This window comes from Pempheris klunzingeri, chromosome 21, assembly GCF_042242105.1.
Source record: "Pempheris klunzingeri isolate RE-2024b chromosome 21, fPemKlu1.hap1, whole genome shotgun sequence".
NCBI classification, from domain to species: Eukaryota; Metazoa; Chordata; class Actinopteri; order Acropomatiformes; family Pempheridae; genus Pempheris; species Pempheris klunzingeri.
Window position 1 is genome coordinate 6,952,961 of NC_092032.1, and position 105,422 is coordinate 7,058,382.

At 42.3% G+C, this 105,422-nt stretch overlaps 1 protein-coding gene across 1 annotated transcript; it reads right to left on the minus strand.

Annotated features, from left to right (window-relative positions):
* Window positions 1-19,380: 19,380 nt before the first annotated feature.
* On the minus strand, window positions 19,381-101,218 carry LOC139221098 (guanine nucleotide exchange factor VAV3). Its single transcript, XM_070853011.1, has 27 exons — window positions 100,984-101,218; window positions 88,157-88,273; window positions 66,189-66,247; window positions 65,970-66,035; window positions 62,010-62,118; window positions 61,018-61,119; window positions 58,286-58,354; window positions 57,810-57,913; window positions 57,441-57,540; window positions 56,995-57,090; window positions 53,470-53,538; window positions 51,631-51,717; window positions 51,427-51,512; window positions 50,906-51,038; window positions 47,175-47,284; window positions 43,119-43,220; window positions 41,717-41,808; window positions 39,750-39,772; window positions 38,387-38,405; window positions 36,124-36,254; window positions 33,449-33,514; window positions 32,716-32,750; window positions 32,285-32,401; window positions 30,037-30,124; window positions 28,994-29,123; window positions 21,570-21,721; window positions 19,381-20,036 (listed from the first exon to the last, which is right to left on the minus strand). Exons 1-27 carry the CDS (start codon window positions 101,188-101,190, stop codon window positions 19,992-19,994), a joined length of 2,514 nt encoding a protein of 837 aa, XP_070709112.1. The 5' UTR covers window positions 101,191-101,218; the 3' UTR covers window positions 19,381-19,991.
* Window positions 101,219-105,422: the final 4,204 nt, after the last annotated feature.

A 105,422-nucleotide genomic window follows, 5' to 3' on the forward strand; every position in this document is an offset into this window, starting at 1 on the left:
TTGTGTTTAAGCTAGGACCCTTCAAGCAAATTAAAGTCAAAACTTCATGTTTTGAAAAATCTTCACCTTCTTTATTTTACCGGCTTTAGATTTTTCCTTCTTTTTTTCATATCTAATTCAGCTTAATTTGATATCTTTTATAATGCTTAAGAGTAATCTGAATAATTACATTTATATTAACAACATATAGATAGTAATGTTATGATTACAAAGATGACAGTGTTAGCAAGTCATTCCACAGCAGTAAAGCACAATGATTGCAGCCAGTCACCGTTTACAATCTGAAACTGGAAATGACAACTTATGAGCAACAGAGACTAAAACAAAGCTCTATATCCTCGAGCACTGTTGTGTGTGTGAGAAACGTCAGACTCCAGGGATGCCCTGATAAATTCAGTCAAAGTCACTTGTTTGTCAAGGTCCCCTACAGTGGCCCTAATTTTAACCATGTGTTCAGCCCAGGTGTCAATGCACCATGCTGTGTGGAGAATTAAAATAGAGTTGACGCCGTTTGGGGAGAGGACTTCATCCTAGATATCTCACCTCCAGCAGCTGTTGGCTGACCCAACCATGAAGCATCACCGAAATACCTCGGAGCAAACCATCCGCTGCCACTGGATTATCTCCTCCCTGTAATGTGCTTTGTGAAAAGTGTTTAAAGAGGCAATGAGTGTGTTATTTTTTATTTCTGCCCTGTAGCAAAAACAGTGGAATTTATCTGTGGGGAATCAAAGACTCAACAAAGGCATTCGAATGTTTCTTTGGATGTCTGCTGTAATTAGCTAGAATTGTAAGTGTTTATGTCACTCACAGGCCACCGTAGCTTAAGGGGACAAGTGTCTTTGACAGATTTGTGCAAACAAAAGGTCAGAGTCAAACACAGGAACACAACTCAAAACTTGTGGAGGATTTCTCTTGGCTGGAATAAAAACCTGGATATATTTAGCTAACTTTGCACAGTGTGTTTGCACTTTGGTGCTGAGCAGGGGATGCATAGTTATTCTGTAGAACTTCCACATTGAAATCAGCTGCCAAAAATGTAAAGCCGTAGACTGGAAAGTTGCTATAAAACTCTGTCGAGCAGATGAGACCTGTGTATTGTGCATATAAAGAGTAATGTGCTCTGCAGTAAAAATCATTCTTATCCTCATCTATCTAGATTGTGTCACAGACACCAATTCATGCCGCTATTGACTTTCATGTGAAGAGTACACGTCAAAGGATAGACCTTGATTAAATGATGCTGCTATTCCACTTCTCTCGAAATGGATTGTCTGCCGTAATCATAGAATATTATCATTATTTTTCAAGAGGAGCAGACGTCTCACGCTGATCATTACATTTAAGTGTATATTCAGTTTCTGTGCTGCAGATGTTCTGGGACTGATCCTATCTGAGAGGGAAAACAAGCCCGAGCAGACGAACATCAGGTCAGGTGGAGAGATATTGACCTTGTCCCAGCACTCTTATTCCCGCTATGGTCGTGATGTGTTTGTTTGTGTGATGATCAATGCACTTATTGAACCGCACACAGCACTTATTGATCAGTGTTTCTTTTTCCTACAGTGGGCGCTGAGTGCTTTCTCCACACTGAAGCTACACATACAGTACGGCCATTAATGGATACTAAAGCTGCTACTCAGCTTAAACCATGCATGGAGGGTGACTGCAATTGTGTTTCACACTCTTTTTTTTTTTTCCTTTAGAAATGATTCTTTTGAGGAGGTAAAAAGTTCTGTATTTTCCTCCTCTGGCACACATCTTTTCTTTTGAATCACACTAGCATTAGCAGGCTAATCTCAATGCTCGGCTAACTAATGAACACTTTCAATGCTCCATTTTTCAACGGTACAGATTCCTTTGGAGACCAGGACACCTGAGAGTTTCCACAGCGATGTAACCAGGGTAATATGTTTCCCTGCTGGTGATTAAGTGTTAGGCGTCTGGGATTCTTACCTGTCTGGAGCATCCTGGTGCTGTATCCTTTTTTTCTCTGGAAAAATATCAAACAGTTGCTGCACAGGTTATTTTACAGTTAGACAGTGTTTTACTGGCATGATTACACAGAAATAGTGCTATATTGATGTTTTCAGTAAGTTTGATATGTATTCAAAGGGCATGCTGACGAACACTTTACAATGTAAAACAATCCAATTCAACGCCGCCACAAAACGAAGGTCTCAGAAAAGGGTTTCAACAAATATTGCACACTTTTTGCTTCCCAAAGGCATTATTTGTTGCAGCGCTATTGCATTTTGGTACATTGCGCAGGTGGTTTTGTGTCCCTTAACAGAAAAAGAAATGGAAGACAAGTGATTCTTTCCCTCCCTTTCTTCCTGCAAAGACTTGAAAAAAGTGAAAAACTTCTTCATTATCTTGTGATTCACGTGATATCAGCACAGTCTGTTTACTCAGCGCTGGGCCCCGGCATATCAGCAGAGTGAGACAACACATGGGAGACGAAGTGATTGAGAAGTGAGACTGAGGGATGACATCTTGTTGAGTGAAAATATTGTGCAGCGTTACAGACTTAAGCCGCAGGGATTGGACTGTATTGTACGTTTTTTTCCCAGCACTTTAAAATCTTCGACACTCATGATGATTTTCCAGCTGTGAGAAAGGAATGTTTGAAACGTTAAAGAGTGAAATTCCGCTGTGGCTCAACATGGTTGATGGATGTCAAATGCTGCTCCGATGCCAGGGAGAGTCAGCAGTGAAGGGGAACCGACACCAGCCACCATCACATGGGGAGAGAAGTTTTGATGTGACAGTCTGGCGACGACAAGCTTTTCCCCGCGCCTGTAACTGGAACCATAGCCACACGTAACTGGTAATTCTGTGAATGGAATTACAATAGGATTAGCATTTGATATCATGATAAATACAAGTAAAAATGTCTGGAGATATAAGACGTTCTAGATAAGTATTGGATGTTTTTCAGAAGTGATGGATCAACCAAGTCCTCTCTGTAGTCGTTGCTAAGATACCACTACCTGTGTGATCATACAGCGAGATCGGATCTGCTGATATTCTAGGATTTTTAAGACTCTAATTATTTTGTCTGTACATTGAAGTGTCCCTGCAATCGTTTCTAGATGGGCAGAGCCATAAAAAGAATCAGGGACGGGGACAAGGTTGTCTTTGATTTATCTACAACCCACATATTCAGCCACTTAAAATCTATTTAGTGGCCTTAGATTTGAATTAAGACGTGACTTTTCTGGGCTTAGAGGTAGTCAGTATACACAGTGGCAGCAGGAGAGTTAACATTACTCCCTAAATGCTCTCAAAACAGAATTTGAAAAGGGGAAGTTTGATTGACACGGCTTACCTTTTTTAATTAAAGTTGTATGTTGATGCAAATCGTAATATACTTTTTTACAGCAGACATTAGGAGACATTAGACTCATTAGAGATGAACTGTGCCTCCCTTGGACTAGACTACATTTGCTGGACCTGGACCCTAAATATGAATCACATCCCACTCGGAGCCTCCATCGACTTGTCATAGACTATGAAAGTGAAGCAGCTAAATGGAATTCAGCCATTGGAGAATGATCAAAAATGAGTTTTAAGTTCAGTGTGCCTTTAAAGACTTAAAACAGGGAGGAGTGATTCATTCATGTTAGTCTATGAGGCTGATTCTATATAGATTTAAGGTAGATCAAAGCCTTTTACATCGCCACAGGAGTTTTGACTTATTCCGCCTTGCCCGGTCGTCCGCTTACTGCTGGAACAAGGGATGGGATGTTAAAAAAGAAAAAGAAAAAAGACAATCCAAGGCTCTTGATACTTATACATTTTAAAGTCATCAGAATGTGCATATTTAGATTCCACTGTGAGGCTTTGTGTGAATCCAGCGTCACTGTTAATTCTCATGTCGAAGTCCAAAATAAAAGACATGAGTGAATATAGAGGCGCTGAGATTGGACGTACCACACCGGGTTTGTTTTCTGTGTCATGCTCTTCCCTGCAGTGTGTATAGTATCAACCTGAGTACACACTGGCCGTTTTCCACAGATGTAGTGTGTGCTGTGGACAAACAGCGTGTGTGACCACAGCGTCGACACTCTGATGTAGTGATAGACTGAACAAACGCAGGGTCAAATAAAAAAAGTCACAAACCACACATGCCAAACAAAAATCCCGTGAAACTTGATTGTTGTGTTTTCTATCTTCGACTGCACATTAATCACGCTTAAAGTAGGCATCAAGCACAGTAACCGGCTAATTAAAAGAATCAAAGATGTCGCGAAAGTCATGTCTGAAGTCATTCCTGTCATCTCGCCGTCGCTGAGGATGGACTTATTATGACAGTAGTTGTTGGAGTCATTCATAAAGTTCCTCTTATAGGCAGTTAATCAGTGTTCACCGTCACAGTGTTGCACTAATAAGACCAGAGACAACACATGATGTGCAAAAACAGGCATGTGAAACTTTGGTAAACCACACTGGACTGGTTGTTCGACTCATTCCTTTATTTGTGTGATTCAGTCGGTCGGTGATGGAGAACTTGCCAGCCACAGTTTGATGTTTCTCCAGTTGTTTCTGAGAAGAATGAGACGGTGACATGTTCATTTGAAGTTTCTTTCACTTTAAAGAGAGGGAGACTCAGGTTAGACAATTAGCATCGCTGTAGCATTGTTCACCTTCAAAGAGGCTGGCTAATTCCTGCTATCTTTGATGTTTCTGCAGGTAGACCATGTAGTGGGAGGGTGGGGGTCGGGGGGTGGGGGTGTTGGGGGGGTGGATGGTCTGAGGGAGAGAGTGGTGCCTTGTGCTGCCTGCTAACTACAAATGAGGGACAAGATGGTCATCTGTGCCATCATTAGCCAGCATTCCTGTATCCTCCCTTTTATTGGGAGAACAAAAGAGCATCTCTGGTGCCATAAATACAGTTTGCTGCACTGCTGGCATCCCTGAAGCTTTAATAAGGATGGGATAATCAGCCGTATTGGGGTTCAGCCTTACTAATATGAATACCTCAGCAAAAGTTCTGGCAGAATATCAACTCTAAGGCCTTTTATTGTATAGTAAAGAGACAAATATGACTAAAAGTCCTTCAGCCTGCCAATTGGACCACTGGGCAACCTCCAGGGTCTGGATAGCAGTGTTTGGTTGGCGGCTCAGCAGTTACAACCAGGGGAAGTAAATAAGAGCCTTCCTCTGTGCTTCTCATCTACTGGAAGTGCCCTTGAGCTAGTCAGGTCAGTGTTAGCATGACTATTGAAGCAAATGTAGGACAATACTGTAAAAGATGGATGTTAAAAATAAATGAAGATTGTCTTAGAGACCCAGTGTGGGGTGTATTGACACCGGAGTGTGGTTTTTTTTTTTGTCTTTGAAGCCTATAGTTAATAAAAGGGGTAATGAGTGAATACATAAGGCATTTTGGTTTCCTGAAACTCGCGTCCAACCAGCTGAGAATCTGGTTTGCGCTGATGAGCAAATGCAGTCTGTAACCTAGATTGTTGCCTAGGAAGACCTTCATTAAGGAGCCGTCTCTGAGCGGGAGAAAATACCTTTTTCTGCTTTCGCTCATCCCCAAGGACACAAACAGGTGTGTGGGTGAAATAATTATGCATGGCATGTTTGCTCTAAAGCCTCCTGCACAGCTTTGGTTTGCTTCGACTTCAGTGATGAAGATATAAATATATCTGAACTCACCATAATGTCAGTTATCGCCTCCCGTTCCTGTGGCGAGGAAAGAGAAAATGGACCAAACGGCACTGAATAAATGAGAACAATGACAAAGATGACGTACCAGGAACAAGTTAGACCTCACAAAGAACACCTACATAAACTGCAGCTCACCCACTCTCACGCATACACAAAACATAACTGTGCCGACAGTTTGCCAGTTTGCATTCTCATCCTGATGAAGAAGAAAAAGTGCATAAAACATAAAACTGTCCCACTTTTTAAACCACTATCTTCTGTATAAAATAGCCCCATTTACTCTCAGTAACTATGAACACGTGTCCCTTAGCTGATGTCTGGGAACTGCAGAGGAAATACAGGGAAGCAATGACCACATATACAGATGACTCACATTAGCACTTAAATGAATTAAGAATGCAATAAAATAGTAGAAACATTTGAATATGACCTTGGAGTGTTTTGGTATGACACAGAGAGGTGCTTCAGCGTGCACACGTCTAATCAGACAGTTTGATTAAAGCCGTGCACGAGCGCTTTGCAGCTCATGTGTGTGACCGCACGCTCATTTAAGAATCACTTATCACGGTGAATGAGTGTCAGTCAAGGTCTGAGATGCTCTGGATAGGTATCCGTCACACGCTTTCTCATCAATCTTCCTCCTTCATTTTCTCTTGTTGGACATTTGGTAAAGCAGGTTTTGTTTTTTAATCTGAAAAGATACAACTTGTCAAACGTCTGGGCCTCATGCTCGAATCGGTCTTTGCGACAATGTGAAGAATTATCTCACGTGTCTTTTTCCATCTCACTGTGTCACTAATGCTTTGGATCGGCCCACAGTGTATACAATATCAGCTAATTAGCTTCCCTTCCTGGCCTCTCTCTTTCTCTTTCTCTTTCTTTTTTCCACTGCAGCTCCACCTCCACCAATCCTCCCCACATCCACCTCTACCTCTGCTCTCTCTCTCTCTCTCTCTCTCTCTCTGTCTTCTTTTTTCGCTCACGTTTTCCATCTTTGGTAATTTGGCCCAAGTTCATCTCGTCACCTAACAGATTCCTCAGCAAAGTGAAAAATGACATTTTGGGTCGGGGACTTCAAGGATGGTCAAGTTAATGAATGGCCACCAGATGGCCCTTATTAGGCTAATGTGTTCCCCCTCTCTGCAGCTCCAGCTCTCGCCTGGGGACTTAACTCGCTGGCAGCCAGTGTGTATGTGTATGTGTGTGTGTGTGTGTGTGTGTGTGTGTGTGTGTGTGTGTGTGTATCTCTGTGTCTGTGTTTGTGTGTGTCTGTGCCCATGCCCGTGTAGAAAGGATGGGTTTAACATCCTCAGTGTGTGTGTATGTGTGTATGTGTGTGAGTTGTTGAGTTAAATCAGGTTAACTTGAGAGGCTGGAAGGACGCAGCATCTCCACTTTAATTCAGCCGCTCTGTGTTTTGATGGGGTCAACTGTCCAAAGCTGTCCCGGTCACTCCAGCACCCATCTGACCCCCAGCCCTCCCCATCTGACAGCCTGACACCAGCCGCCGCCACAGCACTGTCTGAAGTTTACATGCAAAAAATGGGATACAGAAAATGAGCAGCGAGGCTCTTTCCCCTCCAATCTGACAGCGTGTTAATTGCCTCATTTATAATCCCTGCTCATCAAAATGAATAATTGTTGTAATGCATACATCTACCACACAAAGGCCTTTGTTAAACTCCAGAATTATGCTAAACATGGTAATTAATTGAATTTAATTTATTAGATTGTCATCAGTGTATGCTGCTGCTGGGCCTCTGTGTTTCCGTAGGTGAACGTTGTGGCTGAGGGGGGAGAGAGCAGAGCTGTCACAGCTGTTTCAAATGAGGGCCGCTGTTAGTCGCTCAACAAGTTACCGCAGGCCTCAGCATCTTCTCTCAGCAGCTGATGGCAGTCCTTGTTATGTAAAATATCCTTCTGTACAAATCGCATCCCTTGTTTTGTCGACTGAATTTAATCAATTGAAGAAAATAATGAGGACATTTAAAATAACATGTAGAATGTTTTCTTCCCCATCTGTTTTTGGGGGAGTGTGTGTGTGTGTGTGTGTGTGTGTGTGTGTGTTTAACTTTTTTATTTCATTCACTGATTTGTTATTAGGGAGTTGGGTTTAGAATTGTAACTTCTTTTTGGGTAAAAGAGTTGTCATTTACCAAACCATGGTGCTAATTTATTAGTCACATTCCTATTGTCAGTGTTATTGCTGTTGGTTGCTGTTTGTTTTCTCTCTCTCTCTCTCTCTCTCTCTCTCTCTCTCTCTGTCCAACCATGACAGAAAGCTGCCCACCTCTGAGCCTGGTTCTGTTCCAGGTTTCTTCCCGTTAAAGGGGAGTTTTTCCTGCCACTGTTGCCTAATATAATATCTGATGCTGCTCATGTGGGGATTCTTGAATCCTTAATTTTGAATTCCTGAATCGTTGGGACTCTCTCTTATTAAAGAATTTGGTCTAGACCTGCTTTTTATGTAAAGCATCTTGAGATAACACTGTTATGAATTGGCGCTCTATAAATAAAGATTGATTGATTGATTTAGTATTTTAATGTTAGTTTTAGCTAGGCATTTTCAGCGTGGAGTTGTAACTGTGCTCAACAACAGGTCTATTTTTCCTCTGTCCAGTGAGGGTGAATAAAACTTATCACCAGCCACACTAACATTAGCTTCAAACATGTGCAAAAGATGTGCTGTGGGAGCTTATGGAAGAGTCTTACACGGGGCTCAGCTCAGGACCTACCATCCTGGGACAGGCACCTATTGGCACCTCCTTTTGTTACTTTAAAAATCGGTAGATACATTTGTGTTATTATCTAATGTTCTGTATTTTGTTTATATTTTATTTCCTAATGAAGTTATTCATAAATCACTTGTTTGATGATTTCGGAAGTTTCGATTCAAAGTTTATTTTTTTAAAAACATGTAACACTGCCAAAAAGTGACAAAGTATTGGTTCTACTAAGTTAATAATAACTTGTTGGTTATGGTTCAATTTTCCCCCAATAGAAGCAATGAAGGAGAGAGGGAGAGAGATGCAAACATAAACAGCTGTTTCTATGCTCACCTCCATCTGTGGATTTTGAGTGATTATTGTGAATGCTTTTAATCATTTATCATTAGTAAATGATCAATCATTTAATTAGTACATCTAAATGAACAGTGTTCTATTTGCGATGACAGTTTTGTTTCTGCTTGCTATATTTGCTTTAAAAAAATGTACAGTCGTAAATACTGTACTTAGAAGTAAGACATCAGATACTAGAAATGATCACTTCTGCTCAACCATATGGTAGAGCACATTTTGACTCACTATATCTTATTGAAAACATGTTTTACTTACGACATCTCAACCGTTTGCCAGAGGCCAATATTTCAAAAAATGTGGGGTCTGTTCATAAAAAAACATTGATTTTTGTAATTAGTGCCCCAAAGAAATAAAATATATAAAGAATAAATGTTTTCATTGCTTTTTTCTTGGTGAGGACGTTAAAGGGTTAAGAAATTATTATTATTATTTTTTGATAGATAAAACACATCGCTCAAATGGCATGAGACTGGGATATGGTTGCACAATACATGAATTACACAATATATATATAAAGATATAGAATATCTTTATTATATAGGTATAATAAAGGTATAATACTAACAGACAGTACATGAATATACAAAAGATCTTTTTAAGTGGACATGAAAAAGCCATGCTAGTGTTTTCGGTGTATATGTAAATATATTCATGTCGATCCAACAGCACTGTCAGGACTTGTGGGGAGCAGATCAGAGCCATCATTAGGGTTAGTAAGTTGCCCTTACTGTACCCATCTCTTCCAGTCAAAGAGGTTATTAGTTTAAAAGAGAATTCTGTTCAGGGACTCCAGCTCTGGCACTGAATGCACCAGCGTAGATAACAGATCTATGAGAAGCAAACCAGCGCATAAATGAAATACAACTGAAGGAGCAACTGATGTGTGAGCATGGTTGCCACAGCACACTAAATAGGGCAACAACATCATTATCCATCACACTGAAGGTATAAAACTGTAATAAGGGAGTCGGGTGACCTCAGGCGGGGCTGAAACTCCACGTAGCGGTGGTGTGGTGCCGTCAGTGGAGGTTGGGACATAACTGCTGACGCCACCACATTCCCAGGAATGACAAATGGGAGCCGAATACATCTGGAGGTGCTTCGGGGGACACTGGGGAATGGGCACATTGCGAATGGCACAATTGCCAGTTGAGGTGAGGAGGGAAAGAGAGAGGTAAAGACTGAAAGACCCTATAGACACTCTACCCCCCACATCTCCATCATCCCTCTGCCACACAGGAGGAAATATGGATCTGCATACATACAGAGAAGAGTATGCGCGTATGCTATCAACTAAACTACCTCTAGCCACAGTTTTGCTTTGAGCTACAGTATGGGAGTAAAGTAGAAATAAATATGGCGGCAGCTGTGTTTCAAGGAAGACCCATCAAAACATTTATTATACAGCTCATAGTGGATTTGAGCTTGGTAGACTTGTTATTTATTGTTACGTTATCGCTTTCATGTTGAAATACTGTAAATAAGTGTTTTTTTATACCATCTAAACTGTCGTGTTACACCACATGAAGAAAGCAGATAAATACAATTATAATGGCAAAGGGAAAACTCCAGATGATATAGTAACGAAGTAACGAACCAGTCGGATAGCAGTAACTGCAGCGTCTGACTCGAGTTGAATTCATGGGGTTTTGCTGTGATATCTTGTAGATTTAGTTGCATCCTTCACATTGGCCCATCATAGTGATGCTATTTTAGGTTTTGTGTAAGGTCTGTGACAGTATTTCATAATCGGCCTAAAAGGGAGGTGGGCAATTTTTTACAACTACACCTGTTACACATTTTCACGAAGAGCCTTAATCATTTTTTTTTTCAACTCTCTGCCTTTGCAGAGAGGCAGTAGAGCGCTCTGGTTTCTAAGAGACATGCACACAAACATACTGTAAACTGGCGTTTCTATGTATCACACAAACAGCCCAGATAAATAATGGATGTGAAGCTTCCCAACAGCACCTAAGATAAACTTATTTAGCATTTAAACCAGATGCAGAGGGGAATGTGGGGAGCTCACACATAACTTTAGCCTACATTTCCACATCAAAACGCTTCACATGCACAGGAACAAACCAAATATTACAGAAAGCCAAATACAAGAGCACACGTTCAGGCAGTTAACACGCCAAATAAGAATTCTGATAGTTATGTAGAGTTATATGGATTATGTGTCGGGCAAAGGGCATGTCATATGGTCTGTCTGTAGAAGTCGTCCCAGCAGTGGAGATCCTGCAGCACAGTGTTTATGGTTCCAGTGCCACGCTAATGCAGCTGGAACAGGGGAGCAAATGAAATGTAACCGAGACAGTAGCCCGCCACACAGAGTGATGGCTTCTCTCATCTCCCCTGCTGAATATCAGTGGATCGGTGTGAGTTCCAGCTTCCCACACAAAGCCCAGGGGAGAGAACAATTCCAGGATCTCCTGGACATATGGAAGTTCTTCAGCTGTGTTGACATTTCACTTGACCACGGGGTCAAAATACTAGCTTAAAAATCTACTGAGTAAAAATTAAAGCACAGTAGAAGTTCATTTACCCAGTTTAAACTTAAGGTTCCCAGTATGTCTCTTTAAATTTCCCCTGAGGTTGCTTCAGAGTTACATAACTCATTTCCACATTGTTAACTAACTTCCCATATTGATGGTATATATCTCCCAGCGGTGCCTTGCAGCAATATCACATTTATATTGAGGAAAGTATTGAAATCTAGCATGTCATGTTTATAAGGCTGCACCATTACAAGAAATGGAAAACTATAGCTGCCTTTATGTGCCTTTTTTTTTTTCCCGATAATTCAGCATAACAAGTTAGGTACCTCTGGAAACTTTGGGATAGTGGCTACAATTTCAAATAAACATCTCCAGGTTTGAAGTCAGTACAACATAAGGACGTTTAACTGAAATTAGAAAACTTCAAAGACATATGCGCATATGCACAAATTATACAGTCTATGAATGCTCTTGTCTTCCAAATTTGCGCTCACTGTTCAGAATCCAGCATGGGAATGTCGGACTCCGCCACAGACTGAGTGTAAAGTCCCACTGTATATAGAGAGGGAACCTAATTAATGTGAGGACTACAACAGATTACTGCCAGCCATGAATGCATCATTATGCACGAGCATCTACTAATGATATACATACATTATTTATTTCTCATTCATATAACGTAAGAAATATTGTACAGTTTTGTGATAATTCATTGCGATGTAACCGTGGTTACTGATGTGTTAACCCACGGGAATGATTTAGCTGGTCTGTGTAATAGCAATGAACATAATATTTCAGGTTGAAGTATTATTACCTTACATTATGTGTTACTGCAACTTCCACACCAATTTTCATCCAGCTACAGTATGACTAGGTCACAGGTGTTATACACACACCTACACTCTCCCTGTTTTCCTCCACCGCTGTACTTTTCTCTACTTTTATCTCAATTCATGCACAGGGAAAAAAAAAAAAAAAACTGAGAGTGGGACACGCGGGGTGTCATCTCACCCAAGTATTTATTTACAGCACAGACTGAAATATAACTGTTGCAAGTATTAACTATACATGTGACTCTTTTTAAGGTGCTTTTGTCAAGCCTGTTGTGTGTTTCAGTGCAATGTAGACTGACATTTCTTTCAGCTTTCAAAGCTGACTCAGCTTCAGCTGGTTTGCTGCTGGTGGTAGTTGACCTTGAAGGAAGGGCAACATCTTAAAACGTTGAACCTTTACTGTTTCTAGACGATAGGAGCAGGATGCGTTAAATATTGCAAGAATAATGGAGCTAGATATAGTTTGGAGGAAGCCTCTCAGCAAATTAAAGGATACATTTTTAGCTGTTTCGTAATGTTGATTTTTATTGAAGGCAATATTTGTGTCACCATCTGGTGCGGGTGTGTGTGTGTGTGTGTGTGTGTGTTGGGCACACATTCTGCACACCTCGCGTGCCTTTTTGTATGTGAGAATCTAAAAGAAAAGGATACAACAGAGAACTGCAGCGATGAAAAGTGCACTAGAGTATGCATGAGTGTGTGCCTTCATTTCATGCCGGTGCCAGCTGGAATAAATGCAATCAGCCTACACACACTTCGCTTCTGTGAAATGCCAAGCCATGTCAACATGCACACACAGGGCCACAGAGGACATAAGTTACCTTGAATCAATGCTGCATACGTAGCTTTGTATGGGAATAAAGGCTAGAATAATGGAGCTGCAAACTGTAAAGAAAGATGCCCGTAACAACCCATACAGGAGTGTTTGTGTGCATGCGTGTGTGTGTGTGTGTGTGTTTTATGGTGATGAGCTGTCTGAGTCTGAGTGTGTTCCGTAGACAGCACCTCAGTGTTTATGCAGTGCTGATAGTCTCCAGGAAAACAGGGGGGAAAAGAGGTGCTGCTTGATATTTACACACAGCAGCCATACCGTCTGGCAATGATGATGGCTCCCTCGTGGCCCCAAAAGACAGCAATAAACCCAGAGAAAGCACGAGCGAGGCAGAGTGAGAAATAGACTGGGATATATGGAGTGCAGTCGAAAAAGTCAAACATGGCAGGTTATATGAGACACCGAGATCCGGAGAGAGAGAGATGGAAGGAAAAGCAGACAAGTGACTGCAGTGCTAACCTGAAACAAGAGAGAAGTTCAGTGAGCTGAGCGGGTCATTTAGTTTCAGTGGTCCTCCCTGTTTTACATAGTTAACAGTATAAAAGATATATTTATACAGCAGGACTGACCGTTTTCAATAGAGCACCTATAGGGTGAGTGTTGGATTGATTATCTCCCTGCCAGGCATCCTTTGGCCACTGGGAGATGGCGCCATGATTGCACAGACACAGTTAAAGTACGCACTCTGAGGCCACACTGAAGACGATGCCCAGGACTCTCTGGTTTGGGAATAGCCTCACGATAACCATCAGCCACCCCTGCTCTTATTATCAGTGACGAGAGCTCCTCATTCCATCACTCTCAACAATACAGAACTCGGGGAAAATCTTTGCTCATCTTCAAAATCCATTTCATACCAGAGAGGACTGCAGTAATCCAGAAAGTTGAGCCTGACAGTCTCTCAGTGCTGTGAAGAACGCTGATGTCACCCTCTCATCGGCCATCTGTCACACTGGTGGTCCGGCCTCAGCTGGAAGCGGACCGGTGGTGGATCCAGACTGGCCCGGCCAAGGCGAAGCCCGCCTGGTGGGTATTTAGTACAGCGTCTCTCTCTATCTCTGCAGTGCCAGCAGCACTGGCTGCTACAGCCCAGCGCCACTCATCCTTTTGGTGTCTGAGCCTCGGTCTAGCTTCGGCAACGGCAGGTAACCGGGCACCAGATGGCCGAGGAGACCACCACCCACACATCAGTGCGCTCACACACAAGGCCTGCACATGCATGCACAACCGTTTTCACAAAGAAGCTACAGTAAGCATCAACATATGGTCGGCGTCCTGCACACACTTCTACAACTGTTGACTGCATGCTTTCACACACCCACGGTACTGTTAGCACTCACCTTTTTTGCCTTCTTTTTAACTCGTTATATTTAGAAGTTTGGTTAACTTGGTTCATTATCAGCGTGATAACAGCAACAAGACCCACCGTTTATCCCCACATTCATTCACACCTATTAGCCAATGAGCTAGTGAGAAACAGCACCCCACTGGCTGCAGGTTATTTAAGTCCTGTGGAGGGAACAGTAACAAAACATGGCACTAACGCCATGGCAGCCATTTAATGAGCACTACTATACTTTACGGACCAAGTCCTAATTTTAGCCAGGAAGTCACTTCTGGGCAAGCTAACAGAAATGAGCCTGACCACTATAAAAGCTAAATTACACTCTTCTCTTTGATGCACTGCACACAGCTACTTAGCTCTCCACACAATGATGAGACTATTGCATCACAAAGGAGCTGTTTAGAGGTTGCTTTCAAGCCTGAAAGGGTCTGTTAAGTAGCATTAAAGTTAAAACTCAGACAGAGAGTTTAATCATCTGAATGTCATTTAAACTTTAAAATACTCAATAAGGCAACTCCTCACTCTTTAATGTGACTCATTATTAAATGTGACAACCAGCTGCTTAAAGTATGTATCCACTGATTGAACTCCATGTTCAAAATCTGTATGAAAATATGTATGAAAAATATCAAATCATGTAGGTAAACCTTACTAATTGAATAAATACATTGATTCCTTTAAGTTGTGGAAACTAGCGATATCACCCAATAAATATGCTACTGTGCAAGTGAAGATTATATTCAAAAGAATGTGAATATTGTCAGCAAAAAGTCCTAATAAAATAATTAAAATAAAACTAGAAAAGAAAAGTAAAAAAGCTAGTTTACTTACAATCGGGCAGTTTAATCTATAACACTGTTTGATTTGACATCTTTCCTCCATAATACTTTAGACTTTAGTCCACCTCATCTCAAAAAAAGGGTTTTGCCTGATGTTACCTGACTTGGATGAGCGTCACTGTGCAGAATGATGTATACGTGTGTTGATGAGTTTGTTTTCAGTCAGCAGCTGAACAAGAAACGAAGAAGGAGCAAATGTACTAAGTTACATCTCCCCACTAACAGTTTGATGTCTGATTTGAATCTCACTTACTCTAATCCTCATATTCCCACAGGGGCACCACAATGACATATCTTTGTTTTCTCTTTCTGCTTTTAATGAGTGCTTTGTAAAAAAAAAACACCAGTGTGTTGGGTTCAGTTCTGCCTATTCAGTTTTAATCGATAGAACTATTCAGTGAGTTCATGTTTGCCGAGTATCACTCACTAATCACAGACACAGATTTTCCATCCTGATGTATGTTTTCGCCAGTAATAGTAGTCTTTTTTTTTTTCATATTTTGAGAAGAAATAAGTTAAAATTTTGCCATGATGGTTGTTTCCTACTGTAATTTATTTCTGGGGTCCATGTCCTATGTTAAATATGTTGGTCAGGTTAAAATAAAGGTTAATATCAGTATGTTTTTAAACCTTTTTGTGGTGAATTTTCACAGAAAGTGAAGTTTTCATGCGTGATGAAATTACAACACATTACAAGAAGCAATGTATATCTTTATTATGTGCTATTTACATATCTTACAGTATGGTACAGCAACAATACACGGTAATGCTACACAGTCGAGATTGCACAGTTATAGAGTTAGGCCACAGCGGTCGGGTACCGTGGGTGTGAGACATAACATTGAGTGTACAGTAAGTACAGCATACATCTTTGGCTTCTTAGGGATGACAAGACATGGACACGGCGAAACTTCAGTCAGCGAGCACGAAATAACACAGAGGGAAGATGGTTTGTCACTGATTTAGATCAAGAAAGGATTTTCAACCCAGAAAGTATCATAATGACATTTTCTTCATGTATGGCAGACTATCAGGCTTCTGCTCAGGTCACTACAGAACTGTCCTCACGTGTTGGTTGAGGAGATTGCATTCTCAAACTCCTGCTGGGCTAAGACTTGCTCAGCCCTGAATCCTGTCAAAATGTATTTTCACACGTACGTGGTGTGTGCCGACGCACAGGCACGTAATCTGTGCACACACTGTATACGAGGAGAAAGAGGAGAGCGGATTCTAATTCATTCTCTGATTGGCGTCATTTCTCTCAGTCTATTACTTGGTGGTAAAATTAAACTAGTCCTCATTTTGCTGGGGTTGTTTATAGAGAATCAGACCGCCTCTCTCCCTCCCTCCCCTCCTGATGATACGGAATCTTCAATTCTCCTCCCGCCAACATACTGCCGCGGCAGTTACAGCCTTACAGAGCATCAGGGTGAGGGACAGAATACAGAGAGAAACTGAGAGGACAGGGATTGGATGAAAGATAGATGGGGAAAGACAGGAGAACAGAGAGAGAGAGAGGGAGAGGAAGGGGGGGGTGCAAGGTGAGATAGAGCGAGAGAGAGGGGGAGCCGACAGAGAGATGGATGCAGCGGGGTCGCTGAGGTGAGGAGATGGTGTAATGATTAGATCACAGATACCCTTGAGCCTTCCTCCCGTCCCTCCCGCGCGCAAAAAAAAACCTGGGAGCGTTCTCGGAGGGGAGGAAGGCCTACAGTTGTAAATGGCCCAGCTGTCAGAGTTCACCAGGGCAGAGGAGGAGCGCGGGAGTGGATTACAGGAATCTGCGATTAGAGGAGCCTACTCTACTGTCTCTCCACTCCGAGGCGAGAGGGGAAGAATTTTCCTAAAGATGGTATGAATTTAATGTTAGGCTGCTGAGAGACTGCGGACAGTTTGGGGAGCAGGAGGAGAGCACAGATATCCTCCTCAGGGTTCATACCGGGCGTGAAGTTCAGAAGTCTGCCGAGAAACTTTACAGCGCAGCTTCATATCAAATGCACTGCATGTTTTGTGGTCTACCTGCAGTATTAATGATGGCTGTTCACTGCTTTGGAAAAACCTCAACCGAGTGTGTTTTTTATCATCGTTCGCTTTTGTCGTCTCTCTCACTCGCAGCAACGAGTCTGACGCTGATGCTAAATGCCTCCTTAAATGTCGCTCACCTCCTAATCAGATGATGTCATCTCCAAACTTTAGAAAGTTGAAGGTGAGTGCTTGGTGAGGAGGGGATGTGTTTGGGATGCTTCCATCTAGTGGACAGTTAATGACACTGTTGATGATACAAAATTAGAAGAAAAGTAAGATGCCATGCAGAAATACATTAATGTGACGCATTTTCACACATTTCTTCAGTCCAGCAGTTGAACAATATGACTGAGAACAAAACGCCTTTTGTCATTCATATCATAATGGTGTGGAGAGGCAGGGCTGGCAGGGGGTTATTAGTGATTCTCAAACATAATGGCTCCATTAAGCGCATACAAAAGCATATCTTTACAATAAATTCTTACTTAGATCCACAAAATATATTTCTGACACAATAATCCTATGGCATCGACACAATGGAGACATGACAGGGGAGGATGAATGCTTTGAATGGAAGAAATGCCCTGGGGGCTGCTACCAGAGGCAGGATCCACTCGTTAGACGCATGATCGCTTTCCGGAGCTCATGCTTCCACATTAGCTCTGAAAGTTCGGACTTTATTCTACGAAGTTTCGTATAAATTGTTAACTAGAAAACACTGCCTCTGAGGAAACCATCCCAGTGTGTGTTTCAGTGACAGGTAGCATATCTTATATACATCGCATGTTACATAAATAGTTCCTCTTACCATAACATGTCATGCGTAGGTGTGTGTGAAAGTCTGCATTTGAGGAGTGAGGAGAAATATAAGGAATGTGGCCAAAGACCAACTTCAAACTGAGTAAAATTCAAGGACTAGTTCAGAGACTTTGCCTGCCTGAAATCAACCATGACTTGGATAAAAATATCTATATGTACACATTTTAAACAAAGACGCCTGGTTTGTAGTTTGTTTTACAGCAAAGACACTCTCGGTGTATGCAAAAGAGGATCATCCTGGCGGAGAATAAAGCCAACTGCTGGGGAGTTTCTGGTCTCAGCTCCAGGAGTTGATCGCTATTTTGGATCTGTGCACGCTGCCTTCTTTCTGCGACTAGACATCGGCGCGTGTGTGTTAACACTACCAGCATGTTTTGCTGCAAAGGTATTTATTCCCTCAAATGTGGGTAAATCCTCTTTCACTCTGGATTAATGAGACAGTGTGCATAATGTATACAGGGGGTGAACGTGGAACACAGAGGGGTGACTGGCACGACAGTTAGCAGGAGTATATAAGCGGAGGAAAACAGCTTCTGACAGCTCATATCAGCTCTGTTGAATAGTAGAGTTAATGTATAAACATCTTTTTTTTTTCTTATTTTTCTTGTTCTTGCCAAAATAAATCCCCTAAATTGCAGGTGTTCTGCACAAGTTGTTTCCTTGAGTGGGGGAACCTCTAAAATAGCAGCAAGTCTCCACTAATACGTAGGAAGAAGATGATGATGCATAATCTGGTGGAAATGTTGCACAAAAGCAAAATCAGCGTAGATATCAATCAACCTGCATCAGATCTGTGACGATGAAACTGACAAAAAAAAAACCCCAAGAAAACAATTCAAGACATGCTGGAAAAAAAAGTAGAGAAAGTTAGATGGAAATTATGGGCGGTTGGGCCATATTTGTGTTCCATCTGCTTTTCCTTCTCTTCTTTTTCACGTTAAGGGGACAGGTGGCTTCTAGGTAGTGTGGCTTGTTCCAAGACAAGCCCGCTAATGCCTCCAACGAGATAAACCCCCGGCGAACGGGCCCCTCTCGACAGAGCCGCCGCCGATAAGAGCGGGGGATCGCCGACGGCCAAGACAGCTATAAACACGAGAGGCTGGGCTGCAGATAAAGAATGTAGGAGGTGGGAGGAAAATAGGAACAACAGCGATCAATTGCTGGCACTGTGCAGCAATGCTATCCGACGCCATCCCTCTCTTACATCTCCTCTAAGAGAGTGTGTGCGATCATAATCTGAAGGGGAGGAGAGGTGGGTGGTGTGTGTGTGTGAGAGAGAGAGAGAGAGAGAGAGAAAGAGAGAATTTGGGTCATCAAGTCATCAATAACCACCTGCATTAGTGGAAGAAACGCAGAGGCAAGGTCAAAACTGAGTGAAATCCCTTCACAGTGAAAAAGGGATGAAAGGGGGGGAAAACACTTGTGTGTGGGTCCAGCGTGGGTCTTTTCCAGCTCAGATGACTCTATCCCCACAGGGGTTGGTGGGGAGGATGGATGCTTGGATGGATGGATGGATGGATGGATGAGTGCATGAATGGAAGAGTGGCATTTGAGTATCTTCTTTTGACAGATTGGCGACGGCCGACTTGGCAAGCAGAAACAGGTGGGAGCTGGGGGCTGCGGCTGGCTGGGGCAGAGAGACGGAGGGAGCAAAGGGTGAATTATGGATGGACGCACAAAGTTGGGGAGGGAGGAGGGAGGAGGGAGGGGGGGGGGGGGGCGGCTGTCTGGCGAGGGCTTGTGCCCCGCTGACAGGCAAGCTGCTAGTTGGTGGAGTCACTTAGCTACACAGAGTCAACCAGAAATGATCAGGCATCTTTGCATCTGCAATGTACTGTAGCCCTCTTCTCTCCCAAAGGCCTCCGGGATGGTTGTGGGCAGCGGGACTCCGTGGAGGAGGGTGAAGCTGTCCGCTTTGCTCCGAAAAGTACCACTGGAGCAAGCAGCGGGGCAGAAGCTCACTGTCTTTGTTACTGTTTGCTTACTCCACTGCTGCCATTCTTCTTTTTTATCTCACTCCTGTTCCCACGTTGGACCTTCACTCCTCACCCTCCTCTACGTATGTGGACGGGAACCAGCCAACCTGAGGAGGGGGGGAGGGGGGGGGGAAGACGTGTGAATGAGTAACCACACAGGAGCTGACTGACAGCACGGGTTGTAATTTGAAGAGTCCAAGAAAAGTAAAAACCTACATTTTACTTTACGTCCTACTTTCCAGCAACACTAAAGCCTTTTTAACAGTAAGACTGAGCTAAAACTAAGCCATTATTTCTTTCTATGGTGAGCTACAACCTGACATTTAATGCTAATGTGTTCACATTAAAATATTATGATGATGATCACAGGGTTCGCAAATGAAACGGCAAGTTTGAGTTTAAATGGTGAATTTAGTTAATCGTCATAGTGTTTTAAACCTACAGTATCTGCCGTCACCTCGTAGCAGTATTTCCCACATAACCCCAAAGCATGAACCCTGGTCTGGAAACAAATTCTTTCATGATTAAATATCACAAACATGTCATTAAATGATGATTAAATATAATGCACGCTTGGCAGTCGTTCAGTGAGACTGTAATAGTCTGTATTATAGTGGATCACTTATTTTTAAATTATCACCTAAAAAAAAAACTACTTAAAACACAAAATAGTCTAAAGCATTACTTTACAAATAGTCCAGAAAGAGCCTGATATTACAATGAACTGATATTGAGAGGTTTCAGTGGTATAAAGGCATTTTTCTATTTTTCCAGGCTTTTCCCAGCCAGCAGCGCCGACTGTTGTTACTGGCTGAAGGCTCTAAAGAGAATCTAACAGCTCTCTACAGACTGTACATTCGCTGTTTAGTTCTCACCAGAGCACCATCAGGCTTTGTAAAAGAGAAACGCTTCTTCATTTACCACAGCTGTTCACAAAACACACTCACAGCACAGACACATTACCGAGGGCTGACACACACACACACACACACACACACACACACACACGCACACACACACACAGGCTGAATTTGTCACTCAGTCTAACACTCTCCGCCAAGCTTAAATGCAGTCAATGCGAGTGGGAGTCAGTACATATATTTCCCTGCATTTAGAAGCAGGATTCTCTCAATGCTGCGTGTCTGATTATAAATCGCTCTTGGTATTGGAAGGGAACATTTATCCATTTAAGAGCAGCATGGGAACTCTTCCAAGCGATGATATGAGGAAAGAGAGGTGTTGGAAAGGTGCACACGACAGTCTAAAGATAAAACAGACTAAATATGAACAGTCCCTTCCAGGCACCCGTAGACGACATTATTTTTCCAAATCTTTCAACTCTAAAATTGTATTTAAGTATTGAGCAGCCAGAATAAAGACATAATAGGGTTTCTGGGTGAACACAGTTAAGTTATGAAACATTTCTGCTCTGATTAAATACCAGTGAATGTCAACATGTGCGCAGCGTAAAGCTACTTATTTCACACGTTAATATTTCATCTCAATAATTTCACTCTTGTAACTTGGGACGTATTCAGGCTTTTTAAGAAAATGGATAACCTGGAGGCCAATATCAGCCCTCCACTGGGATGTGGTGATGACAGGCTGTGTTTTATTGGCATCTTAAGGCTGTCACTTACCCTGCCGTTGACCTCGCCCCTCCACCACCCGTTGGCTCCCGACTTCGTGTAGATCTTCACCACGTCGCCCTCCTGCAGTGACAGCTCCCGGGTGTCACGCGAGCTGAAGTCGTACCGCGCTATCGCCACACCGATCACTTTTGGCGTTAACACTGGAAAGACGGGCAAAGAGATGAGAGATGGGCATTAAAAACTGAGGAACTCTAGTTCGTGTACGGTTCATGGAGATGCATTTGACTGAGAAAAAGAAAAAAAAAAAAAAAAACATCAGTTGTAGTGTCCACACATACACACATGTACACACACAGATGGAGAGAGGTGATACCGTTCATTCACCCAGAAAAACCTGGTGTCCTTTCCTTTGACTCTCTTCTTATGAAATATGACTAGATAGCAGATTTATTGATGCCACGTATTAATGTTGTGTAGCTGATTGAACTGGCAAAGCTAATCTTACAGTGGTAGCGGTGGTGGAGGGAAAAAGGGCGACATATCTGACATGACACCAGACAAAATACTGATTAATAATATAATAATAATAATCTAAATCTCTCTGCCTTAGATTAACGTCCCATCCTGACGGCTGCATGGCGATTTGTCTTAAATTGTGGAAAGTGAATCCTGGGAACGCGCTCCGACTCTTTCAGAGAGGCAGATGAAAGAAACGCTGCGACACAGAAGAGTCACAGAAGCTAGTGGATCAGAGGACAGCCAGCACGTGACGTCATGACCTCGGCTCTTCGTTTTGTTGCTCCTAAAACTCTTTTTGTGAGTTGTGCTACAGTCTGACTTCCTGTTTACACAAAATGGGTTGATACCAAACGTAATGTCAATATAGAGACGACGTAAGCAGGACTGAATTCGCTGTCTGGTCCCTCGTAACTTGGCCGGTGATCTGATGAGCAGCACACAGAGCTCCATCAGCTAATCCTGTGTCTGTGCTCCCGGTGCGTGGGATTTATTTTACATTACACGACCCCATAAGTCTTTGTAGTTTTGTAGTCCATCGCTTTAGTTGAGAAAGGCCAGCTGGAGTGCTCTGACAGCCGTGTGTGTGCATGACTAGACTCCCTGTCGGGGAGGCAGCACTATGAGAGACAGCTATGGAGCAGGTTAGCTAGTTACCACTGCTCCATCCCACACTGCCAGCTTTCTACCTTCTCCAGACACTGACTGGTGGGTCGGACGGGGCTCAGCTGACAGGTGGAAATGGAATGTCAGACCTCTACAACCTGGCCGTGGGGATAGAATATCTAATATAGAGGAGCTCTGTGTATTTGGACACCTCCACCTTTACTTTGATGGACAGACACACACACACACACACACACAAGCACACGCTCACTAAACTCAGCAACATATGCCTCCGAAAAACACCTCAAACACCACTCCTTTCTCGACAGTTTCTGCCACACACACTGGTATGTTCACTGAAAAACACACACACACACACACTCAAACCCACATATAGAGTACACATGCATTACCGAAGCAGTCCCTACACTCACACAGGATGACACGTATGTGCACACACACACCTAGAGAAGAGGTGAAATGGCGCAAAGGGAAGCTCAATGACAGATATTAAAGGCAGAATTCATGCGACGACGTGAATGCACTGAGCTACAGCCAGCATGCTAAGCAGCCTTCAACATGAAAGGAAGGAGAGAGAGAGAGAGATCGAGCGCTACAGAGAGGCAGACAGAGAGAAGCGATACCTGTACCTGACCAGAAGGGAGCAGAGGAAGGAGGTACAAAGCTGTAGCCGGCAGGAGATACAAAAGAGAGGCCGCAGAGCAATGGGGCTATGGCAGGGCAGGCCAGGCAGGGAGCGGAGAGATGGGAGAGGGGGGAGGGCGGGGATGGGGAGGGAGAGAGAGAAGCAAAGGAGAAAGAATAAAACACGTTTTTTTAAAAAACTCCCAAACTATGAGCCTTTTCTTTCAGAGGTATAAAGCACACAGTTGCAGTTTGATAAAACATAAATGATAACAGGCGCAGAAGGAGCTCTACCCAGCGGTGCCTCGTCTAGTAGCACTTCTCTCACTCATGCTTCATTCATCTGCACCCCTGAAAGTATTTACATGTAATTAGAAATCTAGAATGATAACTCAAACATGAGGGATTGAACTCTTGGGCTCGTGTTTCACAAAAAAAAAAAATAAAACACAACACCAATTAATGAAAGGCTCTCACTTCTCCAGCCAGTTGATATGAAACACAAAACGCTGCAAAACCCCTCTTGTAAATTTACCAAATACACTTACAGGCATTGGAGTGGTGCTCTAATTAAAGCACGTCTGCTGTAGCTCAACTCATTTTCAGAAAAGTTGGAGGAAAACACAGTTTGTGTTCTAAATGGAAAGACTGCGTCAAAAGGATCCAAAAACGTGACACTGAGGTTTTGTTGAAATAAGACGGGATGTCTGCATCATTAATGGGGGGTGACATCTTCAACTGATCATCTAATTGGGAGGAATATGCAGTGCACTCACAATTACAGCATAGGGAATAGATTTCTATTTGCATATTCAGAAAGATAATCATCCAGCTGTAGCACGGCCACAACTGCACAGATACACATCTTCTTTCACGAAGTCCCTCTGACAGACGCGCTTAACTCGATGCCAGATAATGATATCCTTTATTTCATATTCTGTTATCATGGTACTTTCCTTTGGTATCCTAAGTGCTTTTTAATGTGGCTCTACTTTATGTCCACAGTGCAGGTCTCTCCACTTTAGAGAGGCGAACTGCGCCTTTATCTTGCAAACAAGTTGAGAAATAAGCTACTGCAGCCCCACTGCTTTTGTATTTCTTGCTTCTTTCTTCCTGTGTTTCTAATGGCAGAGAAAGAAGTTACAGAAGCATTGATCTGATTCCAACAATGTCTCAGAGTTGGCAGTGTTAGTGCATTTCTTTGGGGAGAAGAACCTCCAACCCTGAAAGTATTAGTACCTTAGTCTTTAGGGATACATCTGAGTCCACTTTTGGAACGTCAGTATAGCAGGTATGGCACAAGTACAGTCAGGAAAAGAAGCTGATGCCACAAAGGTTTTGCTCAGTAGCAGTGCTACTTAAGTAGAACTAGACTATATAATGTACAGGAGATTCAATAAAAGCGGTCGGCTAAATGGATGCAGATAAGTGATTTTGTCCAAGTTTAACTGGGGTGAACAAAGCAGTCAGTTCCCGATATAGGAATTATCTGAACTGTCTGGACAATGAAAAACTCTCAGTCCCCGCCCAAATGACTACAAAGAGGCACAAAACAACCACAAAAAGAAGTGAAACAACCACAAATTCACAAAATGACGACAAAGAGATGCAAAATGACCATACAAAGACAAAAAACGCTACGCTGAGAAGCAAAATGACCACGAAGAATCACAAAATGACAACAGAAGCGACACAAAATAACAATGAAGAGATGCAAAATGACTACAAAGGGAAGCAAAACAGCCACAAAGACATGCGAAACAACCATAACGAAACAAAGAAAGACCAGAGATGACACGGCCACGTCTTTTTCAGCTGTGAGGCCTTTTACATGTCAGCGTCCAGCAGCCCGTTATCTCATAATCTGTCCATGGTGTGGGCTGTGTGTACAAACAGCTATTAATTGATGCAGTTTCATATTTAAACTTGTTTATTTGGCATCCATTTAGTACACAGAATAAACCTTTGAATTATTAATGATATACAGAGGATTATTGCCAAGAACCTGGGCTTTCAATATTAGATGCAACACATTTTTTACTCATTTTACAAATATGCTCCCCTCTTTAAAACTGTGCCCCACCCCCTGCATTCAAAAGAGTCTAAACCCGCCCCTACACAGGAGCACACATTGCTGCTACTGGGAATAGAAAATGTAATCCTTATAATGGCAGATAAATGCCAAAACTTTATGAAAAATGTGACGTTCCGCACAATACTGCCGGCAAGTTAACTGGCCTGGGTTATTGATATGCTGGAAGGAGAGCAAAGCTCCAGTGGTTTTTAAAATGAATACTAATCAGCGCACTGAGAGACAGCTCAGCAACCCCTAATGGTGTCTAGGTACAAGCAATATGAAGAGGGATCGCCCTCCACTTCAAACAGCCACCAAAACACCAGCTGCATTTTACATGCTTCATTTTTGCAAAATCTGATTTGTGGACCACACCAGAATACACAATGTGAGCTGGTTGACTAATAAAGGAGACTAAGATTGAGAAAACACACACACACACACACTGTATCACTGCACGAGACAGTGAAGATGAGTAAAATCCAATCAGCAGAGTCTCACACGCTGTCAGCTGGGATTGTTCCATGGGCACATGTTCATTTATATTTTGGGTGTTGTTGCTGTTGTAGGTAGCGTATTAGTAAAAAAAACGATCAATCAGCCAGTCCTGCCCTCTGTGAAGCTGTCCGAAAAGCATAAAACCAAGCATAAACATTAATTAGCAGTCTTCCAGCAGTGATTGAGGAAGATGGAAATCAAAACAAAAGAGTCATTTGAACGTGAGAGGAAATGAGGTCTGCGCAGCAGGAGGAGGCTGCCTGAGAGACGGAGGGCCACACCACAACAAAACTAATCTGGGCTGAAGCTGCCTCGACTTGTGTTTTGACACAGGGTCTGAACAACAGGCCTCCTCAAGAACAGCCAAACATGTTCAGTACAATCTGTCCACATTTCTCCCGCTTGGAACGTCATCGCCGGCAAGCCAGAACAGTGTTTTTTCCCCACCGCACGCAGCGGCATGCAGGGTGCAAATAAAATCTGGTTTTGCCATTGATTGAGATAGGTCATACATTCTCCATTTAACCAGCCGATGGGTTGCTTTGCCTGGCTCACACACCGTTTAATACCTTTTCTGCTGGCATTGCTTGAACCGCGCAGCTTGTGTGGGTGTAACACTGACGTTTTACAGGCCGAACAGCACTTTCTACTTCAGTTTTGGAGGGTGCAGCCGATTAACGGTGAGCGTTTAAACCTCTCTTGATGGGTTTTCAAGCTTATTCCCATGTGACGTTATCAGCCAAGCCATCAAAACAAAGGAGAGAAATGATTTCATGCTGAATTTCTTTTCTCCAAATACACTAATAAGCCTTTCTTTACTTATCATCACTGAATAACTATAGTTTTTGTCACAGAAATGTCGATATTCACGCCTGTGCTGGCAGGTCGACAATACTCTGCTGTTTTATCTGTTGCTCCACTTCAAACCCAAACATCATCTCATTAAAATCTCAGTTCAAAGTTACAAACTCCACACCTGCTCAGAAGGGGGAAAAGCATCTCACTGGATGTGGCGTTCTCTCTCTCATTCAGCCCTGATAAATAACATCTCTACCACCTGAATGTTGAGAGGAATCAGGTTAGTTAGGGTAATGACTGACAAAGTCGCGCGGTTAAGAAGGGAACAGCAGCTGCATGCATAAGTAATCGTCGGCGTGCTGTATTCCAGTACAGTTCCTCTGCTCAGACAGCGCTGGTGACAGCAGCTGCTTTGTCTTGCAGGGGTTGACAGGAGCGCTCATAGCACCGCAAACAGCTCTTTGTTACGCAGGTCAAAAAAATATCACACAGCTCAAGTCTTCACCACAACAACTGCCAGACAGCACGCCGCAGCATCCGCGGGTTCGCCGACACCTTCTCGTGGCGCCGTTTCTGTTTTTTTAGCTTAGAATTTTGGGCTGTCTGAGGTGTACAATGACGTTTGGAAGAGAGACGACGGCTGAAGAATCGCTAATCTGAATGTGAGCTTTCATTTCAACATCTCAAGTTATTTACTCATATTGTAAATCCTAGTGGTTGAATGACGTGGTTCAATAATCCACAATTCGTAAATCATATTTTATTTTTTATTTTTTTTTTGTCATTAAATGTTTGAATGTATCAAGCTTAATAAAAGAACGTAAATAAACTTAACTCCTCGATTGAAGAAGTTTTAAATCTTTATGATGGAATAAATACTATTTCACAATAATGTGATTAAGCAGATACCATTAAAATATACTGCATATGTTACAAAGTTACTCTTCTGCTTTTGCATCATCCAAGTCAAATCTTATGTAAAAAGTAACTATTAATGGGTGATATTATCATCTGAATTCCTTGTGACATCCATTAGGTAGATGAGACTAAAACTCTTGACTTTGGTTGACTCATTGAAGGTGCTGGTGGATTCTCTCTCTCTCTCTCTCTCTCTCTCTCTCTCTCTCTCTCTTTCTCTCTCTTTCTCTCTCTCTCTCTGCTGAAACTCAAATAGATTTGATCTTCAGTAAACGTCCACAGAGTGTTATCAAATCTAATAACATGCTTATGGATTCTCCAACAACCGTCTGACAGCTCACTCAAAAACAATTAACGTCAGAGGAGACTGGAGGAGTCTGTTCTTAACAACAAATGGCTACCTAGCTGCTTTAAGATGCTCTCAAGTGAATTAAAACCGCGTGTGGGAGAGTTGGGAGGGATGATGGATTAAAAAAAAAAAAAAAAAAAAAAAAAGCAGAACAGGCGGCTACAGGAGTGGTGAGAGCGGCAGCATGATGCGGGAAGCAAAAACTATTAACAATGAAAGGAGCATAAATGATGAGCAGAGTGTTGGATCACACAGACTGCTGTACTGCGTCCACTGATGCTGATTAGCTGACAGCATGTATGACTGTCAAATGTCTAAGGTTTACAATGTCATGGCTAGAGCTCAGACCATTAGTTGCTTAATTAGATTAGTCAATCAACATTCACTTTTTCAAGCAAAAATGGCACTTGCTGGTTCCAGCTTCCTAAATGTCATGATTTCCTGCTTTCCTTTCTTTCATATGTTACTAAACTAAAAATCTTTTCTGTTTTTTTCACTATTGGCCACACAAATAGACGTCAACTTTGGATTCTGGGAAATTGTGATGGGCAGTTTTCTGAATTTTCTGAGATTTTAAAGACAAAATTGCAATCAACAGATTGCTTGATGATGAAAAGAACTATTCGTTGCAGCCTTAGCCATGATACCAGAAACCTAAGGGCAGCCTCTGAATGTTAACATCATGCTGTTTGCTTGCTAGGATGAAAACCAAAACATTGCTCCACAGCGCTACATGAGGTCAAAACCTCCACAGGCTGCCTTTAATGACAGCAGATCTAAACTAGAGATCCAACCCTAATCGGAGGTGTGTTTCAAAACCCAAATGAGATCACAGTCACCTTTGAATAATATAAAATTTCATCCACAGCCGCTCTGTTAGTTATCAAAATAAAAATCTGCAGTTGTAGCACTTTATTTTGAAAGAACATATTTTTGAGGAAATTTTATTTTAGAGAAACTTCCTTCCTTCCTTTTGTCGTTTTTACATTGCTACCATTACTGCATTCAAGTGTTTGGTGTCTTGGGCTGGATTGTTTCTGTTCTTAGTGACTCTTCAGGTCTACTCACTGTTGCTGCCCGACCGGTTGTGGCGGTGCATGGCAGCGTTCTCCGATTCCCGGTAAGGAAACTGCAGCGTGGTGTCCAGACTCCTGAAACCTTCTCTCAGGGAATGGTGTTTGTAGTACTCAATCAGCTCCTGAAACACACACACACACACACACACACACACACACACACACACACGTAGAAGAATAAATAAGCAACATAATAGATATGCAGTCATTTGCATTTGTGTTTACTGCACGTCACATTTCTCTTGAAGATCAGTTTGTGAAACGATGTGAAGAAACCCATTCACGGACGTGTTTTTCAGCTCTCGTGACAGTTGTATTCATGAAACATCTGACATTTACATTTCTGTCGGATCAGGAAGAGTCTGCTGGAAGACTGAATCTTATCATTAGCACAGTTTCTGCTTTTAACCTGCTGTCGATAGTAAATAGATGAAAACAGAGGTAATAGCACTGCGTTTAAAAAAAGCATGTGCTGCATTATAATGTGTCGTGAAAGCTGACTAGAAGTTTGTCAATATTAATTTATTATTACTATTTTGATCAGGTTTTCCATATATATATACACACACACACACACACACACACACACACACACACACACACACACACACACACACACACACACACACACACACACACACACACACACACACACACACACACACACACACACACACACACACACACACACACACACACACACACCTTGGGGAAATTGTATGCCATTATAACACCATTTTGACATATACCAATATTCAAATATTACACTAAAAACCCTGTTTTTAGCTAATCTGAGAGAGAAAATACAGTCCTGGCATAAATAAAACTGGTGAACCTTTCCAATATGCACTGCGCTTATCTCTAATGCTGAAGCCCCCAGGCCAGTATAAACACGTCTCTAATCATGGCTATTTTTGTGCACACTGCTAAAATAAAATTCAGGTTTTGACACTTCATTAAGCGAACACAATGATTTATTTATGAATTGCAGTAGTGGAATTTTAAAAAAAAATAAAAGAGGCTGGAAAGACTCACTAATATGCTCCTGAACTTCTTGTTCTCTGCGATGTGGAAGCAGCCCTCCTTGGTCAGGATCTTTATGTGTTTCACGTCGTTGTTGTACCTGTGGGCCATTGAATAAGTTATGAGTGTAATTTCCCTCTCTGATCACAGTCATCGATCGGTGGCCGGCCCCTGGCCCCTGCAGAGAGCGCCACCGTCGCTGTAATGCATAGTGTCCCAAAGGTTCGGGACGTGTGACTGATGGGTGGTTAGGAGCAAATGTGTGGATGTGTGTAGCTGCCCCCACCCCCCACCCCCACCCTCTCCCACATAGGCTAAGTAGCCTTTGCATTAACGGGGGGCTGATGGGCCTCTGAGACTGGAGGAGTAAAATCTGCGGTCAGGGTGTTCAGAAATGTCTGTCAATCACTCATGTCAGTGATTATTGAGTGACAAAGGGCCGATCTTCTTGTCCCTGTCCAGCTTTAAGTCACAGTTTTAGTGTAATTATTCTGATAACTTACATTCAGCCCTTCATCTCAGTGTCCCTGCTGTGCGGGGCCTGCTTTGATACTGCCACTAGGGGGCACCAAAGTTGTAGATTTTCAAATTCTACACAAAGTGGCTTTAGTCTATAACACATGACTAACTGTTTTGAGTTTGAGTCTTCACAACAAAACTGTGGAAAACAGTGACCTGATCCAGACAGGGACCTGAGGACAATTAGACCCAGAGTGCGATCGATCGGCGGCATGATTCACCGCTTATCATCAAGCAGCAATGTTTGAGAAGAGCAGCAAAATACTTCTTTCGCTTAAACGTTCCCATTTTGCCTCTTCGGACTCTATGCAGCCCAGTTAGAACTAATATAGTTTGGACTGAATGAGTCATCAAGACATTTCAATTTTAAAAACAAAAAAAAATAATAATAATAATAATAATAATAGTTAAAACCTTAATATAAATAGATAGGCATGTTCAGGTCCTTGGTTAGCTTAGCTTAGTAAAATGACTAAAAGGAGACACCAGCATGACTCTGTCCAAAGCCAACAATAAACCCACCAGCACTTTTAAAGCTCAGTAATTAACAAGCTCCATCTTGTTTCTTTAAACTATTCATGAACAGAAGTGCACAACTTGTTGTTTTTAGGGGGTTTTCTCCCATGAAACCACAAACTGTCATTGTAACACTTGTTTTTACCCTCGGGCAGAGCCAGGCTAGCTGTTTCCTAATGTTTCAATGCTTCATGCTAAGCTAAGCTAAGGGTACGGCCATGAGAGAGGTGTCAGTCTACTAGTGTCACTCACAAATGAGCGGATTTCCCAAAACACTGAACAGACTATAGCTAATAAAAGTTGTCAATCTAAAACTAGCTGTGAACGTTGAAAACAATCCGCTGTGTGGCCACAATTATGCAGGAAACTTTTACTTTTGGGGAAAACAAGAAGTAAAAAATGCAAAAGCTTTATTCGTACAGAACTCTCTTGGTTGTTTGGACACAACCATCAAAAATCTTTTTCCAGCTCTACTCTGAGAAACAGGGAATGAAGGAGGGAAGGTTTCCATCTGTGACTAACAGTTTGCATGCCGTTCCCACAATGTAGGCTTCTCTTTCTATCCTGAGGGAGGTTTTAATAACCTTGAACAGTCTCACAGTGGTTCTCCGCTCTGTTCAGAGCACCACTGTCTGTGTGCACACAAGCAATTAAGACTTGAGCGCAGGAGGAACCTGAAGGCACTGAAAGCGGCCCATTCTGTTCAGAAGAAAGGGATGCTAAACAGTTCAATGACGTTTAAAGGGAGATTTCTGTTGCTCACACAGAAGCGTGCTGGCTCCTTGTGGAGGAAAGCGTTCCAGCTCAGGGACAAGATACGACCGGTGTCTTTTTACTGCCTGCATTTCCACTGGCGTCATTTGGCTTATGCCTAGAGATAAGTTGCGAACAGCAGTAAGTTAACTGTGGTTAACCACAGTCTCAGTCCCAGAGGAAAAGCACATCATCCTGCAATGGAACTATAAATCGTTCTGTCAAATTGTGTGCTACAGCCCGGAGCTACATGTGGTCAATACTGTGGTTTGGCTGGAGGCATCTGATGAATCTAGCAGACAGAGTAGCTGCAGACAGACAGAAAAACTGTCATAGAGAAACCAAAAAATCTGATGGTTGTTGATAGCTTGACCTAAGACAAGCAATTGAAATCAATCAAATCCAAGAATGCAGTTCAGGTGTGGTGATACTGACGCTGTATATGAGGGAGGATCTTTCACATCAGACTCACTTTATACTGATGGCGTACTCTGTGCACTCTCTGCTGCGATGGCGGACCAGGTAGGTGCTGTTGACCCTGTTGATGAGCTCTGCCTCTGCCTGGAGCCTCTCCATGGGCCCTGCAAACCTACAACACAACGCACATCAGCACCCACCCTAACATCCGTCACGGCCGTTATACCTGAAACCAATGACCCCTTTGTATCAACCTTCTGCAATCGATGTGCCAGCTGATGTGTTGCAGGTAAACTCGTACTCTGTCTGCACCAAATGTATCTCTCATCAACCGGGAGCTGCTTCGTGTGATCTGATCTTCAGCACATACTGGATGGATTTACTGTTGTGTTTGTTGTAACCAATAAAATCCCCCCCAAAAAATATAAAGACTTTAATCTTCTTTGCTTAATAATTCAGACTGGGACTGATGTTTTGTGAACATACCAAGGTTGAGAGGAGTAATCGACGGGCTTCGGGACCTGGAGCAAAGAGCAAAGGTGGACATGTGTTGTTGTTATTTCCATGAAGCTTTCGGTCACCCAACCTCAATACAACACTACGGTAAAATCCTGCACTGGGTGCCAGTTCCACAGTACTGTTTTCAAGCTGATGTTTTGCTCTTCTATAAAGCAGGTGCTTTTAGTCTGCACACCCCCAATAAAACAGCTTAATGCTCCTCTTATCTTTACAACAGTGTAGACATGGTGATAACGGCTTGTTATCTACAGGGCAGCTCATATTCCTGAAGCACTTGGACAGAGTGTGAACTTCATTTTATCAAATGGAACACGACAACCCAGTGGTGGGGAGATTTAGAAAACGGAGGACAAAAACAAGCAACTGATACACAGTCATGTCAGTGAAGAAAGCACACACCATCTCTCCTCCCTCCCTGCTTTCCAGTTTAGCTTGCACAATATAAAGTATCGCTTGTTCCTTGTAAGATACAGTTGTGTTCTTTGCTTCTTATTGGTAAAGTGAATTAGACAGTAAACCACCTTTATCGAAGTTCCTTGTGCTTGAAATGTAAAAATCCATTCTCACCGCCAGCGTACCTCCCTCAGAAATCCCCACCCATCGTCCCATCGCTCAACTTCCAGTTAAACACACGTAACCGAATACGAGGCGCTACAACTGGCCCTAACGCCGCGAAGGATGAGAAGGAAATGCTGCTTACACATGGGCAAGGCTTCACAGCGTCGCTTGGAAAGAAGCCAACCTCCTTCGTCGACAGGATTTTGCCCTGAAACCACAGAGAGATAATTGCATTATGTACATCTGGCTGACTCTGTCTCCATAATTCAGGAACAATTAGCTTGCAACACAAAGCACTGTAAATTTACAGCCGCAGTTAACTATTGTTGAAATTATGGCTGGCAGGAAGAGGGAAAGAGGACGAGTTCCTTATTCCTCCCATGGTGACGGCTCTTTCAGCTTGGCGCCTTGATTTATCAGCGCTGGGGAGACTCGCTCCGTATAAATAGGGGTTTTCTGGAGGCCATAGTGGGCTTCTCTTCTTCTGACAAACTCAGATGATGCTGGGTTTTTTTTTTTTCTTCTGTGCACTGACTAAATATTTGATTCATGCTGGACAGTAATTCAGTTATGCATGCCATGTCTGAGGAGAAACTGAGGTTGAAAAATGATTCAGTTTAAGAGGTTTGTGCATTTTTACAGCCACATGCAGAGATGACTTGGTTGCAAAAGCTTTAATCTCCATATTAAGTTATTGTTGTCTGTAGGTAATTAATGTCTTGTGGGGTAAATAAAAAAATAATAATTAAAGCACTACATTGTGTGGAAGGCTAATCTAAAGTAGTTTGTCGTTTTACTGCTGTTGCAGTCCTTAATCGAGCGGGAGCAAATACGCAGACTCTGCATGCAGTGTTTGTCTTTATGCTCAGAACACATTTGCTGTTGCTAATTTACCACTGTCACATCTTAGCTTTATATGGTCTAAATCCATAATCACTGTTCCTGCACAATATTTGATGTCTGCCATTTTATGTGTCTGAATTCTAATGCATTGCAAAACTACCCTTTTCGCGAGGGGTTTAAATAAGCATTAAGTGAAATGCTTATTTTTTTGTTTTTATCTCTTGTCTTGCCCAAGAGTCCAATTCTGCAAATCCCAGGCCCACACCTGCAAAGCTCTGCCGTTACCTGCATCTTACTGTAGCGGACTCTAAATCAATTCACATGTTTTGGTTCAACAACTGGTCCTGTCAAATGAGTGTATTAGGGGAGCTAGATACAGAGGACCAGTCAGCCTTGCTTTCACTTTGTCCCATTATCATCTATTCTATTATGACTTAAAGGCTTGAAAACTTTTTTGGTTTCTGCATTTGCCAATCGATTTCCATTGAAGCAATTAGGCACCACCTTTGAGCGCAGTGTCTGGTTGTTAGAGTTCATCCATGGTCACCACAAGCAACCAGACACATTCGACCTGTCCCTACCAGGTAGGGGTCGTGTGTTGGCAAATCTTTTATTCTATATCTTTTATTAGATTGTTCTGAGATTTAAGGACTGTTAGAGAACCTCGTCCGAACTGGGTCAGGCTTTATCCTTTTGTATGTGGACTGTAGCCAATTGGACTTTGAAGACATGAATGCAAATTGATTTTTTTTCACTTAACTGTATAGATTGCAGAGCTGTAACCACCAGCTGCAGCACCGATGGGCTACACATGAGCGGCCTGTTTACCATGAGACTGTTTTAATTCTAGGGATTCGAAGGGTTAATTTGGGGGTCCGTCCATATTTTGTACTATAGAAACCAGTTGTATAATGAAAGAGGGGTTTGACACAGCTGTAATCTCAGAGGCACATGTAGCAAACCACCAGCTAAGCCCATTCTGATGGTTTTGTGGTCATCACCTATTGGAGCTACCTCGGGACATTTTATCAGTCCTTATGGAAAGCGTTGTTTTGTGCCGCATCCCTGCTAAGGCTGTGATAATCATTACAGCTGCTAGCATTGACAGAGTAAACAGATGGTGGCTGTTGAATGAAATGAAATTACAGTGATCGATTCGATTTGTCACGCACCCCCAGAACAGAAATGATTACGATCCGCTGGCTACAAAGGGTCTGGATATTGAATGTTTGCTGACTGTGGGGCTGCAGTTGCCTCCGGTTAAGCTTTTTACACACAGTTAATTGAATTCTTTATCTATTTTATCTGTTTTGTTTTAAGTTTTGTGAGATTTGTTGGTTTCCTCATTACATGTCTGATTATAACATCATAGCGCAGGAGTTCGTATCAATAAAACGCATTTGTCAGGTAAAACCTCATTAGAATTATTATGATGACTTTGATTCAGCCTCTCTTAAACACACACACATACACAAACACACACACACACACGGATGCACAATTCATGTCCAGAAAATATATCTTTCTTATCTTTCCTCTCATGTTGTCAGGCAGCAGTAATTGCTTGCACACACTGGAAATGTTTGTTTGTTTGTCTGACTTCCTTATAAGACGCGTATTATGTTTCTAAAAACTTTATTTTCACCTGCAGCTTGTTAGCAGGAGCTGTTTGACCACAAATACAGCTGGTATAAAATGCCCTGCTGGCAATGTGATGTCTGCATTAACATATCCTTAACTGATGAGGAAGTTCATACCTGGGGCATTAGTGCAAAATCCATCTAATAAAAAGTGGGCCGTGCTGACTAAACGCTACACCATTGTAACCCTATTACAGAATATGAGGTCAGGATAAAGGTTAGATGGGACTGACACTGGGGGAAATGAGAGATTTAAATACAGTAGGTCCATTTTGTTTTTTGTTTTTTTTAAGCATTGTGAAATATGTGATTAAGAGACAGCGTGAGCTCTGACCTGCCACCAGGGGCTGAGAAGGTCGGCGCAGATTAATTCGATGATGTCACCAGTCTGGATGCTGAGTGCCGGACCAGACGTGGGGCACGGCACACCGAAGTAGTTCCTGATTACCAGCATTTTGGGCAGACCTGCAAGAGGGGTGCGGTTAGTTCCTGTTTGCAAAAGCGCTTCAGACAGATTTGGTACAATTTAAAGACAATAGGAGCCACAGTGGAGTCTGAACTCATTAGTATTATGTTGCTGAAACAAATGACAAATGTCAATATTCGCTTTACATAAAACATTGTTTAACAAAGTGAGTAAGGGGCGATACAGTCCATGCGTTTGAAATTGAATACATTTAGCTGAACTGAATGCCTCTATTAACTGTAATCAACCCATTAACCTTGAGCAGGCTTGAGCAGTTGTTAAGACAGCAGAGAATAAATATAAAAGAAGTCTTAATCCATGTCTTCAGCTTGCTTCTTTCAGCCAGGAATGCCTGGCTCCATATGAGACCATCTATATGTGAGCGAGTGCATGCGCCTATTGTACGACCTCTGTTCTAAAAGGGCGTGCTTGACATTCTAAAAGGTGCGTCTTTGTGCCATTTAACTATTCATGGCCCCATTATAGGTGGTAATGAGCGGGAGTATACATGTGTACGCACACGCCAACACGCCCCTTGTCACCACTGTGCTGCCCTTGCAAGTCATTTAGACCCGTTATCGCATTACAGATAAGCAACAGTGGTGGTTGTCAGGCTGCAAGATGAACAATAAGTGTTAAGTGTGTTTCAACGTTTATTCCTGGATGGTGTGTTCTGGCATGCAGGGGGAATTTCTAAGGAAACTTCAATCAAAGTCAACCATTTTTTCCATCATTGCGATTTGATGAAAAGGAGTATTTAGGAAAATCCCCTTGATGTTTTTCTGTATACTATGTTTGTTAACGATGCTTGTGCTTAGCTTCATTCAAGCAAATAGTATGCATCCCTTTTCCAATACAATTACCAGTGCAAGGACTAAATAAAGCATGCTGCATCCAGGTATAATATCCTGTAGTAGTAGTAGTAGTAAAGGCTTCCACTGGCACTAAAAGAAGTACATTTTAATTAACCTGAATTTGTTTATTGGAATGACCTCAGTCAGCACTATTTGATTTGCATTTTGTATCCCATTATTGACAAAGTAATCACTGAAATTCAATTATAATATGTCTGTTTTGAAGCACCCACCCATGCCAAACAAATCCCAAGTGCGTAACTCGCATGCCCGACGCACTAAAATGAAATGTGCATATCTCTCTCTGCATTGTGTGGCGATAGTGTTGTGCAGGAATACAATAAAAAGAAATTCAAGTGAGAGCATGAAGAGAAGGGTAAAGCTTAAGGCAAATAATAAAGAAGTCAACAACATTGTATTGAAAGCTAATGCATCTATATCTGCCCTGCCTTTATTTCAGGGTCTGTTCCAGCGCTGTAGCACTGAGGCTGGCAGCCTGACATGTGCTAGCTTGCCTGAATAGGACTTCTAAAGACATAGGGCCATGGAGAATTGAGTCTTGGGGGCATGAATTGCATTCCTATCCACACAAGGACAAGCCAAGTGTTAGCGCACCTTTGAAAACAGACAAAGGGAGCAGCATCGACATATTATGAAACGCCAAGGGCTGGGGCAATCAAATGCCTATTGATTTTAATGCGTCTTCAGTCAGAAATGATTTTCTGCAGCATAATGGATGGAGGGTGGAAAAATGAGTGTTGAGGCCAGGTTTATGAGAGATTAAAGGCCCTCAATGTAGTGTGGGGGCGCACACACACACACACACACACACACACACACACGCACACGCACAATTCAAAGGATGCTGTATGTTATTCATATTCTATTGGAGCATTGAGAGACAGACAGCCACAGAACGAGCGAAGAAATACATCGGCTACATTTACTGTAAACACCCTATAATGCGATATTTCATGCACTCCCAAGTTTCATTCAACTTAATCTATGACTATTAACGGCACATGTAAACAGTTTGAGTAGCAATAGCTACCAAGTACACCTGCCTCTCTTGAGCTGAGCCAGGTTACCTGCGATACCAGCAAAATAATGACGGCACCGTTGCCAGCTGCAATTCATGCAAGCCTCACAAACCAGACAGATACCTGATTATGGGATCACGATTATAAGATAGTTGTGTTAAGTGAGAATAAACCAATAAATACATTGGCCAGTCAATGTTTTTGCCAGGAAAGGGGGGGGGGGGGGGGATTTCTTACCTGGATCTCGATCTTTGCCCTGAAAAAAAAAAAACACACACCGAAGAAGTTATACACTGAAACAGAAACATTAATGCACACACAAACACATGCACATTTAGACAGGAGTGTTTTTCTTTTCTCCACTTCTATCATCAATCTCTCCATCAGCAGCAGACACAGATCACTGCCATGGCGACAGTGTAACCAACATAGCAGTCTTCTACCTTCCATCCATCCATTGTCTATACCGCTTATCCTTAAGGGTCTGGGTGCATGTCTTTGGACCTGGAGAGAACCACGGGGAGAACGTGCGAACTCCACACATCCACTGCCGGCCAGTGCATTCGAACTTTCGAGTCAGAATCGGTTATTAGCTACACTCTTGATGCAGTGAGGTGAAAACATACAGACACGCAGCCAAATGCTACGAACATACCCCCCCCTACTGCTGCACGCTCAGAATTAATATTTTAACCCAGCCAGCTATCTCCCCTATACAGACCACATGCAGCGGGCCTGGCATGGACCACACTACATAACATATTAAAAACCCATATCGCATTGCACTGGCGCCACAGGCAAACTGCTACGTGTCCTGCTGCAGCAAACATATTTCCAAGTTACAGAGACAAGTTATAGTGATGTTATCTTTAGGGAAAAATACAGATATTTGTGAAGATACTGACCATTTCGAATATGCAAAACTAATACTGATAAATTAAAGGATTTCGTGTTTCTCTGTGTGTTTCTACAGTATTTCTGTTTTGCTATTACAAGCAACAATACAAAACACTGTATTCATGCGTACTTCTTGTGCACTACATGAGAGCAGTTGGTGGACAAGTTTCTGCCATTTTAACAAAGTTTGGATTTTGCATTTCCAATCTGTATTTAGCATATTTTGTGCAGAGAAAGCACGTCTCATTAGTTACTCTGCAGCACCTGACACATGAAATCAACTTAGGGCACTAGAGACTGTAAATTTCACTCCAGTTCTGTGTTTTTGCTGCTGGAAATCTTACCTTCATAGCGCAGTTTTAGCCACAGTTATTGGCACAGTGCCACTACTTAAGTGAATAGTTGTAAGCTCAGTCTAATTTCCTCATACGCTTGAGCTTAACAGCAGTGAAGCACAAAGACATTTCGAGAGACAGCAGACACAACTCAGGGTAAAATCTGCAAAAACATTCTCGTTTCTGGCGTCAGGTAGGCTGCTGCAAGTTAAGTCAATTGGAGTCTCCTTGGCAAATAGCTGCAGGAGAGAGCAGTCTTCAAAGTGCAGCAAAGCTTTGGAGAGGAGGTGAACAGCAGACACAGACAGACAGTATACACATCCACATGGACACACACACACACACACACATGCATAGCAGCAGCTCACCTGAGTTCTGACGGAGCCAGGATCTGAAAGAAGTTTGAGAACAGGCATAGTGAGTGACGGGTTAGCGGGTGCACGCAAACACTTGCACACACTCGTCGGAACAAGGCAACACTCCCTCATTAGTGGAGAAGGCGGACGCTCGTGTCTGACCGTGGTTCGCTTTGTTTTGCTGTGCTGCCACTACCTGACAGCCGGGATAGAGGAGGTAACGAGGAAGGGGGTGGGGGGTGGGGAGGAAGGTGTTTGGGGGGGGGTAGACCTGAGGTTTTTGCTCCGCCAGTTTCTTTCATTGGCTCCCTGAGGGACGGGTTACACCTCCTAGACACACACGGATACATACCTTTGCACACACAAACCCATACTCCTGTACCTGTACAAACAAAAACACACACGCATACCTGCACACTCACACACATGCTAGCTGGCAGAAAGCCATGAATATATGCTGTACCTACAGTACCTGCACACACACTAACACACACACTTCTCTCAGCAGGCCTGTTGTTCTTCAAGTGAACTTTGACCTGTTACGCAAACACTTGGCAAGGGAGCTGATAACTGAGACAAATGGAGGTAAACAATGGCTTATCTCTGATACACACACACACACACACACACACACACACACACACACACTCACGTACATAACCCTATAGTGCGATGCTGTGATTGCGCATTTGTGCAGCCCTGCTAGTGTATTGACAAAGTCTGTTCGTGCAAGAACTGTGGTGGCTCTCTGAGCGTTCGAGGGAAAGTTCAATGCTTGAGGTCCAGTGGGCATCAGCAGAAAGATTAGCTTCTATTTTTAGGAATATCTGAAGTTTCAGACTTCTTAAAATACTTTTCCTTTAGTGTACTACTTCAGTACTGGTCCCCACCTCCTGCACATCTTCCTGTCTCAGCAGAGGGTAAATACTGTGCGAAGTAATGAGATTGGGAATTCAAAGCGACATCCCAGCCTTCACCAGCCTCCTCTAACACCCCCCCACCCCCCCACAACCCCACCGCTGGTGTCGCCCAAATCTACTCAGGTACACTCTGCGCCCAGGTGGGCATGGCAGTGGCGTTATTGCCTCTGTGACCTGATAGCAACATGACAGATGCCAGGTCCAACAGAAGCTGGCAGCTTGCCACGGGGAATGCAAACACACACATGCAACTGCGGCACACAGTGTCACGGGTACAGTGTGTGCAGGTTGGAACAGTAAAACTTTTCACGCTTGTTTGGTGCTCAGTTTTTTTGTGCTACGAGAACATAAACATGCACTTTCAAGACCTAAAAGAACTTCCACAAACAAAAAGTGCGAATTTACTTTTTTCCCCTCTCTCTCAGACACATGCAGACGACATGCTAAGCTGGTTTCTGAAGGCCTTTTTTTTCATTCCTCGTGTCTGAAGTTTTCCCTCCATTTCTTTCAGAGCTGTCAGCGCTCCTGCACAGGGAGCTGAGTGACAGAAACACAACAGGGGCAGGATGAAAAAGTCAGGAGTTTCTTAAAACTCCTCAGTAAAACTACTATTAAGCTTTGGGGATCTGCACAATGACACAGAGTGACATTGCCTTTACGGTGCTCAGAAGTGTCACAGCCACCCGGGGGAAGCGGGGGAGCTTTTATCTGAATAACCGTGATACTGATCGAATACATGGATGACCTTGGTTAGTGGAAACAAGGGCACGTTTCCACTTGGTGCAATCCTTTTCAGAATGTCACTGTGCGGCTTTTAAGTCACAGTGCGACAAATCTCCCTCATACCCATAATTAGTCACATGAGATACTCATACGTCAGGTTCTCTGCACCATTATGTGTCATCTGTCATTATGTTCAAACTGCTGTTAAAGTGCAGTTGTGTTCATACAATTAATGTGTCCCTTGAAAACATTTTGTTCAGCGACGATGTGAGGTTGCGCAACAAAGTGGAAGACTTAAGTTATATTTGTGTGTGTGTGTGTGTGTGTGTGTGTTACCTGTTTTTCCACAGCAGCCAAAGCGACCCAGGCATTCTTTATGGGCACCTAAACCACACTTGGAGCACAGGTAGCCCTGGTTAAAGATGCCCCTGCAGACAGACAAAAAAAAAAGCGAAAATGCTGCATTTCTACCAAACACTGAAAATAAGACATTGAAATTCTGGTGTAAATGACGCACACACGCACACACGCACACACACACACACACACATGCAGAGACTGAAGCAGCAGTGTGTAGTTCCGCATTTGCATAACCATCTCAGAGGCCCTAATTAAAATGACATGAAAGTAAAGGCTGCTTTGCTCTGCTCTCCAGCTAATCGTCTGTTTAACCTCTTTGAGAAAACTAGCATGGAGTTCACCTGCAGGTGCACTATTATTCTTTGCTCACTGCAGAACTACAGGGTGTGTGCTACACTGGGGGAAGCAGTCGGAACTGTGAATTTTAGCCATTCGCACACACACCGCTCTTATGAAACCCTTCTTATGAAATCACATGAAATAATGAAAAATATTTTTGGATATTCCTTTCAAATTAAAAACTTGAAACGAAACCCCGATTTGTATGCATCATGTTTTCTGACTCGTGGCACAATGCCTCAGCAAGGCCTCTACACTAAGAATAATGGGGTTTACAAATTCCTTTCTGCTGTAGGTTTCATAAAGTAATGATTCATGAAGTCATTTGATATCTGGTGCGTGTTACATAAGTGGTTACATTTGTTTTGTCGTTTCAGGTTAATCAGAAATTCTCCTATAAGTGCTGCAAACAAAGAGCTCCAGGACAAGAGAAATAATTAAATAGTCCAAAGGACCAATTTAAAGAGAAATAATCAAGACAATGGCAACATCCTCGAGGAAATAATGAAAGACTACCCTTCAGATGCTGCCTGAAACCTTCCCAGCATTATTCTTGTTTTTCACATATCTTATCCTCGGAAAATGTTGGTGAATTCAGCGGCCGGCTCTGTATATGCAATAACCTTGTCCCCTTTCACCATCCATCGCCTTGAAGAAGTGCTGAAGTGTGACAGACATTTTTCTTTTGCCGTCCTCGGTAGGTGAAACCACTCAGTCGTTCCCGCAGTGAGAAAGACCATGAGGCGCGGTCCTCTGGGTGCCGATACCATTCAGCAAATTCAAAAGAAACTTTGTGTAACGAAGGCACATGTGCAGAGGAAGAGGGGAGTAAAAGGAAAGTGACGAATAGATTGTTAGGGTACACTGGAGAGGAATAGGAGGAGGAGGAGGTCTTTCAAAGGAGTCCTGACAGTTGTTTGAAGGGAAAGGGTCCGTGTCTCGTCCTCAGTCTTTAAGTTTGACGATGGCCTTGAAGAGATTTTTCGTGCTGCTTTTACTGCGTGTGTCTCTGTGTGTATGAATAATAATGGCCTCTTACCTCAGTAGCATGTGGCAAGAGTTGCAGGAGGTGATCTTTTCAAAGGTGTGCATATGAAACTCGTGGAAGTTGTTTGCGGCGTTCTCTGGATGAATGTTGGATCTAAATAAGACGGAACACACACACACACACACAAAAATAAAACATTACATTCATGAAAAACTGTCATTTATAGGATGTGAAGTGGCTATTCCAGTGTGCACACTGAGGTATCACTGCAATGTCTCAGAAGAGAGGTTGGTAGGTTCACTTTACCTGGTCAGATATTCAAACCCAAAGGGCCACACTGTTGGTTTTGCATATCTTAGACATTTAAATACCAAGTGTGAATGTCATTTCTGTGAATTTAGATCTGTTGATTCTTTATATACAGTCCATCGATCTGTTACGCCACTTATAGATCACCATAGATACTAAGTATGTAACACCATCCTCAGCTTTTATAAGTGACCATTAATATAAAAACATTATGTATAGTGCAACAATCTTATATAATAATACACAATACAATATTATTTTATTCACTGATGGGTTAAGATGAAAGATTGTATTTATGGTCAGTAATAAAAATGTCCATTAGGAGTAAATGTGGCGAAGTATTAAAATGTTGTTTGTAGTTTGGATCCTAAAATTAAGCTCGGTTGGCATAAAAAGCTATGACAGTAAAACACCTTTAAGTTACTACCATCACACGTTAATGCAGTTCAAGCAGGGACTCCTTCCAAAAACTCTCTTGTTTATAAACTAAGGGTGCTCTAAGGTGCCAAAAAGAATTGCGTTGATGAACTACGGCGACAGAAAATCAAATCCAGAAACAATACACAGATTTCAAAAGAATAATGCATGTTTCCTGCGTTCAAAGTGCGGTGTCAGCTAAAGCTCAAGCGTTGGAGTGTCCTTGAATGCACCACCGAGTTTTCAATACAGTCTACGACTCGAAATCAGAACAAGCAGTTGAGTCAAAACTGTACAATAAACACTGACTACTTTTATGGGCTGTGCTCTGAGATACAGTTGAGCCCAAATCAATACATGAGTTTATGTTCATTGCCCACTTTGTTAGTTTTCCACCATCGTTGGTGTTTGATAAAAATGTCAATTTCAAGGCAAAAAAAAAAACAATTATAATTGCAGCCAACAAACTTCCATGGCAACAGAAACATTTCACTGATAAAGTTCTTTGAAGTGGGAAGGAGAGAATTACAAGTAGACAGGCAAGGTCTGCTTGAAGTGAACACAGAAGTGCTCTTGGCCCCTTGGGACATCATGGTGTGTGTGTGTGTGTGTGTGTGTGTGTGTGTGTGTGTGTGTGTGTGTGTGTGTGTGTGTGTGTGTGTGTGTGTGTGTGTGTGTGTGTGTGTGTGTGTGTGTGTGTGTGTGTGTGTGTGTGTGAGAAAGAAAGAGACAGGAATTGGTCTTCCTTTGTTTTCCTCTGTTACAGTGGTTATACCTGATGACACTGTTGCGTAAGCTTTGTGCTTAACATGCACAGGTGCTACTTTCAAAATTCGTTGAATTAGTCAAAGTGAAGGGCTCCAGCATGTTCTCTGGTAAACAGGACGAAGAGCGCCGAGATGGAGCAAAGAGTCAGAGAAGAAAAAGAGAACTTCAGCGGTGTCTTCTCCTCTGTAGACTTAGACTTAGACTTTAGACTTTTCTTTATTTGATCCCCCATAGGGGGAAATTTTCATGTTACAGCAGCAACAATTGAACAGGGAGAGTGAAAAGAAGCAATAGTAGAAGAAAAAATAGCAATAGTAAAATAAATATAAATATAAATATAAATATATGGCTGTGAATGGGATATTTGAAATAAATATTTACACTATGGGATATTTACACTTGGTTCGGAAATGTACAGGTAATGGGGTCAGCTGATACATCTGCTCTTCACTGAAGATTGTTATGAACTAAAAATGACATACCACCGTTTTATAGCTTTCACTATGACAATAACCCCACTGCAAGATACTGAGTGTGTTTCTATGGCACGTTCTTAACAAATAAAACCCCTCAGCTTCCTTTTTTGTTTGACGTGACTTGACCGGCCTCGTGCAGTTCCACGACTCCTCTGCGTGCTGAAGCTTTTAAAGCCATACGACGCAACAGATATTCGGTCTGACTTCATTTAAAGTCTTCTTCCGACTGTCAAGGATGGAGTGCTCACTCACAGTGTGCCTACCTGCCCCTCGCGGCAGCTGAATCTCAGTCAAACAGCAGGAGCAGGTGTGGGTGGTTCGGAAGCAAATGCGGCACGTGAGAAAGCAACTGTTCACAGATCAGCTGTTGAGCTTGGCTGTGGGAGACTGTGACAGTGCCTGGCAGCTCCTCTCTGTCTTCCTTTATTCAGCCCCAAAAGTTAATCAACCAAAGCCCCCTGTTCCTTCAGTGTCACGTCACACCGTGCTTCATCTTCCTAATCCTCTTCTTCACTTCCTGTTGAGGCTCGTTGCTTTCCCTCTGGAGCTTGAAAACATTATTTCACAGATTCTTCGCTTTTCTTTCTATATTTCCAGTGGAACTGCACCTGCCTGAGAGCCCCACTTCTGCTGCCGTCTCTGGCTCTCTAGTGTCCGACAATAAGCCTCTTCCAATAACAAGAATGCCGTGTGTTGTCAAGTAAATGTGCACTGATTCGAAAATAGATATCATCACGTTATTCATGCATTTTTTTAGTTCAATTGTTAGGCCATAAATTCTTTATTTTTTATATTCTTTATTCTTCTTATTATTTATTGTCTGTTCATTGATTTTTGAGATGTGATGTATAGTGAGCGTTTGTGTGTTGTCTATGTGTGGCTGTGTGGATTTACACATAAAATATCATTTGTAGTGATGTTTCTTATGCTTTACACTGAAAATATCCAATTTTGGGCTTGTTTTAGTTTAGTTTTGGGAAAATGGTAACGGTGGACTGCCTGATCCTACATTTCCCATAATGCAACTCCAGTGCATCTTTGCCTCGTGAATACGCACATCTTTCAAACTCCACGTGTTCATTTTAGGCTTTCTTTTAAAAAATGTGCCGTCTCCCTAAACAGGCCACTGTTACCCTGACAACATCACTGTGACATCACCAGGGTGACTACAAAGCTTCCCGGGAGCCACGGGGGAAATCACACAGCTGTCTTCAGCTGTGTCCTGCTGCACCTCTTGTACTATTTGTACGCATGCACTGTTCTGCTTCATTGTGCAAGCTGTCGATATCTTTCTGGTGCCAATTTCATCAAACGAATTCCTGCACACCTCTTGTGTGTGTCGTGTTGAATAAAGCGACTCTAATTTCATTGAATTGCAGCTTTATTTCATGGTTGGAAATGAGGGAATTGAGTCCTGCCTGGCTCCTGGCCCCCCTACGGCAGATCAAACGACAGCTTCATGCAACAATTAAGCTAGCAAGCCACCTCGTCACAAACCTTCATGTAATATCTTCACTTTTCTGATTTTTCATTTCATTAAAACCATAAAAACAATTTGGTCTAATGTTGTATGAACTGTGCTTTAGACTCCAGTTACTATAGTAACTACATAAATATGTAGATATATCTGCCGCTACAGTTACTGTATACCCAATACAGCTCGTCTGGCTTGCACGTGTGAACACTGTGAAAGATGATCGGTAGAGTGTTTTTGAGACAATTAGTCTTTCTTGGCTCCACAAGTGAAATACGATAGTTCCATCTGTCACTCTTGGCACCAGTTTGTCAGTCACTTTAGGTGAATTTGGATCCAGCTCAGGTTGTGAGCTGGTTGATGCAGTTTAACTACATACATCTGATGCTGGCATTAAATTTGACCAATTGGGTTCTTTGAGTATAAAGTACTAAAATGATGATAAAATACTGTAAAATACTGGATTCAAAGGTTTGGCAGTTTTGCGCATTCTCATTGCACATCCACTTTTTTAGTATATTTTCCAGGCAGGTTTTGGTTTTAAAAGTAAGTCGTGCTCCTCATAAATCATCAAGTAGTCTGACTTGAATAACAGGACGGCGATGTGTGTACAAAATGCAGCTGAGACACAGAGACACGCGCTCACAGACAGAACACACTCACATGGCCATGCCAAACTGCTCCAGCCACTTCTTTTTCAGCTCTTTGGTCTTGAAGAAGAATTCAAAGCCGCTCTGGCCCTGGTTATGAGTGAGGTAGAATCCGTACGACCACTGCGAAAGACAAGAAAAAAAAACACACACACACACATTTGAGACAGAACATGACATGACGGATAATAAATAAATTGAGGGTTTGAGTGAGAGACAAATGGAGCAGGAGGGGGCAGGAGCTGAAGGAGATAGTATGCAGGGAGACAGATGGAGACAAAGAGATGCAAAATGAAAGAGGGATGCCTTGGGGAGAGCAAACACAAAGGCTGAAGGGTTGGAGGGAGGCAGAACTGACAGACAGAGACAAAACAAAGAGGAAGAGCATGAAGGAGAAGAGGAAATAGTGTGAGGTAGCTGTGCCACATAACTGCTGGGCATCAGACAGCATGCACAGACCCAAGTAGTGAGTGGGCCTGTAATCAGCTACCATTATCCGCTTCAAAAGGCTAAATATTAGTCTATTAGCCTCTGTGATAAGTTAGCACATGCCTCTGACAGCATCACTAAACAGATGCTTGTGAGATGCACTTTTTAAGGCTCCTAGTTGTGGTTTTGAACTTCTAGCACTCGACTCTGAAGGCTAAAAACATGCCAGGCTCACAGTGCTGTCAGAGAAGCTCATCTTTTCTGTTGAAAGAAAAGAGAAAAGGAAAGCAGCGCTCTACAGAGGCATTCCCAGTGGACACCGAGACTTAACGCTCAGCAAAGATATCTCTAGCTACCAATTTGTAAAGAAAAGGAGGATGTGTTTGTCTGTCTTCCTGTCAGTTTAGGCCTTTTTTTTTTGTTTTTTTTTGGAAGAATTTGGTTTATCTTTGGAATTTGAAAGGATCGCACATCTGGATGGATAATATAAAGTATACATTCGTTGATCTTCCTTAATGATAAATAATCTGCCCCTTGCTCATGTATTTCACCATGTGCTTCAATGTACCTGAAACATTATCGACACGGTGCCGTAGCTGTTTTTGGCTACTTGGGGGCAGCAGAGACTTTTCAGTTCAACGTTGCATGCGGCTCCTTCTCTGCACAGACTCTGAACAACATTAGCATTCATTTGGGGTCGCGTCTCTGCCCATATGGAAAATGTAAGTCCATTATTCACTCTCCTTGTAGCTCTGTTTTGGTCTGCACCAACCCCATCTGGCTCTTAAGCTGCTAAAGGTTCTGTACATTCGGTAGCTAGTCACTATCTTTGTCTGTTTGCTGTTTTTTGCTGAGCAGGTATGTGTATAGTGGGTTTTTAGAGCTTTTTTTTTTCCCCCACTGGAAACAGCTGCTGCTTAAAACAATGAGTGAAGCAAAACGAGTTACTAAAACCTCCATGTAGCTGATGGGAATGTCAGGGTGGGACGAAGGTCTCTTGGTTTGTCACTAAGAGCGACACTGAACACATGCCCCATAATGATTTAATCTTTAGTTATAAAACTATTGATTATAGCAGCTTTAAACAAACCCTGAAATACATATAAAGCTTTCATTCCATCACTTCCTGCTGCAAACGCTCGAACCATCGGCTCTGAAAAATGGCTTCGGTCCAACGGTCGCAAAAGCGTTTTCCTACTGCTCCGTACATCACTTTAGCAACAATTAGACTTCAAGGTTATTTAGTTTTGCCTCCAGACGACGTGCATGTAAATGCGATTATTTTGCTCCTACGATGAAGGTTCTCATTGCTGCTTTCGCTCACGCAGCCACTGTCATCATTGGCATCTCCATAATAAATATATAATCAAACAAACGGCATCATATCCATCATGTCTGAGGTGAATCACGCTGGGATTGCTGAAGGTCTCAAAAAAAAAAAAAAAGAACTATATAAGCCCATATGGGTCTAAGATTACTGATGCCTGCTATTTACAACATCATTATTGCCCAAATCATTGTTTCCTGGCACGCCTTAGATAACATTCCTCATTATGATTGGCAATATTTTTCACCACTTGGCACTTAGTATTCACTGCATGTATGTGTGAGTGTAGTCAGGCCCAAAGCGAGGTTTAATGATAACACCATCTGGGAGGAGGCAGACTGTTCTAGTCTGACACTGTTTCACTATTATGCTGGTAACCGAACACGACAATGTAAAACATGTGCCGGAACAAGCATCTACCAAATTATTTAAGACTCTTTTCTGTTGATTATTTTGTTGTCTGTGTTATGAGCTGGAAAGATTTCTACATGTAGCTCATTTTAGCTGCACCTTAGGGGGACACAGAGCACAAAAGGCAGCGGAGGGGTGTCGAGGTTGGTGCTTATAAAATATTGTCAAGAAGCAAGTTAACTCCATTTTTACTCAATTTTATGAACCTGCATTTATTTGATAAAGTGTTATGGCTGCTCATTATGCTGAAGTAGCACTGCTAATTGGTTTGTCAGGAGTCCAACATGGTTTCTGAGCTTTGCTGATGCAGTCATAAAGAGGCAATAATGGACTCAACAATGCAAGACTTCCCTTCATTAGAGCTGATTGGTTGTTATGTGAGATGCTTGTTTTGTTCTTTTAAATTTACAGCATGTTAAGAAGCCCCGATCTGCTGTTATTTCTTCATTTTCACATGTTGGATATTCCAGGAACAGCGGAAGAGTGAAAGCAGAAAACAGAACATGCTCGCTACATTTTTCTAGTCGTATTAGGATGGACAAGGCATGCAGCCCTGGGCGAAATTAAATGTCATCAAAAGCTATTTTAGCTGTTCTAAAACCACAGTGTAAAGTGGGTTACTGCTTTTTCAAAATGGTGATAACACCGTCGAATTAAAAGCTAAATGCTGAAGACATTTTTCTTTGTCAGTCAGTGACCCGAATCAGTGTGGATCCAAAGTGAAGCCACCAATCAGACCTGGGAAATCTGAGCCTGCTTTGTAAGATAAAAACAATACAATTAGGTGTGTTATCCCACTTTCCTGACTATGGTATATCCGGACTGAGAATTATTAACTGTAGAAATAAACTATTTGGCTGTCAGAAGTGCTGAGGACATTGTAAAGCCCATGTTTTGTTTTGTTTTGTTTTTTTTTATTGTTGGTATTTCTGTGTGCAGCATAACAAAGAAGCAGAAAAATGTGTTTCAATATTTTGTGCAAATATGACCAATAAATGTGGTCTGCATGCCTGGCAGGGAGAAAAGCTACCTGTTTTGTTTCTTTTTCACTCCAGCCTGATTTAATTGAGGCTAATTTCTCTGCATGTCTGAGGTAAAGCATCGTCACTGTGGCTTTGCCAAACGTGGAATTGAGTTACTCTCTTGGAACCGAATGGGGAATGTTCACAAAGAGAAGTGTTGCTGCCAATAAAACAGGAGAGAAAAAGTCAAACTGACTGAAAAATATCATAATATTTTTTTTTCCAAGGTAATGGCCAGATCTGAAACTTAAAAAAAAAAAACATCCACATGTCAAGGTGAGGAGCAGGAATTCACCTGAGGTAAAAACATGTGGATTTTGGAGGTTTCAAACCTGGCTGTGTTGCACAGTAAAGGATGTAGTATGGCTCCACTAAAGTCGTTGTTCCCCTCAAAATGTGTTCTTGTCAGGGGTAGAAAAAGGACATTAGATGCTCAAAGGATGACCCACTACACCCCGGTGGTAGTCGGCTGTGCTGCTCCTTCACAATGAAACAATTCAACAGGTCTGTGAGTCAACAGAAACCGTGTCCGTGTGTGTGTGTGTGTGTGCAGACCTTTCGGTTCTCCTTGTCCGACGTGGGGTTGTTGGTGATCTTGAAGAGGTGCAGGTCGATCACTTCTTTCATCTCGTAGTTGTCTCCTCGCCGCTTACATACAATCACCGCCGCATCGAACAGAAAGATGTGCCTGCCGTTCACACAGCATCGCGTCAAAGTCAATGAAAGCAAACTCGATGCACCAGTTGACACTGTTCACACACAACAGTGTTTGAGAATGTAGTTTAATCTACTGGTGAGATTAAAAAAAAAACAAAATAGCTACAGAATGTGTCACTGGTTGGTTTTTATTCTGGAGACCCTTGAGGACATGAGCATCAGCGAAACGCCAACCATGTGACATGCAGCATGTACTGATTGACTGTGTGGTAATTCAACAGCAATTACCTCGCTTGATTTGGTTTTTCATGACACACAGGTTTACTAGCTAACAGCACGTTGGCTTAAAGTAATACATTCTCTGGCAGTTTTCCAGCCACAGCACCTGATTCAACCGGCGTGTCAATCTGACACCTCACCTGTCCTGTTTAGCTCGTTTGTCCACCGTGGACACGCGTACCTCCCCGTCACCTTTGGGTCTCCCGTAGTTACTCAGAGGCTGGTTCTACAGAAAAAGACACGGAGGATGGGGCAGCTTGTGATCCGACAGGAAAAAAGCTCTTCCAACGAACTGTTGAGCTTGAGAACAGGTTGTAGTCATTTAGAAGGAACAGGAGCCTTACCAGGTTTTCGATGGATCTCTGATACTGATCTATTTCTCGCAACGTCTCATTGTCCCTTTTGACTTCGTTTACGTACTGAGCCAAGTCCTGCACACAAACCACAAAACAATAAGGAATCTCTTTTGGATCGAGTTCCATTAAAAGTCATGAGTTTCTGTCTGTCTGTCTGTCTGTCTTTGCTGATGTGTGCGGATGTCCAAGCTTTCAACTGACTTATAAATGCTGCATTTAGTGGAGAAGAGTCATTTATTTATGTGTAGTTAAAAGTTGAGGACATGCGGTGACTTGCAATGAAGGGCAAGATCCTCTTTTCAGACATAATCATGTAGGAAAACATCATTTAGCCCAAATATATAACAGCTGGATGAGACCACACCCACACAGACCTGATGAAGCTAATAAGTGTTTGACTGTTAAACTCTTCAGAAATAATGCCAACGGGTGTTTTTTCCCTAACTTGTTTGTTAATTTGGTCTTTAATATTTAATGGGCCTGACTTTTCAGGTTTTAAGGGACAAAAACATGGATTGTAAATGCTTCATACGGGTATAGTAAATGTTTGGGTTACACTTTAAGTTACAACCTGCAATCTACAGTGGAATTAGTCCGGAGTAACAGTGTCATTTATTGTACCGTGTACCAGTGCAGTACGCACCAGTACTGTATGTAGATACTGGGGACCAAAATGTGAAGTTATGGATTAAGGGCCAAATAATCTGGGATCTAACAAAGAACTTTTAGGCCACAGGGTACCAATTCTATTACTATTACAGGGTACAGTATGACCATAAACATGAGCACAAATCTGCACGTGCCGGGGGTGCTGGAGTGATGACTTCTGCATCACTTGATAATATGAAAATAATAAGTGACCCTGACATTACGAAATGGTGTCCCGCTTTGTAACAACATCAAAATAGATGATATTTTCTAATCATTTACAAAAAGTGTTTTGTATTCAGTTTAAATATCTATCTATACTGTGTCTGTGTATATTGTTTGTAGCATAATCCAGTAATTACGTGTTTTGACATCCTACTGAGAGCCAGAACAGGAGAACTAGGAGTGTTTTAGTTTACAGCCCTCATACCCTGCAGTCATCCTGTAACTGAATACAACAAAGGGGGAACTACCACCGTGTGTGTGTGTGTGTGTGTGTGTGTCTACTCTGTAAGTACAGAGAAAAATATCAGAACAGTTTGTTTTGATTTTACTTTCCTCAAAACACAGAAGGACAAACTAAATGAAGTGCACAGTTTGCTGTTAGAAGAGTATATGAACCATATGCAGTACATGCGTCGGGACTCACGCTGTGTGTTTTTATCTTGCTATAATTGTGTTTCTTTCCTGGAACGAAAGGAGAACTTGCACGGGGCTGAAAAAAGGTTCGATCTGAATGCTGAATCGAACACAATTGCCAGGGAAGAAGACTAGTTTAAGTTTACAACTGACAACATGTGGTAAGTGCCCGGTGATGAAGTTTGCAGGTGAGGTGAAAGAGCTGAGAGTACCAACGACAACACACTGTACCTTTATTCCAAAGTATACGCACATTTGTACCCTGCAGTTATTTTAAGTTTGTTGGTCTTATGGTACACTCTCTCTAAATTCCTCTGAAACATCTTGCCTATTCAGAAGGTCAAACATACTGTGTAATTACAGAATAGGTTGTTAAAAATAACTGCATAAGTTCTTTGTAAGTTCCTGAATTGTTGGGCCCTTATTCCAGTGTTCCACAGATCCATTGTGTATGTAGCTTTGGGACGGACCTTCCACTCAGTGCATGCTGGGATAAGAGTGTGTGAAAAAGAAAATAAACTGGATAAACTGATGCTGTACCTTCATGGCATCCAGCGCCATCCGTAGATTACTCTTGTCTGTGGCATCATGAGTGTGTTTTACCAGCTCCTATTGGACAGAAACACACAGACACGCTGATTTAAAGCACTAACGAGTATCTCACACAACGTTAACATACACCCAAAAGGTAGAAAATGAAAAAGGAAAGTGATGCTAATGTTCACTCAGGCCACATGCCACACATGAGAACATGCTGCTCTGGCTCTAGGTATGGAGTGAAAAAGGTTACTGCGAAAAGAATCCTCTCCTGAAATAAATCAGATACTGTGTGTGTGTGCACTCATCTATTGCAGACGTCTGTGTGTGTGTGTGTGTGTGTGTGTGCAAGTGTGTATCTGAAATTGCTTGCCAGTGCCTTGCTGCAGCGTAAACAAGACATCTAGACCTCAGCAGTGGAGGATAAGGAAGGATGCCATGCATGTCCTTCATACAGGGCTATACAAACTGTGTGCACACACCAACACACACGCACAGTGAGCCTCTAAGGGAGATATATATGTCTGTTTGGCACTGCTCAAATCCCTGGTGTCAGTCAAGCTCAACCTGGGCATTATTATCAGTAGCAAGACGGCAGAGTCCCATTTATCAAGCCCTGCTCCCACCTCCACACCTCCACAGAGATACAGAGGAGGGGAGTGGTCACACTGATAGTCGGGACCATACATGATGGACTCATTGAGGGAATCGTGTCGCGGTGTGTTCATGGGGGAAGAGGAATGATGAGCGGAGGCAGCGAGGAAGAAAGAGCAAAAGATTGATGACAAAAAAAGAGAGAAAGAAAGAAACAGCGAGAGAGAGGAACTCTGGGAGCGAATGGAAGTGACAAGGCATTAGTTGTACAAATTCTGGCTGTCACCATGTGGGAAAGTAACCCAGTGGATGCTTTATTTGGTGCAGCTGGCTATTACCTGGCTGTTCCACGGGGATCTCAGCCCATGTTGACACAACGCAATCACTTTGTCACTACAGTATTTTTCTTTTTCATCTGGTGAGACGTTTGTGTTGCATGCAAACATGCGGGGGTCTCAGATCATAAGGTTTCTGAGGGTTCAGGGAGGCTGAAGTGGAAATCCTGGTGGAATCAACTCATTTCTGAGTGTTGGGAAAGAATACAACATGCATGGTCTCTAATTAAAGGAATGTAAACTGTTCTTTACATTGTTCTCGGTATGCAGAGAACAGATCTGTCATTGATTAGTGAAGGAAACATGACCTCTGACACTTTATTACATACATTTTAATACCTGTAAGGAAAATACACAATACATACTATAATGCAAACTATACTGTAATAAAGCAGCTATGGAAACTAAAACAATTATAATAATTACTTATTTATCATTTTAATAAGCAATTATTACTAATTTAACTAGTATTGAATATTCATTGTTGAAATTAAACCACTGAACTCAAAATTTATTTTGGATTTGTCTCATAAATTAACAGAAATTCACTTTGAAGACTTGAATTTTTAGATCTGAAAGTGCCAAAACAGCTGTTTCTGGTTAAACAAAGTTTGGAGTTACAATCTGAGCCTGTCAGTGGCTTTACGTGGACATGCTTTGATTACATTGCAGCTATTGTAGTTCGTTCGCCGCCCGTTCTGCCAGCTGTGGCGATCTACTGGACCAAATCCAAAAGTAATTTCAAACCTCAAATATGTAAAAAAAAAAATAGTGCCGGGGGCCAAATTACGCTTTAAGTATTATCTAATAATTAAATTTGACAAGTAGGACTAAGTTGCTTTTGTTTTTATTGTTGGCTTCCTTATAAAGCCTCCTAAATCAGACCTTCAACCTCCTCTTTGTGCGGAATAAGTGAACAGTGTTTGTATCAAACTAAAAAGGACAGGGCCATGCTCACACACAGATGTGTAGAGGGGCACACACACATTCACTCTGATGAAACACAACTTTAGTTCAATTAAGAACATTTATCTCATTTCATTAACTACTAAATCAAAAACGCATGTCAATATTAGATATGGAAAAAGCGCTTTGAGTGGTCGAAATGACTAGAAAGGCGCTACACAAACCTGAGACCATTTACCATTTATACAGGGAGTGTTTCCATTAGTAACTTCTCACTGACTTTGTCCTGAGTTTGAAGCACTTCAGAAATACTTCACCTCTCTGTCTGCCTCTCTCTGTAGTTGTCTGACTCGTTCTGCCGCTGCTCTCTCTTTCAGTCCTCACTTCACTTGGTCTATTTTCTCTCCCCTCACTCTTGATTGTCTCGATCAGATGACAATTATGCGCCGGTCATTTCAGACAGAGCGTCATAAAGAGGCTACAGAAATAGACCGGGGGGGGGGGGGGGGGGGGGGGTGTCTCAGAGCCTGAAGGACGAAGGCAGGGGAGGGGAGGGAACCATGACCAACAGCACCACCTAGTGGCCGTCAGCCCTCTCGCTCATAAAGCCTGATTGGCAACGACGGAGCCTTTGATGAATCAAAACCTCCCTGAGGGACTCCGTCTCTAACCGTCTGTCTCTGGAAAGTCAGTGAAGACTTTTAACTTTAAGCCACTTTTTAGGGTTTAGTTTAGTTTAGTTTTACAGACTTTTACAAATTAGCAGTGACAGTGACTGACATCACATCCTGCTGTGAATTGTGAGTTTTGGCAGAAATGTATGGTGACAGATAAGCATAGACGTCGCTGGTTGTTCACAAGCTCTGAGAGCCTTGACTTATGTGAAAGAAAAAAACACTTCAGCATAAGTGAAAGTCTGGAAGAATCTGGAAAGAGTTCAACAATTCTCTCTGTAAATGAAGTGGAGTAGAAGTATCATATCATACACACTATGTTGCATGGATGCTTGATTTAATACAAATACTGTACATACATCTCTCTTATCATTTATTCTTATATTGTTGAGAAGGTGATGGGACATAACTGAAGTGGCACTGCTGTATTAACCTGGAGTGGAGGTTCATTTTGGGTCCATTTTTGCTGACTTTCTATGCATTTGTTGTAGGTTTTGCTGTTCTTTTTTTTCTACAAGCCTGATTCCGATGCCTATAAAAATATCCTTCGTGACAGTCACCAAAAATATTACTATAGAACAGCTCCAGGTTAAAAGACCTATTGTGTCACTTGTAATGCTTACCAATACAACAGAAAAATGTATGAAATAAAACTATAATGCAGTCTATTTACATGTAAAGCGTGTAATTCTATCCACACTCTGTTTTGTAAATCTATGTAGGTCAGTGAAAATGTTAATATTAGACAAAATGTTATTGTTTACCAACATGAATGGGATATTGTGTGAAAGGGCCACATCAGCACTTTCTGCTGGTTTGTTCTCACTTTGTCTCTTTAACTACGTACACATGAAGTTATGCTACCATGAATAAAACATGCTCAGACAAAAACAAAGCCACACACGCAGCGTCACATTCGCAGCACTAACTGGAGGGCTGCGGCTTTGCACCACAATGACACGCTGACTTCCTGAGTACAGTAGAGCAGAAATAGCACAGCGAAGGCTGGAGTACTGCACCTGAAGCAGGAGGTGATACTTCAAGACTCGCTGCATAGGAACCACCAGCAGATCCCTCAGTGTGAACTTGCCGTAGTTGGCTCTGTTTGAACATTCCTGTGAGGAGACACAACACAGAAAGAAAATCTGTTGATTATTTTGTGAAGAGTATACACACCGTATACTGTAAACACCGCAAAAAAAAAAAATCAGAAAGTTAGTGTTGCAAGGTGTCCTGAAGAGTTCTCAGTGAAAAAAGAGCTTATATTTATATTTATTATTATTTAATCTTAAGGAGCAAAGCTATTGGAGGGCAACACAAAGACTATAATCATTTCTGCAGTGGTGTCATCACCTGCAATGCCTCAGACACACACTTGAGGGCATTCTCTGCCCATTCTGAGGTGCTGAGAAACATTGTCATTGTGGCTCTAAACAATCACTCACTGGCACTAAAGAGCTTTTACCTCCAGCTTCATGCGTACGTCCTCTCTGTCTTTGCAGATGTAATCCAGAGTGGCGATGGCTGTTTCCACATGGCTGCAGTATTTCCCGTAGATCAACAACCTGCGACGGATCAAACACAAGAGTAGGGCAGGGTACCGACACGCGTCCGAAAACAGTATCGAAGACTTTGACCAGCCTTGTGAACCTCAGGTGTCGCTGGAGTTAAGACCTACTTAATAACTTCAATGAAGACAGACACATTATTTCTAAACTGGACGCAGTTGATAACAAACAAAGCCCCATTTCATATTAATTAAGTGTAAACACGGGAAGGAGGAGAAGAAGAAGAAGAAGAAGAAGAGGAAGAGGTTACAAAGTTGATAGTGTACCTCTCTTTGAAAGTGATGAAGATCTGGTAAAGGTTCAGGGCACTTCTGTGGAGGACTGAGTCTTGGATTTCCAGCAGTAAACATTTGTGAACTCTAACCAGTTCCTAAAACACAACAGCAAAGATCCCTTAATAGTTGATCTACAACAAATGTCTACTTTCATTTAGGGGCCAGCTAATGATTATTTTCATCAAGTCATTATTTTCCTCAATGGCTCCATTAATCATTAAGTCAATGAAAAGTGAAAGAAGTTGCTAAATGTTCATCCGTGTCCAAAGGGGAACCATACATTTGCTTGTTTCACTTTTAAAGCAGTATGAACAGCTGTGTTTATATAAAAATAGCCATGACAGTGTGACGGAGTGACCGTGTGGGATTCAGTTATCGTTCATTATGTACACTTGTTTTGTGAGCCTGAGTCGACCACCCAGCCTGATCATGACGCTGCAAAGTGTAAAGTAAAGACAATGACTTACCGGGATATTCACAAACAGGTTTTCCATCTCGGCCATGGATAAAAACATGGTGAGGGGCGTCATAAAGTGCTGCAGCAGAGAGAGAGAGAGAGAGAGAGAGAGAGAGAATGAAAGAGAGTGAGGCTCGGCCCCTCCAGAGCACGAGTGGGAAAGTCATTTTGAGAGACGCTATTATATTATGGGGCCAAGTTGCAAAGAGCTGCAGTCAGCAAAAACAAGGTGGACTGTCTGGGTCACGACAATAATCTCATTTTCAGAGTTTGCAATTTAATGATTTCCTCTCAGAAAAACTCCCGCCGCATAGTCACCTCTACATCTCAAAGGAGCCGGCGAGCACAAACTGAACTCCACCATCCACTACTTCATATCGAAAGTCATCTACTGAGATGCCCCGCTGGGAAATCTGGCAAGGTCTTTTTCCAGACGCACACCAGAGGGAGAAGACAAGTAGCTGTGGCTGAGGGGGGGGTGCAAGAGACAGCGGGCCTCCCACAGTCCTGTAAAAGTGCAGGGTGAGGTGGAAAACATCCACGACGAAAGGGCTTTTCTTGTACTTTAGCTCTTCTGGTGCAGTTTGTCCAGAGGTGCTGGGATTACTCATTACCCACTGCTAATATCTAAAATAAAAATATATTGTTTCACTCATTTCTCTCTGGGAGCGCAGATTTGTTACACTACTCATTAATTTTTCCATTATACCCCAAAACAGGTCATTGCAGTCAGTCAGTTTCACGGTTTCTCATATTGCAGGCGATAAGGAGGCCAAATGCGTAAAATCAACGGAGTCTGACTGTTTCCACATTAAGAAAGTTAACTTCTCTTTCATGTTCGGCCTCACAGTAGTTGAGTGTGGAGTAACATCAACTTAGAGAGTGAAGAGCAATTTGGTTTATGTCAGATACTTCATGGGGAAATGACGTTTTGTTCACGGACTGTATGAAAGAAATGGACGTAGTTTCCAGGTCTGAAAAGTGAAGCAGGGAGCGACTCTGTTGGTAGAAAAAAGAATTATATAGAATATATATTATATATAGAAGTCTATAAGAAATGAGCCTAATTGTCACTTGATTTATTACCTCAGTAAACACTTTCCTAATGAGATGTCTCAATCACTAGTTTCAAGTCTTCTTCAATACAGCGTGACTTTAATTCAGTGATGATTCATGACAGAACCTAGCCAATCAGACGCAAGGATCTTTTATGGGAATGACTGTTGTTTCTGGTTCTGAATCCAAGATGACGACGGCCTAAATGCGAAACTCAAGGCTTCAAAACAGCAGCGACGTCACGGTGGCCATGTCTACTTCTTATATACAGTCAATGGTTTGAATTGAATACAAACTGTATTATCTCTGATGCTGGGATTAGCTGTGTCGTCTTCACTGAGATCATCATTCAGACCAGTGGCTTCGGGACCCACCATCACCCCTTAATGACGAGCCGCAACCCAAATCGAGGAACATTTTCAACTTCTCAAATGTGTCTAACGAAAAGATGGTGCAGTTTGAACCTGAGATAGTCCAGAATAACCAAAAAAACAAAACGACCAGCAGGTGGCGCTGCTTCAGAGACACTCAATTAGCTGCTTTTTAATTAAAACCAACAAGTGCATCTTAGGGACACATGTAATTAATGTAGCTGTAGCTGTGATCACCCTGCATCAGTGGATCCACACTGAACTGCCCTGTATCAATAATATTCAATCAGTAGCCCTTCATGAGCCATTGATCCAGAGGCTGTTACAGCACACAACACTTCAGCAACTTCAGCCTGTTTTAACAGACTCAACAGAGCTTTCATGCACAGATATGAAATAAAAAAAGTGCAACTGCTGAGAGTTATTTTGAAAGAGACTTTCTTCAAAATTACAAAACTAACTTTTCCTCTGATTATCTTCTCAGTAGAGACTGAAAAACTTTGTGTTTTTAAGAAAATTAAGCAGCACTCACTTGGACCTCAGGTGAAACACAAAACTGAGGTTTTTGTCCTCCTTCGTCCTCAATGTAAGAAAATCCAGCTGTCATGTAGTCGGTGTCCTACTTGCTAATTAGCACGAGAACAAACTTTGCGGGTCTTCTTCTATACTGTGAAATGGCGAGTGTCAATTAGCATCACGGGGATTTATCGCCACCTACTGTTAAGGAGCGTGAACTGACCCTTCAGAATAAAAGCGCAGGATTTCTTTTCTTAAATTTTTTTTTTTTCCCAGGCAAAGAGAAATGGGTCCCACCAGTTGAGAATCATTGATTTAGACCATCTCCGTTTGGGCACAGTTGAGTCTCACTTGAGTGGCTTTTGTATGTTTTGATGTTAGCATGCAGGAAATTAGATTCTTTGCAGACTTCTGCTTCTCAACAGCCACTTTATTTACTGCAATTTGACACTGCAGAGAGCCAAACTAGTTAAACCATCTCAAGGCTGATCTAGGCCACTGTTTTCCAACCTGAGGGTTTGGGTCTCTCAATGGGGTCAGGAAGTGAATCTGAGGGGGGTGCGTAATTATTAATATGACAGGATACAGGGGAAAATATTGTTCTGCTTCTTTCATTTATTATTTTTTTTGCTGTTTTCCATGAGAAGTTCTGATTAGCTTTGCTTCTACAGGAAACAACACACACTGGCATGTTTAGAGGAAAAAATCATTCTTAAATTGAACTGCTCACAACTCTGCAGCCACATGCAGACACTGTTTTAATTCAAGGGTTCATCAGCAGATGTCAGTGAGTCAGTACCTTTTCTATAGACTCCAGGGTCTCAGTGTACTTCTCCTCTGTCTGCTTGATCTCTGTTAAACAGCAGCTCCTGATGTCCGTCTCTGCCTGCTTCTGAAACGCCTACACACACACACACACACACACACACAAAGTACTGGTACAATGTTTCAGCAGTGTGGGCTGACAAACTGTTGAGTCTTCCACCAGATGTAGTCTGTATAGTTTCCATTAGTTTTCATTAAACAAAGCATTCTTAATGACAGCAATTTACAGCAGCGGCAGCAATTTGGAGCATTTGCAACGGTGGTGCACTGGATGGAGAAAAAATAACAATGTGGACAAAACACATTAGATCAGAAAAATGAAGATGGAATAACATAGTGTGTGACACAAATATAACATTAAAGATCTGACATTACACTGACATTTCAGAGGTTCATCAAGTTTGTACCCCCATAAGACAAATTCACACACTAGCCTGCATGTACTACACTCCCCAGAGCAGCGTGCAATACCCAGATTTAGTAAGATGTCATGTGTACTCTAAATCTGGCATTGTACGCCTAATATGAAGCTGCAACTAGCCAATTAGCCTTGTTTAGCACAAAGGCTAGAAGCAGGAGAATAAACCTAGCCTGCCTCTGTCCACATGTATTACTTAACTTCTAAAACTCTGTAATTAACTCTTTATATATTGTTTGTTTGATGCTAAAAAAGATCACCAAAAGATGACAATGACAAGTTGCAGCTTAATGGGGGATTCAAATGGATGACAAGACTCCAGGTCACTGCATCCGGCCTGGAAATAGTCCAGCATAACCTCCCAAACAAACAAAGTAAATCCACTGTTTTGTGTTAGTGAGCTTTAGAAGACAGCGATGCCTCGACAAGAGAGAGAGTAAGTCTTATACTATTTCTTTAATACACTGGGTCATTGTGCCAGGCTGAGTCAGCCTTTATCAATGAGGGACGGTGAGGATGCGAGTGGCGTTACAGAGAAGAGGACTGACCGGAGGAGGGATGGCTTCTGTCTTCATCAGGTCCTCATAGATCTCTCCGCCATCTTCATCATCATACACGCAGTCATACAGATCCTCCTCATCCTCCACCCCGTTCTCACTGCAGCACACATGACAGAATATGGTACTGACGTTACACGGCGCCACGCTGCTGTCTGAGTCTTTGCAGAGAGAGTGGGGAATGGTTTTTAGTCCTCATGACAACCACACAAAAACACACACAGTCCTGGTTTTACAGAAGTGGATTTAAACACTTAACTACAAATCTTGTTAGTCAGGGACAACACTTAATCCATGGCTGTGAAAGTGGCTCTCACACACACACACACACACACACACACACACACACACACACCACACACTTTTATGTTTGCTGCACCACAGGCCTGTTCTGACTCACATCTGAACCAATTACTGTACTGTAGGAACTGGGCTAACGTGACATACATGTGAATGTATATATTTTTGCCTTAGTATGTAGTATAATTGTGTTTTAGTATGTTGGCTGCCTAAGAACAAAATGTGCTCAAGAGGAAAGAAACATGAAGGAGACAGACCTCTACGCAGAGCATGTAAAGGACTAATTACTGGGTAACAAGTAATTGCACTTATTGTACAAGTGGAGAAAAACCTCTGAAATCCAACAGCGAACACCTACACTGAGGCAAAGACATCTCAGTTTTAAAGACACACTAACATAACAGACACATTTTCTAAGCTACGATCCCATGTCTCTGTATCAATTGTTCAGTCATCTCTTGTTATACTGTACTGTGCAAAGGTTTTAGGCAGGTGTGAAGAAATGCTTATTTTTATCACTTTACAAAATGCAAAGAGAGCAAACAGAAGTCAATATTTGTTGTGACCCCCCCTTTGCCTTCGAAACAGCATCAGTTCTTCTGGGTACACTTGCACACAGTTTTTGAAGGAACTCAGCAGGTAGGTTGCGCCAGACATGTTAGAGAACTTAACCACAGATCTTCTGTGGATGTCGGCTGCCTCAGATCCTTCTGTCTCCTCATGTGATCCCAGACAGACTTGATGATGTTGAGATCAGGGCCCTGTGGGGGGGGCCACACCATCACTTCCAGGACTCCTTGTCCTTTATGCTGAAGATAGTTCCTAATGACACTTTGGGGTCGTTGTCCTGTTACAGAATACATTTGGGGCCAATCGGACGCCTCCCTGATGATGTTGCATGATAGATAAATATCTGCCTGTGTTTCTCAGCATTGAGGACACCACTGATCCTGACCACATCCTCAACTCCATCTGCAGAAGTGCAGCCCCAAACCTCCACCAGCTTCACTGTTGGCTGCAGACACTCATTATTGTACCGCTCTCCAGCCCTTCGGGAACAAACTTCCCTCTACTACGTCAGAGGTCTAGCTATTTGGCCACAATTATTCCACGAAGACCACTTGTGGCCAGATGTCTCCGGACAGTAGATAGTGTACCTGATCCCACTGGTTTCTGAGCTGATGTCACTGCTGGACATCTTCTGATTTTGAAGGGAAGTAAGCATAATGTGTCTTTTATCTGCTGGCCGACCACTGCACCTACTGCGTCCTCAACATTGCACATTTGTGCTTCTTCTAGAGGGCTTGAACAGCACATCTTGAAACCCCAGTCTGCTTTGAAATCTTTGCCTGGGAGAGACCTTGCTGATGCAGTATAACCACCTTGTGTCTTGTTGCTGTGCTCAGTCTTGACATGATGACCTGTGACATGAAACTGTCTTCCACACCCTCACCTCGGTAGCAGAGTTTGGCTGTTCCTCCCCCACTTTTAAGCCTCCTACAGCTGTTTCTGTTTCAGTTAATGAATGAAACTGATGATCATTAGCACCTGTTTGGTACAATTAGTTAAGTAGTGCAAGTGTACCTAGAAAAATTGATGCTGTTTTGAAGGCAAAAGGTGGTCACACCAAATACTGATCTGATTTATCTGATTTTTCACTTTGCATTTTGTAAATCGATAAAAATAAACAAACCCTAACCGTTTTATATATTTATCCAATCAAATGTGATTAGGGGACACAGGCTATCCCCAGTCTCATCATATAAAATGCTTTTGACCGTTGCAGTAGCTACCAGAGCAATGTTATAGTGGGGGGTGTGTTTGGATCTCATTTGGCAGGGACGTTGTTTACATGTCCTGATGAGCATGGTTGTGGTCCAATTAATTATTTCTCCCTCATCTTCCACCTCCTGATCCAACAACGCCGGAGGGTGAGAGAGGTGCGGCTTGAGGCCATAGTTCCTACATTCTGGTTCACTCACAAAAGCATCATGTTACAGAGGAGCCAAGCTTTAAGGTCCTAAAAAAGGTCTTTATCAGCTTGTTGTGTGGGTTATTTCACATGACATGTCAGTATTTCTGTTTTTCTCTCTGCTGATCTCACTGGTTGCTCCTGTGCACCAATAAGAATGTAATGATGGTTGGTTGTTTGCTCACAGCCTGTCAACTCTGTTCATGTTACAGCATGTAGATTTTTTTGTTTTGTTTTGACTCCACGATTTTTGGGGCTTTAAAGGTCCAATATTATGCAAAATGCACTTTTAAATGTTTATATGTGTTCCTGTTACACCAAAAGGCCAAACTATGACAACAGACCATCCTCTTGCTCCACCTTTCAATAAACGTGCGTGAAAATGCTCTGTTTAGATTTGGCTCCCCTTATGATGTCATGTTCCGCCACTGGTTTCTCCTCCCCAATGCCAGTTACCACTAACACAAAGATGTTGAGGGCATTATTGTGGTTTTTGAACATTAAACCACGTAAAGCTGTTGTAGTAGGACCTCCAAACACAAGTATGAACTTTCAAATAAGCAGCATACAGGACCTTTAAAATGGAGTGGAGTGTCAGTTATCCCTCAGACAGCTGGCTCTAAATGGTCAACACGATGATGCCTGAACCTGAAAAATGGCAGTGAAGCTCTCCTATGGGTGCCTGTCTGTGTGTTTCTGAACATGCTGTGTCCATTTGATAGCTGCTCAACACTGAGCAGATGGGTGCTCTGCTCAGTGTGATCCGCTGCCACCTCCCATCCACCGCTGGCTGCTGCCGTCAGGCTGCTGTTTTCCTCTGTCACAGCTGACTAAAGGGCTGTTTCCTACTCTGGGAGCTGTCAGCGCTAAACATAGACCAGAGCACCGTTTCACTGCGAGGCTTCCCAGCACTGTAAGATAATCTGACTCTACTGACTGACATTACTGCACAAGTTACAATAGCTCTGCCTCTAACATGCAACTTAAAACCATTTCCACATCCTTTAATGGTGTTCATCCAGGAAGTTACATTCGACTCTAGGCCAAATATAAGCCTCTGTAATCAAAAAGCAACTACACTGGCTGACTGTAGGAAACCATTCATTAAAACGTCAGCGCAATATATTAATAATCGTGTGTTTTGGATAGAAAAACTGGTGAAATACATTATAATATAATTACCTTCAAACATCCATATTAATCAAGCTACATTTAACTTCTTTCTTTCAGGTCCAGCTTTTATTGCTGCATTGCTTTTACATAAACAGCTTTGCAAGGCACCGAGCCAGGAGTCCTGTTTGCAGTGTAGGCGGATTATGTAATGTTGTGATTTTGTTTCGTGTCCACTTTCTCAAGGGTGAAAAAACGCATTCTTTGTTGTTTTGGTAAAGTTTGCATCATCATTAACTAAATGATTTTAAAACATCAATCATAAAAAGGTTAGTTGTCATAATATGTTAAGTTCAAGGCCTGAATAAATCAAACCACAAGCCCACGCGACTCGTGGTTAGCCGCGAAAAGGTGGCTGCCTTCCAGTCAGCACCCTGGGAACACATGTTGTCTCAGAGGAGAGGAGAGGAGAGGAGAGGAGAGGAGAGGAGAGGAGAGGAGAGGAGAAGAGAGGAGAGGAGAGGAGAGGAGAGGAGAGGAGAGGAGAGGAGAGGAGAGGAGAGACATACTCTATAAGGTCCTCCAGGTGGTTGTAGATATCCTCATCCTCAACACTCTCCTCGGATGGAAAGGGCCTTTAAAGAGACACAGAGCACATTGCGTGTTAGGCTATTGTGTCACATTTTATTGCATAAGTCTGTATGAAATAACATCACTAAACATTATCACATTGTTTCATGTCTTTAATGACATCATTGCATCGTTTGTGTCATTTCACTTCAACACACCTGATTCCGGTTTGTTGCGAGATCGCTGTGTGGGAAAGCTTAGACAGTGTGTCCATAACCTGCAATGGAAATAAGGATATTTTATCAATATTATTTACATTATGAAGCACACATACAGCCTGTGACTGAGGGGGGGGGGGGCATGGTTGCTGTTTGGGTCTTGCTGCTGCGTTTCTAAAAGGAGACACATGAGGGCAGCATTCTCAAACACTCCAACACCGCTCCTGACACACACACACACACACACTGCCACTGTGGCATCAACTCACACATGGTAACAGACACACATTGTTACATTGCAGGAGAGCTAATTAAGTCGCACAAGCCATTATACTCTGAAATGTAAATAATTCATATATATATATATAGTAATGCAATATTAATCTGGTGGGTTTTGACATTCCCATGGGGCAAAATTTGTGCTGCATCTACAATGGGAACACCCACACAGCCCATTCATATATATTTAGAACTTATCACAGAGAAACAAAGAGCAATGAGAGAGGAAGAATTCTGCTGCTGCATAGAAAAATGACTCATTCGACACACAGTCATCGGTTAGTGTTAGTGCAGAGTCGCATGAAGTGATCAGTAATTGATCGTGCTGTGAAGTTAACCGTGTGCTTTAGTGCGCTGACATGATTGCTATTAGTATGACATGTAATTTCACGCTGCTGTGCTCAGTCCTGCCAGTGCCCTTGACCCCCTGAGTGTGTGTGCGTGCGTGCGTGTGTGTGTGTGTGTGACCTGCTTGAATAATCACTAATGAACTCACCTGCCGAATGAACGCTACAGCTTTATGATCTGAGTCAACACTCAGCGGGGAGCTCTCGCTCGCTCACGACTTGCAACCTGTTCCAACGGCCCACAAGTCTCTTTTTGTGGGTCATCCTTCCACTGGCAAAACACGCAGGCGTGCCGATGAAAACACGGCCGCACGCTCGCATTCACACAGATATAACGTGGATACATTTGGCCTGGAGCACAAGCTCTCAGAGATCAATACTGATCACACAACTGGGCCTTCCCCTGCCCCCACCAGTAAATAGCATGAACTGTGGCACACAAAGGACAGAGGAGGGACACAAACATGTTTCTGCTGACATCCTTTAAGCTATAAATACTACTGTACACCACTGGAACTAATAATGTGACGTGGTGTGTCACTGATGTGAAATTCATGTTCGTTCAATAGAGGATGCTGAAGATTGATGGATTTAGAGTCAGTGTTTAGTGTTTTTAACCTCTAATAGAAATGCACACTAGTTCATGCTAAATCAATGGCTCAATATGTAATCAATCAAACTGAACGACATCCATCAAATGGAAGGTGAGCGGCGCCGACTGACATCCCATATTTCAGAAATCTGTCAAAGCACTTGATCGCCGCTGACACCAAACGCACGAGAGGCAGCGGTGCCTTAATAGCAGCACGGAGCTCAAAGTCAGGCCGGGTTCATTAGTTGTAGCTCTGATCAAAGGGAAATATTAGTCGTGAGCAGCTGAGCGGTGGGAGGGTGCAGAGCTGTGTTTGCGACAGAGCGACATGGAGCTCAGCTGCAGCGGCCGATGTCACATCATGAGATGGTAGCAGAGGTGCGTCAGTGTTTTTAAATTTATGATAAAAATGAGTTCATTCTGAAATAATTCCCTTTATAATGGTTCCTTCTGGAGGATTTCTGACTGTAAATAAATGTAATTTTTTCTTTCCTTGTATTAAAAAAGAGGAGGTGACAGTGCTTTTTGCAGTCCTCCTACTGTCTGCAGGCAAACCTCTAGTTCTGCTGTATCAATGTTGTACAAGTGTAATGCCAAACTAATGGAGTGCTCTTTTAAGCCTATTGCTGTGGACCCACAGTAACAGTCGAAGGCACCATTTCAGATCTTCTCTCAGATCTTCTCTCTCGGCTGAACATTAAGAAGATGATGATCAGGAAGATTCTAGTCAGAAAAGCAACCTGAAGCAATAAAAGTGACGTGGACAAAAATCCCCCATTCCCAGTGGAAGTGATGTCACTGTGCCAGTTCCAGTGCAATTCATCTTCCACTTCTTTATGCTGTGTTTCTACAATAATCTTATAATCTTAAACCTTTAATAATCTTGAAAAAAGTGCTTATTCAGATTAATTGTACATTAAGTTCACCTACTGTAAGAGCTTTAAGTATTGAAAATATGATTTGTCCAATAGAAAATACATTATGAAATAAATCCACAGTTATAAAACATGCAAATACTGTTCCTACTTTTACATTAGAAAAAAGACCCAAACAGCTATGCAGCTTATTTAGAACTGTCGTACTATCAGCTGAACACAGACTGGAGTCCTGAAGCAGCAGCCTGGAGGTTAGACAACCTCTGCTCTCAGTGTGCCCTCCAGCCAGCAAGGAGGAGTGAGAAAAACAGATTCACACTTCAGGCAGGTTTGAAAATCTAAACATTTTGGGACTATTTATGATGTGTGTGTCGTGTCTTTGCACTGCATTAATTAAGTGCAACATGTCAACATTGCAATCCACTCAACATACACGTGCTTAAAATGCATGCAGATGTCGGCGTTGCGTTCCAAACACAGACATGAACGGATGCACTGAGAGTGACACATTTCTGAGCGCATCCTCTAAAATCCAAAGAGATATTCCTCCTTCCAGTCATAAATTTGCACGTAGTTATTAGGCCGAGTTGACAGAGTTCCCCCTCCAGTAATGAATGAAGGGCATGACATCCGGAGGCCAGTTGGCAGGTACAACGTGTCCAAAAGCTGAAGATCCACCGAGTGCTGAACAGAGCTTTGGAGGCTCTCCAGCCTTAGCTGGACGAGTCGTGTTCCGTGTCCTTTTTGGCTCCACTGAATACATGAGTCACACACGTTTGCAACGAAAGTAACCATCTGCACACAGCCAAGAAGAGTTTCTGAAGACGCACAAGTGTTCCATCCATCAGCAGCCGTGCCGCTAATAATAGAAATGTCAGGAAAATGTCCACAAAGGAAAACAGAGGTTTAAATCTCAAGAAGCAATGTGCTTGATTTTTAGCTTTAAAACCTTCATCAGTCGGCAAAGCGCGAGTATAGATGACTGCTACTGTTCTTAGAGCTGTAAAAATACATCATGACTCAGACGTCACAAGGACTCGAGGACTGTTTATGTTCAGAAAGGCTGCGTTAAGCAACGAACTGAGGCTGAAACAGGACAAAGCAGCCTCCATCGCTCAAGCATCATCTAACACGCCATACATAAAAAGGTCAAAGGTCACGCATCAGATTTGGTGTCCAGTGTGCGCAGAGGAGGCCATGTAGCATTTGTTTAGTGATTAAAGCAAGATGTGTCTGTCCAGATGAAAGGGAGAAGAGTACACTGTGTGTGTGTGTGGATGCAGGTGCATGTCTGTAATGTGTCTGCTTTCAGTGAATTGCATACTGGAAGAGTTTATCAGGGCATATTCAAATCAAAAATTGCAGCTGTTTAGTTTTACATCATAATTTTATACTTTAGCGAGTGGAGAAGGCTGTGACACTAATTATACTATAGAACGTATAGAATAAACTTCCCACCCGAATGCACTGGAAGATAATATACTGCACATAAAATCCTCATTCACACTTAATTCTGTGATAAATAGACAATATTCTGACGCTGCAATGCCACTAATTGGATTTTAAATGGTGCTGCCAACGTAGATGACATGTTTACTGTTTCCACAGATCAATATTGGCCCCATGTATCGTCTACACAGGAAATGTCATCCTCAGGGAGCAAACAAAGACGGCTTTTAATAACCTGCTACCGACACGCGAACCCGCTGATCACCTCCCCTGCACTTCACCATGTGTCTCATGTTAGAGGGCACCTCAAGAAAATGGGTGATGCGTTTAAATGTGGAACGTGCCAACGGTTTTATTGGTTTCACACACAACGCAGAAGGCTGTCCCACTTTTCCACACTCTGCTTCTACTCCTCCTTTCTGTGGATCTGTTCTTTTCTTTTTTTTTCCCTCTAAATTACTGATTACCAGCACACAAAAAAAATCTGAGAGATTAGCTAGGTAATCCAGTTAGAAATGTAATTATGAAGTTTGGGGTTTTCTTTGTTTGTTTGTTTCAAGACTTTGTCTTCTATATCAACAGAAGGAATATTTTGTTCCTGTTTACAGCTTGTAATTGGGGTCACCTACAGATTCTGAAATCAGTGCTGAAAATGGTGCTTAGCTGCTGCGTTTCACAGGAAAACTAACAGCACTGTTGTGTGAAAATGACCAAGACCCACTTAGATTATTTTGTTAAGGGTCTTTTTGTGAATTAAAAAGCAGTATTTCCTTTTAGAACTATAATTTTGGCTGATTTTCCAGCAACAACTCTAGATCTTAATAAAAGCAGCAGCTAGAAACCCGAGGCCCCGCTTTATTTTACAGACAGCACATGTGACCGTCTTATCATCAACTGACTCAGCCCCAAAATATCTGCTCACTACGTCTCTCCTCACACATTTTGAAAACAAACCGCTCCCAAGATTCCCATGAAAGCGGCCTCTGACTGTCTAACTGAGGCTGACCAGGGATCAGCTGTTTGCTTTAGGGTTCTCTCACCACCACATGAGATAAACCCTGAGGGAAACACTCGTGGCGCTGATCCCACCACAGCAAACACAAAGGTGCAGAACTACCTTCAGATAGCGTCAGCGTCATCTGCGGCTCTGGCTGGCCTTTATTTCAGGGGTTCTTCCCACCTGAGTGCTTTAAAGGCAGTTATTTTACAGACTTAACATGCTGTATGTGGAAAAGTTCATTTAATGCCTGCAGTTTACTGCTTTAGTTTGGATGAGTTTTAAAATTCAGGAATGTTCCACTTTGTTTTACCTGGAGAGAAGTCCTTTTTAGTAATATACTGTAGTAGAAGTTCAAAAACACCTCAAAAAGACTACAGGAAACTGTAATAAAGGTTTGTTAGGATTGGAAAACTCATCTGTGAATGTATTTCATTGCAATTCTACATCAATCAACAAGTAGTTTTTTGTTTTCCTCTAACCTTCCAGTGTTACTGCCTCCTATTTTTGCAGGCCGTGCTTGATGAAACATTCATGAAAAGCAGGAAAGCAAGTCGTGTTTGTATTTCAGGGTGAAAACCAAAAGCCCCGCACATGTTTCACATCAAGCATTCTGCTGTTGAAACAGTTTGGAAATAAAAGACGTGTGAATATTTAACAGCCATCCTCGTGACAAACAATGGATGCTGGACTAAACAACACGACATTTCCATAAAATGACACAATGTGGAGAGTAAATACAGTGCAGGCTGGTGTTAAATGTGTGTGGGTGTGACAGAGAGTGAGTACTAATTGATTTTAGCTCGTTTCCAGTGTTTCAATCATTGTTATTTGTGCATATATGCATGCATGAATGTGCGTATGTGTGTGTGTGTGTGTGTGTGTGGGTGTGTTTGCGAGTGTGTCGGTTTGACAGATGCAGCCGGTGCATAAACGTCCACATAGAGAGGAGCCAATAAAAGCCTGATTGGCTCGGAGAGGTAGACTAGCTAATGTTTGGCAATCAGTGCCGTGGCTCATTAACGCCCATAATACATAATTAGTGTGTTTGGATATGGAGACGTGTAGCTGATTGAAATGCGACCCACGTTCTCCATTTCTCCTCAGTCTTCATTGCCTGCACCGCTCTCCTCATCAAACGCGACCCTCCTGGCATTCCTTCTATAGTCGTGCACGTGGTAAAGGCAGCAGAAGTTCCTAGAAGACACTTCACCTCAGACCAGGTACGCACTAAGCCAGCTGAACTACCTGCTCTGCCATAACTGGGCCACAAAATAAATAAATGATGGATGAGTAGAGAAAAACTGCGAGCTGAAAGTACCAGTGACTCATTGCTTCCAGCTGCTAACGTTTCTAATAATGAAAAACTCATGTTTAAGCAGAAGCTATGGAACCGAACCTGTCCCGATAGAAGCTGAAGACATTCCCAGTCCTCCTTTAACTACGTCACACTCTCGCTCTTGAACCTCATTTCAGTTCCCTTCAGCTGTGACCTCCACTGGAAGGAGAGGTAACGTCCCTCTCTCTCCTAATAACGCCATCTCAACAGCGTGAGGTCAGAAGCAAGGGCATCGTTGCTGTTCAGGTAAATCACATCAAGCTCCACAGACTACAGCCCCTCAGGACACACACACACACACACACACACACACACACACACACACACACGGTCACATACACGTCCACACCTTTCCCCAGTATTCTCAGCAGTCCTTCGAAGTCCTTCACTCACGTTTGCATTAATAGGGGAGCCGAATCACCCAAGTGATCGCACATTTGTATGATTTTCACACGCAGACTAACACGCCGATGCTGCACAGGCATACTGATGCTCCCACACAGCCCGAGGCCTCGGTGCACAAACACACACATCTGATCCGCCAGATCCTCACTCTGCTGACAGGTGAGGTAACTCCAGCTGAATTTCACACGCTGTGAATCAGCAGGCTGCTCCCGACTGACCAGCACTCATACTGTACCAGCGCACACATACACAGACTCCACTGTACAGACTGTACACGGGACATATATACAGCACACAATAAGAATTAACCACTGTGGGCATCACATGGCTGTCTTTGTTTATTCTATAAATGCTTATCAACACAAAAGAGCTACAATAATGCAACCATTTGTTCCAGACCATAGACCATATTGCAACAAATATCACAAATAACAAATTTGCCTCAAAGGGCTTTACATGAATGTTTGGGCTTAAAAGCAAGTAATAAAAGCAAGGTTTATCTTCATTTTTTTAATTGGATTTATGCAAAATCATATGCAACATTTTAAAGGGATACTCCAGTAAGTCAGCACTGCATTTTCATTCAATTTCAGTTCGGTTAGGTTTGGACAGGCAATATGATGACATCACCTTGGGCTTTAGGGGACTGTGATGGATATGTGTGATTTTTTTTTCGCAGAACAATCGATTCATTGGGAAAGTATTTGCTTAGTTGGAAACACAAAACAAAACCCTGAATCGCATTAAATAACTCGACTCGACCTTCAAAAAGATTTCTTTCCTCAGCGCAGCTTACATCAAGTGCAGCTGGCAATATGCTTTCAGGAGAACACAATAGATAGTAAAGAGAAGTGGAAGAAAATGCAAAAGAGCTGCTGATTATGCTGCAGATGAGTCTATCCAAGTAATTATGCCAAGCTATAGTACTGTATGAATGGTCAAATGATGATCACGCTTTAGATGGTGCTTTTACAGCGCAATTTTCCTCCATCCTTTTTGGATTATAGATTTTTTTTTCACTCCATTTTTTTCCAACAATATTGTTCACACATTAAAGAGCAGCTCTGGGCAACTTCCAAACACATCACAAGACTGGAGAACACATCTGTGCAACATGAAATCATTACAGACTGATATGGGAGCGTGTTCAGGATTTTTTTTATTTATTTTTTTTTCGTCGGTTCATCCTGCTGATGAGTGAGGAGGATCCTCCAGTCAGAGATAGAATGAGGCGTCCCAGAGCCTCTTACTTTTGTGTTCACTGCTGTTATTATCATTGAATCCACTGCAGCAGCCGCGCTAAAGACATAACCTCATCTCTCCACCCACTCCCACACCAATCTACAACACAATCTCCATTGTTTCATCGCGTTGACATGACGATCTCGTTCCCTCTCCGCTGATACACTATCCTGGAGTTAACTGAGGATGAAATAAAGCAAATGGGGAAAAGAGGTCTCCCTAAGGGGTGTTTCAGTAGAAAATATAAACTCTATTTTTAAGAGTTCTTCAAACAACCACTGTCATGAAGTTATCAGGATGCACTTTAAAGGCAGCAGCTTTCAGCTCCTTGTAGACTCATTTGGGGAGCCAAGACTTGAAAGACTCACCAGAGCCGTAACCAAGTGTAAGAGCAAGTTTGAGTGGGTTGTCTGCACTGTAAACGATGTCCTAGGGCGGTCAGTGAAAATCCATATGGACATTCCTCAGGATTCTTTTTTCTTCCCAGAGCCTTTGATCCTGCTGTGTCAGTCATGGACCCCTACGCCTCGGTTCTACTGGGTCCTGTCTCACCCTGTGGGACTTTATAATTCACAAGAGGGGACAACCAAATGTCCAAAATCAGCTATGGGGATTTACTACTCCATAGCATGGCATCAGAGAGAGAAAGCACAGAAGCTAAGAATAAATTCTAGATGTAATATGATGTAATAAAAAGGTGTCAATATGTGTAGTGAAGCTGCTTGACTTGTTGGTGGGCACTTTTGCCCCACAATGCAATGCACAGAGGAGCTGCTCACAGCTGCAAAGAAAATTTCGGTAAATTGTGAGATGCAGTAAAAGAGCTCCACAAAGAAAGAGAAGGAGAGAGAGGCGTAAAATTAATATCACATTTTTGGACAAACTTTTAGAGTTCTCTTTGTGAAGCAAAAAACAAGACATACAATGCCAGTTAATAAATATAACACATACTGTATAACCGACTGTTTGTTAAGCCCCCCCCCCCCCTTAGTTACTGCTGCTATGCCTGTCAAGCTGTCCAGTCAAGCACAACAAATACAGTTTACACTGATGCAGACTTTAAATTCATACCAATCTTTGAATCCATGGCTAATGCTGACATTAAAAACTCTCTAGCTGATTTGCTAAAGTTTCCACTTTTTACTTTTTTTTTCCACTGTTTTAAAGCGAAAACCCTGTAGGAGAACCCTTAAAGTTCCAAAAATACATTCAGAATTAGAGTTGTGCTGGTTTTGACTGCAGCCGTCCAACCAGGTGCTGGTTTACACCTGAGACACCGGATGAATGTAATTAACTCATTGAAATGACAGAAAAGCCAGGAAGTCTGAGAGAGCCAGAGGCACTCAGTAGGGAACCTGCAGCTAACTAAGGGAAGAAATTCAACACTGATTTTCACATAAAACACAGGAAAAAGAGAACGATTTTGGTATATTTAGATCAAATCTTCACAGGTAGCGGAGTGCCTCAGTATTTCTGAGCAGCTCAAAGATTCAGGCCAACAGAGGACACGTGCAATACTGTATGTCTGGCTCTTCTGTTCTTGATTTACAACCATACCGGCTGTAGGTAAACAAAGGCTGAAGCAGGGATATCCATCTTGTTACACCTTATCCCCATGATTCATCATGGTAGTTTACATGTCAGCCATTTCATTGGTTTCCTCCGTCCATGCTGCATTACGGTGTCGGCCAGAGTCGACTGAGCCGGTGCCATAAATCCAAATCTCTATGGAAAAAGTAAACACCATGACATCTGTGTTATTGGCTTAAGACATTAAAAGCCTGGAAAGTAAATGAGGAATTCCCACATCTCAATCCTTTCTGTCTGCCTAGTATGTGGTTTTAAATTTCAGGTCAACTAGTCATCTTTATTGGCTTTTATTGGTCGTTGTTTTTTATGATCTGGCTTAGTATATCATAGACAGGATTAATATGTAAAACGCTACTCATCTAATCACTGGATCAAAAAGCAGAGCTGCAACAGAGCAAGGCGTCCACTCATTGATGTTCGTCCCATTTGCCCGAGTGAAAATTCTGATGAAAGTTTTGGTAAGTGTGGGGAAATCTTCTTGATGTACATAACATGACACATCAAAAACCGAGTGATGAAATCACCCAAACTGGCGCCGAAAAGCAGAGAGGCACTCAAAGCCGATCTAACCAAATACGCTTCAGTGCCGCTGCAATGCAACAAATGTGTTTCTCACTTCTGGATCCGTGCCGCTAAAGCTGTGGCCACAAATAGCCAGCTTGTCACATCTACAGTATATGGCATAAGTGGGTTAGCATCATTTAGCATACCCCCAGGAGTTCCCTTTATAAACATGAACAATTAAATACGCACTGCTTCAATCTCGCTGTGCAGATTCTGCACATTAGTCATGCGGCTGTGTGCAATCTCATTACAGTGTCTCTCACTGACTTTTCGCTTGAATCATTTAATATCACAAGTGAGTAAAATACTTTGGACGTATTATGTATCCATTACAAAAGCTTATGAGTAACACAAGACAAAAGCATGTAATAGCTGTTGACTGTGCTTCTCAGAGTGTCCTGAACATTTAACATCCGCGTGAATTTTATGCTCTTTCTGGTCATATTCAACATGTTTTCAGCATCGATCTCAGTGCTTCATTCTAAAAACTCAATCTCTACATGCCAGCTCTCATCTTGTCCCGACTCATCACGTAGCCAAGCGTCTCCACTAATCGCATATTCAGCGCAGGAAGCAGTGCCCCCCGTATGTAGCGAGGTGGACGGGTGTCACGCAGAGTTTGTGTTCCGTCACAGACTCACCACTGACGCTCACTTATTAATTAAGCATTCGTGACATTCAAGATCCCAGAGGATGAATCCTGGTGTCTTTGGTGATATTTGACTTTTCCTCTAGTGCCACCGTGAGGTTGGCATTTTTTTTTTTGTAACATCTCAGCAAAGCCACCCTTTGCTCTTATTAACAGCACCAACATAACATGGATGTGAACACACCTGTACAGAACAGCACCGCCACATGGACCTAATGGTCTGTATCACACTTCAGACTAGGTGGAGAGATTAGTATTGATTAACACTTCCCTGAAGACGTGTGCTGTAATGGAGAACACACATTACCTGCCATTATAGACGGAGTCTTAAGAGAGACAGAGAGACATTAGAAGTAATTTCATAAGGCTCATAACATCCTGTGTATCTCTACAAGACAGATTACGGACTGTCCACTCTGGTCTGCTATTAATGCTTTATTATTACAGCTGTTGCGTCTATTTAATAATCCCATTTATTCATGCATTGTTATTATTTCTGGGTATCCAGTGTGCCTATGCAACAGGTGATTTTTATTTATTTTTTTTTGCCATTAACCAAGGCTGTCTACAAAAATCCACATCCATGGTTTCGATTCAGATCACAAGATGTGTTGGAGCACACCTCCACACTGTCTGTTTTTCTGTTCAAATGAAGCTTAAATGATCATTTTTTTAAATCCATGTCGACAACAAGTAGACGGTCCCATTTTAGCTCTTTCTCTTCTTAAAATAAACAGTGAACGTTTGTGGATTATTTGTCATTAACTAGGCAAGACAGTGATAAAAGCTGCAGAGCTGTAATCCACAGAGGTAAATTGTCCAGTTAAAACAAACCAGAGCTCTTCATGTAAGATGAATCAAGGCTCCCTCCACCATGTTTTATGTCATCATCTGTGTGAATTCAACCTTTTTTTTTCCCCAGCTTCCCATGTGGTTTCAGCCAAACTGCTTCTTTTTGGATATTATATAACACATGGCAGTTTGTATATCGTTAGGTGGGATCAGATTTTCTGAGCAGAGTGCAGAGGATGGGGATTAGCTTTTAGAAATGCCCCCACTTTGAATGACAGCGCGTCCACCCACTCCACCTCCACCTCTGGGAAGCGATACAGAGGAGAAAAGACCAAGCCCCCCCCTCCTCCCCCCCAGAGAGCTGGAGAAGCTGGAGCTTTGAGCATCTGGAAAAAGCATCGTTGACATACATACAGTCCTCAGCATGGCTTCTGCAGGATCCTTATATTACAGAAAAACATCAGACGAGCATAAGCATCTCTGTGAAATCCCATTTGTTGCCGTTAGCGCAGATACGTTGGTAAGATGACAGATGCTGCCTCTGGCGCCTCATGAAAGATTTAGAAGAAAAAGTTTTTAAAGATATGTCAGAGACAAGGATTGCACGTGTTGAAAATAAATTCTATCTCGTTCCTTTTTCTTTCAGATGCAGCCGGCAGGTGCCCAGGGGAGACGTGCCTCGTGGGGGGGGGAGAGAGATAGTGGACAGAGGAGAGTGAAATAAACATGCAGAATCTAAAGATTATTCCATCTCAGAGCATGGCTGCCCATCTGGAAGAGAACACTGACCGTGGGCAATTCATGTTCTGAATCGAAATGCACCTCGTACAGTCATGTGTACCACTGAACTAAATACTGTTGGGTTTTTTGTTAAGTCAAAACACTTCAACATTCTATTGAGCTACCTGAAAAACTGTGTAATTAGTAAAACTGTACAGGTGTTATGGAGGCTGCTACTGTTCCATTGAAGTAGCGCTAGATTCTACGTTTCACATCTTCCGAACACAATTTGTTGCTTCGTTTGAAAGAGTTCACTTTTACAGCACACACAAATATTGTAGAATTAATAATTGCTGCATTATTTGACTAGTGGTGTATTTTCCTTGACATGAATCCAGCAGCATCCTATCAGGTCTACAGGTCTACAACAGTGACTAAGCCTCATCGGGCCAGTACCAGCCTTGGACACAATACATCAGTCTAACCCTGTTGTGTATTATTTAGTCACAGTGAGATGTAGGTCGTGAGTTCCAGGTAGCAAAGCATTCATACTGAAACTGGGGGGAAAAAAAAGCTGCCAGAAAGTAGGACAGCGAAGGGAGGAGGGCCGGTTTGTAGACCTGCACTTCAGTCTTTGTAGTCTTTGATCCTGACCACGGTGGCTCAGCCACGCATGCTCTCTGGATGGCCCAGTCTCAGCAGTGGCCTATAAATACCTGGCATGTCTGCACGGCCAGGTAACCTCAATACCCTGCAGCACCCTGAGATGCAAAGCCTTCACACTGACGTCCCTGAGCACAGAAATACTGTTAACCATGTACTTCTTGCTAAGCGCTGTCAATCAGCAACACAGCAGGACAATAGTGTTTGTAGTGAATCTCAAATAAAAGTTATAATCCACAAGAATTACAAAGGATCAACTAAAAGAAAAAATATTATATATATATATATATAAGTATATAATAAATATATCAGAAAAATATTCATGGAGTTTTCCTGATCACTTTTCTCTTTTATTTGCAACTGAAAAGCTTCAAAATCCATTTAAGTCTTTAAAATGAGGAACATTTTCCATGTGAGCCTTCTCACTGTCAGACTACCTGCAGTGTTTATGTGTTACACACTCGATGGGAGGCTCCCTTTGAACTGGCATGGGGCAAGGATGTACAACACACTCTCTCACACACATACATGCACACACACACACATACACACACACACACACACACACACACACACACACACACACACACACACACACACATACACACACACACACACACACACACACTACACCAAAAAAGTAGCAAGCATAAAAATTTGGCCCGTTCAGTTTTTCAGTTGGAGCTCCGTTTCTATTTCTTTCTCTCTACGCCGCACACTCACTGTCACATTCACACACACATTTCCACTTAGAGGGGCCGGGGCCCGATTACAGGAAGAAGCTCTGGAAATTTAGAGGAAGTCCAATTGTCTTGGTCTCACACACTTACACACACACACACACACACACACAAACAAACATAAATATAGTTCTTAACAGGCTTGGTGGCCCCGTGAGGCAGAGAAATGCAACACGGCAGTGGAGGAAGTTTTGATTTTGACAGCATGAGAAGAAATTGAGCACTTGTACCAGTGTGTTGTATCTGCACACATGCATACACAGATACTGGGCACACTGGTGTGAATGCATCATCGCACCTGAAGTGAAATTTGAATATATCCACACACTCATATAGCGAGAAACAACTCCACAGGGGCCCTGTGGTGACCGTTTCCTCTTCCTGTTTCCTGCTGCTTACTGAGACTTCAGATGAGTAAGTCCTCAGGGGAGACACGGCTAGCTCACACACACACACACACACACACACATGCAGACACTTGCATGTACGCACACTCAAGCATGCAAATATCTTATTCCCTTATTCGTATTTAAAAGGTCCATGTGGCATTTTAAATGCCAGACAGTCGCTGTCAGAAGAATTGTCGTACCTTTTAACATGTAAACACATGGTGGACATGACCAATGGCCTGTGTTTCACTCCAGCCATACTGGTGCCGATACTTCTCCAATTACAGCTCATTTCCCATAAACCCTGTTACAGCAAGTGCTGTCCTAGAGAGGTTGTTGCTAAATGATTCAGTTCTTAATCTATTTTTCACAGCCCTGTAACACATAGAAGGGGGCTTTTACATTGGGAATATAACTAATACTGACTATGGGGGCCAGCTCATCGAAATGTTTGGTAGCATGAGTGCTTTTTTTTTAACCTGAATGCAACAGCGAAAACATTCATGTGAACAAGACGGTCTGAAATCATTTCCATTCAAACAACAGAGGCAAAAGATGTTTTCGTTAAAGAGAAAGCAAAAAAATAACTGGGGGCTGTGTCTTTTTGCGGCCCACAAGAGACCAGTGGCAAGTCTTTCTCTGCATAAGCAAAGTGGTCGCCTCACGTCGGTAGCCAGGATGAAGCTCAGTACTGTAGTTGTCGGGTGCAAATGACAGACAAAGAGAAAGTTAAACTGTTAAGCTCATAAATTTAACATTTTACGCTTATCACATGGAAAGCTCTGAATAGAGACTCCAGGACTCAGTGCTGTGAAGCGGCTTATCCTGTCAGTCTGTGAAGCTAAAGTGTAGAGTGACTTACACGTTTGCCATTGTAAGCGGACAACTAAGCAGTTGTTATAAATAAATGATTTGCCACTTTTAGTAATAGGCTACTAAGAATAGCACTGACATAATATTCTATTAAACAACAGCAAAATTGGTATGCTTATAAAAAAAGGAACCATGACAGGACCACAACAGCATCTGCATCATCTTATCTGACTACACTCACCGTACAGAGCAGTAAACAAGCAGACCACCAGGGTTAGAGGGTGTAAGCAACTGTAGAAATGGCATAAAACCTTAAGCTCTATTGTTGCTGGATGGATCACCTTTGCTAAACTATAGTGCTGTAGCAAAGTCAGACATTCTTACAAAAAATGATCTATGGGGGACATTGTAAAATACAGTGTAGAGGCCAGTCAAAGCAAAACAGATGTCTTCAAAATAACATATTTTGTCTGCATATGTCACGATGTTGGAGAGAAATTAGCTGTTAGATTCATAACCAAATCCACATGCTCCCCATGACAAGGATGCTGTACTGCCTTAGTACGAGTGTATATTTATGTGTGTACACGGAGCAGAGAGGCCTTTGGTTTCCAGATGAAATATCCCTACAACTGTGTCAACCAAGGTGATGATTGCCACAGCTAAGACATCCACTGTGCTCACACAGGGATCAAACAGATGTCCGCAATCATCAAAGAAGCTCCTCTCTGACACCCTGAAACAATCTAAGAGACAATCCATCTCTGCAGCTGGCAAGCAGGGAGGCACGGAGCTCGCACGCCGAGCACTCTTCAGAGAGCAAAGGGTTGACTGTGTGTGTTTTTGCACATGTGTGCGTGCATTCACGCTCGAGCAAAGCCAGTTGAGATGAAAAGTGTGATTCCAAAGGAAACTGCTGTCATACAGTCAGTCCATGAATTATCCACAGAGCTTTCTGCACAGCAGCTTTAGAGCTGTCCCATCAAAGTGTTTTGGAGAAAAATCGAATTCCAAATGAATTGTAAGTGAAAGAAAGCCAAGCATGGCAGCTTTTTCGCACACAGCATGAACACTGGAACTCGAGCTAAAGGTACGGTGTGATCTTAGAGAAGGCATCTCTACTGTAAACAGACAAAGGAGACTTCCCTACTGTGCCAATATAGTTCTTGTTCAATCAGAGTATTAAGTACAAAGGTCTGACTCCTCAGTACCTTTTAACCTCAATTTCCTCTCATAGTCCAAAAATGGCATTGCATTGCAGATTCAGAGGTGTGAATGTGAGAGTCTCCCTCAGTCAAGATTCACATGTTTGCAGATGACACCTCTGCATTACAAATCAGTAACAAATACTTCAGCTACCAGAAATAATCCAGACTGTGAACTTTAGTTGTGCATTTAGCCAGCATGCTCAATACAACAGGAACACAGCCATTATTAATGGCAAAGTCAAGTCTAAATGTCTGCCAGAGAAAGGTCTGTTGCACAGCTGTCTGCCAATAAAATCAACTAATTGTCTTTGCATCTGTTCAGCCAAGCAAACAAACCTGCCGTGTACAGCTGCAAAGGCAGTGACCAATGTGGGCTTCTGAAGGCCACACTTGTGAGCCCAAAACACAACAAACGCACATAATTTGAGTGTTTTCTGTGTATTTGTGAGCACTTTCTCATGTTCTCTGTACTATAAGGCAGACTAATTAGTGTGTTCTAGGAGGGTTCACAGCTCCTTAAGGCTGATGGTTTAATTGCAGGTTTAACTGACTGACACCTACGAAGCTGTAAAGTAAAACCTCCTACACACTAGAAAGAGTTCTCTGGTATTCCCCTTGACGATAGCACTGGTCTGGGAGGAAACTCCATAATATTTTGAGGAGGAAGACACTGACAGACCAATATGTGATTTTTGAATAAAGGACAAAAATCAACCCAATATACTGATCATCAGTCTAGACGAATGGCGGTTATCACAGCCTGCCTTCAAAGCAGTTGTGGCCCACTGTTACTGCAGCTTAGCCATGCAGTATAAAGATCCACCCTGAGTATCCATTAGCACAAAGCAGACATTTGATATCTGACCACACAGATCTGCTGCAGAGAGCACAGCTGAAGGGCAAAGGAAAGAGACAGAGAGGGAGATGATGAGGGGGAAGGCTGGTCGGGAGATGCATCAGGCTTTAGTGGGTTTCCACAGTTAAATTTATCATAGTCAACTGAGGAGGAAGACACTAATCAATAAACCCTCTCTGTCTGTCTCTCTCTTCCTTTCCATCTTTGCTTTCCCCATCCCCCACTCTGTCATTTTCCACCCACACCAAAAAAAAAATCCTAATCAGCATCTTCATCCGGCTAAAAATGCTGGAGCGCCAGTGGTAGAACACGTTAATAGAGTAGAGCGTTGCCAATGTCATTGTGTGCAGAGGTCCATTACCTCAGAAGAAGCAGAAGAGTAAGGCTTTCAAACATGTCTTGCTCATCAGTGTACCATGATGAGCTCCCAATGGTTCAAAATTGTGTTGTCAGCACTCCCCTCATTTACATGGCTGATAGTGCTGATATTTGTAGAAGTCTATTTTTTTCAACAAGGCACTAAAGGGACCTCTTCCAATCAAAAGTTGGATTTGACTTACAGAGCACCGCACACATGGACTGAGTGTACAGGTCGGGTTTACTGTAACAAACCTACTTCAAAACGTGTGTAGACTCAAGTAGTGGGAGGAACATTTAAACCTCAGATTAGTGAAACTGCCACACAGTATCTACAGTAAACGTGGGTTTGGCTTCTCTGACGATGGATGAATAGAATGCAGCTGCAAAAACAAGAGCACGCAGCATCAATCTCTTTTTTGCCAGATTTACATTTTCTACAGCTAAAAAACATGCAGGTGTGGAATCTCCTGGCCCATTCAAAGGAAGTTGTGGTGCAGCAAAATTTGCATAGTCTACAGAATGGAACGTGGCAGATGATCTGAGGTTACTCTACCACGTAGGAATCAGCCCGCATTGAGCCCACAGTGTTCATCAATCAGCCTGATGTGCTTTGTGTCTCTACAGCATGTCTTTGAGATTTTAAGTAGGGTCTTTTATCACAGCTTTTGTGTAAAATTCAGCATTTAATGTTACATTTAAAACTTGAATATGGAAAGAAAAATGCAATTCCACAAAATGATAGGGAATTCTTTAAATGAGTAATTTGTTGGGATTCACTCTTATTTGCTATCTTGGCGCAGATGAAAATATCATTACTATAGGCTATGTGTTGCCAGTAGTCAGTTAGCTTAGCATAACATAAAGACAGGAAGCAGATGGTTAAAATGCCTCTCTCTCCTCCTCATTCTGCGTCACTGGGCAATGCTTCCTTACCTTTCCAAAGTCCAAAGGAAGGGACGTTTGTTTCAAAAGTCAAAGGAAGGAACTTTGAGAAGAAATGTTCTGAAAACAATAATGCGTATGGACATAGGACAAATATTTATCATCTTTTTATGTGTTTGTGCAAAATGTATGTATGTGTTTGTAAGTCATTGCGCATTCATTCCAATGTCAATTTACAAGTTTAAATTTAACTTCCACAAGACACAAGTTGACTACTATATCCGTCAATAGTCATGAGACTATTCTCTCCATAGCTCTGTGGTCAGTAAGGACATCTTCCAAACAGCTGACTGAATGACAAGCAGTGCAGTGAGGATGATGCTAACACTGGTGTTGGTTTCAACATTTCCCTAAATTGAAGCAAGCTGCATTATTTAACAGGTCAGACCATAACACTAATATTTTCCTGGGCAGCTGTCCATCGTGTGACTGTGAATGTGGAAAGCTCCTGTCAGCGATTTGATTCTATTTTTGACAATAAAATAGAAGTGAGACAATTAGTCAGTCAAGCTCAGGAATGATGAGGGCAGCATGTACTCTCAATCATGTCACAACCAAGGATGAAAACATGAAGTTTTAACATAAGAGAGTCCTTTGATTATATTTGTTCTATTCACTTTGTATAGACACTGTGTTGGGTACAGTGAAAGCACTAATACATACGATAAAAACCACAGTTTTATATGTCAATCAAACAGCCACCAAATGTCTCTACAGATAAAAATTAGACTTGAAACAGCGAGAGGATACTGAAGTTCTCAAAATCTTTTCTCAGTTCTTCAACTCTCTCTGCCAGGTGTGTATCAGTGTGAGTATGTGTCCCGCGAAGTTCCTCTTCTCCCTACAGACAACCCTCCATGAGTCTACAAGACAGATGTGCAAACCAGATGTCCCTGCACTGAGCGGAAAGGGCTTCAATCCGACCTGCTGTATTTCTCGCTTTTCCTTGTTTGAACAGTTTGAACCACCAACAAGTCAAAAGCTGCTTGTCAGATTTGTCACATGTTATCACACAAGTTCTCATGTCTCCTTTTGAGTCAGGTCATGTTTTCTAAGACCTGAACCTCATCAGGGACTCTTCCTTTACTGCTAGATCCCCTTCCAGCTTTTAAGGCAGAGGAGTCTAGAAGAATTTTTCAGGCTGTATGGTACAGTCTGTCTCATGTGAGTTCAGTTCAGAACAGCCGGCAGGAGAGTACCTGAAGATTACACAGCACAACTGTTGAGGGCCAGAAAGAGAGAGGTCCTCACACAGACTATATCATGTCTACCACACAAACTTTAAAATAAACAAGGACGCTCCATGTTTTATTCAGTAGCAGTCCCGCAGCTATTTTTAAGACAAAAAAAAAAAAAAAGCTGGTAGTGCACATGAGTGGCAGCTTCGTCCATTCCCTCCTCTCCTCACTCCATTAGCTCCTGCAGAACCAGCCATCCGAGGATTACGGAGCCGACTTGCTGTCTAACTTCAGAGATGTTAAATTCACTCTGGGCAATGTGGGAACCACTCAGGAGAGTCATCAAAATGCTGTGCTTGAGCAAACTGAAATCACTAAGGGGAATGAGGATGAATCAGACACCAGAAAAACTGAAAAGGAGTTTGTGCTGTTAGTTGTGAAATTTAGGGTCAAGCTTTGATAAGAGCTATCAGAGAGAAAATCCGTTTGTGACTCAGTTCTTGAGCTCAAAGCAGTTTTTGGGTGTAATATTCTCAAAACATCTTGTGAACATTTTAAATATTAAATTAATAGTTCAACATTTGAGAAAGAAACTTTGCTTTCCTGCTGAGGGTTAGATGAGAAGATCGATACCAATCTCATGTCTGTGCGCTAAGTAGGAAGATACAGCCGGCTAGCTTAGCTTAGCATACCAGAAACAGCTAGCCTGGTTCTGAGACAAAATCTGCCTACCAGCGACTTTAAAGCTAGCTAATGACCACGTTTTATTTTGTTTGTAAAATCTGCACAAAAACGGTGCAGCCGATACATAGTTTCACAGCAAGCTCCCACATGAATTGTTTTAACGCTTTGCTAAGCTAACCGGCTAGTAGCGGTAGCTTCATATTCAGAATATAGACATGAGAGGTATCAATCTTCTCATCTAACGCTCAACAACGCAGTGATGAGACATGTTTCCCAAAAGGTTGAACCATTGAATCATTGGATGTGATAATGCAACCCCTTTCTGCCCAATCCAATCTGTTGTTGTTAATTCATTGGACTAATTGAATGATTGTGAAACTCCTCAGACTGTTTTTATATCCAGACTTCTTCTGTAGCAGCTTCAGTCTACAAAGCCCCTGTTTTCAAAGTGTGTCTTGTAAGTGCACACAGGGGCTGAAGCATGAATAAGAATGCAAAATCACATGGATGAGCAATTCTACAAAGCCCCAAACTGTGATTTTTTTTTCATTTATTTATTTATCTTTTTATGAGTAAGGATAAAGATTTATATTTGCATACCCTAATTCACTGAGCCACTGCTGGTTCTCCTGCAGCTTTTCTGTAAAAATATTTCCCTATGAGGGTGAAGACAGAAACTTGCCAGTAGTCTAAATGTGTTTTAATTATAGATGACTTAATGAATAGATTAGCTTAATTCAACTCAGCATGGCAAAAACAAACGTCACGGCATAAAAAGATGCTGTTGACCATATGGAAATCCTCACTCATTCTCCTTCTCCGCTCTTACAGACATTTATTCTTAAAATCTGTAGTGTATTGTACTGTAGGTGGCTTTTTTTCATGCAGTTCATCTGAGAGACAGTAGTAACAGTAACATTGTTTAGTAAGTCAAAGCCTTCATTAAATCAATACCTTTTGGTAAATACCATGAGAACCCAAACACAAAAATGATCCACTGGGAATACAGAGATGATCTAGCTAATTACGTTCTAATCAAAGAACACACACGAGTTGAAAAGTTCAGTCAAATGAGCAGATGGTAAATGCTGTGGCAATTTCACAGGCCTACATTTCACAAGCTGTTAGCTTTCGTAAACTTTTCTCTGGTAGAGTGTTGCTCCTTTCTGAGTGTGCGTTTGCATGAAAAGGGAAGTTGATTAGAGGCGTTTCTTTTTCTCACCGTCTAGTGATGGTTAGTTGTTGATTACATGCTGTGGTATGTTCTCTCGCAATAGCCACATAAATGATGCTAATAAAAGGACGACTAAATATAAAGCAATATATGAGTACTGGATCTTTTTATAGGGTTACTTCGGATGTGACACTATCAGTTTGCTTTATTATGGAGTTGATTAGCGTCTGATGCGTGTAGGAGGGTTTCATTTTCTTTAATCTGCAGTGATTATTATATTTATAATTGTTGGTGTCACAGGAGCATTTTAATCTTCCCATGATCCTCTAAATGCCACTTCATCGCAGAGTTTCATCATGATCATATGGAGGATGATGACAACTAGTCAATCAGTATGTTCTGCTGACACACATCCGCACACATTCGTCTCATAAACGCCTGACACTGCGCCCCAGCAGCACCCTCTCTCCGCTCAAGGCTGAGCCTTCTAATTAAACCTCCAGGGGACATCAAGAGGCCGACAGCAGGGCCATCAGAGAGCCGCAGACAGTTACACAGCACCACAAGAAGGGAATGAGAGTATCAAAGTAATGAACCCGAGGCCAGACTTTTAACCCCTCGTAAAGCCTTCACGCTGGGGCATTTTCACTCTAATGAGGGGAAGTGATTAAACTGCTGGGTCATGTTGCTGACTTCAGCTTTAGCTTAGAGTTTAAGAGCTCGAAGAAAGCTGCAATGTGGCCTAACACTGTGTTTATTAGCACAGTAAGACCATCTACTAATGATACTGTAGACATAACCCAGAAGCCACTGGAATTGCTGTTACAATGCCGTGAGCTGAACGAACACTACCCAAAATGTGACTATACCAAAGGCTTATACCATTTGCAAAAGACCTTCATTATTATTTGAAGTCAGAAAGGAGCTCCTTCACTTATAAATAATTTTGACGAAGTTCCATGAATTCCACACAAAGACGAGAGTGGGCGTAAAAGCACATTTGACTAATTCGGCTCAGTGTTAGAGGGGAACTGGTAAACACAGTGAGGGTGGATGCAGGCTGTTGCTCCGGAGAGCCGAGCCGCCTCCTCATTCTGTGTCACTGGGCAGCGCTGCCTTACCTTTCCAAAGTCCCTGACGTCAAAAAGGTCAAAGGCCTCGAACAGCTCGCTTTTCTTCATGCCGAATATGTCGCTGCATGCTGCCAGGAAAGTCCTGATATTCTTCAGGCACAGGAACTGTGTTGGGAAGACAGAAAGGGGTCCATCAGTGAGGGAGTCGCCAAGAAATGTACAGACATGTATGACATGCAGAAAGGATGTGTTTCTATCTTTCATTTTCGTTCTGTTGCGTATGTATGTTTTACTGTCGCTGGATTGGATCAGATGCTGCTTCTCTTTTCTGCCTGCTAGCTTTCACTTCAGCTATCTAATCTGGGCGTGCAGCTGAGGAGCTGCCAGACACACTGGAGCAACACAGCTCTAAAAGATAGATGAATCAGTGTTTATAGGCACCATGAGAGCATCTTGCTTCATTAACATGATGTATGTCCCGCTGAAATGGGACAGTAGAGTGGTGCATGATTAGAGATAATTCTACAGTGCAGGAAGAGAAAGGCGGAGATTTAATTTACTCCTGTAGGTACATTATGATGGAATCACCAAGATATTGTAAACAGAAAATATAAAAACTCCTTTTCTAAGATCAGATCTCTCCTAACATTTACAGTTTTCAGTGCAGCACTAATGTAATTTACTCCCGCTGTGTTCTTTATGTTATTTATTTTCCGATTAATACTAAAGAAAATTATAACACTCCAGTTCAGACCAAAAAGCAACTACTGCAATATTCTTTCATTATTTTTATTTTCACTAACTAAATGATATTGTGCTGCACTTTCAATCAATGAGTCAGTGCGTGCTGTCTCGTTCTGTTAATCAAGTTTCTGTAGGCTTGTATTGTGGCCATGTTATCACTGCACATTCCTGCTGCCCACATATTGCCATTGTCATAGTGAACATGTTAGCTTGTTGACATTAGCATTAAGCTCAAAGCATCGCTGTGTACACCCTCACAGAGGTGCTACCATCGCTGCAAATCACCTCAAATATATCTGAGGCATTTCGCCACTGCAGTTTCCTCTTAATTATATGCAACCTATACACAGATGTGTGAAGTTTCTTTATTCCAAACAAACTAGAAACAGACCATATATATTGGCAATTAGTATATAGAGAGTATATCGAGAGACCACAGCTGCCAAATTAGAGGTGCATATGTAAAAGCTTTCATCATACATAAAGAGAATCCTGTTGTGTGTTGGGCTCAACGGTGTCTAAATTCATCCTGATGTTCAGTATGGGTCATGGAATCATTCCCACAGAGGTTAACAGGGTTGTTACCAACAATAAAGAAACAATGCAAGTACTCTAAGGCAAAGCAAAGCAAGTGGAAACGGAAACTCAGCTTGAGTGCATACACTCTGAGCTTAATTACAGCTGAGGGTTCACCTTGACCCACAAAAACTGAATCAAACAGTCGATAAGTTCCTCTAATAAACAAGGTCATTTATTGAGGATGCAAGTGTTTTCAGCCTCATCTGCAGCCTAAATCTTTCGCTAACGATGCAAATGGGGCTGCATCCAGAAACCATTTATCCAGATTATGCAGCAGTTTGCACTGAGTGCTGACCAATGAAACAGAGGAAACTGGGGAGAAAAGCAAGCCTCAAGTACTTCAAGTGTTCAAATATTCAAGTATTGCGTGAGGTTTTCTGCAGTGGTTAAATCTCTTTTTTGAAGGGTGCAGAGTCGTAAGCAGTGAGCGAAAGATGTCACCATACTGGAGTTAGTCAACGTGCGGTATCTGTGACTCACACCCATTAGCCTTCCTGCAGTTGATACAGGATGGAAGAAAAAGGATGAGGATGCTGGTGAAAGAGATGTTTCATGTGCCACATCCAAGTCCACCGCTGTGCCGGGATCAGGCTTAACAGGTGACCTCATCTGTAAATGCATTTTATTCATGAATTCATTCATGTTACACTGGAAACTCTTTGAACTGTTTTTATTTTTCTTAGTTCTCGTTTTTTGCCCCCGCATGCAAATGTTTGCAGTCGCTCAGATCATTACACATGGGTCACGTGGCTTCGTGCAAGTGATGCTTGCATGACGGAACTGGTGCGGAGTCACATCAGCGTCAATATTGACATGCGGCGTACAAAGACAACAGCACATCCCAGCCAACACAAAGACGCACGGCGCTAGACCAACTGTGTGGTTGTGGCTTTTGCATTTGAGCAGCGAGGCGTTATGGCTGCACCAGTACAAGGCACCCGCATCTAAAATGAACAGAGACAGTGGAGCAAATATCTCAAACGATGCAAGAAGAAGGACGGCTAGACAGGGATAACTCTAAAGAATTATGGGTAATACCTCTATAGTCTGTTGTTTTTTGTCATTTCATCCACTTTCTTCAATTTAAAATGACATTTATATAGTTTCTGCATCAATAGCACTTTTCGCGAGAGTTAACTTTCCATAAAACAATGCCATAATCATCATCATCATCGCCATCACTGTGATCGTCTCCTTCTTCTTTTTCCTCTTGGGTAACAGGTTTACAGGAAATGAATTTCATTAACCTGTTCCTTTTTCGTTAAAGAGAGCACAACCCACTGCCGAGCTGTTAATATGTGCAGGACGTAATCACATTTCGAGAAACTAATTCAGTCAGTGTCATCTTGAGAAACAAAGTGCTCGGCAGAAGAGGCAAAGCAGCCGGACCTATTCTGTTATTCATTACACACCTTAACCCTTGTGATATCAGATTTGTCTATGCAGCAAATGTCCATGCATCAAATATGAAATGCCTCTCCACTTCAATTCAATTAGGCTTTACAGATGGCTTCACGGGAGAGAGAAAAGCCCCCAGCCAGTCAGCTCCAGATAAGAGGCAGCGTAAAGCAGCGAGCGAGCAGTGAGTGAATAATATTGAATGTTTACACTTGTACACATCACTTTCTTTTATCAGACAAGCACATCTTGTCTGCCTGGAGTCTCTGGAGAGTCCCAAAGGACCTCAGTATATTATCTGAGGGAAGCACATTCACAGAGCGCATATGAAAGACAGAGCCTCTGCTGCACTGAGCTCAAGACAGTGGAGGGGGAATTGTATTAACAAGAGTGGAGCAACATGAGGCAACCAGTAACTGTTCCGCTGGCAGCTTCTCTTCTGCATTAGTGACTCTCTGGGCCTCAGGAAGTGAATGGCCTGCATGCATGTGTCATGTACATATACAAGTATAAGCCCATTCCATGATAGTAAACTAAAATCTACGTGTTCTTGTCATTTCATTCACATGCATGGGTTGTATATAAGAATGCATTATGAATTTTGCTCATCATATTTTAGCTTTCAAAAGATTACTTTGTGAAAGTATCATTTGCGAAAGAAAGTTAATCACTTTCAACTATTGTTATTCACTTCCTTGACAAGAGTTAGACGAGAAAATCGATACCACTCTCGTGTCTGTACAGCAGCTGGTTAGCTTAGCTTAGCTTAGTTTAGCTCAAGGACTGGGAACTGAGGGACTCTCTCTAAAAGTAAAAGAATCCATCGGCCACCTTCAAGCTCACTAATTAACACTTATATCCTGTTTTTTTAATCCGTAAAAAAACTGAAGAGAAACTGTACCAAATCCAAGGCAAATATAGCCAACAATGTTAGTGTACCACTACCTATTTCTGCATTTCAAAGAAACATGCAAATACCTTCTCTGTGTAGAGTAAGGAATTAAAGCCAGATTATGCTCCAAACACACGTTTGCTCAGTTTGGATGAAAATGCATAGTTTATACAAGACCAGTGTACGGAGGGCTTAAAATCCCTCCATCTCTAAGACCAACCATCTGGAATATAAGGAGAAAAAATATTCCTGTAAGACAAGTCATCTCGCTGCTGTGCTTTTGATATGAGCCGGTCCGTGCTCTGTATCCACAATAAGTATCCAGTTTCTGCTTATGTATTCCTTGGTACAAGTCAAAGCTCCATAGCAACAAGCTGGAGCCTTTTATGGCCCCTGTGCGTATTGTGGAGCTTAATGAAATCCCGCTCTTGTTCTCTCATAGACCTACGCAATGAAAGACAGCCAGAGTTTGGTCGTCTTGCTGCTTAAACCTTGTTGAGCATCAATTAATGCCAATCAAAGGAATGAGTCTGTTGCAGAGGCTGTGCAAAGAATCAAATCTGGTAGTTATGAGCGCTCTCTGTCTGACCCATATCTACGTTTACTGCCTGAAGTGTGGGACAGTAAAGAGGAACATTATTGAGAGGAAACCATGCTTTAGCAATGTAAAGGGAAAAAAATGCTAATAAGACGCATGTCCGTCAGTTTCAAACACCTGCCGGATTACGTCGTTGAGTTACTGTGTCCGGAGTGATGACATAATGTGCACAGGCCCGATCTGTGAAGCTCTTTTGTCAAGACTCTCTAAGCCATAACCAGCGGGTGACATATTACAATCCAAGCGATCAGGTCACATCCATGTCATGTTGGAGCATTTGTCAGCTGTGTAACCAGGAAATGGGAAGTGGAACGTAGGCGAATGTCTGCTGGCGCTGATGAAACCGCTGCTCTCTCCCTGAGGTCTGAGGTTAGGGGTCATGGCAGTAGACAGCGCAGCCAGACACCCATCAGCTTACTTATCTTAAAGGAATACTGTCAACATAATGCAGTGGTTAGCAGCTTTCCTTCCACTGATGTGGTAACTTATTTGCAGTCTGGTTCAAGGTGTGCTTAACTGTGAAATGAGCTGCATGTTTGGTTGGAATGCAAACCCACAGACTCTTGGTTTACAACGGCATGTGAGTGAAAAACACTGGAAAAAGCGACTGGAAAAACCATCTGCATGCTCTGTCGGTCGCTTTCGTGACTCCGAATAGCCCCAGCTAGTTGATGACAGCTCTTTATCACCTCTTAAACCATTAGACGTTTCCTGTTTGGGACTATTCTGTTTTTTCAGGACTTTGACTCACTGGTCACCTCCCTCTTTAGGTGAGGAGAGGATGAGAGTTATCTGTCTTTCCATGAGACGGCTCTATTTGCTGCTCCTGCAAATCTCTCCATTCAGTGTTAAGTAATAGAGAAGCATTGAGCTGAAATGACAAAGAATCTGACAGCTTCTTGCTAATGGAAAACTAAATGTTAAAGCTGCTCTAATAAAAATGTTTATTTATAATAACAGTGGATCACATGACTGTAATGTTAAAAGTCAAAGGCTTCAGAGGTTTTACATTTCCAGGACAAAATGGAATTAGAAAAATTATGTTATGTTACCTTTGGATAGAGCTATGCTAGCTGTTTCCCTCTGTTTCCATTTTTTATGCTAAGCTAAGCTAATAAACTGCTGGCTCACATTTAATAGACAGATTTGAGAATGATATTGTTCCTCTGATCTAACTCTGAGCCAGAAGGGAAAAGGATGACCATATTTCCCAGAATGTCCGAACCATTCCTTTAAACTCAAGTCAACAGACTGAGGCTGTGACTACGTAGATGCTCCAAGCTACAGAGCTCCATCCTCTTACTAAAGTCAGTACCATCAACAAATTCAAATCAATCTTCTCCACAAGTTTGCCCAAGCTCAGTTTAAAAGAACCACATGGCTGTGTACCCAGTGAAACACAATAGAACAGCAATGGGTAACCCACGAAACCTCTTCCTCATCTTTGCAATAACAAAACTGCATCACGGGCAGCCTGGTTACTGCTTGGTCTCAGCACGTTTCACCTCCTCTTCGTCACCTCCTGCTCCTCTTCATCACTGATACTGTATGGAAATATATCAAAACACAGAGCTGGGTGTCGATCAGTTCACTTCTTTATGCCCTCAAAGTCACCTGACGACATTAACATAAATAAAGGTTAATAGCAGCTTGATCAGCTCTGGTGTCATTTTAAACCAGCAGTCACAGGAAGGAGTGAAGATGACAGAAAACTGGTCTCCTGACATTTCTGCGACACAGCGCCCAGCCATGAATGGCTTGGAAAAGCTTTGATTTCCCCGTCCATAAGAACATAAAGGCAAAGGTCCCAACGCCGCTCAGTTTCTTTCATGTTGTGACAATAAGGCAATAAGGGAAAACCTGACTCCCTTCCAACCCCCACCCCTCCACCTCTGAACCTCCCCCACAACACCAATAAGTGTCTCAGAAGCCATTTTCCATTAAATCCTGGTTTTAACCCCAATGACCCCCCGCATATACACAAAGCTCACCCCATCCCCCGCCAGATATGGGAATTGAATTAGTGCTACTGTGTGAGATATGAACCCTCGTGGCTACAGAAACCCTGGTCAAGTAGTTTTAGCTCAATTGTGTGTGATGGGACTAAAAGAAGGATGATTAAGAGTAAGGGTCGGGGAATTTAGAGGGCTGAATGCTAACTAAACTGTGCAACACACTAAATAAAATGTACACACTGAATGCACGAACACTGGAGCGTGAATGGTGAGCAGACAGCATCTCTCCTCCTCCTCCTCCTCCTCCTCCTCCTCCTCCTCCTCCTCGTCCTCCTCCTCTCCCTGGTTTTCTACCTCTTGGAAGATTGTGTTAAAAACGTGTGAATAATGCTCTGCTGTGCTGTTTGACAGAGGCTGGTCATCTGCTGTCTGACCTGTGTGTGTGCGTGTGTGTATGTGTGTGTGTGTGTGTGTGTGCACCAGGGCCCACTGGTGTTGGATTTTAACCAATATGGATTTGTGAAGGTTAAGCTGCTAAAAGTCAAATGTTTGAGCTAATAAGGTGCAAGTTTGTCCATTTTCTTGACAAAAACTATTTCACGTTTCCACAGATTTGTATTCCTGGCAAATTAGAGCATCCAAGGAATAAAATTGTATATGGTGTATTGGTAATACCAATATACAGACTCTTACACGGCTCTTTTCTTTATCCATAGTCCATGGAGTGACTACTATTTCTGCTCTGTTGTACTCTCTCCCTCTCTGTCTCCATTACACAAATAAGGACATTCCCATTTCCACCAGACAACAGTCATCTATCACGGCGCTCAGTGCAGGACCCCTCATGCATACCTGTCCCTGCTGAAAAAGAGATGGGCTCAACAATCTGCGGCAGCCGTTATCCATATCCATACTGCTTCCACATGTTTGCACATACGCAAAATGCACATATTCAATGCACACAAAGGGCATACACAGGTGTACTCTCCACATCGCTTGGCTCCAGGTTTCCACTTCGGTGAACCTGCCAGTAAAAGGTTGCAGACACACTGCTGCTGGCAGTGACCGCGGCCGCAGCTCGCTATCATCTGAATCTATATCTACGATTCCTGACTGCTCACTGTCATCCAGATAGCATCTTGACATTTCCACCAAGCTACTAAAAAGGGCAAAACTGCAATTATCGTTTGTTAATGTTACAATCTAAATGTTCATAGTTATACTGTATGCTGAGGGGTCTCCTCTGATGAGAGTAAGCCCCCACCTACACTTAAAATGTCATGTATGATGATGATGATGATGATTGTTTGCCAGTAAAGACAACAGACAGTATTGACTTTCTCAAGAGCTTTCAGAGCACTTACCAGTGATTAACTGAGCCATCCACACCAGAATTGAATAACATTATAAACATTGATTTAAAGGTACATTCTCCACCACTGAATATCTCCTAATAAAATCAGTATACATTATCTATACTTTAATGCGCACTAGAGCAAAGCCTTCACTGGTTGGCTACGGCGCAGCCTTGTTACCTTGGTGACGGAATAAAAGGTCAGTTCGCTCATTTCGCTCACAAGTGAGGTCCAACAGAATCGTTTCTCTGCAAACGTCTGCATCAACGCCACTGTACATAAAGTAACGCATGTCATCGCAATGACACGGCAGAACAAACCAGTTCGAGCGCGTTACGATGCACTGGAATCGTAAATGGGAGGCTGCGGTGCCTTGTTCCGACGCGGCATGCATGGCTGCAGTAATGTGCTGTTTACACACTGACAGGTGTAATCCTTTCTTCAAAATGAATCAAAGAGGGCAGCCAAGCCACACTAACTCAGGGGAAGTGATCGTGGGATTCGCAAGCTGTGTCTCATACTGCATGCTAATAACCTGCAGTATGTTTGTGCATATTGGCAGGTAAATATAGTGAGTACACAGTATAAAAGTAAGGAAGACATCATAGGACATCATACCCAAGAGTGTGGATATGGATTAGAGAGGAGGAGAGTCTATGTGTGTGGTGAGAGTCACATACACGTAGAGATCCATTAACGTCTTTTAACACTTCACCACATCACTTAAAGTGGTTACACCTCACTTATCTTTGACCTAGTCTCATTTACTACCAAGTATCTAAAATTTCAGTAACCATGACAATCCCACAATGGGCTTTACTCCTCGGTAATTACACTTAAATACCTCATCTGAACCAACTCTCCTCCTATAAAATGTGCAAAAATTGTTAAATTGTCCTAAAAGTAGCATGTTAACATGTAACTCCAGAGTCCGGAGGGGGGGGGCGGTCTTATTCCACATGAGCCAAAGGAAAATGAAGACGTTCTCTCTGTCTCACACTATCTCTCTCCAACTTTTGTCTTTGTCTTTGCGAGTGAGGGTGAAGCCTTTGAAGCCTGCTGTAGGGAGTGCTCACTCTTGCTTGACATCACAGCATTTTGGTCTCAGCTTGATAAAATATACATATGTACCATGTAAAATGTATAATGGTATTCTCTAAGTGTGTGTACAAATGTCATACACCTGCCAGGGTCCCAAGGAGTCAAATTCAGGTCAGTTTGCCAACTGAAAGACACCTGCTGCATAAATGTGGCAGTCATCTTTTCACACGGATACAGTTTGTCGTATATGTGCCTTACAACAGGCTCTGGCTTAATTAAGCACTGGTGTATCAGCAGTGGTTCTCTGTGTGTACATACACTCTGAGCTATGCCTGCTGGCTTGCTACATGCAGTCTAATGTTACTGTATTCTGCATTATATTCAAATAAACAGATAATTAATTCATAAATGTATTAATTAAGCCTTCATGGCACCTCAGTGTCGGGTTGTCTTCTCGTTTTTCTCTGTATTGATGTACTTTGTTGCTTTGTGAAAGACTTTCTGAGCTCATTAAAGAAAGACCTGACTTTTCATACTGTCTCTCTCTCAGTTTCACTTTACAAAACTGAAGAACAGGCGTCAAAGTCTTTGAAGGCGGCTCTATTAAGACCAATGTGGGGTATTTTAGCTGTTTGAGGAGAGAAGCGGCTTTTCTCCTCATTGTGTCTGACATCTCAGTGCTTTGGTGTGAGCTCGATCGGGGGCATGTTTAGTTTCACTTCCTTCCTCTATTCCATTTCCTGATTTCCTGTGCACGTTGAGCCTCGCGGCTGGTCTGTGTGAGAGGCTTTCGGCTGCTGGCGGGTTCGCAACAATTTTGCTCACCCTGAATCCGCAGCTTATAATCCTGTGTCATGGAAAACACGGCAACAGTAGGCTTAACAAGTCAGGGGTGTCAGGGCACATTTCAAGATTTAAATTTCAATCAGATGATATAATTATACACATTTGAACCCGGGCATGACCTTGGTTTTAGGTGTTTGAGCAGTTGTTTGTGTGTTTGAACTGAATCTATCAATGGCTGTCTCATAAAACCCCATACACGGAGCGTCCTTGTGTCCTTGCTACCAACTCATACGAGCACTGTTTGGAATATATTTGCAGTCTTCTCAGTAAAAACTAAGATTCAGCAGAACGCCCGTCCAAATGTTTCAAGAAACAGAAGGATGGAAAGACTGCATGCTGCATGTTTGACCACATGGTTGGTACGTTGCGCCATGACAAGCAATCCAAAGTTCCTCTTGCTGATTTTCACAGAGAGACAAAAAATAACTACTGATTATGTGGTGTTATATGGTAGAAAAGCAAAATGCCGCCATTACTGTGGTTGTGCTGTGTCTAGACTATGTAATTGGTTCATTGCAGCCCTTTAAAACAATGATCAAAGAGGGTGACCATTTGGCTTTACGCTGACCTTAAGCCCCGTCACTTTGAGCTCATCATTTAAAACAGTTATGGCACACACACACAACCTGTGCATCGTTCTTCATTTTCCATCATAAGAGGGGCTACAGCGCACATCAACTAATTTCATCAGTAAATAGACTGATCCAAACCACGCTTAGTTAGTTTGCTGGATCTTTCTTGCCCTAATATGAGCCCATTTCTGAATAAAACTGACTCGCTACATGGCCTATAAAAATCTCTGAAGCACAATTAATGTAGCAGCCCGTCCTGATGCCAACATCACACATGTGAACTCTCCAGAGCTTCTGGTGCATTGTGCTTTAATTACACGGCTACTGTAACTCCAGCGCAGCGGGCGAGCCCTTCAGGGCCCTTTATCTCCTCGGAGATGCGTCTATGGAGGCCAGACAGGCTCTTTGTAGTCCTGTCCCACCACTGCCTTTGTCTTTCCATCTCATGGGTCCCATGGGTGAGGCCACAGTTGCGTCCCATGTGTTATTACCAGCCAATGATAAAGTAGCTGCCACGGCCCTCATGAATTATGCAGGGGGGAAAGGGAAGCAACTCCGCCCTCAGTTATGCAAATTAAACTTTGGGGAGACAGAGGGAGGAAAGTTGCTGAGGGTTGGGGGGCATGGGGGAGTGTTGACGCCCATTTTTTAGTTGAACGGTTACATGCTCGTAGAGGGAGTTGGTATCCGGCATCACGCCGTGTGAATGTGTGTGAAAGGGGATGCCATGAATCATGAGCTACTGATACACGAATGAAGTAGTACAGCTCCAGATAAAAGTATTTAATATTCATAGTAATCATTCACTATTAATCACAACAGTAAGTGAATAGGCAGGTCATGGGAGTTAAAGCTGCGCCTGATGGGGACAGGAAGTGATGCACAATAGGCAAACTACATTAGGCGTATTACATGAGCAGTTACCATGATTGATCAGGGAACGAGAGGAGTACCTCAAGCTTCAGCAAGAAAAATAATTCACATTAGACACACAATTTATGTAGCAGGTGACTTCTGGGAAATGCAGTCTAAGAACACTGTAGTAACGATGGAACGACCGTGAGCGTGAGCATGCACGTGCTCACACCTACTACTAATGTTTATTTACCAAATGCAGCTTCATCACTGCCTCAGTGTGAGTAAGCCAGCAAGTCATGCATAAAACAAACTCAGCCTATAAATAACCCAGTCTGGGCCAGGCCAGTCTGGGCCAGGCTAGGCCAGGCCAGGGCAGGGCAGACCGGGCCAGGCACGGAGCATAAGAATGGTTCCAAACCTTCTTCACATGGCAGCTCCATTATATGTCATTATGTCATGACTGACAGCAAACACTGACTTATCAGAGATTGTTTTGGTGCTTCTAACAGTAAATGGACCAATCAGCTTCTCCTCTTACAGCCCAAATCTAGTTTCCTCTGAAATCTCCGAGTAAACAGATCCTTAGACGGTTGATTCTCACTGCCAATGATGTCATTAAAATCCTATATGTTTTTTTTCATATTGGCCACCTGACCTGAAGTAGAACAGTGGATACCCAATTAGATTGTGAAAGAACAGTAACTGCATATCATATTGACTGTCCCATTGTGACTTTGAGTTCGAAGGGCTTATTTTCCAGGAAACAAGCCTAATCTGATAGTACTGATATTCAAACCTTGATCGCCATCATCAACCTTGATGCATCAGATGAAAGCATAGCGGCATCTATTACAGAGTGACATACTGTAGTCTGCGTGGGTGTCAGTGTTACTGGTACAGTCTAATTTTGACAGCAGGTCTGCGGCCTCGGTAGGTGAGTGTCTACCTCACTGTGTGTTGTCACTGAGCCAGACATCCAGATTCAGTAAGGCGAATATTAATCTGGCCGTGGCTCCGGCTGTCCTGTTATTGAAGCAGATGGTATCTGACAAACAGGAGCCACATGGCCACAGCTCTCTGTCTCTCTATCAAAAATTAAAAAGCAAAAAAACAAACCAAAATCAGGAGATTTTCTTCCCTTGATTGCCTTCGTTCCTTCATATTACCAGACAAGTCACACAAACAGCTTATTTACTTATATCCTCAATAAAAAGGTATTGTAATAAAATACTTGGTTATTTCTACATGTTGTTAATCCTGTGTGATAAATCCACTTCTCTGATCAGGATGGACCATAACAAAGCCTCATCACCACTTAAGCAAGCTTTGTCTCCTGTGTACCTACATCACCTATAGAGGGCACATTGAAGAGTTCTGTGTACATAACGGTTCAGTGTTGGCCAACATTGACTCCAAGTCACTGTAAGTAACTTCCACAGCAGAGTTGAGTACAAGAGTCAAAGAAAGTCGGGGTGTTTGTCATTTTCGCTCACTGTATGACTTCTATGCCACCAAGTTTGGTCCCAATCGATGGACACCAAACTCCGGCTAATTCTTTGGCAATTGAGCGTTTCCTCATTCACTGTCAAAAATACTCACGTCACAAAGCAGCAATGAAAAGCTGCAGACAGTGACAAAGATCATGTTTTTTCTTCGGCATGTATTTCACACACAAGCACGGACTTAAAGGAATAAAATTCCAACTAATATAATTTGCTGAGTTCTTATTTGTAACGTTCTCCCGCTACCAAAACATACTGTGGGGGCGGTGGCTAGCGGTTTAACCAAGATTTTAAAAAGTTACAATTTGCTTAAAACCAATGGTCAATTTGTGGATTTTCTCATGCCGAATTTCATATGAAGCTATTTCCGTTCAGAATAAGCCAGAGTCATGTATTGATAGGTATTCTGTTTTTGTCGTGAAGCACGGAAACTGTAAATTAGCATAATTCTTACGAAGTCTGGTTGTACCCTGTCACCAACGACTTGTAGTTTGGCGAGCGAGCGGGGAAAGTGGTGCCTACTGCCGTGTCTTACCTGTGACATTTGCGGTCGGAGGTTGATTTCCTTTAGGTTGATGGTCTGGGATCGCAGGTTGTTGAGCAGATGGCACAGGAGGACTCCATCCCGGAGGGTTTGGGCCAAGTCAAATACCTGTGCAGACTCCCATGTAACCCGGTGGTTCGCTGGAAGCACCTTGCAGTTAATTAACCACAGCGCGCATTGCCTCCAATACTCCATCATTATTCTGACTTCGGCCGGGCGAGCTTTGAGAAAAATGTGTTGTTATATGAGCAAGTGAAAGTGCTGACGGCTCGGCGGTCTTAAATCGTGTCCATGTTCTATCCGCCAACTGTAAAAGCCGATGAAAACGGAACTGTAGCGGAGGGCTGGTGGGGATGCAGGGGGCTGCTCCACGGATGACAGTCCGGCGTACTGAGCTGAGGCTGTGGATGGAGCGCACCCTGCACTGCACTCCTCTCTCTCTCTCTCTCTCTCTCTCTCCATCTCTCACAACTGTCTCTCTTCCCTCCCCCTCACCCAGATCTTCACCTCTTCCGCTTGCCACCCATAGGCTCGTTGTGCGCTACATGAAATTACAGCAAAGAAAGAAAGAAAGAAAGAAAGAAAGAAAAAAAAAAAGCACTCATTAGTGCAAACCAACCCAGACTGCAGTGAAAAAAACATACGTGTATTAAATCATTTTTACAGCCAATATCATCATGCATCACGCCAAAGTTCTCTATCCCAGCTGCACAGGCAGTATAATATATTAATTAATTAATGATTAAACCACAGAAGTTCATCTCTCTGAGACACAGACCCACTTTATTCATCAAAGCGCCACTGTTATATTTTGGGTTTTTTTAAAAATATGATGATAGTTATTTTGGCTGTGGTCATAGTGCATGACTCAACCCCCTGAAAGTCTTAATATGGACTATAATAGGCAGAATGTAATATATAGCTCATTAGTCACCGTGAGATCAAGTGTAGTTTAATGAAATCTGTGTCGTGTGTTCAGTAAAATGCTGTCTAAGTTATACACATATCTTCTGGGGTGTCTAGCATAAGCAGTACTACAATATGAATAAATTGTATGTAATGTGACACATGGTTTCATGGTTGACATGTACATGTTCTGTATTTGCTTTATATTTGTAGGTATGGATGAATGGTTGCATGTTCTTGTTCAGTGATGCATTTCAGGTGTGTTTTTTTTTTTACCAGAATCCTTTTTTCATTTGCATGAGTGAACCATCAGGTTTGGGATGTGGGATTAAGCATGTGTTATCTACATGCTACTTTTCTTTTTTCTTATTCTGAAGAGGTTTTGGTTTAGAGTAGGATTGATGGAGCTGTAATTCTGTTCTCATCACAGACTGACAATAAGTTGGATTTGCCACTTTATTGGCGTGTCATTTGGATTTCGTGGTTTTCAGACTCACTGAAATAGAATTTTGAGGCCATTGTGTTTTCTTATTTTAAAAAAGAGGGGGATGTTGGACAGTGCACGGCGGTACATCGGTTTAGGAGGGGAAGCAGTTTGAGTTGCGTTTCCTGACTGGGTTTTTCCCAGTAAGCCTACACAATAGTGATGAAGTCTTATTCATGAGTTTCTCTATACAGTCAGTACAAAGAACATAAAGCGCCTATTTTGGCTTCCTCTTGTTCCTCCTTTTTCTCTGTCCTACCAAGTGGGCTCACTAATTGTCCCATCCAAAATATGGCCAATGAAAGACCAATTAGGTCTTTTTCCTCTTTCTAAAACTATTTCCACTTTCAAACTATTCTCCCTGCCATTGTTTCTTCTTTTTCAGAGAAGGTAAACACAACTACTTCTGTTTTAACTACTTCCATGCTAACATGGCATCACGCATTTACAATGATTCAATGATTTACAACGAAGAGGCGATATATATGCTGTGATAATAAAACAGTAATGTGTAATGTGCTTTTATGGCATGGAGAACAAAGCTTGTATTTTCACGACAGTATTTTCATACAGATGTATTGCAGGAATGCCCCAAGAAAGAGGCAAACCATGCATTAAAACATACTCATTCTAAAAGGGCAAACGTTAACATTTCTAACATTTTCATCCTGCAATTGCATAACGCTGCTAATCATCGCGCTGGGAGCATGATTGGCATGACAGAGCCAATATATTCTCTAAGTGAAGCAGGGTTTATCGTTTATTGCTTCTGTCTGAATAAAATGAGTCCTCTCCTCAGATTCTGCTGCGTGCTGCCTGCTCTGGTTGGACTTATGAGCATCAAATTAAATGTTTGAATTTGCACAGTAATGGGAATGGAATAGGATGTAGGGTATTACAGGACGTGCAAAATGCTTTTGCTCTGTCTTGTATATTATGTAGCCTTATAGTTTGTGCCCAAAACACGCAGACTGAAGAATGTCAAATAGTAGACTATCACTGTGAAGTAGCACTTGAGCAATTAAGCCCCAACGTATCTGGTGGAGCTGAAGACTGCAGTGCCTCCAGGCATGAATGTGAGGCAACCTGCAATACAATTCAGATTGGCACAAGTTTTTTATTGATCCCTGTCGAGCTATTAGTTAAACAAAAAGCAAAAGGCTGCAAAAAGACTGCAGAGTAAACGGGATTATCTGATGTGCAAAATGTGATTCAGTCATCAGAACAACATAACATCCCAGAAAGACATGACGAAAGTGGAGCATTCTAAATTTATTACAAAAATGTACGCATTATATAACGAAGACAGGAATGTGAGAGGATGGGAAATCCAATATGTGAAAACTCTCTGTACAGCACAGGATTTGCAGGGATGTGCTGGTAATCACATTAACTGCTTTATGAGGTCGCTCTTATAGTATATGAAGATATGATGGAAGATAAGAGCAGAGGAACTTCACATCTACAGGGATATTCTTTTACACATAGAAATAAGATTCACAGGGGCGTTAAGATTTGCCGAGAATCAGTACAATGCAAAGAATGTATGTCGGTGAATCATGAAGGGTGCATTTACATACAATGACTGAATGCAGGCCTGTGCAAACAATGCTGTGCTTCTCCACTTCTTCTCTTCATATCTGTGCAGACGACTTGGAGGAATGTCAAAAGAGTAGACATGTCAACTCTCCTACTCCTTTGTTCATCCACAGTGCATTCAAATCAAGACTGATGAGGAGTGGAGGGAGTTTATGTGGCTCAATTGTGAGCTTTCCAGCTTTGTCTTCCACTGGCCGCACACTGGATGCCACGGATGGCATAGCGCAGATGACAGGAGAGGTGGCCAGAGGCCGGACGCTGGTGTAGCTCTCATCACCCTTCTCCTCTTACAGCCTCCTCTCCCGGAGAAGAAGGCCAGCCACGCGGCCAGGCAATTATCAGCATTCTGCTGATTAATGCCGTACAGGGACCGAGCGGAAACACATAAACACGACAAGCGCTAAAACATGTGGTATTCTTTGAGGATGACACTCTTGCATTTGGGAAATTGCAATGCTCTCGGTTCTTTAGCACAATGTTCCCATAATCCAATAATGCGAACCATTCATGGTGTTTTTGTTAGTAACGCTGCATCAAAATATGTCATTACTGCCTCACATTTTTAGTCAACGCACACATGAATAATTCACGTGTTTCTAGGTTATTTCAACTGGAATATGACTAGAATTTCAAGGTAATGACAAACCATGTGAGCTTCAAAGAAACAGCATGATTATGTCTGGGTACATATGGCAGATGAGATCTAACTGCTAGAGCTTTTTTTCACTGTCACAGTACATAATTAAAGTGCATCAGCAATCAAATGAGAGATAAACATTCATTGAGTCACTAACGTTAAGCCAATAAAAGAAGATGGGACATGATAAGAGGGTTTACCATGTCTGCTATGTTAGTGTTACTGTGTTAGCATTCTAGCATTTGCTAATTAGCACAAAACACAAAGTACAGCGGAGCCTGATGGGAGTGTCATTAGTTTTGCAGGTATTTGATCTGTACTCTTGTCTTTGAGACTTTAACATTTTGACCTGATGATGTTGTTTGATAAAAAGTTATTCTCAGTCATCCTGCAGAGGACATGAATGCCTGTCCCTAATTCCAAGGAAATCCATCCAATAGTTGTTAAGGTATATCACTAAAAACCAAACAGTTCAACCTACTAGTGGTGTCAGAGAAAAGGTTAGAGGTTCACAAAGGTCATAGAATCTTTCCTCTGGGGACCATGAATGTCTGTATCAAATGCCACGGGAATCCATCTAAGAGTGGCTGCGAAATTTCACTTTGGACCAAAGTGGTGGATCGACTAACTGGAGACAATGCCATCCGTACAGCCGTGCTGTTTGCAATGACATTTTGTACATGACATTGGCACTAACGTACATGGTCGCCACAGGATGAATCATAATGACTTAGATGATCCCCTTACTTTTCATCATCAGGTCAAAACCTCAACATAGCATTGTCATATTATTAGCATTTAGCT

Coding starts and splice junctions, on each gene's coding strand:
- LOC139221098 (XM_070853011.1), bottom strand. CDS start 101,190: ATGATGGAGTATTGGAGGCAATGCGCGCTGTGGTTAATTAACTGCAAG. Junction 57,914..58,285: donor ACCTGTTTGTGAATATCCCG/GTAAGTCATTGT, acceptor GTTGTGTTTTAG/GAACTGGTTAGAGTTCACAA. Junction 41,809..43,118: donor TCTTGCCACATGCTACTGAG/GTAAGAGGCCAT, acceptor GTCTGTCTGCAG/GGGCATCTTTAACCAGGGCT.